We start from the raw sequence: 144,179 nt of genomic DNA, 5'->3' as shown, positions 1-144,179 counted from the left end.
ATGACTTTTCTCGTTTTACGTGTGTTGATTAGACTAATTGGCACCACTAGGTGTGAACCAGCCGACTATGGCCTTGTTTAGTTCCCAAAATTTTTCTCCAAAAACATCACATCGAATTTTTGGACACATAAATAAAGCATTAAACATAGATGAATCAAAAAACTAATTACACAGTTATGAAAGAAATCTTGAGACGAATCTTTTGAGCCTAATTAGCCCATGATTAGCCATAAGTGCTACAGTAACCAACATGTGCTAATGACGGATTAATTAGGCTCAAAAGATTCGTCTCGCGGTTTCCAGGCTAGCCGTGAAATTCGTTTTTTCTTTCGTGTCCGAAAACCTCTTCCGACATCCGGTCAAACATTTGACGTGACACTTCTCCCAAAAATTTTCTCAATCTAAACACCACCTATATGTTCATTGCATCATCTTGTACTTGAATTGACTATAACGTTATATGGTTTAATCATATGGTGTGGTCATATGGCCTAAAAAAATGTACTATCTGAATAGCACCTCATCGGATAATTACCCTTGTAAAGAATCGAATAATTCATATCCGTTAGATTGAATACCTTACCATAGTCCTCTTCCGTTGGACTTTAAAAACTACATACCATATCCTCACTTTGTTTGGATTTGGAGCGGATTTGATAGGAAATTATCCAATATATTTTCATCACTACTCACGCACACACCCTTACCCCACCACCCATGGTTGGGTGTTCATCTCTGTTGTTGTTGAGAGATTTGAAAATCACACCTTTGTAACCGTCAATTTGTAGGTTTTAGAAGTTTTTGTTGGATGGTTCTCTTTGGGTTTTCTAGCTTACAAAAGTTTTGCTAGTGCTTCGATTTTGCTAGTATTTCAAGGAGTTAAATTAGCGTGCTAGGGTGTTCTAGAGCCTTTACCGTGCTTCTGTGTTCATGTTACAAAGAACAAAATCACTTGAGATACCTAATTAGATCAGTTTTTGTTTCGGTCTCCAATTTTTGTAGCCGAACGAGGTTATGTATGTTGAATATATATAGAAGATAAATAGGAATATGGGTTGAGAAATGCTGGTTGTTGCTAGAATTGAGAACGTTTATAGGATGATTGGAAAATGAGGATAGCCTCTAGTTGGCCTTTTTGGGGCTATAAAATAAGCTAGCTCTATCGCTGGAGCAGGAAGTAAAATGTATATTTTTCATAAAAGAAAAGGAAGGCCATGCAATTAGAATTCCAGGAACTTAATTTCATGTCGTACCCCTATCCTAAAATTTAAGTATTTCTAGATTGTTTACTATTGTGTAAGGAAATTAGTCAAAAGATTTTCTTTTAACCATTTCAACATTTTACTGTATTTTAAATTTTGAATTGCTTAGTTTATCTTTCCAAGCAACTGATTGGATGTGAAATCATCGTAATCAATGGAATTACAGGCATCATACGAACCCAAAACTAAATGCTTATATTATGATACTGTACATAATTTTAATACAAAAGATATTTGTATCGTGGAACGAATTGAATGGACCATATAGATAGAACGGTTGCACATTGTCCTTTCCTTACCTGTCGCACTAGGACCTGTGACTGTGAGTGCAGTCTTTACAATTTGAACGGCAGTTATATAGGCCGCGTTCGTTTTGCGTGGGGCCAAGTTAACTTACCCTGGTATAGAAAAGTAGTAATAGATTAGTACATGATTAATTAATTATTACTTATTAAAAAAAATATAAAATAGATTAACATGATTTTTTAAAATAACTTTGCTATAAATTATTCTATAAAAGATACATAGTTTAGTAGTTTGAAAAGAGTTCTAAAAAAATGAGAGGAGTAAGTTAACTTATAGGGGTGAACGGCTAGTATATCATTAAACTGGTCACTAACCAAGAAACCAGTCTGAGCCTGCAAATTTGAAGCGACAATGAGCTCATCATGCAGAGGGCGCGTCGATCCAGTACTGAAATCAATGCGAGGCCAATCAACAGAGGGCACCTGGATCGATGGTGGAGCCGAGTTGGCGGGCCGGATCGATCTACTAGCATTGAAACGACTGACGTCGTGCGCAAACGATCAGGAGCATGAGACAAAAGCCAAGACAGCAGCAGCAGCAGCAGCCAGCAGCTGGCCGCGTTACGTATTGTGATTTGTGAATGTGTCTGTGTGTATAAGGCTATGTTTAGATTACAAAAATTTTTAGAAAAAATATCACATTAAACGTTTGACCAGATATTGAAAGTACTTTTCGGATACGAATAAAAAACAAATTTTATAGCTTGGCTGAAAACTGCGAGATAAATTTTTTGAGCCTAATTAAGTCGTTATTAGCACATGTTGGTTACTATAGCACTTATGGCTAATCATGGACTAATTAGACTCAAAAGATTCGTCTCAAGATTTCTCCCATAACTATGCAATTAGTTTTTTATTTCATCAATGTTTAATGCTTTATTTAAATATCTAAAATTTCAATATGATGTTTTTAGAAAAAAATTTTGGAACTAAACAAGCCCTAAGGCTCTCTCCCTCTCTCTCTCTAGCTTTGCACACAAGCTGTTGTTTATAGGCTTAGAGCTAGCTATACCTGCCGGTGTCAAGCTAGAGCTAGCAGCAGGGCCATCAACATATGTCTACTCCGAGTCTGTGTCAAAATATAAATATTTGTATTTCATGATTTAAGGTTTTTAAGCAAATATAAATATTTATGTACTGATTCTTATGATTTTAATTATTCGATTAGTTCTAGATAGAACCAAATACTTAGAAAGAAAATCTAATCAATTCTAGATAATTAAAAAAACAACTATTGAACTAACTAAAAAGATTATTTTGTCATCTTTGTGGTACATGATACATGCAGGTACGGTGTGTGTGTGTATATATATATATATATATATATATAACGCAATTACTGCCATTATTGTACCTGGCTATATGTTGGCTCGCAAGTGCAGAACAAGAGCTAGCTGGGTAGTAGCTAGATCTCTCCAACGCTGTGGTCCTCCGGTCCCTTGCTTGTATAGGCTCTCATCAGATCGGTGCAGTGCAGAGGAGGAGGGCCATGTTTTCACTGCTAGCTCCTGGCGACACGTGGGGCTCATCTCGTACATGTCTCTCTTTGGGCCATATACGAGGCTTGGATCGATTGATTTCACCTCGTGCGTGAACTAGACCATGCAGCAAATTAAACCTCGATGTGATCGATCGGCATGCATGCATGCCGCAGTGCATGGGTTAAAATTAAAAAGCCGGTTTAGTTAGTGAATTGCTTGCTTACTGCGGCGAGAGGATGGAGCTAGGGTACGTACACACACACCTCGCTCTGTCTGGCGAGACGACGATGATGATGATTGATGAATCGGAGACGGCTACGTCCGACCTTATTACTTAATAAGGTGGTGTTTAGATTGAGAAAATTTTTGGAAGAAGTGTTACGTCAAATGTTTAACCGGATGTCGGAAGGGATATTTGGACACGAATGAAAAAAGCGAATTCCACGGTTAGCCTAGAAACCACGAGACAAATCTTTCGAGCCTAATTAATCCATCATTAGCACATGTTGGTTAATGTAGCACTTATGGCTAATCATGGGTTAATTAGACTTAAAAATTCGTCTCAAGATTTTTTTCATAACTGTGCAATTAGTTTTTTATTCATCTATATTTAATATTTTATTTAGATGTCCAAAAATTTGATGTGATGTTTTTGGAAAAAAAATTTAGAAACTAAACCAGCCCTAAGTAATGGCGATGGGGGCCCCGGCGCGCGTCGATCAGGATCTATCCACCGATGGATGGATGGATGGATGCCCACGCGCGTCGAACGTACGGCCGACGGCGACGTGCGCGCGCGCGGTGTCATGTGCGCTACAGGAACACGCTCGATCGCTAGCTTGGAATTATACTGTTCCGTTGCGCGGCCGCCGGCCGGTAGGTCACTCACGGCGCCGGCCGCCCGGTCCCCGACAGCCTTTCCGGTGGCATTGTCTGCGTCGGTCTGTCCCGTCCCGCGGCCATACTCGCCAATACGTACTATAATACTACTCCATACTGAGCAAGTGACCCGACCACGGAGGAAAATTTGGCCGAACCGCTCGCTAAACGGTGTTTTTTCAAGTTTACTAAAGTTAATACTCAATTAACCAAGTACTAATGACTTTTACGTCCGCTAATTAGACTAGGTACATCGCACCTCTAGGTGCGAACCATCCCACTATATGCATGTTCATTGCATCATCTTGTACAGATTTTTCGTGCCATTCACTTTTGGACATTTCACGCGCGCGCGGCTCCCGTTAAAATCGATTCACACCAGTACGGTAATTACTCTTTACTTCTAGGTATGTACTACCTCCGTCCGTTCCAAAATTACACTTTACTTCTACGTATAGACCATTTCAGTGGTCATTGCAATGATTCAAATTACGAGAATCAGTTGCATTTTATGTTACATTATTTAATGATAATTAACAACATTATTCTCATGTGGTCAATCTTGTTGACTTTTTTTGTCAACAATCGGTATAAAATGTAGTACTTCCACCGTGTTTTAATAAATGGCGTCGTTGTCTTTTTTTACACATTTAATGTCACACCACGAGTTTCTATCCTAAGCCTAAATCACTAAAGAAATTATTTAATAATAATTGGCTTAATTTAACTCAAGAAAAATCTTCCTAAGGACTTAATTTAATTAAATTCAAGTTCAATGGAATATTCTAAAATATCTCAGGAATAGAAAAAATATTAACTAGATTTAGATTTGAATTGCAAAGTATAAAATTTTGACCCCAAAAAAATAATCTAAAAACTGGCAAAGTGAGGTTTTTCCTTTTTTTTTTCTTTTTTCTCCTCCTTTTTCTTTTTTCCCAGATTCGGGCCGTAGCCCAAATCCTTTCTCTTATTTTCTTTTCCCTCCCTCTCCTTCCCCCCTCCCACGGGCCGGCCAACCAAACGTGGCCCACCTTCCCTCCTCCCAAGCCCGCGCATGCTCCCTCCTCCTGTCGGGACACCAGCGCAGCTTGCCTCCTCCCTCCTCCCGCGCCACTGACGAGTGGACCCCACCCGTCAGACCCCCTCCCCTCTCCGCCCGGCCGACTGTGCTGGCTCCGCCTCGTCGCCACCGCCAATTGCGCCACAGAATCCCGGTTGGATTCCACTTTCCCCCTATCACCACCCCTTCCTAACCGGTGCCCTCCTCCCCCCTATTTAAACCACCCCTCGCCGTCGTCACCAGTTTCCCCTACTCTCGTGTGCTGCCGCCCAGACCCCTGCATCCGTTTCCGCACGCCGCCATCGAACGTCGTCGTCGGTTATCTTTGCGCCGTGTGCCCCACCGACGTTGACTTGCCGCCACCTTCCCCGGTTGTCGGTGAGCCACCTCCCGCTCTCCTTCCTCCTTTTCCCCCTTTGACCGTCGCCGCAAAGACTGGCGCCGCCGTCACATGTTAGCGTCCTCCCATCGTCTTTGCCGTCCTCCCCGGCGCCATTGTCTCAGACTCACTGCCGTCAAACCACCACCGCCAGCGCCGGAGCACGTCCACGCCCACCACGTGCCGGTGTCGTCTTCCTGAGCCCCGACGCCGTCATGCCTCTCCTTCGCCGCGTCGTCACCACTGGCGCCATCGTCTTCGCCGTCGCTCGTCGGTCGCCCCACCTCCGTCGCCGCGTCATCGCCCTCGGCCGAGCCTCACCGGCCGCCTCCCTTCCCCCTCTCCTGTTTTTCCTCACTGGCCGACGGGGCCCACCCACCAGCCGACCACCCTCTCCCTTCGGCCAGGCCCGCTTACCAGCGACCCTGCCTCCTAGCTCCTCCTCTCTCTCTCCCCGAGGGCCCGCTCGTTAGCCCCTTACTCTCCTCCCTCTCACCGATAGGTGGGTCCACCTGTCGGCGCCACCTCACCCCTCGCTAGGGTCAGCAGCCTCACTAATTGCGCAATAATTCATTTAAGGTTTTTTGTTTAGTTTAAAAACACAGTTTAACTAAAAAATTCATAACTAATTCATCTAGTCTCTGTTGTAGTCCATTCAAAGTTCATTAAATCCAGAAAAATGCCAAGAATCCATTAAAAATAGTTTCTTGTGTTGTTTTAGTAGAGTTTGTGTCTGTTTTATTTATTTTTATGTTTTATCGTTTATATTCGGAGCCCGTAGATGCGCCTATTTATTCTGAGACCGTCGCAGAGGTACCCCAAGGAACAGAGCAAGGCAAGTGACACTTATTTTGATCATTTTGCTCCCATTATTATAAAATTCTTGCTTTATTTATTCAAACTTGCATTATTTTACTTAATGTATTTATGATATTTATTTTCTAGGTTTGACCTATTATTATGCCATTTCTTACCAACTTTATTCATGTTATATCAGGGGTAATTGAAGTAGAGTTAGGCCTAGGTTATGCTTAGATTTTCTTAGAACAAGTAGCACATGGGATCACTATAATCATTGCTAGACTTGAATAGCTGTTGCTCATGATTTAATACCCAGTCAGGGTTAATGCCAACTGAAATACTGCTAAATGGTGGGTTGTGGGTGCATGGTTTTAAGAGTCACGCCCATGACAATTAAGCACCGGTCGCAGGAAAACCTGAAAGTAAATTAGTGCTAACCACAAGCCAGTATTGGCAAGGTGGGATTTGAAGTGTAGCTTCGAACTATTCGATGTACCCAGGCAAGGGTGAGTATGATGGAGTATGGATGGGCATCGTGGTAGATGATGGTCTATGCTGTTTTAGGATTCACCTAGGCATAAGAGGAGGCTGCCCGACTTGGTATAAGGGATGGGGCGAAACCTAAAGTATGGTGTGATTGAATAGGGAGGATTCTGCCATGAGTTTCTATCACAGATTCCTTTTCGGTGTGTCATGGTGAGACGTCGGCACACGTTCATGTGTAGTAGAACTGTCTTGTGGGTATAATAGTACACCTCTGATCAGAGTAAACATATTCGAATAGTCATGTCCATGGTTAAGGGTGAACTGCCAGATTCACTGTGATTAGTCAAACCATTAATAACTTGATTAATCTGAATTTGGTTTGGACTATCGTAACATGATGTAACGTTGGGTAGTGGTTGGGCCTGTTGCAACGTGGTATAACGTTGGATAGACATGATATTACTTTACAAGTATTTATTTACTTATGTATTTATTTATGCGATTCTATTCAAATCTTTATGTTTTGTTAAATGCTGCTTTATGGAACTAACTTTAGCCTATCGTTGAGAACCATTGCATCATTTATTACTCCTTTCTCGTGCTGCTTGTTAAGTACGTAGTTTGTACTCAGTGTTACATAATTTCCCCTTCAGAGGTAGGGTGTGAATCAGATGGAGGTGACTCTCAGGATTGAAGTTGTCCGCCGTCAAGATGTTGCTTATGGACTAGAGTCGTGCTACGCTGGAGCTAGTCTATTTTATCTTTCCATTGTATTTCGTTAGATTATTTACTCTATTTCAGTTGTTTTAAAAACGATGGTTATGTAATCAAGATTGTCTATTTATGTATCCTGGCTGGTCCTAGACAGTGGTTTTAATTATATATTTAGTTCAGAAATTTATGTGAAGAATTTTTGGACGTGACATTTAATCATTTGTCTTATTTAAAAATTGAACATATAAGAACAGCGTTTTAGAATCAACAAGAATTTGCAGCTGAAGATGCATATGTATAAACACAGCTTTTCCCTGCCCAGCTCCTTCCAAAATCGAGAGAAATTGCAGCAGCCATCAAAGGTCTGGCCCAACATGTCACGCCTTAATAGCATATACACGTGCTCAGTCAGTACTTGATAATCTCGAGAAAGTTTTTTTTGTTGATACCTGTATACCTCTTCACAGTACTATCAGTTTTGTGTTGATCGGATGGTTAGATTGTACAGTTCTGCGCTTCTTATGAACCCCTCTCCTCGATATACAACGGCAGTGTTTAGTTTCCGAAAAGAAAATTTTTAGGTGTCATATCAGACGTTTGATTGGATGTAGAATGGAGATTTCGGACACGAATGAAAAAAAATTCACGGCTCGCCTGGAAACTACGAGATAATCTTTTGAGCCTAATTAATCTGTCATTACACATGCGGGTTACTGTAGCGCTTACGGCTAATCATGGACTAATTAGGCTCAAAAGATTCATCTCACGATTTCTCCCATAACTGTGAAATTAGTTTTTGTTTCATCTATATTTAATGCTTTATTTAGATGTCCAACGATTTGATATGATGCTTTTGAGAAAAAAAAATTTAGGAACTAAGTAGGGCTAACATATATTAGCATAAGCATATATCCTCACATCTACTTTTCAATCATGTAATTCCGATACCCATTTGCATATGCTGTGCCCTTGTAATATCATCTGGATAAGACTCCTTTCACATGATTATTTACTTTGAACCTCTCCTCTAGAGAGGGGACTTGTTATTTTCCATCAATACTAGCTAGCTGTAGCTAGCTTTTGTTAATGAGATGATACCACCGGCTATTCCTTCTGTTCTAAAATATAGCTAGTGCCATGTCCAGATTAATTCATAATACGACGATGTGTCCAATTCTATACTATGTACTATATTTTTAGACGAATGGAGTAGCTGGTTAGGAATGGAATGGTACAAGAATTTATATACTAATGGTTGTATGGTTAAAGTTTCTACCATCTTTGTTTTAAAATATAAAGATTTTTACGTTGTTTAAATAACTATGGTAATGGAAAAATAACCTTTTTGTCACATCAGAGGTCAAATTTGAATATTAATTTGCTTAGATTCCCTTCCCAAGTGTTGAATTGGCCAAAAATTTATGGATTTCCTTGCATTGAAATCAATGCACCATAAATGCTTATATGTAGTACAAAGTTTCAATCATAGAAATACTTTTGTGTGTGTGATATATATATATATATATATATTATTTGGAGGACTATCGTACAATTAAATAAATGGGCGAGACAACAAAATCTAGCCAAAATAACCAACCAATAAGCCAAGTGAAACAAGCTTATCCAAAGAAATTAGAAGCTATTATAGTACACACAAGAGAGAATTAATTAAATGCATCATCATTTCTAACTGAGATTTTGTTCAGACACTGTAAGCCTGCTTTAGGATAGTAAAAGTTGTTTTTTTTCCTTCAAAGAACGGATTAGATGCTAAGAATATAAAGCACTATATATAGTGAAGAGCTATTAGATTCTTGTAAGGGTGCAAGAATCAAACGGTCCAAAACATTGGTGATGATTGTGAGTGTGTGGTGAAGCACTATTGGTATGTTAATTGATAGAGTTGTTGGTGCAATATTTAAATTTTGATGTCTACAAATATGGCTATGTTCATCCTTAGTTGGTAGTAGGTACAAATGATAAAGTGTTCTCTTTTTTCCTTTGAAGAAATAGGAAGACAAGTGTGACATTAACCCCTTTCACTCCTGTTGTTTGCATCTTACTCCTTTTGTGAATGCAAATTTACTAAAAGTAGTAACAAAGGTAAATTTTGTCGCAATCCATGGACATGAGTTTGCATCTTACTCAGCTGCATTCTTTTGGCATATTATTCTTAGCTTTTGCGTCTCAAACTACTTAAAAAAGTGTATTTTCAGCATAAAAATATTCTATATATAAGTTTATCATGTTATCTTTCTGAAGTAGATTTTTAACTTTGTAGTAGTTAATTCATAGTTCATACCATTAAATAGCTACACAACAGTTAGGTATCATTCATGGAAATTGCTCAAAGTGTCGTATAGTAGTTCTATATATCCGTATCCCGACCCCACATATATCCATATATATATACTTCTATCCTACTATCAGGTGTACTCTCTTCACGTCTAAGGTGCAGAAACACCTCCATACATATTTTTACTCTTTTTCAACAGAAAATACAAATTCTATACATATAGTTGTATCATTCATATGAGATTAACAATGTTAATACTTTCTGTTGGGTGGGAGCAGAAATAGTTATAAAAGTGTTTCTCATTATGGACGTGAAGGGAGTAGCTACACCTGGTAGTAGGATATATATATATATATATATATATATCACAACGCTTTGAGTGCTACGTAATAAACATCGCGCGATACAATATCCATATCCTCGACCCCACACACTGTCCATCATCCCCCCACCTCCACACCTCCAGTTAATTTTTAACTTTTTAAACAACACACCGCATATATCAATTTTGAGTTAAATTTTTACTTTTTGAACACACACCGCATATATATCGTTGTGGAGGTCATCAGTTAATTTTTAACTCCTCAACCCGTAAACGCACATATTCCTTTCACATTGTCATCAGTTAAATTTTAACTTCACATCGTATCGTAGTAAACACACCCCACGCATATATAAGTTATTTTTTAACTCAACACTCGTATCTATCAGATATTTTTTAGCTCCACTAGCTTTGTTGGAGGTGGTGGGAGGAGGGTGGGATGACGTGAAGGTTAGTTGGTTGATCGCTGTGTGACGTAATACGTTGTTTCGTAGCTCATAGCGTTTTCTGTGGCGCGCTGTAGCGCCACCATATATATTTCTTTTGTGACACTGATATTTTGCACTATCTCCGATCCTATGCCTCTCGTGCACATATTGTAGGTTCGTGGACCCCAATTGTTAGTGAAACACACGCCAATAGCAAGTAACGGATCTTGTGAAGTTTCCAGTGACAAGTGAGGAGTGACCAACAACGATTTTAATAGTTCAGCTACTAGCTATATATATCTAATAACTCGAACATCAAAATGATGCAAACACTTTTGTACATACATAAAATTAATTTGTGATTCTTCCGCCATTTATTTTTGTCACACTCCTCAAATCAAATCAAGTGAACTATACTCGTCGTGGGCACTCCGTTACCACAAATGTACCGAACGCAAACGTGCGCGATGTGCGTCCACTGGCTCCATTGCCAGTAATTAATTAACCTGATCCTGCGGAATAGTGTAACACCCGTTAGGTGCTATATTTACTCATACTTAGCACAATAAATCAATGATTCATGTGCAAACCAAACATTTTTTATTTCCACCCGTTAGCGTCTCTCTCTCTCACACACACGCACACAGGCACAGAGGAGGCACAGGCAACGCACAGTTCCGTGGGCTATAATGGCGTTGAACAGGGAGGAGGAAGATGAGATCAACCTGGAGCTGACCCTCTACTACTCCTCGGCCTCCTCGTCGTCGCCGGAGCCCATCGGCTTTTTCCTCTGCATGTACTGCGACCGCAAGTTCTACAGCTCCCAGGCGCTCGGCGGCCACCAGAACGCGCACAAGTACGAGCGCAGCCTGGCCAAGCGCCGCCGGGAGATCGCCGCCGCGATGCGCGCGCACGGGGTGCCACCGGCGGAAGACGGCGCCGGAGCCTCCGGTACGGCAGCACAGAGTAAGGTGAGTATCGAGGCGCAGCAGAAGGCGGCGGCGGCTCCCGGGCGCGGCGGCAAGAGCTCGCCGGAGTACGGCGGCCACGGGCTGGACTTGTCGCTCAGGCTGTAATCTCCTCCGATCCTCTCGGCTTCCGCTGCTGCTGCTGCTCCTCTGCTGTTTCGGTATGTCGGAAGCCTACTAGCTGCTAGCTGCTTCGCCGAGCACCAATTACTCATCAGTTGGGAATTTTCTCTCTGTCTGTAGTGACTCTGTGTGCGTTTGTGTCAAGAACATGTTTTTGCATGCTGCTGCTGCTCGTGTGCTGGATTTTTTTTTTTTATCGATCTGTGCTTCCCTCTTCTACTTGAGTTTGTCTTCTGATCGATGGAATTTCCCAGTTCAATTACCAGGAGTTGTTTTGGCAGTTAATGGAGATTTCGAATGGTGTATGATGTTTTCTGTTGTTTTTGTTTGTTTTGTTTTCTCTATTAGCTTAATTTATTTCGGCAGATCTGTAATAAAACTGTTTCCTTCAGAGGCTTCGCCAAGTGATTTTCAGATTGTGGATATTCCATGTGTGAATCTTCACCCAAAACATACTCTTTCCATCATATATATCTCCCTCTCTTTATATATTTCCCTCTGCAGTAATAGGGAAAATTATCCTTTATTTAAGAGAAAAAAGACAATTAGGAACTGTACCTCGCTAGCTTCCAGGGAAAAAAAACAAATTAATATGCTTCATTCTTTATCTTGAGATGAAAGATATGCTCAATAGTCCTCAAGCCGACCAGATATGCTCTGTGGATAGGCTAATAATATACTGCTACTTGACAATAGCCACTTGAGCAAGCATATCGTTAATAACCAAACAAAGAAAAGGACTACTTCTGAATTAACAACGACTAAGCTTCAACTCCCAGTTCTTCTCGTTCTTATATCTCTTCTGTTAATATGATAGCCGGAAGAAATATTTAAAGCACACACTCCTAGCCAAGGCTATAGATCGAGGTGCGCAATATACTTAAAACTTGTTACTACTAGCTGATTGCTCGATTTGATTAGCTAGTTTCTGACTGTATTTTTCTTCTTGGAATGAATGGCAAGCTCCAGAAAAGTTTGACTGAGCCTCTCTCTCTCTCTCTCTCTCTCTCTCTCCCCTTGTAGACGACTAGACCCCACATATCGCTGATGAATGACATCGATCCACTGCTTAAGAACTATCTTAGCTGCTAGCTAACTAGCTTCGTCCTAGCTTTGGTTCAGTCTCTCCGTGACCTATATCTAGCCTTTCCAAGAACTAATTCAGTGAATCTATAGTCCTCTCTCAGTGTACCATTCTGTCAAGAAATAACATAGCACCTCTCCAATTGATCAATCTCTGGCTATGTGTATCCTTGGCGCTGAAGCCGCATTGTAGTCCAACTTCCTTATTTTAAACAAAATCCAAATGTTTAAATTTTCAATAAAATATAATATTTTGAAAACTTTGGACCTATACTAGTGGTCCAAAGAGGGGTAATTAAATTAACCACTCTAATTAAAAATTCCAGTCCCCTCACTTCTCTTCCAAAAGCTCTCTTGTTCTCTCTCCCGTGAAAGCCCATCCCTTGTGTGAATAATTAAGCTAGCTCATTTTGGCACCCGGCAGTATGTAGCTCGATCGGCGAATATATAGCTGACTGTTCATCAGTGTGTGCTCCCCTTCCTCCCAGCACGTACGACAACTGTGCACTCTTCCTCGATCTTCTCCTAGCTAGCTCGCACGCCGCCATGACCTTGGAGCTTATGGAATTTCTGCCAGCTGATGAACGTACTCGTGCTTTGCAAGTGTCACACCACCTCAAAATTAATACGGGGTCTTAATTTTTTTTCCCGTCTTTTCTCATCACAATTATACAATAGTGGGTCACTGTGTGCTGGTTCCAAACCCCTCATCATAACCGTTTTTGAACGAGGCCTCACCTTTCTTGATTTCCATCCATCCAGCCAGCCAACAAGGTCTCTCACATGCTTCCACTCAAATGCATCGAATTGCTAGTAAGAACCAATTGCCTTTGAGCATAACTATGTTAAGATAGCCTACAACCAAATTAATTTGTGTGCTCGGTTAGTTAAAGCAACCCTTTTTGGTTGAAATTAAATCGCACTACTTCCCAGTAAGCTAGTCGTGTGAATCCCATTGGATATATAGAAAATAAATGAAAATGGGAGGATTATTTGGTTAGCTAGATATGGAAATAACCTTAGGAGAATGTGTGGTATCAATTCTAATGTTCTTATCTTATTATTATAGCTAGTGAATGCTAAATATTATCACGAGATATATATTAGATCGATGCCCATACACTAAATTGCTCACTCATTCTATAAATCCTATCACTCCCCTTAGCATTTGTTTTATGAACACTTTAAAATAGAATCCAATATTCAAAGTTGTGCATGTTTACGTGACCAGATGTGTCAAATTAATGAAAGTGATCAGACGACAGAGCAATATAATGTTGTATTTTTCCTAATTAAGATGGGTGTGCATCCAGAAGATTGAGAGCATATTTTTACATGCATGGCTTTACAATGAGATTCAGATAGTATGGATTGGGTACAATTACAATGAAAGGTAATTTCATGAGTAGAATTACATATGATCCTCATGTACTGTATATTGTTAAGTGAGCTGCAAAAGGGGTCCTGGAACAATAAGACTATCTATTGTAGTACGCACATTTTTTTCTGAAGTCATAAAATTGTTCATGTTTGGTGCTTACAAATATATTATGATCAACTGAGTAGTTTGTTGTCCAGAATGATAGAACTGAGTTCAAATCCAAAGTTCTTTCTTAGTGAATCAGCATTTCATTTCCCACAATATGTAACAAATTGTTAGGTTGCATGAACTGTGCAGCACTGACAGAACCATATGGAGCTCAAAATAATTTTTTATGTATTTAAGGTTACAAAGATAATCAATTATGTGTATCTCAATTGATGTACTCCATTCATTCCACATTATAAGACTTTCTGAGTTTGCCATGATTCATCCATATATTAATGTATATGTTTTGTATATGTGTTTAGATTCATTAGCACACATATGAATCTAGAAAAGGTCAGAAAGATTTATAATATGAAACGGTGTAAATAGATTTTAGGAATAGTCAGGCCAGCTGATAGAGATTAGCAAGCACCGGAAACTCCTTGCTTGACACTTGCGTGTGGGGTACATGTATTCTCACCACCTTAATTTGTATATCATGGACAAATATTTGTGACTTTATATTGATAGACCATGCTTTTCTCCATGCCGCTAACAAATTCACAATCTCTCTCATTAATAGGTCATAGTGTGATTGCATTATAGACTTGTGACATAATCTAAATTCAGAATGGATTGAGGCCTGTTGAGACAACTTTTAATAGCATCATGCATGAAAGATCTTGAATTTCCCACTGTTACATTATGGATGTTTTTCTATTATTTCATGTTTTTCCGCTAGATCAATTTACAAATGACATGATGCATATAATCATATATACATATTAGGTGTTGATTATTATAATTTTCCTTTTCTTGAAGGATTTCCTTTCTCTCTTTAATTACATGGAAGATAAGGTATCATCTAACATATAAATGAAGGACTGGTGAAACATATAAATTTCATAAGAAAATAAAAATGATTCAATTCTTACAAAAACATTAATCATGTTCCAAATAGGTTCTAAGCTATCTTGAGTCAATATCAACATTGTGCATTTGCAATTATGAGGGTTTGGAAGTGATAAGCACCGCCATAGAACACGTACGCGTGCGCGTGCACAAGCCAGATAGTATTTCTTACTGCCACAACTCTTGAATGGCCAGCCAAGCATTGGTCTCTCCTTGTCAGTCAGGCAGAGATTAGGCTTAATGTTTAGTTCGATCAGATTTCCCAAAATCTTTGTCCCTATCATGTACACGCACAAGCCTAAGGTGTTTTATCTTTACATCCTCCTTGACAAAGCTACAATTTAGTTACTCTTCCAAACTAAAAAAAAACAAACACTTAGCTCTTAGCTTGTTGGGTGGTGGGGGATGTAGGTATGATTCCACCCAAGAAGTATTATGCCCACAATGACACATAACAATGCTCTAATAGTGTAATGTGAGACTACCCACACCCAATGCAGCTAGCTAGTTGGAATGGGGATTCTCTATAGTAATTAATGTTCATGTAGTGGTAGTTACTGACATGTGGATCTAGACACATATGTCAATGGATGCTATTACACATGTAGGGTGATTGTTTGTGTTTCTTAGTGAAAAACCAAACTGTATTTTGCAAACAAAAACAACTTATCAATAAAATTTTTATATGTGTTCTAAGCGATATAAAACCAAAGACTGAAAATAAACTATGATAAAAAAACAGAAAAAATCAACTCTAAATTTAAGATTTAAAATTTAAATTTTGGCTTATAAGCATCAGAAGCAAAAAGATGATAGTGATGGTAGTACTATATACAGTGGAGGCATGTCCAGCTAGCTGGTAGTGATATTATTAGGGGGTTATTGTTCGGCTTTTTAAGGGAAAAAACAAAATTATTTGCAAACAAAAAATATTTTGTGAACAAACTTTTATATATGTGTTTTTAGCGATCTAAAAGTAAAGACCAAAAAATAAACTATGATGAGAAATCTCCAAAAATCAACTCCGAATTTAATGTTAAAAATTTAAATTTGGCTTATAATAATAAGCAGAAGAAAAAGATGAGGGTGTTAGTCTTATGTACTGTAGTACCATTTTGTTCATTCTAGGAAGGTAAATAAATTTAAACAATCAAACTTCCAAGTTTAAACAACCCTAGTTTAAACTTCTTCTATGAATTAAGGATGAAAAACTATCACACAAGACCCTTCTATAGATGGTTTGAAACCATTATTCTGTGCTGGCTTGTAGTTATTTCCACCACCACCATCGCCATAGTAGGTTTTAGCCCAATTTGATCTAAAGAGTCCAATTAATTGTCATTACCCAGAATAACTAGATCTAGCAGTTGAAGGTGGAGGAAGAGGAGGTGGTGGTGGTGGAAATATGGAGAAGAGGAAGGTGGAGATGTTTGGTTCGAGGATGAAGAGGATAAAATGTATCTCATGGAGGGAGAAAAGGGGATGATAACTGAAAACAGTGTTATTGTCAAGTTTTAGGGAACCGAAAGTAGTAAAGGTTGCAGTGTTGCACATTATTTTTAAATAAAAGGGATAATATATCATTAAAAGATGAATATATGCACAATTTGATCAAGATCGGATGGATAACAATATTAAAAAAAACTCTTTTCTACTGCTACTCCCTCCGTTTCATAATATAAGACTTTCTAGCATTACCTAGATTCATATGGATGCTAATGAATCTAAACATATATATATATATATATATGTACGTATGTATGTATATATATATGTATGTATATATATATATATGTATATATATATTATGTATTTATCAATTGATGAATTTAGACGAGGCTAGAAAGTCTTACAACATGAAACGGATGTAGTACAATAATATAGTACATATAGTTTGAAGTCCTAAAAAGTACTCGTAGATATGCCCTTTTAATGAACTTTTGGTAGATACCTCGTTGTAAGGACTTCTTCGGATCATAGTAATTTTTCAGGAATTTTAGAGTAAACAGTTCAATTCCTCCAAAATTTCCGTAAAATTCCTCCAAACCGAAGAGGCCCTAAATGGGTTTGTACACAAGCATATATATCTGCAGTAACATTCACATGCACGGTTTTAAACATTATTAGTATATCTTTCTGTAGCACTACCTCCTTCCAAAAAAAGACTTTATTTATAAGCTCATCTTCTTAATTTATCCCATAAGTAACTCTATCTGCTACAGTAATCCGGTTCTGCTACAGTAGCCTCCTGAGTACTGTAGCGCCTCTTTTTTTCCCTTTTTCTGCATAGGTTTCCTTCCAATTTTCTTCACAATTTCTACCATATTTTTCCGGCACTTACACGCACAACATGTGAAGCCCGTTACATATCTATCCTATACGGTGTTCCTCCACCATGTGTCACCTCGTATTCAACATCGTTACCTGACATCCTCGATCATTCGGATCTCAGCTCCTCCCTGATCCTAGTCATGATTTCACCACCGTTGACCGATATTGACATCTAAGGATCACGACTCTAGTCCAATCATGTCACATGGCATCCCGACCATCCAAGCTTCGGTTCCTCCCTAAACCTAGCCATGGTCCGTCCCGACCATCCAGACCCCGGTTCCTCCCTGAACCTAGTCATAGTCCTTGCCATTGAGCACAGTTGATCTCAAGTCACCTGCATACGTAGAGACAAACTAACCGTGTCCGGGCACAGATATCGCAACCTGATCCACATTAGTTAAACCCACTCACACCAACACCATAATCGTTTCCACACCAAATTCTATCAATTTACAAGCCAATTGTTCATCACAAAATATAGATCATGACTATGATCTTACACTACTCGATCTGGTCTAAAATATAACAACATAGTATTAGATATAACTCATTCTCATTCCAGTACTATATAAATCTGACTGCTAAGTTGAGTAACATCCAATACTATATTGTTATATTTTAGAACTGAGGTAGCAGGTAACTAGAGTTGTGTGCTGCCTATTCAATGGTATCTTTTGGTATGGGCGTACTAGCTAGAGTACCCAACAGATCTCATTAAGTGTTATAATTGAGTTTATGACTTCCCTGTGAAGCAAATGTTCCACATAATTGCCTGCAAAATCTTGCACAAGGTCGGCTGATAGCCATGAGCTGAGCTTGCTGGAAGTGTCATGTGCTTTAGGTAGCTAGCTAGCAATGCAAGACGACGCAGCTCTAGCAGTTGTACTATATACATCAGGTCAACTGGTTAACTGAAATGTAACGATCAATCGGCCGAATTGTGAGTCGACACCACAACGGCATCGATCGATCAAACTCTTCATCGATCGAAGCGAGCTATAGGTCTCTTGATGGTCCAAAATGGTCGATGGTTTCACTTGTGTGCTACTATTCCACACAATGCATGCGTCTCTATCGATCCATTAGCAGGTAAGCTATCGGAAAGTAATGGAATTAGACAATAGTACTGTTCAGTTATTAGCAAGAGCAAAAGCGACTCGACCATGATGCAGCTTTAAGTCCGTACTCCCTTCCTTCCAGAAAAAAATGAATATCTCTGCTCGAATCTCGTGTATAAGTTATACCCATAGTCAAACCTAGAAAAAAATATTTTTTATGAGTATGCTGCCTAAGAGTCAAAATGCAAACATTGTTAAGATTTGAATTTCGTACCAAAATATAAGCTTTTATATCACTGTTCACAGTATTACTTTATGAATAACTTCTCATTCAAAATCATTCCTATTTTATCCTCACCTACACTCTCATCCTTAATTATTTATTCCTCATTTATTAAAAGACGTCATATTTGCTTCTCAACCTTAATCCCTGCTAATAACTTAACAACTTATAAATATTTATATTTTGAGAAGAAAGTAGAAAGTAATGCATTTGTTCCATTATTAATCATTCATAAATGAATGCAGCCTTGAGGTAGCTTTAGCTGCAGCCTGCACGGCTCCTGCAATACTCATAAACCATCAGAAGACCAAGATTCCAAATCAATATGACTGGCGCGGCATGGACCACGCATACATAAACGCGAGAGTGTATGTAGGACTGTCCGTACCATGAACGACGACGTGTTCGTTTGAAGGCCAATAAGTTAACTTACCCCGGTACGAAAAATATACTAATAGATTAGAACATGATTAGTTTATTACTAATTATTAAAAATATAAAATAGATTAATATGATTTTTTAGAACAACTTTTTTATAGAATTTTTTTTTGCAAAAAGTATATGGTTTAGCAGTTCGAGAAATGTGCACGTGAAAAACAAGGAGATAAGTTAAATTAGAGGGGTGGCCGAAGAACTCGGCCGAAGACATATATATAGGCCCTGTTTATGAGTTTAGAATTATAGCAGCAATCAGGCAGCTGATAAAAATCTCAAGAAAGTTAGGCTTTTCAGTTTTTTTTTTTTTTTTTGCTTTTAGTCTGTTTTAAGGATTTCTCTTTTGGAAAATGGATAGAAATACAATCGTCTCTATATCCCCTTATGGATATACATAGCCAAAAGTTATAGATTCCACACCTAACGACGACATGAGTACTTAAGCCCTGGCATCGTCGCCGCCGTCGTCATCAGGCTGTGGCATGCATACAGAACAACGCCGGCGCCGGATTGGCGAGCTTCCTGCAGCAGCAGCAGGCAGAGGAGGGCATGCAGGGCCGGCTATGTCCATGCATCCACCGGCGTCGCCGTTCTGACTTGACCTCTAGGTTTTCTCCAGTGTTACTCATGCATCGATGCATGCAGCCTTTGGCCCGTTGATGTTGCTTGAGCTGCAGCCTGCACAAACAGGTAAGGCCAAGATTCCAAATATGGGTGACACCGAACTAACACATACATATAAGGGCGTAGCTGTCACCACCTCGGGCATGTACGTACAATGAAAAATATATAATTCCTCCGTTTCACAATGTAAGACTTTTTAGTCTTGTTTATATTCATATAGATGCTAATGTATATAGATATAATTATATACATCAATCAATTAATGAAGTTAGATAAGATAAAAAGTCCTGGCGTCGCTGCATGCGTGGGACAGCGCTCCGTGCATCCTCGGGCCGTGGCATGCATACAGAAAAGCACCGCCCTCTTGCCATACGTCCGACCCGCTCATCATGCATGCATGCAAGCAAAAGGGGTCCGGTCCAGTGCTATGCGCCAATGCCAGCCAGTGCGTCCACCCGTCGTTGCTCCCACGGCCACGCACCATCTCATGGTATGGTGGTATCCAGCCCAGCGAGAGATCGACGTAGACCGGAAACGAGCCGCGCCCGCGCCCGCCTCCGCCTGGGCATTCGTGCATCAAACCCCGACCAGCCACAGTTGCAGGGAAGCACTGGCTCGAGTAGTAAAGGATACTCCTCCTACGTAGTACAACAAAGCTGCATCTGTCAACGATAAGTTGCAGGCCGGTCACCTTGCTCGCTGGTTGCAATGCAAAATTGGCGGTCCCCCCCTGCGTCTGTGGGGGTTGAGGAGGACGACGGCGGCAGGTGAGGCCTTCCGCCATTGGTTCCAGGACATGGGACTACACACCGGGATGGGAGCAGAGCAAAGCTAGGACCATGGCCACCTGGCCTGGACAGCATCTTGGTTCCTAAACTGGCCTCTGCCATTGGTTCACAATTTCGGGTCCACGGAACTCCGCGGCCCACTCTTGACGTGCGGCATCAAATTGCACCTGCCATGGGGTCAGAATCACCCGCTATATATAGGAGATCGTCGATGACAATGCTTTCTGCTATATGCTCCAATGGGCTTTTATGGGCAGAGCAGAGACATTTCATTGGACAGAGCAGAACCATTTCATTGGCCTGAACAAAAACTGCTCACTGGCCAAGCCTTTTCACCCAGCCAATTACAGATGTGGAGTCACAGAAAACTAGCAGTGCACTTTAGCCACAATTGCTGCCTTCCACATCCTCTTGGAGCTGGCACGCTGCGCCGCCCATGCCATCGATGTCTGACTCGTCAGCAGTGAACTTCCACAAGATTGTGAGGGAGAAAACGCCCAGCGGGCGTGAGCTCGATGCGTAGCTGCCTTCGTACATGTTGCCTCTTTTCACCACAACCACCATTTCAGATTTCTCTCTGAGGAGGAGATCTATGACGTGCTCGATGGAGGTTGACGTGGGAACACACAGCGGTGGTCCTCTCGACATTGAAATAAGAGGCGCATCAATCTGAGAGAAAATTTAAAAGAATTTATAATTAGAGCGACAAGAGAATACTAGAATACAAATAATAATTATGTCGGTATTGAAATGGAAGCTGTTACGCAACGTTATGTCATCGTAAGGAGTTTGATAGAGGTGTGGTATGCTCTTGCAGCCAGTCGTGCTTCTAGCACTAGATAAGACTGCCAAAGTCAAATTTTAAAGGATAAGAACAAACCTAAGGTTCACCATGGAATGGCTCTAGCAAAGTCCCAATTCAGTTGAGTTTGTTAACGTTAATATTGCAAGAAATAAGTATGGTACGCTATTGCAACCAGTCATGCTTCTAGAACTAGATAGATCGCCAACAAACCTATGGTCCATGGTTTACCATGCACAAGTCAATATGTAAGCCACATCGATATGTAAATAGTGACCGTTAGAGAGAACAAATGTAAAAGAAAACTACCATTGGATCTAGAAAAGAATCAGTGTAGTCAATGATAAATCACACAACCAGGGTTCTTCACAAGGTTTCCAGTGGAAACATCCCAGACCGACGTGCAGGGAGCATAACATTTTTAAACAACTAAAGAAAGCAGCAAGTAGCAACTGTCAGTTAGCTAAAATGCCACGCATAAGACAGTGGTATTAACAATTAATCAAATTAACTAGCTTAGTAATTAACCTAAACATAATTAAAACCGGTAATACCATGTCATGTTTATTTCACTTACTACCAAATGTAATTCCCTAGGTATACATCGTTCTTAACCTAAATATAACTTAATATGGGAAAATAGGTTTACTATGCATTTCACAAGTCCAGAATAATCGTGGTAAATTAATTTCTAACATTAAAAATTATTTATTGAAAATCAAGATAAATTTACTTATATCCGAATTTAAGATAATTACATTGAACATAGAGGATGCCATACTTAAGCAGAAACAAAGTAATTGACATCAAAGTTTTCATTTTAATTCATTACTTTATTTGACCCCCTAAGTGTAAAATGAAGGCACACCTTAATTGTATATTTTACAGAAACTCATCATATTAATGCTAAATTTCAAAATGATCCTAACAATAATGGTATAGGCTGTCGATCACATTTATAATTGTATCCATTAAGTACTTTCTGTCATTCTTAAAAAGAAAAACTTTTTATCTGCTCACATCTAATATACACAATTTATGAAATACCTCAGTAAACTTGAATTTAATACATCATATGTATAGTAGATTTGATATAAAGATATACACATAGGTAATTTGATAGAATGACATGCACATAGTAAATTTTTATGATTTAACAAAGCCAAAGTAAATGATTCCAAGAAATCATGGTAAATTATTGAGAAAATCTAAAAAATGCCACCGACAAACATCTAAGTTTAAGAAATGCTATTGACGAATGTGATTTCTAGAAAATGCCATCGTACAAACAAATTTGTCTGAGAAATGCCATCGTCGTTAGGGTTCCGTCCATTTTTGCTGTTAAATACACTGTTCACACTATAGAACTTAACGGAGAGATGCTGACGGAACCCTAATGGCGATGGTATTTCTTAGACATTCGTTTTGTACGATGGCATTTTCTAGAACTTGCACTCGTCGATGGCATCTCTTAGAATTAAGTGTTTGTCAATGGCATTTGTTAGATTTTCTATAAATGATTAGTTAGCATTATAATATTTTTAACTACAAATCAAGATAATACTACTATTGTCGTAGCAAAATTTCATGTTAACTATACTCTATGAACATATATTTATATTGTTCATTGATATTGCATATTCAAACCAACTACTACAAACAATAGCTAATTAAGCACATTGAATAAAGAGGGAGGTTACAGCCAAGCGAATGCACGACTTTTAGGCTAGTTTTTAGTGAAGTCCTAGATCAGTTGAGCTTGTTTAGAACAATGTCGCAAACAAATATATACAACCATAAGTAAAATGAGAATGACCAAAATTTGTTATGGTTTCCTTGCATTTTAATCCTTGCCCAGACTGGAAGAAGCGTAAGTGGCTGCTTTTTTTATCGAAACACTGGTGAGTAGTCCTTGCCAAGGAAACCAATGCTAACCACTCCACTAGCTTCGTGCAAGGATCAACATAATTATTGCTGGTACCAACTAAAGGACAGTGTACCTTCGTACAATCCTGTCGGTGAACAACACCAACGCAGCTTCCCCAGTCATCAACAATAGGAACAGTGGTATCCTTGAAGAATCGCATGGCAACTTCCTCCAGGATTAAGTCAGCATGTAACGGCTGGGTTTCTTGAAACGAAATCATATACTTTTCAACAGGATCATTCAAGACAACCTATGATGCCAATAGACAAACTTCAGATATGACAAGCAGAGTGCAGTGGAGAAAGGGGTAGTAAAATATGAACATAGCAGGCAGCCAACCTGTGGAAAAACATGGGGTCTAAGCACAGAGTTGGTGAATCCAGACATGGTTTCAACTTTAACTGCCACCTGGTACAAACAGAACAAAGTAAACTTAAGAAGGCTATGTTTTACACATTACATTAATAGAACCATCAGAACAAAAAAGAACATTTGGCTTTTTTTTTGCAATGAACATTTGGTTATTTGCAACATGCACCCTGGAACCAGGTCCCAACTTCAAACTAAACCCACAGTTTCACTCATTCAGAATAGCTCAGAGATCTTCCTATTTTCATGTTGTACCAATAAGATTTTTTTCATCTGACATTGGCAGGATAGTTCACTTAAAAATTAACTATGGCATTACTATTGTCTAATAAACTAGATATGCAATTTCACGCCACGTGGGAAGCATTTTGCTGAAAACAATTATAGACTCTTCAGGAAGTTTGTGGCATTTGTTGTATGGTTAGGACAATGCACAATAGAGAGTTCAGAAACATCTGAGAGACTGAGACTATGCTGACTAGAATTATGTAATTCGCCCATGTAGTACAGTGAATCATAACATGAGGAAATTCTAGGTAAATGAAATTCCATTCCATAACAAATTAGTCAAAAATAGTATGGAAAGTTAAGTTCACAAAAGAAAGTTAGGATTTCAAGATAATTTTTTTCATGTCCATGATGTAGATAATTGCTAACCTTTACAATCAATGAAGTGAAATAGTATTTAAGAACAGAATTCAAAATAATAATACCATGCCTACTCTACTTGTCCAAGAGAACCATTCCTTTGCATTCACTATCCTTCTTAGAAGTCCTCTAGCCATGTCAATCTGGAAAAAAGAGTCTTTTAGTTGTAGAAACATGAAATTATGAAAATATTGAATCTATTTAACACAGCATTCAAAGAAAAAAAGAATAACAGAAATCCTAGACATATGAGCAAATTCATGAATATTGCACAGTTGTGTTATATTTGGTAACATATAGGCTAAGCGGCAGTTTAGCAATCATAGGAGCAAGCTCCAAGCTTCATAAATATATATTTAAGCTATAACACATAATGGGAAAAAAAATTGAGCTCAAGGGAGATAGCACCACTTCTGTTGAAACCAACATAATGTACATTTTTACTGTCCCAAGTAGTGAAATACCCAGAAGTTCATAGAAATAATGCACATAAATATATGTAATTGTGCAAAATTTCAATGTAAATTCATCCCTTGTATGAAAGAACATAAAAGGGCAACAAGACAGTCATGCACTGGGACTGCTCATATTGAAGTGATGCTTGTTTTCTTTGATTATTCATAGCAGGAAAGACATATTATAGTTTTGCATGTTCATAAAGCCTTGTTGAGTTTTCATTGATCAAAACACCCAGGAACCCTAGGAATCACAACTGTTTCCCACATCACAATGTATCCCACTAGTATAATATAGAAAATGGGAAGAATATACTTGTTGCAAAATAATGAAACAGTGTGGACCTTGGCCAACACCGAAAAAGAATATTCGAGTTTTCTGTTCTTGCTAAAAAATGACATTGAATAGGGTGCATGTTGGAATAATTTGGTTAATTACATAAGAAATGTCTGTTGATCCCTTCAAAGTATAGTGAAGTTAGGAGTCAAATGACCAATGTATTCATGCTTAAGAATCTAAATCATATTATCAAATAAATAAATTTCATGTCTACCTGATTATTATTGAAAGCAGCTTCCATTAATAGTTCATCTGCCTCTTCTTTTACTGAGCGGCTAATGGATCCAACTGAATCTGGCCACATGCGTTTGTTCAGTCTCTTGACCATATCTAAATCGCCTATAGTAGCAAAAGCTCTCATAATTGAAAGATAAAGATGAGGTTTGGGCCTCAAGTCTTTGTTGTTGCCAGCCTGCTTTATTATCTCCCCAAAAATGCAAAGAGCCCCTACAATAGCACCACCACCAAAAATAAAACACCAACATTTCAGTTATTGGCAGTACTATAGTTCACAACATACAAGGTTATGCATTCCAGTTTGACGGCCATAGTTGAACAATTGAAGCACGTAAAGGTGAAAACTTAAGTCTACAACCTAAGGAGAGTAGATTGAGATTAAGGACCCTAGGCCTAGTCGAGGTGTCTCTGGACTCAAGTGGCCCGATGGTGCCATGGAGGTAGCTGAATCACAAAGGCAGGGGAGAAGAAGAAACACATGTTTATTTGTTTGTAAACGAATAGCCATACAACCCCATCCTTATATAGATGGGATAGCTTGAACGTTCAAAACCCTCATCTCTAAAATTATGGAAATAGCTAACAAATCAATATATTATCTCTTATATGAATTCTAAACAACCTCATGAACAGAAAACATGTGTGATGCAACTGGCCTAGAAAGGTTGACTACTGTTTGGTTGCTTCTGAATGGCCCCTAATGGGCTGCACTGCAAGATGAGACAGAAAGAGGGGCCTGGATCACTTGTTAGTTAAGAATGGAATGATCCCAACTCAAAAACTCTGTAATGTTAAATAGCAAACTCTCCACTAAAAAATGCCAATATATCTTACCATTAATAGACCCACAGGCTAGCAAGGCATCTATCATTGCAGTGTATGCTGTCCTGTCAATAAAAATACGTGAAGATTTCATCTCCACCACAATCTTCAAAACTGAATAAAGGTCTCGGCTATTTCCTAAGCCCTGCAAAATGCTTGAATAACTTGTATCATTACGAAGTATTAAATAAAAGATGATAGTGATACATTTAGAAACCAAACAAGCCTATGCCCTATGCACAATAAATAAAAGGTTGCGAGACACCTTTCATGTCAAACACATTTTCCAATATTAAATACCTCAAAGACTTCTTAAAAAGCAATATCACCTTTAACAAAACATTCTAACAGAAGTAGCGCACCATAGAATTCCATATCACTGGCTGACCAAGTAACCAAAAAGGAAGACCTTACTGGTAAACTGTAACTATTGTTTATTGTTAAGACATGTACAGACCTACTGCTCTCACATGGGTACTATAAGCTGGCAGGTGGCATACCTTAAGTAATGTTGTGTAGGTAACAGCATCTGGAAGGAGTTCAGGATTATTATCCCTATTAGCTTCTTCCTGCATTGTAATGTAAGCAACTCATTTTCAGTATACAGGCTATTATGTGCATATGCAAAAAAATTTGTGGCTAAAACTGGCCTTTCCAACACTTGTGCGACACCTTCATATCTTCCAGAAATCGGATAGCCATATCAATTTCTGCTGATGTTACACAGGCAGAAATTATGGTGTTGTAGGTCAATCTATCAGGCTTTAATCCTTGACGTAATATCTCATCTTTAACAGTCAGAGCTCCAAGAGGGAAGTTGCTTTTTATGTATCCCTAGATCACATCCATTTTGGAAATTTGAGTGAGTACAACAATAATTAAATGAAACAGACACATTAATAGTTAGTGGGAGAATAAACAAAGATACCTTCATAAGCAAGTTGTATAGTAAGACAGAGTGGCCTTTGTATAGGACTTCGCGAAAACGGGCTACAAGAGCATTGGCACGCCGCATATCTCCTATATAAATCAAAGTTCAACATCATCAGTAAACAGCCAGCTAAGGTGTGCAAGAGAAATATTGGTAGAGGAATATGTCATAGAGCTACGAGAAGAATATTTCAGCTAAAACAAACAGTTGTGACAACTATCATATCATCCTAACTACCGTGCACCCAATCTAAGTCTCCACTATACTATTGATCAAAGGAATAATTTCTAGCCAGTAAAAGATTTAGGTTAGTAACATTCATCGTTTGTTTAGAGATAGATTCGCTTGAACCGATCAAAGGAATAATTTCTAGCCATCAAAAGACTTAGTTTAGTTACACTCATCACTTGTTTACAAATATTTAAATACCGATAGATTTAGAGGCCATGAATCTATATATACTACTCCTTTGGTCAAAAATATTTGTCAGTTAGAACAAGACTTAATCAAACTTCCAAAATTCTAACCATCAATACTTTATTCAATGAATAAATGCTTAGTTTAAATATAAAATAAATAATATACGTCGATTTGCCTTGAAAAGTACTATTATAAAATCATAAAGCTTATTAGATTTTATAAATTTATTCTAACACAAAATTGGTTATCATAATTTTGAAACCAAAGCTTGCCCTAAATGACGAAGATCTTGACTAGAGGGAGTATATAATTCGAACCCACTTAGTGTACTTATTGCTCTAAAAGGCCACCATATGCAGACACACCATCACTTATCTTTGACCCTTGGATAGTGTTTTAACAGTTCAAATTAGCACATATTCTTTCTAGCTTGCATGACCACTTTTTGGTGTTGGGTTAATTACTCATTTCTCAAATACATTATTGCAATTTACAACTGTACACCAAGATCCCACAGCAACACACATTGTGTCATCTAGTACTGTATTCCAATGAGTAGGCTAATTAGATTTGAATCTAGAACCACTGTCTGATAGAGAGTTAAGTCTCATGAATTAGCTTTTTATTCAAGAAGAAAACTAAATTCAGAATTGCTGTGCATCCTAGTATTCTTGTACTCCATAACAATTATATGATGGAAGTTAAAAGGATAAATCATGTACCAACCAGCTTCAATAAGCGCATTTAGGAAACCACAAAGAAGATGAGGAGAAAGCCGAGGACTCCCAGTAGAAGTATCTTTCTCAATTGATTCCAGAATCTCAAATGCGTCATCTATCCTTCTCGCTATCCCCAGACCCTTCAAAGAACAGAAAATGTAGCAGAATGAAAAAGTGCAGTGAAAGATTCTTCATTAGAGTAAATTGTATTGGCAGTCCTTAAACTTGTTTAGTGTTCTCATTCTCATCCCAGTCCCTAATATTTGAAACTGCAAATTTAGACCCCTAATCTTCCTAAAGAGAATGGCTAGCACATAGAAGAACTGATGTAGCCATGTTGCAAGCGTTCTAACCCCCCCCCCCCTTTCCGGCATGCTGAAGATCTCAAAATGAAGGTGGTGGTGGCAGGGTTTGTAATATCATGTGGTTAGCAAAACGGTAAGGGAAACCTTGGTGGTGGTGGCTGCGGGAAACTTTGTGGCTTTGATGAAGAGCAGTAGCTGTGTGGAGAGCACAACAACGGTGGCAATGACAACAGAGGGCAATGGCACGTGATGATTCAAGAAGAAGAGCAATTTGGGGGATGGGAAGATTTGGACTGCAGGATGTGGCTATTACTGGCATGCCATGTTAGCTCCAGGATGTAGGCGTGTCAAATTTGGACCTCCAGTGATACATTTAGCAAGATTAGGGATATAAATCAACAATTCCAAAAATTAGGGACTGGAGGGACTGGGATGAGAGGATCACGCAAGTATGAGGACCACCAGAGCAATTTACTCAATCCATTAGTAGATGCAGTTTTTCTAAAGGATGGACACTTCAAGCACAGAATAATAGTACCTTGATGGCTCAGACAGTCTGACACAGAATCTAAATAAAGTTGCTGAGAAAGGAAAGGAGTGAACAACTTTAAGTTTATGTATACAATTTCCTACTGATTCTCAAGAAAAAACATTAAAACGAAACATATCAACCAAATTCGGAAGTTTTTTTTCTGGTGAGGTGGGAACATTGATTTCTAATGGAAACATTTTTTTTCTATCAAAGATTGGATGCTTCATACTACAGTTGATATAATATGATGAATTTAATTACCACACAAAAGCTCACAGTAGCACCTAGGGCCTACGTTTTGGGCCAAAGTATGAATAGTTTGATGGGAATTTCAGGGGAAAAAATATGTATGTAATACTGCTTGTAAACATCTCAGCTTCTCTACAGGTGTAAAATTTGCTGCCGCCATTACCCCGTAGGGGCGTACCTTGAGAAGGACGCCGTAGGAGACGCCGTCGACGCCGCATCCCCCGGGACGGCGCATTTCGTCGAACAGCCGGAGCGCGAGGTCGACGTCGCCGCAGCGGACGCAGGCCTCGAGCACGGCGTTCATCACGATGGTGTTGAGCCCCGCCCCCGCGCCGCCGCCGCCCTCGCGCGTGCGCCGCCTGGCCGCGTCCACCTCCTCCATGATCTGGGAGAGCTGCCTGCGGCGGGTGAGGTCGACGATGCGGGAGGTGAGGCGGCGGAGGTCCGCCGGCGGCGGCGGCGACGCGGGCCGGGTGCGGGGCCTGCGGCGGCGGCGGTGGCCGGACGAGCGAAGGGCGGGGTACGAGGAGGAGACCCCGGAGGGCGCGGGAGGCGGGGAGCGACGGGGGGAGGGGGAGGGGGAGGAGGAGAAGCGCGGCCGTAGCAGCATCATCGCTCGCCGGCTGCTGCGCGCCGAGACGAGCGCGAGCGGAGTGGATAGAATAGAAGAGCGGTGGGCGGCGGAGTTGGTAGCCGTCGGCGTGGCAGTTCCCGCGGGCCGCGGATAAAGCATTTTGCTTGTCTCGTTTTAAAAAAAAAAGGCAGGAATATGCACCATCATGGTGTTGTCTGAGATTAAAAGAATGGTTAAAGGCAGAGATTACTGTCGACTTTGATATCAGAATTTATTTTATAGCACATAAAAATATATTTATTAGCTAACTATCTCTATCCCTACCGTACGTGACATGGTAAAAAAGAGTCAGAGAAAAAGAGAAGTCATAGTTATGCATGGCTGTACCTCAGAATTGGCTCTTAACATTAATTAAAAAAATTGTTGTACGAGGAGGATAAAAAGTATAATAGGGTAATTAAAAAACTAGTTTGATGTATTAATTAAAAAACCATGGATGACTTTATATTTATTTGTATCCTTAAAAAATAAACTCTTGTTACTGATATGGAGCAATCAAGAGTCAACTTAATCATTGAACGTGTCCTTATAAGAGCATATATATAGTCAGATATGATTTTATCAATTAATATAAGAAAATATTTTTTATTATTTGTTTTTATCCACCGTATATAGTAAAAATTTATTAAATAAATGCTAAATCGTTACCATATATAACAATAGTTTTTCATATTCATCCCCTCTCTTTTCTATATGTCATCATATTTGCTTACATGGTAATAGAGAAAGCTAGTTAATAATCATCTTCAAACGTACTCTCCAACAAGCTATCCAAATTTCACTCTTTATCTTCTCTTCCGGTAAGCTAGCCAAAATAGATTTCTATTCTTATCTCATCTGTCTTCCAATGGTCTCTTTATCTAGACTATCCATTATGAGTTACGATAGAGACCCTTTCTCTCTCCTCCATATACACTATACTGTGAGATGGGACGAAGTCTCTGAAACTTAGGGGAGGTAAAGAAGCTGAGAAGAAAGCATCACTACAAGAAAACACTACTACAATGCCTAGATGTGGCACCGTAATGCCTAGATGTATTGCTGTCGCACTTTGCTACTAGCTATAGATTGAGGGAGGGCATGAATGGACAAAGGGGCAGTGGCCGACGACGTGGGAAAGGGCTGCAGTATGAGAACTTAGCCATTATTTCAATACTATTTTGTTTCCTATGACTTGAAGGGGTTAAAATGAGTAGCATCAATACTATTTTTTCTACTTGCTTCATGCTTGTTGAACCTAGTTGGTGTGTGTATTCAATGTAATAATATTTCTTGAATGAAGGCTCCATCACTCATCTCAATCCCATAATAAAATCTATTTGGCACAAAAATTACTCTAAAAGCAATATGCCTAGACAATGTCACTACATTTCAAGAGGTAACACCGTTGTGACTCAAGGGGCAATGATAGCTTAGACCAATTGTGGTTATTGGGACAATATATAGACAGTGTATACCTTTGCCGAGCCACACTTAACTTAGGATGTGCTAACTCTATAGGTCTGCTCTTGGTGTACTTCAAGCATAGTTTTTAAGACCGCACCAAATAAATCGAGGTCTATAGAATATCCTAGAACGACAGTAAGGGTAGCAATTTCACCCGTGGGGCCGGGTCCTCGACGGGTACCCACCCCTACGGGTACGAGGACAGGTCCCAACTTTGACCCGCAGGTAACCGGGTCCTGGGCCCCGTATTTGGGCGGATGAGGGGACGGGGATGGAGTTCTACCCGCAGGTGACCCGTGGGGACCCGAGAGGGGTATATTAGACTATGACCCATTAAATTACAACTTATATAAGGTGCAAAAACCTAATTCTAAGCCCATATTTCTATCATGACAAACCATTTATTTGTTGAATCCATCATTGTTATTGCAATCCACTCAATTGCGGTATTGCGCATCCATCCAATTCAATTTTTGTTCTTGTTAAATTCATCATTGTCTTTTATTTCTTGTGTTGATTGAAGTAAGACAATACTCGATGCGGGTGAGCGGGTCACCCGGTCGGGTTGCGGGTCCCCGGTCAGGTCGGGTACGGGGATGGATTCCAACCCGTTTCTCCATTCGGGTCCAGGTTCGGGTATAGAAGTCGGGTGACGGGTTTGGGTTCGTTCTTATCCAACTCGCCCCCGATCCGTCCCGTTGCCATCCCTAAACGACAGGTTGAGGGTTAAAAACCCCACCACACATAACCACATACTTTCTCCCTTGTTTTTTTCTCTTATTCTCTCCTCCCACCTACTCACTTGCACCACTGTGAGGCCTATTAGATGGTCTTTAGACTGGTTTTTAACCAATTCCTATTTAAAATTTGATTCAATCGGTTTTTCTTAGTTCAATTGCACAACTAATCTTTTAATTAATTGGACTAGACCGGTTGAGGCCTTGGTTCGGGTTTTTTATTAGTCGGACAACCGGTTTGGTTGGGTCATAATAATAATTATAGTTTCGAGACATAGAAGGTAGAGACAGTGATGACTTCTTCTAGTTAACACATTATTGAAGGGATTGACTCTAGGAAGAGGTACGTCGATTGGTTCCATACCGATGTCTAGATAAGTGGCATAAGATAGAAATATGGAGATATTTTTTCCATTATAACACATTAATAGCAGGATGCACCTCACGGAGAGACATATATCCGATGGTTCCATTCCCATACCTAGATGCACCCTAGCACTTACGTGCACTGCAATATTATGTTGGCCAATTTCCAAATAACGTTTGTGACTTCACTAATTCATTTGCCATCCAATGCATGTGCTGGGTCATGTAGCTCTGACAACGACGATAATATAATATTCATGCATGCATCTACAACTATCCGTTCGATATTATAAGATGTTTTGGTTATATCTAGATTTATTTATATATCAATAAATATATTTGATATATGTGTATAAATGCATTCACATCCATATAAGTTTAGAGAGAACTAAAATATCTTATATCATGTAACGGGAGAAATACGTGTCATCTACCGTCAAATACGACGAGATAAATCTGAGCTCGACGATGGTATGCCACATTGTACAGGTGAAAATGGTCTGTTCTTGAGAACCTCGGCGAATGTGAGTATGTGCCTAGTATTTCTATATATCCGATGGCAGATCATATATTCATAATTTTTATTTTTCGTCTTGTTTTTATTACGATGATTTTCAAACGGATCTGAACCGGCCCATCGTAAAGTTTATTAGTACTACAAAAGGGCCGGACTTCAGCCCACCACTTCCCCTGCTTTCCTCTCGGGCCTCCGGCGACGACACGACTCCTCTCGACCTCGCCGTCGTCCTCGCCTGCCGCCGCGTCCAGGCCCACCGGCGCTGGCGGCGACCCTCCCCGGCCAGCGAACAGAGGATGATGGGGAGCAACAGCGCCGGGGGCGGAGGCGGGGGCGCCATGGCTCCGGGGGGCATGGGGGGAGGAGGGCAGCCCATGGGGGCGGCATCCTCCGGCGGCGGCGGCGGCGACGGGCGGCACGACGACGAGGTGGTCCTCACCGAGTTCCTCTCCTCCCTCATGGACTACACCCCCACGGTACGGCGCGCCCGCCGCCCTCCTCTCGCTCCGGTGCGTTGCCTTTTCTTCCCGGTGGGGGTTCCGTGTCTGATCTGATGCGGTGGTGCGTGCAGATTCCGGACGAGCTGGTGGAGCACTACCTTGGCCGCAGCGGCTTCCACTGTCCCGACCTCCGCCTGTAAGCACCCAAGACCCAACCCTCTCCCTCCAGTAGTTCAATCTCTTCTCTCTTACCAGAATACTGCTTTGTGCTGCTGCTAGGATGGCTGGATTCAGCGGCGAACCCAGAACAGAAATTACCGAGGATCCAATACATTGTAATTATCTAATTTTTATACTTGTACACTAATAAATATGATATAATTTAGTAAGAATTGGATTACGTAGGATCGCCACTGGCTGGATTGGTAGTTAAACTGGAATTCGTTCACTGCCTTGAGACTGTAACTGAATTTGGCCTGATTCATCTGCACGTACAGATGGTGACAGTTAGATTGATTGAGCCAGTTGGTTGGATTGCTTGTAGCTGGGTGGGGGGGGGGGGCGATAAATTGCTGTTTTCCTTTAAACTTGGTGGTGGTTATTGGTCTGCATGGATTGTCTTATGAGCCATAATTTTGTGTTCTGCAGAACGAGGCTGGTTGCTGTAGCCACCCAAAAGTTCATTTCGGACATTGCAAGCGATTCTCTTCAGTATGTAACTTTTACAAACCCGTTCATCTTGATTTTCAACTTAATGCGATCCACATGTGTGATTATATTTCCTTTTTAGTGATTATTCATTCTTGGAGTCAATTTGTCCTAACCTTGATGGAAATAGGTTTTTATGTTGATCATGACCCATGATGAGATTTCTGGTATCATTCATAAATGGAGCTGTATCCATATATGTAGTATTATTTATTCTTGGCAGACTGAGAACTGTCCAGTTTGAGTATTAAGTAGTTTCTTTTCTCCTATATGTTGGTAGCCTTATAGTAGCCAGTCATTAGTGATTACCCTGTGGATTCTAGGCTTGTTTTCTTCATACCTCCTTTTTTTTATTGCTGATCATCCTGTCACACATTATGATCATGGAACCAAACATCAAACATGGTATCTTATTTCTATATAGCAAAATAGTTTAATATAGATAGCGATTGTGCATTGTGTATTTGTGTTGATGTGGTGGGGGGTGTAATTTCAACACTAAACTTTTTAATGTAAAGTCAAGCTTCTCATTCTGTTGTGTGTATCATAACTTGTAGCAGTTAAAATGTATCACGCGCACTAATTTGTTCATCATATGAATCTTTCCTCCTAAACTAGGCACTGCAAAGCCAGGGTAGCAGCACCTATCAAAGACAACAAGAGCAAGCAACCTAAGGTGGGTTAATTTGCAATTGGAGTACCAGGGTACTACTAGCATGAAACCAAACCTTATTGTTAACTGTTTCAGTCCTTCTGTTCTTCAGGATAGGCGGCTTGTATTAACAATGGATGATCTTTCTAAGGCCTTGCAAGAGGTAAACACTGTTTCCTATTACATATAAGCATTCAGTTTTACTGCATTAGCTCACTGGTTACTACTTACTACTGTACTTTACTTGATTGAAGTCGCAAATTATTCAGTTTGACACATCATTACAGTTATTAGTTTTATCACAAAGTGAATCTCTGCATTCATATATCCCAAAAACCGACAAGTCTACAGTAGGATGTTGGCTTGAGTTAAACCAATTTTTTTTACCAATGGTATTACTTGTTGATGTTTTTAAAAATCAAATAGATCAGTTTTATACACTCCATGGTGCTTGTGATTTATCATTTCCATATATACTCTACTAATTAAGTTAGTCTCGGCCTATTTGTATTAGAACATTTTGCCAGAAAGAAGACACTAATATTGCATGAAATAAGCAATTAAGCAAAGACCTGGGATGGGCTGCCCATATCTCTCTTCCAATGATATTCTTGACAAATGACTGATCACATCAGGGTCAGGACAGTTTTATTTTACATTCCTTGATTCAAAATGAATCTGCCATCTACACTAAACCTCACACAAATGGACATCCTTGCCAGAAACTAGCCTGTCATCCTTCCAATACTAGAGTTCTGATTAATGAAATTTTGTGCTTTAATGAGAGGATATGTTTGTTCAACATATACCAATTTGAGATTTGTTGTTGTGAACGAACCAGCTAGCAGCTATCGGTATATCATCACTTCATCGATAGGATTGGAGTACCACTGTCCAGTGGTTAGTATTGTAATCCCTAATTATCCTAATAGGCATATACTTTCAATGTGTTGTGAGGAGTAACTAGCACTTTTTACTCCTCTATCTAATGCCATTATAGATCAGCACTGCACACGAAAATCCTCTATGTTGCAGTAAACACTAATCATAGGTTCGTAGGTTCCTTTCCACCACACGTGTACTAATGCATAATCTCTTATTTATACCATACCTTTTTCCTTGCAGCATGGTGTGAACTTGAAACATCCTGAGTACTTCGCAGATAGCCCTTCAGCAGGAATGGCTCCTGCGGCAAGAGAGGAGTAGACTCAACTTAATTCTGAAACCAGGGGCTATGTAGGGAGCATGCAGATGAATGACCATGTCGGCATCCTTACCCGGCCTTATTACAACATGCAAATGAATGACCGTGTCGGCATCATTATCGATCGACCTTATTACAAGTTTACAACTTGATGACTGTTCCTTGATATACTGTTGACTACTAGCTTAGTAGCTTGTAACTAATACCGCTGGTTGCTTCTGTACTTATTCTGAGGTACTATCTGTGCTGATTGATTCGTCTGTGTGAAACCTGTTTTAATTGCCTGGTGGATCCTTCACAGCTGAAGGTTTTGATCGACTAATCAACTTCGCAGCCTACTATAGCTTTTCACTACTTTGTTTCATGACGTTGCATTGGCAACATCATTTCTCAGTGAAAACTGCAGGTAGGAGTGATCTGGAGATCAGGTAGGTCTGCCTTATCTTCGCAATATCATATTGCAGGAACACAAGTCAAATCTGCATACAATGTGTATACCGTCTGAAATAGTGTAAGAATGCATTGTTGAAATACAAAAAGGTATATCCTGTCAACTTGTCATCCAAGAGCCATTAAGTTAACAGTGAACTGGATGACATTGTCACAGAGAGAAACCCAGGTATAAACTAAATAAAGGGCCATGATTATACTAGATTATTTTAGTGAATTATCAGACGATTGTATTATTAAAATTTCATGCATATGTTCTCCGACAAATAACTTTAATTTCATAGCGTGAATAACTAACCCGAGTGTCTCTGTTTATGCAGCTAATTCCGTCAGCAACTTTCAGGCCATGAGAGCCACGGCCATACCCTTCATTTTGGAGGGGTAAGTGTTCTTTATCAATCATTGCTCATTGAACATTTGTACCTTGCCATGGAAATTGATTGCAAATGTTCTTGATTGTCCGTGCATGGCAACATGAACCTGCAAAGGTCGGCTCATGTACGCTTCAGTCGACAGTACAGTATTGTAGTGCATACTTAACATTGGACTGTTAATTTGTCTAACCTGAATAGAATTCCTACTCGATGTTCCAAAAAATAAGTTTATGTAATGATGCTTATGAAGACACTTGATGCAATAATTAATCTTTTCAATGCAGCTTGGATTTCTGATGGTGACCAGCCCTATTATCATAAGTAGGCCACCAACCCACCATCTGAGTATCACAAGTTAATAAATCTTATATGCTCTGGTCACTCTAAATTTCTATATACATGATGGTCTACATGCATTTTAGAATATCTGCCTCAAGTCATCAATGTTATCACTTGTCGGAACTGAAGAATATCAGAATAACTTTTGACTTCATCTTAGATATTCATGTGATGACCATATAAGAGATGTTTAACAAAACATGGCCGGTGCAATGATATTATTGAAGATTAATCTAGATGGTTACTATTGATGTGAAGGTGAACATGTATGAATAGACACTACAGGAGAATTCGCTGGTTGAAATTCTCCTGAGGTTTGCAGCGATTGGCTAACTGTTTTTTCACTGCGTCACATTTGATTTCGCACTCAAGACAAAAGTATAGTACGTCAAGTTCGTTGACTATCACATCAAAGTGCGTTAATCGCTTAAATAAACGTGGTTAGCACTGTAAGTAATTATCATTACCATTGTAGATAGTCACAGCTCGCAATTTTCTCCACTAACAGTACCTTCTGTAATGATTTCTATCAGCAGCTAGCTAGTACTGGATATTTGACTGCCCTTGAGTTGTGGCAAGCTAATTTTGAATTTATCACCGCGAATTTAGACTAATTTCTAGCTGCAAACAGTGTTCTAGTAGGAAAAGGAAATACTGACGATACCGAAAGTTTCAAGGGCCATTGATTATCTGTCGGCAAAGATAAAAACAATAGAACGCTAAAAGGAAAAATGGAGAGATCCTTACTTAGCTGCACATTGGTCCATTTATATTATTTGTGATTGATTTGCGATTAATTTGAGCTTATCCTAACAGGGGCCTTATTTTGTCTGCCATTATTGACAAGATTGTGCAAATGACAGCATGCTGACAATAGCAAGGCAATTAAACAATAGCAAGGCACGCCTTGGATTCCTAAATCCAAACACTAAGGCAATCAAGGCAAAAGACAAGTGAGAAAAAAACACCCACATATCCTGCTACTTTACCCTCTGATTGCCTAGCCCCCAGAACCTTAGTTAGCAAAGTCTTCCTTCTTTAATCACTTTTTAGTGCTTGACACTGTCATATATTATGGTCTCCTTGCACACATTCCTTTCTGGAAAAGTTTGCAATGATCCTTTGCCTTTACAGTGCCATCTACCTCTGCCTTTTGCTCTCATTTCAAGCCCAAACCTGCAGGTCAATGTGGGGCTCTTTTGTGCCGGCCGCCTTCTGGAAAAGCTTGCAGCATCACAGGGTGTTCTCATTAGCTGTTTCTGCATTCTTGGGTAAATTGGTGTGTAAAGCTGGAGCAACTTGGATGTGTAGGCAAGGCACCTACTTGATTTTGATCCTTGTTTCGTTTTGTCTTCAAAGAATGTGTAGGTCATATTGAAAAACCGTGACATGAAAAGTTGTGTATAGGTTTTGGGGTCATATTTATAATATTACCTCCTCTTATTTAGATGGTAAGATATTTTGGTTTTCCATAAATATACATGTTACTATTTTTATATGGATAATACAACCACTTATTACTATCTCTGTTTTATAATGTAAGATGTTTGACTCTTTTTGTTGTAATATTTGACCATTCGTTTTATTCAAAAATTTAGTACAAATATAAAAAATGACAAGTCGTGCTTAAAGTTATTTTGATAATAAAGTAAGTCACAAGCAAAATAAATGGTATTTCCATAATTTTTTAAATAAGATAAATGGTCAAACATTACAAGCAAAAAAGTCAGACATATTACGTTATGAAATGGAGGGAGTACATATCTGCATGTTTTTATATAGGAAAAAGTACGAATTACTCCCCTGAACTATCGTGGTTGGCCGAATTACCCTCCTAAACCCGAAAACCAGACATTGTTCACCCTGAACTTTTAATACCGAGCAAATTACCCCCCTCAACACAATTCAGAGCGGTTTTGTCACACGTGGCGTACACGTGGCAGTCCAATCAACATTTTATTTTTTTAAATGGTGGGGCCCACATGTCATAGCCCTAAACTCTCTCTTTCTCTCTCTCGGGGTGGAGGGCGATGGCGACGGGCGCTCGACGCGCACGACGAGCTCGGCCGGCTCCGGTCGTAGCGGCAGCGGTGATGACCTCCTTCTCCACCGTCGACATGGCGCCGCGTAGGGACGGGTGGTGGGCGACGGCGGCAGGTCTACAAGCTCGGCGCCGTTTCCCTCGCCCCCGCTCATCGTTGCCCACCCGCATGGCCTCCACCCGGCGCCGCCAATAACGGCGCCGTCCGCACGACCGCCGCCCTCACCCGCCCGCTGTCCGCACGACCGCCGCCGCCATTCTCAGCCCGTGCGCACGGCCGCCGTCCTCGCCAGCCCGTCGTCCGCACGGCCTCCGCCCTTCCGCGCCCGTCCACCATCCTCGCCGCTGTTTGCCCGGCCTCTGCCCTTGCACGCCCGCCTGCCCGCCGCCGCCATTCTTGGCCCTATGAGCATGGCCACCGCCATCACCAGCCCCTCGTTCGCACGGCCTCCGCCCTTGCGCGCCCGCCCGCCGCCGCCTGCACGCCGAGTGCCCGCCGCCCTCGCCCCCTTCACCCTCTAGCCTGAGAGGGGAGTGTGTGTGTTTAGGGCTATGACATGTGGGCCCCACCATTTAAAAAAATAAAATGCTGACTGGATTGCCACGTGTGACAAAACCGCTCTGGATTGTGTTGAGAGGGGTAATTTGCTCGGTATTGAAAGTTCTGGGTGAACAATGTCTGGATTTCGAGTTTAGGGGGTAATTCAGCCGACCACGATAGCTAGGGGGATAATTCGTACTTTTTTTCTTTTATATATATCCTTTGATGTACTTTCTGCATCTAAAGTTTTTACTAAAACATGCTACAATAAGAGAAATACGACCATGGTCCGTGTCCTGGTCTAACTAGTAACAGCTGCTGCAGCATATTAGCGCTGCTACGAGCAACAAAACATTTGACCAAAATCAGGACATGAACAATATTGCTCCACGTTTACCACAATATGCGTACTGCTAATTAGGGGTTGCATGCATGTTGACTTGAGTTAGATTAATTGGTACAATTTGTAGATCATATATATATTACTTAACTAATTGTCGATGACATTGGCTACAACGACATGGTAACTGATTTGTCACGGTTTTTCTAGCAAGCTAGGTTATTCGTCTCTGGTTGAAGAAATTGACAGTGATGTTGTCTGATCCTGTCATTTGTAAAGTGAAAAACAACAGCTTGAATATTTATTGTCACATGCTGAAATATATGTGCAAACGTCTTATCATGGCCGGGTATGTGTGTACACATGACAAGTGGCTAATTGGAACATGTTTTTAGACCCTGTATAATTCCTAAAATAAAAGTTTTCACGCTATAACATTAAATGTTTGGACACATGTAAACAATTACACAGATTACGTGTAAATATGAGACAAATCTTTTAAGCCTAATCGCGTTATGATTTGACAATATAGTGCTACATTAAATATTTGCTAATGATAGATTAATTAGACTTAATAAATTCGTCTCACACTTTTCTGACAAAATCTGTAATTTGTTTTGTTATTAGACTATGTTTAATACTTTAAATGTATGTTTGTATATCCGATGTGACAACCAAACCTAAAAATTTTTACAACTAAACATGTCCTTAGACATACTACACAAAATAAATCGTTATTCAGAGGTTTATGTACATGTGCACGATCTCAAGCTCATGATATGAAGAGATGAAAAATGGATTTCATGTTTGCTCATACGATGTAAAATAACCTAAGAGATTTTGAATAATTTCATGTTAATAGGTATATTGTTCTTAAAAAGAAGAAAGAGAAAGAAAAATATTAATAATTGTGCCTAAGAGATTTTGAATCGTTTTAGATAAGGAAGATCATTACATCCTTCACCTCAGCATTTAGGACGTATCAATAGTTGAGCCTAAGATATCTCGAATTCAAACAATAGTCTCGACAAAGGATAAAACCCCCTATGAGATGAAATAAAAAAAATGCACCAAGTGAAAGCATATAAATCATAATGCACTAAGCAAAAGCACATTAAGCATGAAGCGCATTAGCAGCTCAGTTTACCTTCCAAATTGTGTAAAATATGTCTTGACGATCAACTCCAACAGCGTGGCACTCCATATTTTTCTTTCTGCTTATACTTAAATTTTCAACTTTAAATTTAGAGTTAATTTTAAGATTTTTCACCAAATTTTATTTTCTAGCCCTAGCTTTAGATGGTTAGAAATACATATATAAAAATTTTATTTATAAATTACCTCGACTTATATGAGCAAAATAACATTGTCTTATGAGACCAACATCGAAAAATCTAGGCGTCATTACGTAGGTTAACTAGAACTAAGGTCTGTCCAATTTAATGCTAGGTGCTCTTCTTTCGGACTTAAAATAGAAAATAAAAACTAGTACTACCTCCGATTCATCCTCGTAACTTAAAATGTTCGACTTTTTTAAGCTGTAACGTTTGATCATTCGTATTTAAAAAATAGTATAAATATAAAAATAATAAGTTATGTTTAAAGTTCATTTAATTCACGAGCAAAATAAATAATATTTAAAGTCCTTGTCGTGAAAAGACAGTCGGCACACTGATCGATCGATCAGCTTTTCTGCAGCTCATATTAGCCGATATTTTATCTGATTGATAGAATATACATATATAGCTCAATTGCTTAATTAACCTTTTTCCTTTTTGTCACAAGGGTTGACAAAAGTTCACCCTTTCACAGATGACGGACACTTAAATTAACTTTGCATGCTTGACCAGAGCTCTAGTTATGCAGCCTAATTTAAAGTGCCCTCATGGCGATTAAGTGCTTCAATATTCATACATGGGTTGCAGATAATGACACTGTGCGTAATGATGACACTGGTAGAGGGAGATAGCTAGCTAGAGCTGTGATAAGAAGTTGCCATATAAATAATTAACAGATAGGATTGTTAACTTAAATTAATTTCTAGTTACCCAAAGTTTCTCTTCCCCTATGTATGATCCTCCTAAAACTAAATTATAACATGCATACCTTAGTCCATATTTAGATAGCCAGAGTACTGTACTCAGTTTGTACTGGGTGCATACTTGCATGTGATGATGATGCTCCTAATGATTAAGAAAATGGTATTGTATATGCAAGATCGATCATGATGTTTCCAAATGATAAGGGTTTGGTTTTTATACATGTGTAATTAGCAATATAAATTGGCAGTGTTGTCGACGCTTTATTGGCGTACGGACACCGCTGACTTTTGCCTTCTTTGATTGTACTCCCAGTTTCGCCGTTGATTCTTTACTTAACACTTGATCATTTATTTTATTAAAAAATTTAATTATTAGTTATTTTGTTATGATTTGATTTATTACTAATAATTTATAATTTTATATATTCACATAAAAATTTTGAATAAGAAAAAGACCAAAATATAGACTCAAAAGTCAACGACATCAAATAAAAATAACCAATTAAATTGTACAGTATATATGTGCTTATACGTAGATTGTCATGAAAATGAAAATACTGTTAGTATTTTGATGGTTAAGTCTGACCTGACCTGACGCTGAGGCGATGTGTGCTTTCTGTCGGAATAAATTAAGAGGTGAAGTACTGTGCAGATAATCGTAATTTTTTCGCATGTGAACAATTTATATAATTTCTGAATTAAACAATTCACCTGGTACCTTTGTTTTTAAGTAAATAATGTTGTTAACTTTTGGACTCACGATTAACCATTTGTCTTGTTAAAAATATTTAAGTATTATTTATTTTGCTGTGATTTATTTATCGATAAAGGTATAAGCATAATTTAAATCTATACGCTAAATTTGGAACAAAATAAACGGTCCAACATGACTAATAAATATTTTTTATATAATAGAACTTTGGTAGTCGTCTTGTATGTGTATATAACACCTACACCGGTCACAGTCCGGAGCCCGGATGATTCATATATAGTTAAGTTACGTTGCATCACAATTCACAAATTGTTTTGTTTTCTTACTGAGATCATAGTGAGATCATAGGCCATGCCTTTGGTGTTCGTAATTCATATGCATGACACCGGGAGATATTTGTCGTTAATTTGGATGTTGACAGTCTTCCAAACGAGATTTTATTTGATGGTCCTTGAAAAGATTTAAAAACCAGACGTATATCCAAATGTTAAAGAAGAGGCACATACATACTTGCTGACCAATGTTAGGAATATATTATGCCATATATAAAGTTGCCACGTAAGGACAAAAAAACAAAGATTATTTTGTAGTCCTTGACAAGGTGATGCCACACTTCTAGCATAAAACTTTCTACGGTACATTTGGTACCTCGGATACTTTCTTTACCACCAAAAAATTTCTCAAGAAAAGTATATAAACAGTCTTTTGAAAAGAGATTACAACATTATAGTCTAAAATGGGGCACATAATTCTATGGTAACGATGAAAGTAAAATTAAGAAATGAGCAATTCTATTGTCCTTGAGAAGGTAGTAGGCCATCATACATATGTACTAGTGTATAATTTGACGCATCAAGAGTTATCAAAGTTTATAGGATAAAATTTTGATACCTCAAAATACTACCGGTTTAATTTCAAGTTCGAACATAAGGATACATCAGGCAATTCACATTTACTCTAGCATCCCCATTATGTGGTGTCTTGTCTCCAGTTTCAAATGTGGAAGACAATTTAACTACCAAATTCGTACTTGAGAACTTTGATTCTGAAATAACGATATTGAGATGCATGTATCGACTGGTTTACCGAAAACGTAATTTAAGTCAATAGAGAAAGATAGACATTTCACCTTCGTCAATATTCCCCATTTTACGTAAGTGCAATATGCTAGTAAAAATCCAACACAAGTGTCTTTTGTCGTATATCTTAAGAACCCAACTTAAATGAACTTGCATCCACACGACATTAAGGGGGTAATTATTTGTTTTTTTATAGAAAAAGTCAAACGATATATTTACAAACGAAAATAATTTGTGTTTTATAAACGTATTTTTAACAACCTAAAAACCAAGGCTGGAAAATAGACTTTGTTGAAAATAATCTCAAAATCAACTTCAAATTTAAGGTTTAAAAAACAAATCAAAATTTGGGTTATAAGCACGAGCAGAACCGAAAAGATAGAGCCGTCAGATTCATATATCAAATCCAATTCTCATTCTGAAATCCAGCTCCATAAAAGAATAAATAAATCTCCAGTTGCATATTTATCAAATAATTAACCAATTTTAAGCAGTAACGATGAACAACACATCCCTACAATCGACAACACAACCCAAGTAGAAAGTGTTGTAACAACTAATTAATACTCCTAATTCTTTAATCATCTTCCCTGATTAATCTTAATTAATTAATTCGATTATAATGGTAAGCATCACATCAAGCTTGCAAGAATGGCTAATACAAGAACACGCGCTTCCCTCCCTTCTCCATCAGGGCTCGTTGCTATAAAACCCCCACCACTCCGCCCAGCCGCATCAGACACTGCACCGCCGCCGCCGCCGTAGCCGGTCGAGATCGAGGTGGAAGCACGATGGGAAGGGCGCCGTGCTGCGACAAGGCGACGGTGAAGAAGGGGCCGTGGGCGGCGGAGGAGGACGCGGCGCTCAAGGCCTACGTCGACGCGCACGGCACCGGCGGCAACTGGATCGCCCTCCCCCACAAGATCGGTACGTACGTGCGTGCTCGCTCGCCGTCGCGGCCGCCGGCCGCCGTAGAGATGATGATGATCGCATACGTTGGGGGGAGTAGCTCACTGGCCGGAGCTGGTGGTGTGCAGGGCTGAACAGGTGCGGCAAGAGCTGCCGGCTGCGGTGGCTCAACTACCTCCGGCCGAACATCCGGCACGGCGGCTTCACCGAGGAGGAGGACCGCCTCATCTGCAGCCTCTACATCGCCATCGGGAGCAGGTATAGTAGTACAGCATCTCGGTCTCGGGAGCATTTGCGTACAAACACCTTTTTTTTCCCAACCACTGCGACAACCTGCTCGATCTCGATCGATCATGGGGAGAGGGAGAGGGAGCTAGCTTGGCTAATGGTTGGATGGATCGATGGCCATGGCGGCAGGTGGGCGACCATCGCGGCGCAGCTGCCGGGGAGGACGGACAACGACATCAAGAACTACTGGAACAGCAAGCTCAAGCGGCGTCTCCTGGGCGGTGGTCGCCGGCCGAGGGGCGCGCCGCCGCGGCTCGTGCTCGCGGCCACAACAGGCCCAGCCTCTGCCGCGGCCGCCGCCGCGACGTCGCACAACGCCCTGGCCGCGTCGGCGATCGAGCGGATGCAGCTCAGCGCGCGGCTGCGCCGCCTGGAGAACCCGGCGCCGCGGCCCTTCACCTTCTACGGCAACCTCGCCGCGCCGCCGTGGCCGAGCCAGCAGTCTCCTCTCTCCCCCGTGACGAGCGGTGCAAGCTCGGACACGCGGCGGCTGCACCACCAGCACCCGTCCGGCGCAGCTGCTACCTCGAGCTACTCCGGTCTCATCAGCTGGTCTCACTCCCACACGCACAGCGGCGGCGGCAGCTACACGGGCGGCCACGACGCTTGGCTCGACACCTCCACCCCGCCGATGTCGACGAGCATCGGCGACACCACGACGACGACGGCCGGAGGCGACAGCTCGAGCTCGACGCCGACGGTGAGCTCGGCCACCACGCCGTTCGTCGGCAGCATGATCGACATGGAGGACGAGATCGACATGCTGCTCCAGCAGATCAAATGCTTCGATGAGAGCGACGTCGACGACCAGCGGCTGATCGGCGTCGACGAGGCCACCGCCGGAGCAGCAGAACACTACCTCAGAGCATTGATCAACGAGGCGGCGATGGACGCCGCCGGCGGCGGCGGCGGCGGCGGCGGCGACTGGAGCTCTTGCTCTACTCCAGGAGTGGACTCCGTGTTCCACGACTACGCTCAGCTAGACTACGGACAGTATAATTAATTAGCTTTGTAACCACGTAATGCGTGTTGTTATATATATATATATAGAAATGTTTATTATGCAACTGTGAAGATAATATCCAAAGGGAACAGAAAAATCTATGTACATGTTAACACATGTTCTTCCCCAAATCAGTCGAATTTTGAGCCGTCCAATGTTCATCAAACACTTCAAATTTCATCCAAATGTGACTACGCATGCAGCATGTGTGCAAGTTCAGTTATTTTCTTTTCTGAAGACATGACAATTTTTATGCAGATCGTACCACGTCAACGTTGAAAAAAGGCATGTGGTTTTAGATAATGATACGAGTTTGTTAATTACCCCCTTGGACGCATGCTTAATGCCTAGATTGAGCTCTCTGCTTTATCGGTTAATCCATAAAGCTGTAGGCCTTTGGGTTAGGTTTGGGTGACGTGCTTTGTCATTTAATTAGCAGCAACTGTGAACTGAGTTACACACACAATGCCAATACTGGCCTGGCATTGCCGACCTAATTTGTGAAAACAAATCATAGGTACAGGTTGGTACTAATCCCTCTGTTTCGTAATGAAAGTCTTTCTAGCATTGTCTAGATTCATTTGGATGCTAATGAATCTATACACATATATAAATTATATACATTCATCCATAAATAAATTTAGGCAAGACTAAAAAGACTTACAATAAGAAACGGAGGTAAGTAGTAATTTCAGATGAAACTGGAAGCAAGAGATACATTGAGAATCAAATGGATCAATAATCAGTGAATCAATGATCAGTTGTTAGTTGTGTTCTTGTCGCTGAGCTTGCAGGAGATGGAGAAACTAGTCCATTGCCCGCCTCTCAGAATGCATGTATGAAAAAGATGGTGGATCAGGGCCCTGAACAAATTCTTCCCTACCTGGTGTTCCTTCTCCTTCTTGTAAGCTCTCTATATCACTGTCTGAATCAACGTTTTGGACAGTGTGATTAGGTGTGCTGAATGGAGTCTCAGCTGCACTGTTAGCATTTGTTATTGTCGGCTCATCAGCATTTTGTGGAGCATTAGGTCTTTCACGCTCATGGAATATCTTGATGAGAATGGCGAACCATCCACACCATGAACTCTGACCGCTGTCGCTGCTCAAGTCATGTCGATGATGATAAAGGGTTAGGGCAACATGTAGGATCAGTGCCAGTAATGAAGATGCTCCAGTGATGATGAATAGCCCAAGAAAGCTGCGTACTGTAAGGCTACTTGAAGTTTGGGAGTCGCTCTTGTCAGGACATGTTCTATTGCTGTACAAATCTTTCTCTAGTTGGGCCATTCTGTTGCTTGATGTGAAGTTCAATATTCCTCTTGAAATCTCAGCAGTGAGTGGAGAGCCACGAGGGAATGCCTGCAGAAGTAAGAAAAGAATGAGGATTGTAATATGTCTTGATGGTCAAATTCCATGCTAAGGTAATTGCATTTATGATTTAACTTTTCGCTTTAAATTTGGTACAAAAATACATAGTGAACTTCAGAGAATTTAGCTGAATACAAACTAGATATAGTACAGAAGGTCTACGGAAACTAGATAGAAATATCATAAGCTAGATTGGTACCAAACTTATTACGGTAAAACAATGTGAAGATGGTGCTTAGTTACTTACAAAACCAAATCCATCGAACTTGTAAGTTGGCCCAACCATAGTATAGTTGTGGCAATACTTTGAAAGGAACACTTTAAGGTATGGTATCTCATCAACAACAACATCAACTCTACCAGTTGATAGAGCCTCGTTGTACTCGACAGGAGAGTCAAGGGCAATCAATTTTGATTTGTCAATTTTCAACCTTTCCAAAAGGCCAGGCATGAAGGAATCATTGAGGTAGCCAACATAGCCCCCTTTCCTGATGACTTCGTCTAAATTGGTGACTGTTGGCTGAAGTTGTTCCACTGTGAGAATTGAACTCAAGCTTGCAGTATAACTCTGCTGCAATATCAGCACCACGAAAAGCCAAATAACTAGCACAAGTCTTGATAAATTGTTCACAATCCTCTCCCGATGAGCAAAAACAAGTGTGGAGAAGGCAAAGTAGAAGAGAGATCCAATTTGACTGGCTGGTGGTCCTCTGAATTCTTCATTCGTTCTGTGTTCAATAAACCAAACTACAAAACCTGTGAAGACAAAGAAGGCCCCAGTTCCAAACCATAAGTCAGCTGTTAATGGCTTCAGGAACGTCCATGCAGTCTTCTGTCGCCGATCCTGGACTGGAACTAGCATACGCACTCCCGACTCAGTATAAGGAAGAGTGAAGTCCACATATAAAGAACGGTTGGCCAAGATTGTAATATCACCAACCACTGCATCAAATTCCTGCCAGATGTTAAAATAAGGTGATAGAGAAACTTTCAGTTAGAAATTACCTAATCATCTGGGAAATGCAAGGATAGAAAACATTCATCTACAAACTAAGAGGGCCTTATGAGTGTTTCCACAGAATTCATTCGGAGAGATTCTATGTTTTTCCTAATTGGAGCTGGCGGCAAAACTACTCCCCCGTCCAAAAATGTAGCTACCTAGGATGGAATTTGACTCATCCTAGGACTATGAAACTGGACATGGAGAATTACATCATTTTGTAGATACATTTCGGGATGAAGTACTTGATAATTGAGAGCAGATAAAACTGCCTGACCTAAGTTGTAGTCAGGCTTGCATTTTTACAAATGCTTTTGTAGTTTGAAAATCTCAACAAACAAGCACAGAGAAACAAACTGGTGATTCTGTAGAACTGAGAATAGCAATAAGGAAATCATAATGCAGATAAGTCCTACATCAATTATGATAATAACTGGTCAGGGGATAAATACAAAGAACAACGTGGAAGGAAGCAAAGCCAATGCTTACCTTAAGATAAACTTTGTAGATAAGTGTGTCGTAAGATCCATTACTCTCCCCTTTACCATTTCCAAACTGCTCAAAGCGATAGAGTATTTTGTAGGGTAATGCATTGGTAACTTCGTTGAATACATCAATGCTGAACCCTTTAAAAGTGCCATTTTCATGTTTTATAAACTCAGAAAACCCAGGTTTCGCAGGCACACCGATTTTGAGTGTTTTATTTATTGGTAATAGCCAACCCCTAGGTGCAGTTGTACCCCCTCCTGGCCATCTGACGGTATCAATACTAACTTTCGTATTTAGACTTCTGGAAATGTTAAGTCCTGGTGTCCAATAAGCAACCACCCTTTTCTCCTTGCCAACTATATTTATTATCTCGTAAGTCATCGATAGCAAGTGCATGTCTTGAATGTGAAATCTCCCACTCATGCCTAAGAAATCAATATTTATGAGTGTGCTCTTGAGTTTTTTAGCAGCCTTGGAAGTGTTGATCCTGTCAAAATCAGTGGACCCATTTTTCTTAGACAGAAGAAAGTCTGAGTTAACATATCCAGCCTTCTCTGCTGCTAATGCTAATGCCCACACAGTGTCATATGCATAGAGACCAGATATTGTGGGCTCACTCAGTAAGGTACCTGGATTTTCTGATTGATACTTCTTGCGCCACCTCTCTCTAAAGTTTTGAAGTTTTTTAGTATCATTAACATAAGGCTTCATCCCAATAACTCCTTGCATCACATCAAATGCAGGAGAACCAAGTAAATCAAATATGTCTGTTAGGCCGTAAGCTGCAATCCATACAAAGCCCTCGCCCATCATCCCTTCATCCTTGGCATGCTGGAAGAAACTAAGAGCGAGCTCATATGACATCCGGATGACAAATATGCTTGTCCATTTGAGTTTTAAGTTTGAGATGACTTTCTTTATGTCGTCAGGTCCAGCTAAAGGGTGTATCTTGTACCTGTGGGAAACACGAATTTCAGCTTGTCTTAGGGCATCAACAAGGTCTGGAATGAATCTGGTGTTGGAATCATCATCTTCGACGATAGGAATGACGTCTCTCCAATTGAATCTTTGAACAAACGATGCAATAGCATCTGCCTGTGAGGAGTCATTCCATGCCGTCCTGATGAAATATGGAGTTTGGCTGGGCGATCCACATGGGCTATTTGCAGAGAATGAAATAACCGGAACCGACAATTTGTTCCCAAGCTCCGCAAGAAATTTGGCCTGGGTTGATCTCTGTGGCCCAACGATTGCTTGCACATGGACATTTTTCAGTAGATCAACACCTGCAGCATAAGTTTTACAAAAAAAAAAAACATTAAGTCTTTACAGCAGAAGATTCATCATGTAACATACTTTTACAGGAGTACTAGCACTAAAAATCAGAAGAAGAATTCTATCCAATCATCACACAATCCAATCTGGTCAAGACCTTGCAATGCATCAATTAACTTTCTGACCTGCTCAAATTGCCACCATAAAGGTTCAGCTTACACAATTGCAGAAGACTTACCATGACAAGCAGAACACCATGACCACCGCCAACAACAAAAGTTAATAAAATCCTATTCCTACATATTCCCTCGATGCTTCTCCTAATTTTTTGCAGCGTCAAGATGAACCCTAGAAATCGCCCACCTTGCACGCCCCTAGCTCAAGTTCCAACCAGCCCCCGGATCGCTCCGCTCATACGATGTAAGTAACTGCCGCGACGCGACAGCACGGGGCAAGACGACGCAGCGGGGGTACCTTCTTGCCTCAACGGCCCCGCGCGGTGACGCAGGCAGCGAGCAGGGATGGACCGGAGCCGAGAGAAGGAGGCCCGCGCCTCGCTCCGGCGGCCGCCTCGCCGGAGCCCGGAGGCGGCAGATGGGAGAGAGAGAGAGACGGTGGAAAGCCCACGAGAAGGCCCATGTAGAAATCTAATGTACGGCCCACCCAACAGCAGCTGCTCCGGCCCAGCGCGAGGTGGGCCGGCCCACCCGCAGCGACCTCGTCGTCGTCCACCTCCGCTCGCCGGCCGGCGTCGAGGAACTTACGAGAGCTGAGAGGAGGAGCGCACCTGCGGAGGCGGCGTCGACGGCGCCGGGGCCGGTGTCCCGGAGGTGGAGCCTGAGCCTGGTGCGGTAGTGGGCGTGCTCCCTGGCGGCGTAGAAGTCCTCCATCGCGAGCTCCATGCACGCCCAGCTCGTCTTCCCCAGCCACGTGCTCCTGTCCAGGATCACCCCGACGTCCACCCTCCGCCGAGCAACCGCCTGCCTCCCGCCTCCATCGACGACAACGTCCACTCCCAGAACGCCCGAGGAGCAGAGCAAGACGACGGCGGCGAGGAGCAGAGCAGGAAAGGTCACCGTTCTTGCAGCTTCCACCATGGTCACCTGGACAACAAGCTCGATCAGCTACTGCTACTATCTAACTAGTAGACGGACGTCCATGGCCGTCGACTGGACCGCCTCCATTTTCCTCCCAACTTCTCGACGAGCTAGAGACGAGAGGACTTAATTAGCTCACATGCATTCAAACACGTACGAACGAATGATCGATATCGCTCAAATAGATCGATGCAGTCAAACTAATCAGCTGCACGCTAGATGCATGGGTAGGAGCAGATCGATTGGATGGGGGCGCGCGAACGGTCAAAGTCGCCGTATCATGCCGCGGCCTTGCGCGTACGGGACAGACGACATTACCATGAATTCTTGATTTCCTACTTGATAGTAACTTAAGGCTGTGTTCTTTTTTAACGAAAAAATAAAAGATTTTTTTTCGTTCGTTTCTTTATAACTATTTAGTATAGACGATATAATTAATTATCACTTTTGCTATTGATCAAACATTTGATTTTTTTTTTTTCTATCAAACACGTACGTAATGCATAGGGGAGGATATGTATGACCTTTTTTACTTAGATGCACGCCTTCAAATTATCATCCAACAATAGTGACCGGAATTGATCGATGGAATTAAAATATTCAAACATTTGATCACTAGGTGGACCCATTAATTATATTACAATTATAAATATATTTTTAAAATATGAGATGATGAACTTTTGTATCTAAACATTTTATTAAAAAAATTGTTTAGTAAGGTGAGAAAAAAACCGATAACATGTAATCCACGACGAAGAACACGGTTACACAGCCTAATTTGTTAGGGGCAGTTGAAACAGTCAGAGATTGAACAGAGAGAGTGGCGTTCGTGCGTGCTGCAGTAGCCAGATGTTGAATTGAATCTGGAGCAGTGTTGCTCCAGCAGGCAGAGAGGATCAACGGACGCGGATTCGTTGCCAGCAAGCCAAGCCAAGCTCGAGACGAGGACTTGCGTTGATTAATAATTCGTCAGTCGAGCGAAGCGAACCGACCACCAGCAGTAGCAACGCAGACCGTTCAGGACAGTGACACATATTGGTTTTTTTCTGATCATATCTCCCATCTTCTTTAAAAGAATTAGACGTGGTGACAATAAATCTGCTATCTCACCTGCTTACTAATTACTAATAACTGTACGTATAGCAAATTTTATAAATTACTAATTGAACGTATAGCAAATTAAGTTGGAAACAACTAAATCTAAATGGATAGGTCGACGTAAAAACAAACTAAGTTAAATATTTCCAATAAAATCCCGAGCATATGTATTAAAAAAGGAAAAAAAATACTCACGTGAATAGAAAAAAAAAACTTCCTGAACTATATACCATGATGAGCTTATATTAACATGTTGCATTGTGATATTTTTTTTATAAAAAACTGTAAATTGAACAACCCAAACTCAAAAATCTCGTATACGAAACTGATTGATTGGTTGCTTAACGCCTATTGGCTATGGCACGCACATGAAACGGTAAGAAAAAACAGAGCCAATAGTTAACTCAGAGATGTGTTAATTAAATTACTCCCTCTGTTTTATAATATAAGATGTTTGCCTTTTATACTTGTAATATTTGACAATATGTTTTATTCAAAAAATTATAGAAATATCATTTATTTTGCTTATGACTTATTTTATTATCAAAATAACTTTAATCATGACTTGTCATTTTTTATATTTATACTAAATTTTTAAATAAGACGAATGATTAAACGTTGCAACCAAAAGAATAAACGGAGGAAGCAGTAATTTGTGAGGTGCAAATTAATGTGCAAGGCAACATTGAACCGTACGTTTTCTCCATCTGAAATTTCCTGCAGCCTCAATCTCGCACGGAAACGACTTAAGGCCAGTGGTAGTCGGTCCAGCTGCTGGCGCCGGCCGGCCGGCCGGCCGGTAGAAAGTCAAATGGTGGCGATGGCATCGCGTACTCGAATTTTTCTCCTTCGAAAACGATGGAGTTTGATCGAATGAATATAGACAATCCCAAGAAATCAATTTGCCGGCCCTTGAGAAACGAACACGTCATGTTGCCGGCTCTGGGTTTTCACATTAAGTAAGTTTGTGATTGGTTTAAAAGATAATATATGTGTAAGAGTTATTACATTTTAAAATTAAAATTTTAAATGTTGGTGCATCCATATCAAAATACATAATTTTTTGATTGTTTAATAGAGATTAAGGTCTAGAATAGAATAAAAAAATGATGTCTCTTAGTAAATGAGAAACATATAAGAATGAGAGGGTACATAGATATAAAATGAGAAAAATTTGAGTAACAATAATTAGTAAGATAAATAGTATTATAAATAGTGTTCTGTACCGGGTTAAAAAAATATTTATATTTTGAAATGGATGGAGCAGAAGAAATTGGAGGATCGGTTTGTTGAGGCCTGCAAGTAGGACAGTGACTTGTTCATTGAAGTACACAGTAATTTGAAGTGGCTGTTAATTTAATTCTGATGGGCTTTATTTTCCCTTATCTTATACTGAGATGCCTGGCCTAGCCCAGCAAAGGAGGATGAATTTTAAGCCCAAATATTGGCACGAATGCAAATTACCAAAATCAAATTACACTGCTGAAACTTTGTAAATTTTGCAATGTAGAGTCGCATGAATTACAGGGGAATTGTAGTTTGTAAATTTCCACCCTGTTACGATGTTATAATCGTTGAAGTGATCTAATCTGTTCATCTTTTCATCGTCGTCAATCTCGTTGGTAAACGTCCTGGAGCACAAGTCACTCTTCAGTTTGCTCCAAGAACCGTCAGAAATCAATGGCAGTTACAGTTAATTCTGTTTTTTTTTTTGGGAATGACAGTTAATTCTGTTAGTTGTCTCTGCCATTCTCGCCGGAGCCGTTGGGATCGCGAGCTTCATCCGTTGCCGCCTCCTCGGCTTGGCCACCGGCACCGGCCAGCTCGATCTCGCAGCCGGCCATGGCGGGACTCGACGTCTGCAGCGACCAGTCGCTCATGTATGTGTGGTTGGACAGGCTGATCGGGCTGGCGGCTGCGTCGTGGTGCACGGCCGACGGGGAGGCGCCGGCGGCGGCGGCGTCGTTCCGGCCGGTGACCTTGGACCTGAACGTGTGCGCCGAGAGGTCCTTGCCGTCGTAGAGCTTGGCGAACCTCCGGAGCGTCCCCTTCCATGACGGGTGCGAGGTGAGCAGCAGCCGGATGTCGCGGCGGTTGGCGGCGACGAAGGTGGCCAGGTGGATGGCGCAGCAGAGGAGCGAGGTGGCGCCGGTGATGAGGAAGAGGCCCCAGAAGCTGCCGAAGCTGAGGCTGTCCGCCGTGAACGGCCCGCCGGCTTGCGTCGCCGCGCAGCCGTCGCTCTCGCCGAACCACTTGCGCTCGATGAGGTTCATCTCCTCGCTCTCCGTGAGCGCCAGGATGGCGCAGGACAGGTCGGCGACGTACGGCGAGCCCTTGGGGAAGGCGAAGCCGAAGCCGCCGGTCTTGTTGAGCTGGCCGGTGACGGCGAACCGGTCGCAGTAGGACTTGAGGAAGATCCTCAGGTACGGGGTCTCGTCGACGACGGCGCCGATGGTGCCGTTGAGCAGCGCCTCGTGGAAGCTCTGCGGCGCCCTGTACGGCACCAGCCTCGACGGCGGGAACCCCGACCTGTCCATGGCGCCGCGCATGAAGGAGTTGTTCATGATCCCGACCCTCTCGGCGCCGCGCCACAGCGCGGCGTAGTCGGCGATGGACGGCTCCAGCTGCGGCACGGTGAGCATGGAGGTGAGGCTGGCCGTGTAGCTGGACTGGAGGATGAGCACGACGAAGCACCAGACGACGACGGCGAAGCGGGAGAGGTTGTTGCGGAGGTTCTCCCGGTGGGCGAAGACGAGGGTGGAGAAGCCGAAGTAGAGGAGCGCGCCGACCTGGTTTGACGGCGGGCCGCGGAACTCGTCGTTGCCGCGGTGCTCGACGAACCAGACGGCGAAGCCGGTGAAGAGGAAGAAGGCGGCGCTGGCGAGCCAGAGGTCGTAGCGGAGCGGCTTGAGGAACACCCACGTCCGCTCCCCGCGGTCGTCCCGCAGCGGCGCCACCATGGCGATGCTCGACGCCATGAACGGCAGGGTGAAGTCAACGTGGCTCGACCGCGCCGCCGTGATGGTGATGTCCGCCACCGCCGCGTCGAACGTCTGCACGCAAAATTTCGCGAAAATTATTTGATAAACCGACAAAAAAAACTTACGAAATCTTTGAAACTTTTTGTAAGAAAATTTAAAATCTAGTTTGATTTTTTTTCTAACTCAACCGAAAAACCGAGCGGTTTGTGTTATCGGATCTGTTTGAGGAGTCTGGGTTTTGTGCAATCCGACTGGTTTCGGTCGGTTTCGTAAATCTTGACTTTCCACCCACAAAAGGTTTCAAATTTCACTTTGAAATTTCTGAAATCTTGAAAAGTCCCAGAAGGAAGTGCTTCAAGCAAAAGAATTCAAAGTCATATACCTTCTGTCAAGTCTCAACGAAAAAACCTGTCCAATTTTCTAACTGTCCACAAATTTTGTTTGCAATGTCACATTTCCTTCTGACCAATTGAACGTGGACAGGAAAATATATTTGATACAGTTCTTATCATTAATGATCGAAAGGTCACAATTTATATCGAGATCCCAAGAAATCATTTGGCAGGTTTTACAAGTAGCAATTACACAAGTTCATGCAAAGATCTGGTCATATCCTTTTGGGCCAATCAATTAGGCCCAGTTCTTAGCTAATCACTACAGTTTGTCTAATGAAAACGTTTATCTAACAACAGAGGAAAACGCTCTTGGTCCATGCATGCTTCACGTGCCAATATTTTTTTTTTCTATAAGTCAACTCATCTAGTGTCTACTTAATTAATCCTGGAACAAACACTGTTAGGTGATGATTTTCCATGTAAGCTGTACTAACTTAATCTTCTGGTCCCAAAACGAGAAGGGCCTAAAGAAAAGAGAGGAAGACATGGCTCAAGCAAGTTGACTTAAAATGCAATTGCAACACTTGCATCTTTTGCAAGTCCAGTTGGTCATTGCTATTGGTCTTGGCTTCTAGTACTATATGTGACATTGTATATCATATTTGTGTACAAGTTGTGCTAACTTAGGGCCAGTTTTTATGTCATTTTTTTTGCCGATACCATATCGAATATCCGAGATCGAGCAACCAATCCCGAGACGACGAGACCTAGACCTAGCTGATGATGAACAATGGTTAGTACTTCTACTTGCTAGTAGTATATATTTTTCTCCTAACCTCTCGAATATATTTTTTTGATAAACCGACGGAAGGACCGTCAATTATATTTCATGAAGAAGGAGTAAAAACCCTAAATAAGTTATAGAAAGAGAAAAAACTTATGGCCAAAGCAACTCACAACACACGAGCTGCACCACCAACCAAAACAAAGGCGGAGCCCAAAGCGAGGCGATGCGGTTTAGTTGGCTGCAAGCGACATCGAGGCTCTAATTTAACGATACATATGTCATTGTTGCCGAGCTTGTCACCACGCGACACAGTAGCTCTGACCGCCGTACGGCTATCGTGTCATCAAAGTCAAGAAGAAATCTAGACAGACCAAACCAACACGTATTAAGTTGGACCTCTCGAATAATTGACACTGATATTGTTCAAATCATTCGATCGCTCCAAGCACATGCTGGGGTTAATGCGGTCATTTGACATTTGACATTATTTTGACCGGTCAATTACCATCCACTCTTGAATGCACAATGAGCTGTTTGACAGCAACAGTACTCTAGCGACCGATATATATGCTGACTTTTCTCAATTCTAAGTCAATGTTCTCGACGTCAAGTCTATTTTCATGGCCTGCCCAGTAAAAGTTAACCATTTCTATATAAATATGTTTGAACAGAACCATATATAATAATAAAGGTGGTGATTGCCAAACGATATATTTACAAATAAAAAACAATTTATAAATAAAATCTTTATATATGTATTCTTATCGATCTAAAATACAAGACTGAAAAATAAACTCCGACAAAACCCCCCTCTCTGGCTCTCTCAAAATTAACTTTAAATTTAAGGCAAAAAATTTAAATTTTAACTTATAAGTGTAAACATATGTGAAAAGATGGAGATGTTGTTTATAGCAGCCAAATTCCGTGGTGTAAAAAGGAATTTGCAGCAGCAACAATGGAGACAAAGACTTGGGCCAGGGTCATACAAAAAGTTTGGGCTATCTATATATATTACCGGCGTATTCGATCCCCAAGAAGAGCCTAGTAAGAAGACTTGGAATTGAAGGTGATGATCAGGTCAATATTCTTCGAGATCAGCTGGTCCAATTTGGGAAGGGTCTCAATAAGTTTGATCTATGGTTCAATTTTTGAGGAGACAAGAGACAGAGACTGGTACTGGCATGCCATCACATGCCATGATCAACTCTTCTATGGTCAAGAGCTAGTCATGCCCATGCATGGAGATTATTTCAGACCACAGAGAATATGCCGAAATGAATGGAAGATATCTAATATCATTGAAAAGGGTTGCTTGTTTAAACTATCTATTTTGATAAATTCTACAGTATTTGAGAAAGCACCCCTAGTTAACAAATTTTACGCTAAAAATTTTATCACCTTGAATACATAGTAACTAGAGGTATTAAACTTTACACAAGGATTGTATTAAAGAGCAAGCTATATTTCACACAACAAAAAAAACAATACGATTCAATTGCTGTTCCTTAATTAATTAATATCTAGCTAGCTTGAAAATAGTTCCTTAAAAATGGACCCTAGGACTTATTCTTTTCAGCTACTTCACTGAATTATTGTTATGTATTATTTACTCAATGTCTCTAATAATACATTCTTTTAAAAAAAATTCTTTCGCTTCATTGCCTAAGCAATATGTGTTCTGAGCAACCTGTAAAAAAATATTTTTTATAATATTTAATTTTTCTCTACAATGAAATAATTAACCCGTAGCAATGCCAAACATGCATATCAAACATGGCCCTTAATGGACTATGTATTTATGCAGAAGGAGCAGGGTAAAAGGCAGTCAGCTAGGAACATAAAGTCAGAATCAAAAGCAGTTAAGAATATATAAAGTCAGAATCAACCCCATGTATGCTACATGATATGTAGTATTAATTCCACTAATCCGTTAGTTGTACTCTCTCCAGATAAAGAAAAAAAATCCACTACTTACAGATTGACCAGCATCTTAATTCTTAACCACCTAAGCGTCCTCTTCTAAGTGGTCATGACAGGTACTACAAGCAACTTTGTGTGATAAGTACATGTTTGAATGGTCAACTGATTAGGAGTGGCGTTCTTCCCTCAAGTATATATATTTAGTCAAAATATCATAAACCTTAGTTTAAGTTCACAAAACACAGTTATCTATTTCATCTACATATATACTATGAGAAATTTTGTGATCCTTGACAAATACTCGGAGAGACAAAATTTTTAACGTAAAATTTTAGTACATCTAAATACTTATCGAGTTTAACACCCAATATTTTTTAGAATGGTAAAAAAAACTTACATAGAAATGCGCCACACCCATTAATTCATAGTTTCGAACTTCAAACTATGTGACTTTTAAATTTAATTTATCCAATGACCAATTAGTTTGGAAATATATGAACTTATTGGATTTTGTCATTGAAATCACTGCCGTACGACATTTATAGTTTTTGATAATAAACGGGACTTAAATAAATTGAAAACATGGTGCTCCCAAATTAGCCCTATGTCATAAATCTCAACAAATGGACTCGTCAGTAGGTACTGTACCTGAGTTTCTGACACGGGAAACTAACTAGCTAGTTTGTTTTAAATTAAACGATTTTACATGTATATATGTATCTTCGTGAACGCGTTCCCTATCACAAACTCAAAGAGGCGGAAATCAACTGCTAGTTTTCATTAGGGTATTGGATAGGGGTGTGGATCCTCGGCACTGGTCATTGATAGATGGGCCATATAGCACGTGGGACCTATCTGTTAGTGTGCAGTGAAGTACTGTAGAGGATCTAAATTGATCGGATAGCTAATCAATTTCGTGTAAAATTTCCATATATGACAAAACCTAGCTAAAATCCAAACGATAAATTGAAGAAATGGGATCATACCGAACCCTGTTTTGGTACTCGATCAAAGTCATATTCTATGGTCGCTCCCTTAAAGTCAAACAAGGACTAGTCTAAATGTCGTCTCTATCGATGATTTTTATACAATTCCTTTAAAATTCGATTAATTCTGGTGTACACTGACCGGGGACAACATAAAGAAGACTACACGATCGAGCACCACGCAAGTCTGCCGTTCTCTTACTTAATTGCGTGCATATATTGTGTATTTATCAACGAACCGAATTGAATTTTTGTGCATGTAAATCGATCGAAATGAAGTTTAAACTTGTACGTAAAATTGACCCTAGCTATTATTACCACCAAACTTTATGTAAAATAAATGTTGACTGCTTATATATATATGTTTATTTTTTTGAGAAGAGTATTTTCTTTACCCAACCTCTGTATCCAACCGGATGTATATGACTTTTTTTTTAAAAAAAGTTTTAGAGAAGATTATTTTTTACCCGTTATATCTAACCAGATACCTACGATCTTTTTTTATATATAAGTGGAACTTAGTCAAGTAGGAAACATAACCCCTGAAATAACCAATCTGAAACTTGTTCTTAAAGAGATTTAGACTCAGAACGTTGGGTGCTACTCAGATCGCTGTAACCACTAGGTTGCATGACCTTTCATGTCTATATATGTTTATGGAAAAGAAAAACATTAACCACTTTTATTAAATTTGTGTGGCCTTTGGTCGTCGATTGCCTTTCAAATACCATTTAGCCACTAAATAATGTCGTAATGTACGTGTAACTATTAGTGTTATCTTCACAAATATTTAAGATATATTACTAATCGAAGGTTTGGTCATATTCTTGTCTAATCCATTATATTTCTGAAGAAGTTCTTATCCATTAATTTCCATGTTATTATGTAGATTTTGCAAGTAAAGTTTAGTAAATCAAACAATTAATGTTCAAGGTTATACTAGATAGCAAGCACATATAAACTACACTAACTGGAATAAATAAATGTAAACAAAAATACATGTGATAGTATTTTGCAAGAACTTACCCCGTCACCAACCTTCTTGACGAGCATGTCGTAGGGCATGGACTCCGCCTTCACGTACTCCACCGGCAGCGCGTAGGGCAGCAGCCGCACCGCCGCCTCGAACACCTCGACCACGAACCCACCGGCGGTCGTCCAGTTCGTCACCGGGTCCACGTCCAGGTGCACGATCGGCCGGAACCCCGAGCTGACGTTGCCGGGCACCGCCACCCGCAACCTCCGTGCGCTCGTCGGCAGCACCCACCCTCTCGGCACCACCGTCGACTCGCCCGGCCAGATCACCGGCGCGAGGGCGAGGCTCGACGCGTTGGTGACGGCGGGGGCGGGGGCGCCGCCGAGCTTCCGTGTCAGGCCTCCGTTCTTTCTCCAGAACCCGATGCTCCTCTCCTTCCCGTTGTCCATGGTGTTCAGCACGCGGAAGGCATGTGCCGTTAGCTCGCCGTCGACGAGCTCGAACTTGCCGCCGAGGCCGTCGAATGTCGTGGCGGTGATCGCGTCCAGGAACTTCTTGCCAGAGCTTGACTTGCCGAGCCCGGCGAAGTCGGTGGGGCCGCCCGTGCCTCCCACGAGCCCCCGCGGTGATAGGTCGCCCGGGGCGAGGTGCTCGGCGGCGGACGCGACGGCCCAGGCGGCGTCGTATGCCCACACGGCGTAGCTGCCCATCTCGGCGTGCTCCGAGTCCGCGCCCGGGTGGTCGCGCATGAACCGGCGCACCCACCGCCTCCTGACGTCGCGCAGCCGCGGCGTGGTCGGCACGTATGGCGCGAGGCCAATCAAGCCCGGCGGCGCGTTGATCGAGGCGAGGAGGCCCGTGAGGCCGTCGGTGATGACCCACGCGAAGCCCTCGCCCATCATGCCGGCGGCCTCGGCGGCGGCGAGCACGCGCTCTGCGAGGTCTGGGCGCGTGTGCACCACGAAGGCGCGCGTCTGCAGCGACTCCATGCGGTACATCGCCGCGGCGACGGCATCGGAGGAGGCGCCCGCCGGGAGCGCGAAGCGGTAGGGGACCTCAGCGCCCGCGTCGGTGAGCGCATCGACGAGGAATGGCACGAAGGCGGCGCCGTAGTCGTCGTCCTGGTACACGGGCACCACGCGGCGCCACCCGAAGTGCTTGGCGAGCGCGGCGATCGCCCCCGTCTGCACGGCGTCGCTCAGCGCCGCCCGCGCGAAGAACCTCCCGGCGCCGGGCGACACCGATGGGCTCGTCGCCGAGAACGACACGACGGGGACCTCCGCCCGCGTGGCGAGGTCGGCGACGAACGCGGACTCCACCGACGACTGAGGCCCAAGGATGGCGCGCACCCCCCGTCCCTCCATCAGCTCCAGCGCTGCATACACGCAACAAAACACCACGCGACGATGAGGACGCACGACGATGACGACGAGCATCATCCTCCGCTCTCCACACACAAGCTACGATACCCAAACGACCGTGCAGGAGCAGGAGGTGTCCATACCGGCGGACGCGGCGGCGACGACGTCGCCGCGGGAGTCGCGGTGCTCGAGCCTAACCCGAGCGGTGGACCCCGGGAAGGCGGCGTAGAAGTCGTCGAGCGCCATGGGGATGGTGGTGTTGGCGATCTTGCCGACCGGCGAGCCGCCGTCGAAGATGAGGCCGACGGTGACCGTCACCGGCTGCGCCTGCGCCGCCAACAGAAGCAGGCGTCCGAGGAAGATGAGCAGGAAGAGAGGGTTCGGGGTGTGGCCAGCCATGGGAGCGGAGCACCGAGAGAGAGAGAGAGAGACGCGCGCCGGAAGGAAGGGACAGGTAGAGCTCAGCTCAGCTCGAGATGGTGTCGGCGTGTGAAATACGCTGTACACGCTTGACTTGGCACATCCCCATCTTTTCGCGCCTTTTTTATGCTCCGGTGAAGTGGTGGTCGCTATGCCCAAAAGGTACGTGGCAGACATACACCGCTGACGTGGACATACGTACGTATCCGGAGCTGACTTCTTCCTTTTATTCAAAACTTTTATTAAATATGAAAAATTATAATTATATTTAAAGTTTCTATAACAATAAATTAAATCATATAATAAGAAAAAGAATGGTAAACATAAAACTTAAACATAAAAGTCAATAATGTCATATAAAAAACATGGAGAGAGTATTTGGATGAAAAATAAAATATTATCTAATTTTATTATAGCTATTTAATAATATAAATAATAAAATTAACTACTACAAAGTTAAAATTGTACTTTAAGACATGTGAGATGATATCTTTTTTATAATAAAAATACGTTGTTTAGTAATTAAAAAACATGCGTATAAAAACCTATGATCCAAAAATCTGGCCAAAAAAAGCAATCGGCCCGGCCCATTCGTTCGATTCGGCCTAGTCGTCGTCTCCCTCTCTTTCTCACCAGAGCCGGTTCAGCCACCGCATCAACGCGAAGCAGAGCACTGCTTCGCCGCCGCGCGCGAGCTTCGCCTGCGCTTCCACTCGTCGCCTCGCCTGTCCCACGCGCGGAGCCAACCCGAGCTCAAGTTCGTCGATGCCGCGCTTGCCTCCACCGCTGCCTCCCTTCCAACCCCCTCTCTGCACCTCCTCTCCGGCCACCATCCGTAGAGCAAAGGAACGCCACCGTCTCCTGTTTCTCCCCCCTGAGCCTGAAGTCGCGCACGGATTTCGCCGCCGGCGTCAGGAAGCCGCGGACCCAGGCTCGGCCGCTAGCGACATCTCCTTGCCTTCGGAGTTGATCACCACCGCGCCAAAGAAAAACCTCCCCAAGGTGAGGGATACCATCCCCAATCTTTTCCCCTCTCTCTCCCTTCAGCAATGGAATCTCCGCTGTTAACTTACATACACCACCAGTCACTTTTATCTAAAAGCCTAAGCAAACACAGAAATTATATCATGTTAAATTACGTGTATCAGTCAGTTGTACCTAAAAGCCTAAGCTAACAGAGAAAACAATCAACTCGCTGTACACACTCCAACACCCATTTTCGGCCGCGTTCACCACCAGAGCACGCTGGTGGTTCTTCTCTCTCCACCGAAATGCAAACCCTATCGGTCACGTTCTGGTCATCCTCATCATCCCTAGCGCCGGCCACCGTTTTCTATAGGATAGACGTCTTGTGGGAGGTGTCGTGCCGTTGCTTTCGTCGCTGTTCATTCACCTAGATGCTAGCATCCTAGGTAACAGGGGAAGAAGACGATGAACAGTGTTAGCCCGGTTCACTGGCTTTTTATTAATTTTGTCCCGGTTTTCTCATGTACTGATTATATAGTACATGAACCCTAGGTTATAATCATCCATCTCTTTGTCACCAAAACAGAACCTCGCAATCAATCTATACTGGTTTTAACAGTTGAGGGACCCATTGTACCTGTTTTTTTGGCTGGAGTACGAAAATCGGATTCGTTAGTAAAATAAGGGATCTCGGATGAACTTATTCCTAACCCATAACATATAGCCCGTTTAAGTTTTAAACGCATAGCATATGGCCTATTTTGTTAAAAAAAAGCACAGTACCTACCAATGCAATTTGGCCCTGTTTTTGGGAACCCAGAACACACTTGTCTCCAGTCCCCAATCTGTATTTGTTTTTCCCATATTGCAGGAGCGATCAGAAAACAAAATCAGAAGAAAAGAACAAACAGGGAAGCTTTGACTCGGAAACCAAGAAAGAAAGAGAAGAATAAATCGTTACTTAAATTAATGTCACGTAACAGAGACCCAATTGGGTGCTTTCCTTTCTGCAGCTTGGAGGGCATTCCTTTTGGCGAAGAGCAAGTTCAATACAATAGTATAGCTAACTACTGACTTCCATTTATCTATAGTCAATTTAATAGCTAATACATATAATAGTTAGCTACAAAACATCAATACATGATCTCACATGTCATATATTTTATCTTAAAGTTCATGTGCAGTTGGCTACAAATTAGTAGCCCACATCTCTTCTCTCTCCCCTCTTATATCTTTAAAATATGCTTAGAGCATGGCTAATAATATAGCCAACAAGCTGGCTATAAGATTTCTTGTAGTTTTCTTATAGCCCACTCATATAATGGTTCGTTCTTTATCTTTAATGCAGGACCCACATGTCTGTCTCACATGTTGTCTTGGTTCTTGTGTCTGAGCTGGCTATAAGCTTATAACCAGCTTCTCCTCTCTCTTCTCCATTCTCTCTTTCATATCAGCATTTAGTTGGCTTACAGCCTGCTATTATACTTTCTCTTATAATTAGCTTATTAGCTGCTCAGAGAGGCTGGCTGCGTCCAAGACAAAATCTTGGGTCCGAACAATCTTTAGTGGGTATCTTTTGTTTTTTTAAAAAAAGTTAAACAATATATATTTACACACAGAAAATAATTTTAAAATAAAATTTTTATATACGTGTCGGTGAATAAAAAAATCACAACACGAATCTTGGCGATGATCGGATGGCCCAAAAAAGTGAGTGCAAATTAACATATATAACAAGAATCACTAGGGTGATAGTTAGCAAATCATTTTATTTTACGGCCGAGATGCCAGCATGCGCCGGCCCTGCTCGACCTGTCCGTCCTCGCCAACGGGTGCAACAGCAGCCCGCAGCGCTCGCTAGCTCTAGCTCCGGATGGGGTGACCGCACGTACCACAGAACACCTCAGCTGGCCCGGCCCGGTGAAGGCTGATGTTCGATCAAATATATATATATAATACCTGATTTAGTTATTCGACGATACAAATAATAAAATTAACTACTATAAAATTAAAATTTTAATCTATAAATATGAGACTATGAATAAAATTTATAAAAAAAGTATTTGACGGACACCAAACGACGTCTTCGCATGTCAAAATTTATTTAGCCTGCCTAGCTATTTCCGTATGCAATAATGAACCTCCCTGCAGGCTGGGATAATCGATTATCGCAGGTGGACCACTTAATGCGCCCATCTGCCAAAATAAAATTTTGTATTTTACTTTTTAAGGTGGTAAAACAAAACAAAAAATATTCTTTATTTTTAGTAGCCATCTTAAACACTACTTTGACCTTACATTCGTACATGCTTATCCTCGCCACTACACTACGAAGCACTTTCTGTTTAGAAGCAAGATACTATTATTTTGACTTCATATCTTCTAAACTTTTCATATTTACAAATGATGTTAAATGGAAATATAATCGATTACAAAGTTGTACTATAACTTTCATGTAACTCATATCTTCATTTAAGGACATTTAAAATATAGATAATAGATTTTGCAACAAATATATGAGGTATTATAGAAAATATTTGAGCCTGTTAAAAATTCTCAAATGAAAAAGAAATGTCAATTAGAAAGTTGTAGATCTCATCAAGACCAACAAGTTCTATATAATATTCATCTTTATCCGACTTTATATGAAAAAGTTATATACAAATATATATTATATTGGTATTTGGATTACTGCAGGCCCGTCATTGAGTAGTCTGTCTACAATAATTATTTTTCGTATAAAGCCTTTTCGTGGCCCGTCTATAATAACACTCTTATTTTTCTATGTGATTCTCTTATTGGTCTATCTGTGATAATAAGTTTTTACAGACAGGTTGTATCCTCCCCTCACCATGGACCACCTTACAAACGAGCTACTACTATCTAACGGTTCGCACAGAGTCCGAGGAGGGGATTTTTTTAAGTAGTGCACCACACAGCTTGCGATTAGATGTGGGAATGGGAAAAGGCTCGTGGGTTCTTTTTCAGCCCTTTTTAATTTTTAAAAATTTTTTAGTTCAAAACTCTATAAAATTTTATTTTTAACCCATTTTAAATCCGGCCCTTAAATTTTATAGACAAAATGATACCACCCTACATGCGATGCGATACTGCTGTGCCAACCATATTTGGAATGTTCCTGCATGCACATATATGGATCTGGATCTCTACATGAAAAGTTGGGAGCCCTCTGGCTTTCGCATGCATGCAAGCTAGCTGCACGGCCGTATTCGGCTCTACTCTATCTAACCTCAGATTATGTTGTTTTTCACGCGAACTCTTTTTAAACTGCTAAACGATGTATTCTTTAAAATTTTTCTATAATAAAGTTGTTTTAAAAAATTATATTAATCTATTTTATATTATTTTAATAATTAATAATTAGTTAATTATATATTAATATACTACATTTGTACGCTGGATAACTTACCTCTTCTCCGCCACGCCGAACGTAGCCGTACTCATCACCTATCATTTTTAATGTACTGAAAGCTTCCCTACTTCCATCCTCCGAGAATAGGATAGATTTTTATCCTTTAACATAGTTTCAAGCTATAAGCGACCTTATGATTTTTCAGATAGTACTTTATTCCACACCTATATGCAATATCTTTATTTCGCATATAGCATTTTTTGCAGTAACTACTTTTATTTTTAACCTATCAATTTTTCACTAAACTATTCCTCCCATTGCAACTTTTTTATATGACTACACGTCCATCTTTTGCGTTCTAATTATGCTTATAAGTCAAAATTTGAATTTAATTTTAACCTCAAATTTGAATTTAATTTTAGGGTTTTTCACTGAATTAAATTTATTTTTCATCCATAGTTTTTAGATCGCTAAGAATACATATATGAAATTTTATTGATAAATTATTTTTTATTTGTAAATATATCATTTGGCTTTTTTCAAACAATCACCCCTGCACTTTTCCTACTTAATAATTTTCTAAAAGAATAACATGATCATCGAATAATTAACTGATAGGCTCATATTTTTAGATCTACGTACTCTAGATTAGCAAAAGTGAAAGCGATCCTCATTTTGATTTTGGACCACATTTACCACATGCGTGTGGTCTCGGGCCATATATGGAGAAACAGCAACAACCCCGGCCGGCTCTGATGATCGAGGACAAGGGGTTGATGCTGTTGCTGTTGGCGTGTCAGCTTCGGCCTATCTAATCATCATCATTATTAGGGACTGTTTGGGATAAAGGGCTAAAGTTTAGCCTCTTGTCCATTGATTGTTTGGACCATTATTATAAATAATAAATGTAGACTATTAATTAAATCCATCCATAACCTTAGACTAATTCGCGAGACGAATCTATTGAGCCTAATTAATCCATGATTAGCCTATGTGATGCTACAGTAAACATACTCTAATTATAAATTAATTAGGCTTAAAAAATTCGTCTCATAAATTACCACTCATTTATGAAATTAGTTTTTTTTATTAGTCTATATTTAATATTTTAAATTAGTATCTAAACATCCGATTTGATACGGGGCTAAAAAGTTTAGCCCCATATAACCAATCCCTAAGAGACACAGCAGGGGGCTGACACGCACCATTATTGTGCAAGTGGACACAACAACTTGCTACAGTACATATATATACACGGAGTACAAAATTAACAAGAAGCAGCGCCAAGGATGCATTGATTTATACTACCTACCTCCGTTTTTCCGTGAAAGATGTTTGATTTTTTTTACGATGTTTGATTATTTGTGTTATTTAAAAATTTAGTATAAATATAAAAAATGGCAAGTCGTGCTTAAAGTTCTTTTGATAATTATAAAGTAAGCCACAAGAAAAATAAATAATATTTTTATAATTTTTTAAATAAGACAAATGATTAAATATTATAAGAAAAAATCAAACATCTTACATTATGAAATAATTTCGACCTAAGCCATACATAATTCACATCTCCGTACTGTTTTCTCAACTTGTTTTCCCATGCAAGTTAATCTGGGGTACTAAACTGATCAGTATGCACTGGTCAAGGTTTGCAATTTCGGAAAGAAATTTCGGTTCTGCTTGTGGAATCCAGTAGTAGTTCTTTTTCCGAAATTTCTGAAACAATCATTTCTATTTTTTAAATTCATGCCATTGTTGAGAAAATAGTTGCTATTACCATTTAAATTTGAAAATTTCGTCGCCCCTATAAAAGTGCTTGCCAAAATTGCAAACCACTGGTACCAGAAAATCAGAATCAATGGATGGCACACAACAACAATCCACATGTTTTGGTCCATATGCATGTACGTGTACATTCGTCTCTGCTTCGTGTGTAAAAAAGTTTCAGTAAAGGCTATATATTTTACTGCATTTTGATCCTCTATGGCTATTAATTAATTTAAACTGATCTAACACACCTATAAGATTACATCCAACTAAAAGTGCTACTAGAGTATCGATACTACTGCTAGAAGCAATACGGGCTAGCTAAAATGTGGTGCTTGGTATGGGTAGTGTCACGCAACTTAAGCGTACTTATGTGCATTTGCGGGCATAAGATTTCAGCCCTTACGTTGGAGATATATTACCCACATCCCCAAAATTACTCATTGAACCAAGAGAAGATTTCCAATTTTGAAGAGTAACTAAGGCCACTTTCGGTTGTAGTTTAGTTATCCGTCGTGGTAAACATAGAGATATATTAGTACATGATTAATTAATTATTAATTAAAAAACTGAAAAAAAAGATGAATATAATTCTTAAAGCAACTTTCCTATAGAATTTCTTTTTGCAAAAAACACATTATTTAGCAGTTTAGGAAACGTGCACACGAAAAATGTGAGAATCTGGGGGAGAAGAACTCGGCCTAATTAGATAATGGATTATTTGAATTTAGACATAGCCATTAATTTGGGATATATATATATATACATATATATATATACACACACACACATATGAGCATTTTCATGGTTAAGAAAACTTATTGGAATAGAATGTCAAAATTCAACAACATAAGTTTACAACATTATATTTATGTCACTCCAAAACACGCAGTACTAATTCAATCTATACATCTCACAACAGAAATTACAAATTTGGCTTCCATTAATGCTGGTGATGATATTCATAGCCATATTTATTATCCTTTTGTAGATTGAATTTAACATAAAAATTTTGCAAGATGCATGGTTAGTCGCCTATTATATAAAAGTCATCAATTCTTTTTAGAATTTCTTATAGTTATTTGATTGCTATTTGAAATGTGATAAATGAATGAGTGCGTCCATTTGAGTTGCAAAAACCACTCCATCCCTATATTTTATCAAATTAAATTACGTCATGGTTCCAAAATTTCAGATTGGAGTTTTAAACCTTGGGTTGATCAAGTAGAGCATTCTCAACGTTTCATCTATCCCATCCTCCATCCTGAAAATAGAGGATGAGAGATAAAAAATGAGCTCTAGCAGAACATCAATTTCATCATCTATTTTAGATGTCATCCATATTAGGAGAGAGAAATTTTATATTTAGATGTTCTCTCCACCCCTCCAAAGAAATATGGAGAATGTCATATATGGATGATCTGCTGAAGTACAGAGAGATATGAATGATGAAACTATTTTAGATGATCATCTAAATAAAAAATATAGATGACCAAATTTAGATAAACTATTGAGATGGTCTTACAGGGGATAGAATATCATCTGTAGATAGATCGGTACGTTGAGATAGAGAGAGGGATTGAGTGAATTAATGGTAGTATTTAGGATTACTTTTAAGTTTTTCTTGGCAGGGCTCCAACCCCAATACTCACACTTGGTGGGAGATAAAGCCTAACCAAACGTTCTAGATTCACCAAAATATGGAGCAAAGCGGGCTGGAGAGCTCTAGAAAATGAATTGGCGGTGTGGAATTCATGACATTTTGGTTGCTCGATCCGTAGCTCCTCTTTGATCGAATTTCAAAACCCTCCATCCACAAATTCTCAGTAAAATTACCTACAAAAAATGCCAGTGCCCTGCCACGTACTAGTCATTCCTATTGTACCACTTGGCACGGTCCCATCTCATGTGGCAACGATCGATGCCCAGAGATGAGAGCAGGGATAAATCTGCCGATGGAGGCAGCGCACCAGCAAGAAACCGGCAGTTAGCAGCGCACCGACTTTCCATCCCTATACACCGCAAGTTAATTTTTGGCCGATATATATGCACATGATGTGGACTGCCGCGTTCGTTTGGGGTGTAGTTAATTCGGGGTGAAAAACGTACTAATAGAATAGTATACGATTAATTAATTAATAGTTATAAAAAATGCAAAATAAATCAATATTATTTTTTAAAATAACTTTTCTACAGAAAATTTTTATAAAAAATACAACGTTTAGCAGTTTGGAAAGCGCGCGTGCGGAAAACGAGGAAATCTGGGTTATTAGGCCACCTCCAATGGACACCTATAAGCTATCTATAAGGTACACTATATAATTTTTTAATAGAAGAGAGATAAAAACTATCTCTTAATCAAGAGATAGTCGCTTACACATATTTTAATGTCAAGGGAGAATGAATTGTGGGTCATTTGTGCTATGAGTTAGTTGCTAAGAGCTAGACCATTGAAGAAGTTATCTTTTAGATAGCTTAGAGATAATATGCTATCTCTATTGTTAGAGGTGACCTTAAGGGGCAGCCAAACGTGGCCTCATTTATGCTTTCATCCTTTGTTCGTGTGGAAAAAGTTTTAGTTGAGGCTATATATTTAATTACACATGATGTTCTAGCAATTAATTAATTTAAACTGGTCCAACTCACCTACAAAGTTACATCCTATACTTATTAGAGATATGTTCCGAATTATAGTATGTAATATATTTGGCTTATATTATTAGTTTCCTAATATGACTTCTAGTCTTTTTTAGAACTCATAGAGTTTCCTAAGGCTAGTCTCAGTGAGAGTTTCATGGGCAATAAATATAGTGGCATGTAGACATGTTTGATGATGTGGCAACATATTAATGAAGAAATAGATGAAACCCTGTATGCACAGTTACCAGTAACTAGCCAGACAACTTGTGTCTTACATGTAACTTGGAAAACAAAAGTTGTGAAATTATTCATTTTGAGAGAGGGGTGTTTTTCCTAGTTTCAAACATTTTTACATAATATGTCACTCTAGATAATTGTGTTCATAAAACTTACATTGAAAATGGCCTAATAAGACTTATAATATTTTTTATTAGGACTCTTAGATTTTCCCTTATATATATCACTTGTAAGCTACACGGGAAGAGTGCGATGGTCCGTTGTATTCTCTTGCGTCGTAATCATCACCTCGTAGTGATTATTGCTGGTTAGCGCTCGTGTTTTTTTTTTCTCAAGGGTTTTCACATTAAATTCTGTGTCTCTATTATGTCTTCGATCTGGTCTATTTTTCTAACACTACTAGATGCTACTAGAGTACCAATTAATACCGCTAGAACAAATACAACCTAAACTAGTTGTGCTTGGCATGGGCACTGACACTACTGGCGCGTACTTGTGTGGATAAGATTTCAGCATTTTGGTTTTCAGTCATATATATACACACATCCCCATAATAACTCACTCAATCAAGAGAAAGTTTCCAATTTTGAAGAGTAATTAATTAGGTAATAGATTATTTGAATTTAGATTGATCCATTCGGAAGATTATGAACATTTTTGTGGTTTCAAAAAAGTATTGCAATGGATATATGAAAATTCCACATATTACAACATTATATATGCCACTCCAAAATATGTGATAAAAATAATTCATTCATTCATCTCACAATAGAAAATAAAAATTTGGTATGATTAATGTTGTTATTATTCTTACCCAAATTTATTTATTTTGATTCTCTTTGTGTAGATTGAATGTGGACATAATAAATTGCAAGATTCATGCATGGTTACACGTGTGCTATCACCTCTATCTTTTGGCTAGCTTTTGCTTTTGCTTATGCTTATAAACCAAAAGTTTGAATTTTCACCTTAAATTTGGTGTTAATTTTGAGGTTTTTTACTGTAACTTATTTTTCAGTTTTGACTTTTAGATTGCTATGAACACGTATATAAAAGTTTTATTCATAAATTATTTTTTATTTGTAAATATGTCGTTTGATTTTTTCTTTTACAAAACCAAAATATGACCCCCCCCCTATGTAAAGTTCACAATTCTTTTTACAAACTTTTATTATTATTTGATAGATATTCAAAGAGTAAGAAATGAATGACTGCACATTAAATTGCAAAAATATGACTCCATCCCTATATTGGATGATCAAATTAAAATATATAGGTCATTGTTCTAGAATTTTAGGCTGGAATTTTTAATAGTGGACTGATCAACTAGATTCGGGATATCATGTTTTCTAAAGACAGATTGATGCATTGATATATCAAGAGATTTAGGTGATACTCTTTCTGTTTCATAATGTAAGATATTTGACTTTTTTTTATTACAATGTTTGATCATTTGTCTTATTCAAACAATAATGAAAATATCATTTATTTTGCTTGTGACTTTCTTCATTATCAAAAGAAATTTAAGCACGACTTATCATTTTTTATATTTGTAATAAATTTTTGAATAAGACGAATGGTCAAACGTTGCAACCAAAAAATCAAACATCTTATATTATGAAACGGAGGTAGTATTTAGGAAGACTTTAGGGTCTATCTATTTGGCGGACCTTCGGCTTCTAGATTCACCGTTGGTGGAGATGAAACCTAACCAATCATTTTAGACACACCATAATTTGGAGAAGGGCCAAATAGGTCCTGGAACGAGGTGCTTGACATGTAGGAAATGATTAGGTAAGAATTTTGTTCTATTCTGATTTTGCCCTGAAACTGGACGTGAGGATAATCAAGTGTGATGACACATGTTTCCTCTCTTGTCCAGTGATATTGCTATATGTTAAGCTTGCACTGAAACAAACGGTGTGTTAGTTAAGTGGGATGAAATCTTTTTTGAGCGAACTAAGTGAGATGAAATGAATCATGCATTTTGATTTATTAGAGACAGTGCTGAATTGAAATGATGAATAATGGACATGATTGAAGTATTTACTCTACTTGATGAAGTTTAAATCTTAAATTTCTTATCTAAAAACTGAAGTGTTTCTCTAAAGTTGAAACTTTCTCACTGCAGGTAATGTTGTTCCATGAGGACGCATGACCATACAGCTGCAAAGTTTTTTTTTTGAACTAAATTCATAGGTTGACGAATATCATTATTTCGCTAAATTCTTTACTGAATTTGTGCAGTGTAGGGCCAATCCATGAAAGGCTAGAACAAGAGAGGAAGTCTTAAAATTCCTAATGTTTTGTGTGAAAATGTCATAATTAGGAAGTAGGAACCTGAAGAGAACCTGACCTGAAGCAATTAATGTATGGATAACTATGAACTACTAGGGCTGGTTCGGAAGGTGTGTTGTTAACCGGCGCAGAAAATACGGCAGTAGATTAGTATATGATTAATTAATTAGTAATTATAAAAAAAAGAAAAATTGATTAATTTTAATTTTATAGAAACTTTTCTATAGAAACTTTTCGTAAAATTATACTGTTTAACAGTTCAAGATATATGCACAAAAAACGAGGGAATCTAGGGTTGCTAAGGGGAAACGAACGAGGCCTAGTACGTAGTGGTACCTTTTCTATTTGTAGAACCAAGTTGTGGCTTGTGACCACTGTACCATAGTGTGTGTCTTTTGTTAGAGGAATTACTTTTTTGAAATATTTTTTGACGGCTATGGAACTATTTATATTCATTGAACAATCATTATGTCTTTCATGAATAGACTTGACCATGATTTTATGAGTATCGATTTTGTGCCATATATATTTTTTATCTTACATATTTGTGTTGTTGAAATTCTTTAAAAAACATTAATATATTGTCGAAAAAAAACATTCAGATATTCATGCCATAATCAACATGTGATCATGCATAAATTAAACATCAATATAACCAAGGGTTATATTGTCCATAGTTCTCCATTAAAAAAACTGCACGTACGGAGGGAACTAGCTAGCTATATATAGATGCTTTTGCCAATGTTGCTAGAAGAGAGATGGCATCTAGAGAACTAGAAAGGGTTCACCCAATCCTGCGTGGCAACAAAAATTTGGAAAATACATGAAAGATTAGGCAAACAGTGGATATATATATAGGTACAAATGTAACTCCCTGCAGGAGTACAATTCGTTCTGAAAAACATCTCAATTTGCATGTGTTTCTGTATGACCACTATTCTTCACAGATTAACACTAATTTATTACATCAAATTGCTAGGCTAGTGGGAAAAAAAAAGGGCCAATACCAAACTACAGCAATAACCAAACAGAATATGTATCTCAGGACACATGAAGATTCTCAAGGAAATTCTGGAAAAAATTCGGGATTGTGGGGAATAGGAGAACACATGGAAGTAACGAGGGTTTGCAATTAATTTCGGTTCCCCCGGTATAAAAGTACATACTAAATTAATTTCAAACCCTGCATGGAATATGCACAATCTGAAGTACACGTAGCCAAGCCTGTCAGGCTAGCTAGTTCAGTTCAGGCCATTATTGGAAAACTTCATCAGGGAAATAAATCAAGATAGAAACACGGATCGAGAAAATCCAGTAAACAGACGGACCGACACATTGGGATTTCGGAAAGCTAGCGAGGTAGTTATTGGCTACAGCCTGAGAGCCAAGTCCAGCCCGTCAGCGTTCTCGACGCCGTAGTCCACCGGCGAGCTCTTGCCAACCTCGGGAGCAGCGGCCTTCGGTGGTTCGGCCCTCACCCTCTGAGATGCTGGAGTGGAGTACCAGGCGTCGCCGCCGTCCGTGATGTCGACCTGCGCCGCCGCAGCCCCCGGGAGCGCGCCGTGCGCGCGCATCTCGGCGGCGGTAGCCTCCCGCCGGCGCTTGGCCTGGCTGCGCTCGTACTTGTGCGCGTTCTGGTGGCCGCCGAGCGCCTGCGAGCTGCAGAACTTGCGGTCGCAGTACATGCAGAGGAAGAAGCCGACGATAGGCTCCTCCGGCGGCGACGCCGAGGTGTAGCAGAGGGTGAGCTCTAGGTTGATCTCGGCCTCCTCCTTCATTGCCATTATTGCACTGTGTATCGACCTGCCTATGCCCGCGCGTGTTCTTGGGATAGCTTGCGCCTGGAACTATTTATATCGTGATTAATTCAGCACCTGAGGGGTACGTGTTACACTATCTCTCAGGATCAAGTTACAGGAAGATCAGTTTGCTTTTGTACATGGCATTGTAACTATGGAGGTACCCTCTCCGTATTTTAATGCCGTTGACTTGCTATTATATGTTTGACCATTTGTCTTATTTAATTTTTTAAAATATATAAAAATTTAAGTTATAAATTAAAATATATTGGTAATAAACTCTATCATAATAAAAATAAATAATAATTACATAACATTTTTCAATAAAACAAATAAACAAACGTGTACCAAAAAAGTCAAAGGTGTCTTATATTAAAAATGGAGAGAGTACTATTTATTACTTCTAGTTTGTTCACCAACCATATAGGACAAGTTCATTCGAGAAGAAAGACGCGAGAAGTTGGAGTCAAAGTGAATCATCTTGACCTGATAGAACGCTCGCCTACAACTAATGGTATGTGAAAATTATGATTTTCACATTCAGACACTGGCCCACTAAGAGGACCATATGTGAAATCAACTTTTGGCAAAAAAAAAATGACAAGCAAAAAATATTCAGAAACCCTAGATTCCTAACTAAAAAATTTACCTAAAATTCACATGTAGGAACTAGGCTTGTTCAAGTTAGGCCCGACCAACCTGAAAAATCTCAAGCCCTTGCCTGACCCAACCAGGCACCAGCACGGGCCTAGGTATTGAAGCCCAAAGCTAGGCCCAAAATTTATGAAGAGCCCGAGAAAGACTAGAGCCGAGCTTTGTTTTTCTATGCAATGTTAGGCTCGGTCCGGGGTTTTTCTGCGACTGGTCGGAGCCTAGCCTGAGCTAGGGTTTAAACAGGCGTACTAGGAACTAATCAAAAATCTTCTCCAAAATTCATATATATACACAAAAATCATCACATCATTGTCGTCTACGATCACTGAGTTTTCGGTTAGCCACACCAGAGCCAGCCTCGAGCCACAGTCACCCAAGATCAACGCTGACGGATCTAGGGTACCGCCATCCAAATCCAGCCTCCATGTACGTTGCTCCCTAGCCCACCGCTGTCAATACATGGCTTGGCTAGCTAGGGGAGGAGAGAGGCGTGTTGTGGGAATGGTTGGGAGAGAGATAGTAGGCTCTAGATCCACACCTCCCTAACATCGCTAGCATGGATCTTTGTGGATGCACCCCTCTCCGATGTCGTTAGCGCACATCGGTGAAGGGAGAGAGGGGATGAAAAAAGAGAGGAAGGCTATGTCGCAAATTACATTGTTTACCCTCATTAAAAACATACTAATTAATATTGGCAAAGAAGCATTAAAATTCCATGTCAGGAATACTAGACTTAGTATGGCTGCACTAATAATGTTTAAGAAGGAAAAGATACCTCTAAAAGTGCCTTGGAACATGAGAACAACAATTAACTTAAGAAAAGAATGATACTATTTCGATTGTGCCATCTCTCCTCCACCTTCCCTCTCTGCCCAAGTGACAACCTCCTATATATCTCCCTCCTGGCCCATCTCTTCTCTTACTGCACCAATCTACCCAACTTCAACTCATGAGTCCAACACTCTCTTGTCTTTCCCCAGCCCATCTCCTCCTCTACCCTAATCTAAAGGCAAAAATATATAAGATGGTCTAAAGCAAAACTTTGATAACAAATTATGCTTAAAATGTTATTCACCCTAGATATCCTCCATAGAGAGAAATTTGAATTAGTAGTTTTTTGAAAAAGGCTACTAATCCAATGTGTACCTAAAAGCGTATGAATTCATTATTTGCATACTATTCAAATAGTTGTAGAAAACTCTTTAAAAATATAACCGAATAAGTTTAAAATTGATCTATGCTGGAAAAAAAGAAATAAAAGTCTAATAGTAAATAATACTTCATCGACACAAAAAAAGAACGGTTTATTTGTATTTCTCCAAGTGTCACTAGAAGGAATTTGACATTCTATCTTTCTATGAAGATGGGAAAACGTCATATTATATGCAGTTGTTGTACTTAATATGATCGTTCCAAGGCACTTTGGTTTTTGCAACTTCTGACTTCTACTCCGTCTATTTCATAATATAAATCACTTCGGATTTATTCTAAGGCAAAACTCTTTAAATTTGATCAAGTTCATAAAAAATATATAAATATTTATAATAACAAATAAATAAAATATAAAAAATATAATCAATTGTAGATTTAATTAAAGTAATTTGGTGCCATAGATGTTAATATTTTTTTCCTACAAAATTGTCAATCTAGAAGAGATTTTATTTAGAACAAACTTAACATGACTTATAATATGGTACAGAGGAAATAAATTATTTTCTATATTCTATAGCAACTTATTGTCAGGATCTTGGTAAATATGTAAAAGGAACTAGGTAAATATGTAAATTGTTTGAAGGAGTTGAAGAAAAGCTAGACCTTGTAAAAACTGCATGTTTGCGTACTGACTCAGGGGGTGTTTGTTTCCCTCCAACTTTTTTTAAGTTTCTGTCACATCGAATATTTGGACACTCATTAAAAGTATTATATAGACTATTAATAAAACTCATCCCATACTCTGTGCGAGACGAATCTATTGAATCTAATTAGTCTATGATTAGCGAATGTGATGCTACTGTAAACATTTGTTAATCATGGATTAATTAGGGTTAAAAAATTGTCTAATAAAAAGCCTTTATTTATGCAATTAGTTTTGTTATCAGTCTATATTTAATACTTCTAATTAACGTCTAAACATCCGATGTGACATGAACTAAAAAAAGTCCCAAGATCCAAACAACCCCTTATATTTCTCATAAAAACACTTGCTTTTTTCTCCCTCGCAATCTAGTACTTGGTTTCATTGATTATTTTCCTGTCCATTTCCATTGCTAGAAATGGTAGGAGAATCTCGAAAAGAATGGCTAAATTGTGACTATCCAAATTTAAATTTAGCCATTCGTTTTAATTTTTTCAACTCAAATTCTGAGAGTATCTCCAAGAGATTCCATCCCACTCTTCAAATTATAGCGAGGGGAGGATGACAAGGGGGTCCCACGTGGGTGGGACCCACGTATAGCAATTTTGCTAGTAGGAAAATGAGTCGCTAGATTTGGCCATTAAGGACTCAAGTTTAGCTATTCAAATGACATGGCAAGTCAAATAGTCACTCTCTTGGAGGATATTTTTTACAAAATTGCTAAATTTAAGTGGCAAGTGAGATAGCCATTGTCTTGAAGATGCTCCAAACGTTATTTACTCTGAATCTATGCATGGATGGTTTAATTCGTTGTGTCTAGTTCAATGGACCATTGCACAAAGCTATCTGACGCCATGAAAGTACCTACTCGATATATTCAAAAATAACTTTCTTTTTCACTCATCACACACGTACCAATATAAAGTCAAAACGACTAGCTATAATACCTATCACTTTATCAAATATCAATAAAATTATTTCTAATGTATTTTTTTTACTTTTACAAATTTCAATACAATAATTATTCACCAACGAATTTATTTTTCAAACTAAAATAGATTAAAATGATTTTATTTTAGAACGCTGAAGGTTTGAATTAGTAACATGATGCTCACAGCTCTTGTTCGGAAAAAAAAATACAGATGGTGGGCATATGGTCCTAGCAGTTTCAGATGGCAGTGGCATGCATGCCATACACGAATGAATCCACATACAAATTTGTCCGGCTTTAATTGGACCCCCACCGGCCCGGGAACCCAAGACATCATAAGAAGCAAAGGTAACAACAAGTCAGCAGCTACGTTCAATGTCTGTACGACGGTGGTGCCTCGCATCCATATATAATTGGGCCACTGGCGATGGAGGGGAGAACGTTTTTCCTCTCTTGGCCGGCCTGACGGTGGGTGTAGCTTTTTAAGGCACCGTTTAGTTTCCAAAATTTTTCGCTCCAAAAACATAAAAACTAGTTGCACAGTTATGCGAGAAATCGTGAGAAGAATCATTTGAGCCTAATTAGTCAATGATTAGCCATAGGTTTTACAGTAACCCACGTGCGCTAATGACAGATTAATTAGGCCCGAAAGATTCGTCTCACGGTTTTTAGGCGAGCCGTGAGATTCGTTTTTTTATTTGTGTCCAAAAGCTCCTTTCGATATCTGATCAAACGCCTGATGTGATACCCAAAAATTTTCATTTCCCCAACTAAACACCCCCTAAGAGCATCCTCAACAGCTCATCCATCTCATCCTCCATCCTAAAAATAGAGGACGAAGAGTAAAAGTTAAGCTCCAGCAGATCATCTATCTCATCATCTATTTTTGGATGGCATCCATATTAGGAGAGAGAAACTCTATATTTAGATGTTCTCTCTCCAATCCTCCAAATAGATATAGAGGATGCCATATATAAATTATCTGCTGGAGTACAAAGGATATGAAGGATGAAAGTGTTTTAGATGATCATTCAAATAAAAATATGGATAACTAAATTTAGATAGGCTGTTGAGAATGCTCTGAAATTTGTATGTGCTTAGTTTGTCCGTACGTGTCCAATTGATCCATTTGGATTTTTCACACCACGTACCCCTGCATGTGCATGGGTCGGGATCTCCACAGGACTGGAACCAAACCTTTTGCTTATGCATGCAATTCGCTGAAAAGTGAAACTATAGGCGCAGTGTTTACCAGTGAGATGACCGCTTCACGAGAGCCATATCCATCTCTCCGTCCTATAATTTAAGGATTTTTAGATTTATTTATAGTATCAAAAGAGTTAATATAATTAAATGGGTATTTTTAATTGGTTAATACAAGAAAGTAAAGTAAGTGAAATTTGTGATTGATTGAAAAGATAATTTATACGTAGAATATATTATATTTAAATAAATTTTAAATGTTAAAAGTTATTATATTTTGTGACGAAGGAAGTAGTTAAAAGTGAATCAAACCATCTTTATTTGGATTTTGGACCATATCACCACGTGCGTAAGTCTGCTAATGGCCTAATGGTTTGGAGTTGAATGGACCAAATGGTGTGGTTTTTCAATTTTGTCAGGTTTAGATGGACGCAAATAGGCTTATGATGCAAATGGGCCGGGGGCAGTTTGGACTGAGGGGAAAATAATTTGGGGATCGTTTAGTTTTGGTTGCAAAATTTCTAGGCCCGAAACAATTTCATTCCATGGAGCTACTGGGATCTTCAGATTCTAACATCTCTAGTAGTACTGCAAAAGGTTAATGCCTACGAAATTGGTTGATGGTGTGGAGAAACATGCTATGCATCTCAGCCTTCACTGAATCTCAGTCTCCTGCATGATTAGTTTTCTGATTTGGTTTCAACCAATAAGTTGATTTGGTTTAGAAATGATTTCGATCCACTTTTGGAATTTGGATTGGGCTTGGTTTCGTGGAGGGACTCCATGGGTTGGTTTGGTTTAGAATAACACACTACTATAGAACCCAACATATTGACGGGTCATCCGTGACGGAACTCAATAGCCCGTCACACAACCACCAATCTGTGACGAGCTGAAATTAACCCATTATAGATAATTTTATTTGGTTCGGTCCGTCACTGATAACATACCATTTGTGGTTGACTAAAATTTAGGCCCGACACGATTCATCCGTGAAGAGTCAAAATCAGTGCTCGTCACTGATGGCACTCATGACATGAGTTTTTCTGCAAAAAAAAAAAGATGACATGAGTTATCCGTGACACGCTTATATCTCAGCCCGTCAGAGATGAGGTCTTCAAGTTACAAGTGACCACTGAACGTGAATTTCAAAAGGACCACAGATAATATGCCGAAATGAACGGAAGAAATCTAATATTATTGAAAAGGTTTTCTTGTTTAAACTATCTATTTTGATAAATTCTATAGTATTTGAGAAAGCACCGCTAGGTATCAAATTTTATGCAAATTTTTTTGACACCTTGAATACATAGTAACTAGAGGTATTAAACTTTACACTAAGGATTGTATTAAAGAGCAAGATATATTTCACACAACAAAAAGAACAACGCAATTCAATTGCTGTTTCACAGTACATGGGTTATGCAAATTTAGAATTAATTTATATCTAGCTAGCTTGAAAATAGTTCCTTACAAATGGACTCTAGGACTTTATTCTTTTCAGGTACTTCACTGAATTATTGTTATGGATTATTTACTCAATGTCTCTAATAATATATTCTTTTGAGAAAAAATCTTTCACTGCATTGCCTAAACAATATGTGTCCTGAGTAACCTGTAAAAAATATTTTTTATAATATTTATTTTTTTCTCTACAATAAAATAAATAATCCGCCGAAGGTAAGTTAACTTAACTCCCTCGTTTTTCGCACGCACGCTTCCTGAACTGCTTAACGGTGCAAAAATTTTCTATAGAAAAGTTGTTTTAAAAAGCATATTAATCTATTTTATATTTTTAAAATAAATAATAATTAATTAATTATATACTAATTTATTAGTATGTTTTCCGTGCCGAATAAGTTAACTTATCAACCCCTTACGTGAAGGCGAACGCGAACGTGGCCTAATTAGAGGTATTAAACTTTACACTAGAAAGCGTATAGTAACTCCTAATACCATCTTAAGGATTGTATTAAAGAACAAGATATATTTCACTCAACAAAAAGAACAACGCGATTCAATTGCTGTTTCACAATATATGGGTTATGAAAATTTAGAGTTAATTCATTAATATCTAGTTAGCTTGAAAATAGTTCCTTAAAATGGACTCTAGGACTTATTCTTTCAGCTACTTCACTGAATTATTTTTATGGATTATTTACTCAATATCTCTAATAATACATTTTTTTAAAAAAATTGTTTCGCTGCATTGTCTAAACAATATGGATTATTTACTCAATTGCTCTAATAATACATTCTTTTTTATAACATTTAATTTTTCTCTACAATAAAATAATTAACCCGTAGCAATGCCAAATATGCATATCAAACATGGCCCTTAATGGATTATGTATTTATGCAGAAGGAGCAGGGTAAAAGGCAGTTAGCTAGGAACATAAAGTCAGAATCAAAAGCAGTTAAGAATATATTAAGTCAGAATCAACCCCATGTATAGAGGGTACATGATGTAGTATTAATTCCACTAATGCGTTAGTTGTACTCTCTCCAGATAAAGAAAAAAGAAAATCCACTACTTACAGATTGACCAGCATCTTCTTAACCGCCTAAGCGGTCCTCTTCCTAAGCCACCTCGAACACCTCGACCACGAAGCCGCCGGCGGTCGTCCAGTTCGTCACCGGGTCCACGTCCAGGTGCACGATCGGCCGGAACCCCGAGCTGACGTTGCCGGGCACCGCCACCCGCAACCTCCGTGCGCTCGTCGGCAGCACCCACCCTCTCGGCACCACCGTCGACTCGCCCGGCCGGCCAGATCACCGTCGCGAGGGCGAGGCTCGACGCGTTGGCGACGGCGGGACCGGGGGCGCCGCCGAGCTTCCGTGTCAGGCCTCCGTTCTTTGTTCAGAACCCGATGCTCCTCTCCTTCCCGTTGTCCATGGTGTTCAGCACGCGGAGCGGAAGGCATGCGCCGTGAGCTCGCCGTCGACGAGCTCGAACTTGCCGCCACACACACACGATTGGAAATTCTAACCGGAAGGCAAACACAAGAGAAATATTTGTGGCCGGCACTGCACACACGCACACTTCTATTCACCACGGCACTTGTGTTGACCACACCAATTAACCGGCTGATTACATGGCTTAAATAGTTCCACACGCGCGCACACACGTAGCCACGTTTAGCCGCAAAACCTGGTCAATCCGTCACACATCTAACTCCATGAAGTATGCATCAAGCTCACCTCCACTATCCCTGCATGCATGCACTAATTTCTTCACTGATCACCAACTAATGACGTGCTGATGTAGTTCAGACTCCACTCATCCTTCCTACATGCACGTACTGAACAAGTAAACATTCAGCTGTATCTCACTCCAATTAGCACACCAATGACGCACTGATCTACCAAACTCCCTGCACACACTTTGTGCTTTCACTAATGGTTGATCAACTCACCACGTCACACAAACACACTAGCTAATTTGGACTCAGACCACTACGTGCACTTGACTGAATATAATGAAAACACAAAAAACAAGATTTAACTTGCAGCTAATAGCTGAGTCGCTCCAGTACTACATATTGTACTACTGTATATTGTAAGGAATACGTAAGGTTTAATTTCTTGAACTGCGCTCTTGTAAAGTTTATCAATGAAACATAAAAAATTATCTAATTTTACAATAGCTATTTAATAATGTAAATAATAGAACTAGTTATTATAAGATTAAGAATCTATCTTAGAATTGTGAGACGGTGTACTTCTCTATAGCTTTTTTAAAAAAATATATATTTTTAACCGTTTTAAAAATAAACCGAGGAAAAATCTGGCCTAAAAGAACGCCATCTCTCCGCTCTTTCTCGCACCCGATCCGGTTCGGCCACCGCATCAACGCGAAGCAGAGCACTGCTTTGCCGCCGCGCGCGAGCTTCGCCTGCATCTTCCACTCGTCGCTTCGCCTGTCCCACGCGCCGCGCGGAGGAGCCAAACCGAGCTCGAGTTCGTCGATGCCTCGCTTGCCTCCACCACTGCCTCCCTTCCAAACCCCCTCTCTGCATGCACCTCCTCTCCGACCGCCATCCATGGAGCAAAGGAACGCCACCGTCTCCTGTTTCTCCCTCCCCAAAGCCGCGCCCGGATTTCGCCGCCGGCGTCAGGAAGCCGCGGGCCCAAGCTCGGCCTCTAGCGGCATCTCCTCGCCTTCGGAATTGATCACTCTCCCTTCAGCTGTGAAGCCTGCCATGGCTGCGCCTTTGCCTAGATCGAACCCGACGTGGCCGTCCCATTCCACTGCTCCTGTCCTGTAAAAGGGGAAGAAGACGATGCCCAGTGCTAGCCTGGGCACTGTTCTGTTTTGTTATGATCCGCTCTGCTCTGTTCCACCCCCAACCAATTCTTGATACGATAACTAGCAATCGCACAAGTAAATCAGAAGATCGGATCAAATCGAGACAGTTCTAATCTAGCCGATACGATTGCCTTGGCCAGCGGAACGTGGGACTTACCCCTTCTTCGGAGATCGAATCGATATAGCCTCACGTCGGGTGCCAAGTTCTGCCGGTGGTGAAACCTCGGTGAGGAGGGTGGCGATGCGTTGAGAGTAATTGATCTATGTTATTAATAAGTAGATGATTTACGATTACTCCAGATGTACATATTTATACCCATGGGCGGACACGAGTCCATGTCGGACATGACACATGACTCATAATAGATAAAAAGAAATAACAAATTCTATCTCTAATACAACATTGTTTCCTAACAGATAAAAGAAAACAAATAAGTCCCGATCGGACTCCAACTCCCTTATGGATAAAGCAAAAAATTCTAAACTAACTCTAATTAACAGATAAAATGTTACACAGACTCTAGTTTGCTTCCGAATCTATCTGTATGCTTCTAAGTCAATCAGACTCCTTTTCCAATCCGATTTAGACTCTATCGGCTGAATTCGAGTCTTTTTTCACTTCCTCTTTAGTCCGATTGCCTTTCTTTCTTGTCCGATTCGGTCACTATTCCTAATTAATTCTTCAACGGTTATTTTTAAATTCTGACGTTAACAGAAGGTTGGAGGGTTGTCTCTCTTGGTCCAGGCTGGACATCCTCCTTCTATAGGAAACTCCCGAGGTAGGGTAGAGGCACCTAGCAAACAATGGAAGGTTTGGGAAGCTGAGGCCCACCACCCACATCTAGGTTCTCCTTAACTGAATCTAGTGAGGAGGCTGGTCGACAGCGTAGCATATGAAGCATTTTTCATCATTGTGCTTATAAGCCAAATTTTGAATTTTCGATCTTATCGCAGTTTATTTTTAGGCCTGGTTTCTAGATTACTAAGAAAACATATATAAAATTTTTATTCATAAATTATTTTTTTATTTATTAATATATTATTTTGTTTTCCCAAAAAAAAACCAAACAATCACCTCCTCAATCTTAATACAATTTGGATGGTCTCCCTCAGCCATCCTAGCCAAAAAGCAAAACTCCAGGTCAGACAGATTTTGTGACTATTGGATGGCCTCCTTTGGCTCTTCATTTTATATTGGTAGCGTCTTGCATATCTCTTACAATGTTGTTCATCTTCGTCAACCAAAACCGTTTTATATATTCATTGGACAAAATTTGATATCGTATGGTCCTTGAGACTTCAACGAGCAGCATCTGATTTGTCGAATGTCAACCGAATCAACCCATTCCTGACTCTTTAATTAACTTGTTTGTCGGGATCTACACATGACATCGCCAAGTCCAATGCATCCATGCATGGGCTTGCTTGCTACTCCTTACAAGCATCGTGGTAAGAGATTATTTTCAGAAATATCATTCTTTAAGGAATCTCTCGCATTTTTTAAAGATAAAATTGCAGCGACTTACTGCACATAGCAATAAGCAATGGCCAATGACTATATATGATGCTTTTATAAGAGGAGCTGACTAGGTAGATTGTATAAATAATACAGTAAGTTGACCAGCAACGCCTAGGGAGTCACATAGGCTCTACAAATAAAATCTTCCGATGTCTCTTTCTATTTAAGACTTATTACCAGATACTATCCATCTTCAAAATTGACTAATTTCTATAATAAATTGAAAATAATCAACATATTTTTATAAGAGTGTAGTGTATCATAAATACAACTATGTATCTTTTATTTGTCATAATATAATCAGCTCAAAGAAGTTGAGGATTAAAATTAAGATAGTACAAGTATTTGAAAACAGACAGACTACTGCATATACAGCATGCCAAGAGCAAGCAAGGCAGGAGACCTCCGAACATGTCAAAGGTGACTTTCTCACAACTTGCCAGCTCTTTCTTCCCGCGTTTGCAACCCAGCATTTACTTGAATTCCCAAAGTCATCACTTTAACACCAAGCTATCCAGAAACATATATTTATAAACAGAAGGTTGGCTTCTTGCCAAAGAAATAAGAAGGAATCTTATAGTTTTAGCTCAGAAACAGAGGATATCATTTGCAATCTGACCATGTCAGAATAATGGGAAATCAGTGCTATAAGACTGCATGGCACCATAGATTCAGTACTCAGTAAATCAGTAGGGCCATAACAGTACGGGGATGGAGAGAGCAGCTGGGAGAGCTGCATTCTTATTCTTGCTCCTCAGCCTGACTGTTGCTCAAAATATCACAGAAAATGGAGCAACTACACTGAATGTTGGAGTGATCCTCCACCTGAAGTCCCTTGTAGGGAAAATAGCACGTACCAGCATTTTGATGGCTGTGGAAGATTTCTATGCAGTCCACAGGAACTTCAAGACAAAGCTGGTTCTCCACATCAGAAATTCCAATGGAGATGACATCCAAGCTGCAGCAGAAGGTATGCTATACAATCTGGAAACTGTTACTAAAAGATGTCAAAATTTGGATCATCGCATCATAATGTGGTGAACTCCTATACAGAAGCTCTTTCTTTGGACTTAAGGGAACTCCCAAATTTTATAGATCTGTAATTGCTTTAAATTAAGTAGTTGAGGGAAAATGATAAAAGAGAACTGAAACACATGTTTTTCATTTAAATAGTTTTTTCTTTCACGCTTTTCTTTTTTATAGCTGATAAAAATCTTCAGAGTATTATGTGCATTTATTTTAGAACTTTATAATGAAAAATGACAAATTTAAGCTAACTTAAGATCCAGAATCCCATGACAACTCCATTGTCTGTATGCAAGTAAAAATCAGGCCTTCAAGCTTGAGTTATTGAATTTAAGTTTATGCCACTGTTTTTTTACAAATACGTCCTCTGTTATGCATTCTCATTTGTTAGAAACTCCTTCAATTTTGGAGGAAATACAAAGCCTCATGCCCAATAGCTAATCTATGTAGAGCAAGCTCTCTGTTTTGCTACAATGTGGCCAAAGTTGTGATTACACCACTATCATAAGAATTGATTATATAGCATAGCCAATTATATTCTAACACAACTAGTTCTAGCTGAATAACACCTCTACTTGCACTAAGATACTTAGATGTGACCACAATGTATGCCAATGCGATGTTTTTAAAATTAATTGTTTTCCTATTCCCTTGCAAAGCAATTGACATGCTGGAAAATTACAACATAAGAGCTATTGTTGGCCCACAAAAGTCTTCAGAGGCAAAGTTTGTGTCTGATCTTGGGAACAAGAGCCAAGTCCCAGTTATCTCCTTCACTGCAACAGACCCTAATCTTTCATCCATCAATGTGCCATATTTTGTGCGTGCAACATTAAGTGATGTTGCTCAGGTGAATTCTATTGCAGCCCTCATTAAGGCCTATGGCTGGAGGGAAGTGGTACCCATTTATGAGGATACGGACTATGGTAGGGGCATCATACCATACCTGGCTGATGCTCTCCAAGAATTTGGAGCATTTATACCTTACCGGAGTGCAATATCTGCATCAGCAACTACTGACCAACTTGAGAAAGAGCTCTACAAGCTAATGACAATGCAGACTAGAGTCTATATTGTTCATATGTCATCAAACATTGCCTCTGTTCTGTTCAAAAAGGCTAAGGACTTAGGAATGATGAGCAAAGGTTATGCATGGATCTTGACGGATGGCATTTCGAATATTGTTGATTCGCTAAGCCCTTTAATTCTTGAGGAAATGAATGGTGCAATTGGTGTCAGATTCTGTGTGCCCACATCGAAGGAACTTCATGAGTTCACTACAAGATGGAATAAGAGGTTCAAACAAGAGTACCCAAATGATCCACCATCGCAACTAACCATTTTTGGGCTTTGGGGTTATGATACTATTTGGGCCTTAGCACAAGCAGCAGAAAAGGTAAGAATGGCTGAAGCCATATTTAAAAAGCAGAAAGATACAAAGAACTCAACAAGTTTGGGAACTCTGGGAATTTCTACAATTGGTCCAAAACTCTTAGACTCAATCTTACATAGCAGGTTCAGAGGCCTAAGTGGTGACTTTGACCTTAGTAAGAGGCAGCTGGAATTTTCCACATTCCAGATAATTAATGTGGTTGGAAGCAGGCCAAAAGAAATAGGCCTTTGGACAGCAAAAGGGGGAATATTCAGGCAAACAAACGAAAATAGTTCAAAAACAACAAACATAAACTCTATGCCTGATCTTTATCAAGTGATGTGGCCAGGCGAAGTATATACGGTGCCTAAAGGATGGCAAATTCCCACTACTGGGAAAAAACTTCGTGTAGGTGTACGGACAAGTGGATATCCTGAGCTTATGAAGGTGGAAAGGAATCCTGCCACCAATGAAATTACAGCCTCTGGGTATGCAATTGATGTGTTTGAAGAGGCGTTAAGGAGACTTTCATATGCAATACCTTATGAATATGTAGCATTTGATGATGGACAAGGAGTAAACTCTGGGAGCTATAATGATTTTGTCTACCAAGTTCATCTTGGGGTAAGTAAATTTGATTTTCATTTGTCAAAAAATATTCTTGTTTGTCAAGAAATTGGTAGTGCACTATGCCACTTGAAAATTTTAATATAGTAAATTAAATAATTTCTTTTTTTGGCAAAATTGCGTCCATCGCACTGGAACAGTTGAAGTGATTTTTTTATGTAGTAGTTTGGAGATGTTTAGGCATCATTTTCCACCATATTGTACCATATTGGGCATTAACAAAGTCTACTGTATGCAGCATTGATCATTTTTTATTTATATATTTGTCAAGAGTATATAAAACATAATGATGTGAGAGTGCTTTTGATAACAAATCCACTATAGTATTCCCATTTGACAAATCGAAATTGTTTTGCGTATATTAGTGGTCAGAGCTTTGAAACTTGACAATACACATTCTGAAATGAAATTTATAGTAGATGGGTATATCTCATATAATAAACATGAGCAAACCATGTAAAAATTAAGGCATTAACTTTTCCTTATTTTATGTACAAGTACGGATTGGTTAGATGTACGCTCAAACATATAGTGTGGTACTGTTCCTTTCCAATTGTCTTTTTTGTGTTTTCTAGTGTGGTACCTCTTGGTATCCCCTCAAGGGCAAATGTTTTTTCAGGCAAGGATAGATTAGCATGGTGTAACTATTGGCATTTTTCTATAATTTTCCCAAATCATCATAGAGGAACTGAAGTTGAAAAATAAAAAGCCTTGCAGGTATATGATGCAGCAATTGGGGATATAACCATCAGGTACAATAGAACTTCATATGTCGATTTTACACACCCTTATACTGAATCTGGAGTGGCAATGATTGTGCCAGTCAAGGACAACAGGGATAAGAATACATGGGTTTTCTTGAAGCCATTAACTAGTGGGTTGTGGTTTGGAAGCATTGCCTTCTTCATCTACACAGCAACTGTAATATGGCTATTGGAGCGACGAATCAATAATGCTGAACTGACTGGTTCATTCTTACACCAGCTTGGAATAGCAATATATTTCTCCTTCTTTGCAGATAGTGAGTGATGATATTAGGTTTTTCTTATTTACATTAAAATAAATGCATTTTCCACATTTAATTCTTTAACCCAATGCTTTAGCCTTTAGGAATTTCTCGGTGACAGATTCTACTCTGGTTAAAGGCAAGATAAATCTGAATTATACACTATAAAATTAGAGTGATAAAAAGCTAAAAAAAGTAAATTTAATCTGCAATTCCAGTCTTTAACAAACAAAAGATACTACTGTAATAAGAGTAAATTCAGCATCAATGTTTATTTGAAGTTCTTAAATATGAACGTTCGCCATTTTGCAGGGGAAAGGCTGGACAGTATTTTGTCTAGATTGGTTGTCATTGTATGGGTCTTTGTGCTTCTCGTGATTACATCAAGCTATACTGCCAATCTATCTTCAATACTAACTGTGCAACAGCTTCAACCCACTGTAACTGACATTCATGAACTACTTAAAAACGGGGAATATCTAGGGTATCATAATGGTTCTTATTTGTTCGATCTATTAAAAGAACTTGGTTTTGACAGAACAAAAATGAGGGCATATGACAACCCAGATGACTTTGCTGATGCACTTGCTAAAGGGAGCCAAAATGGAGGTATTGCTGCAGTCGTACATGAAGTTCCATACATCAAAATATTTCTTTCAAAGCATTGCAAAGGGTACACGATGGTTGGACCAATTTACAAATCTGAAGGCTTTGGCTTTGTAAGTTAACTGCTACAGATTTTGTCCAGCACATACCTCTGAAGTACGAAAATCCTAATTAATATATGCTTATCAAAACATACATAACATTTGCAAACAGAGGCATGCATAATAAAATTTAAGATAATAACAAACTTGGGACTCTAAGCAGTATAATGCGTGGTATGGAACCCATCATTCTCCATAATCATTTACCACAACAAGAAGTACGTGACTATTAAAAGTCATATTGTAACTTGAACAGATTTACTGCTAGTCAACTATAGTAAGTATCATTCACTATTGGATAATGCTGTAAGTAGTGTGTACTTATGACTTTATGAGTTGGGAATTGTAGTAACTTGTGATTAACTCATATTTCTTCTTGTTGCAAACAGAATTGGCATGGAGGCTGTAACTTCTAAATTATCTCACGTGCTCAAATAGTTATAAGTAGTGGATTGATATATTATCTACAAAGTTTCAAATTTGTGATTTGATCAATATAAGAATAAGAAAAAAATTATTTCCTTAAAAGAGAGGAAGATAGAAAGACTATTATCCATGGTGTTTTTCTGTTCCTTGTAATGTCAGTTGAATTCAAAAATGCATTCTATAACACTCCTCTAGACATTTTTCCTGTTTTTCATTCAATCTCTTTCTCTAGTTTGATATTGCCCCTAATGTGTGGTTTACTTTGCTCATGAAGAAAAACTATAAACCACAGTGCACAGGCTTGTCTTTGGAAAAACTAACTGCACGTATATATCAAGCAATTTATTTAGCTCTTTTTTAGAGAGCAATTTATTTACTTTAAAACACATTTTCTTGGTTATTACGGAGAATCCTAGAATGTTCACCTTTCAAAAGACTAGCTATATGTTTAGACCTAAAGTTGAGTGTGTACTAGTTCTTTTTTCTCATGAGCAAGTGCTTAATTATTTATTAGTTTCATACATAACTATATCAGTTCAATTTCTTGTCTAGGCATTTCCCAAACGATCCCCACTTGTTTACGACTTCTCAAGGGCAATCCTCAACATAACAGAAGGAGATTCTATAATTCATATAGAAAACAAATGGATTGGGGACCAACATGCCTGTCAGAATGATGGCAATATCATCGGGTCAAGCAGTCTAAACTTCAACAGCTTTTCAGGACTCTTTCTTGTCACAGGAGTTGCTTCAACCTCAGCGCTGTTAATAGCCCTGGTGATGACTCTCTACAAGAATAAGCACAGGATAAGGAACAGCATACGTCGTGACCAGGCTCAGAAAGAATACGAAACAGTTCAAATAAATGAACAAAATCAAGGAAGGGCAACAGGCTCCAACCAGACCCACAACCTGCAGCTGGCCGTGCCAGATGATTCAGATGAATATGCCTGTCACCGTCAGCAAGAGCGAGAAATTTCCATAGAGATAACCCCAGCTTCAGGGGTCCAAACAAGTCCGGATTTTGCATCTCACTGAACATCGAGCAATGGCTAGCACCACAATGATAACTACTAATTCAGCTTTTTCATGTCTCCAACAATATGCCCAGCCACCTCTTGTCTGCAGGTTCATGCTCGCATTTCCGATAATCTAATGTGCATGTCAACTGAAAAATCTACATTGCGCAGGTGTTAGACCGAGATAAACCATTGTTCGCTCTAGAAAACAAAAAAAAAACAATCAGAGATAGTATTTTCATCAACGGCCAAACACCGAGCGTGCTGTAAAAATCTCTTGAGTAGAGGAGAGACGCTCACCCAGGCGCGCGAGCGGAACCTTCTCGCTCCTTGCCACGGATGACGCCACCTGCGTGCGTCCCCTCATGAGTAGCCGACAGCCCCGCCGCCTGATCGCCGGCAACATCCCCTCCGCCGCCGCTGCCGCCGGCGGAAGTTCCGCCCCGCAGCTTCACCACCCCATCCTCGACAGCCGCGGTAACACGCGGACATGCCAGATCTCTGAAGCCCAAAACCTGAAACACCACCCACCAGTTTCTCCCGGAGAGATGAGCATCCCCTCCTCCAGCGACGGTGGCGGCGGCGGCACGGGGACGGGGCCGAGGTGGCCGCCGGCCGGGCCCACGTGCGAGACAGGTCAGGATGTGGGCCTCCCATTTCTCGGTATAGTGGGCCCAATTTCACGGTGAGAGCCCGGGAGTTAGTGGGCCTTGGGCCCAAAGACTGGACGGGGGCTTGGTGCGTCAAGGGCCCGGCCCAAAACTAGAGGGAAAAAAAATCTGGATTCTGGAGTCTGCACAAGGGCATGCAATATGTCAAGACGGTTTTGATGAAAATATAAAAATGGAGCCACATTTTTCATTTAATTTCTATCACTATTTTTCCTATGTGGTTGATAGCTCTCTTACATGTATGTAAGTTTTTATCTGTCCTATATTATCGTTTAAGTAGGTTATTAATCAGTTTAGTCCTTGTTCTCTTGTATAATGTGTGTTAGAAAAATTATAATGTAATTGTTGAAATTTACAATATAATTATGTCGTAAGTTTCTGAATTTAATATGTAAATGTAAGACAATTACATCCTATAAAATTTTTTGACAGTTTTTTGGTGAAAAAATGTGGCGCCATAAATATAGCTAGTCCCATGTCAAAATTGAAATGAAAATTTGTCCACACCAGAATTACAGAATTGATCCTGAGCAGATGGGAATTGTACCCAATAAGAATCCAGCTTTGCATTGACATTGAAAACTTCAAATCTCCAAATTCTTTATCAAATAAAAACAGGTAAATTTTGCTACAGAATACTTACAGTTTATGTAATTTACTAATGGATATAGTAAAAACGTGCTATTTCTAGATGGCATCTTCAAAAATAGGTAATTTGCCTCTGGGCATCACAACAATTATAAGATCTAACCTGGTTTTGGATTGGAGATAAATTAGGGTGTATGTTAACAACGTACTTAGAGTCATGGAATATTGAAAGGTGCATAATGTACTATTATTTTTTTAAAAAAAATGGGGAAAATGAAAAAATGAAAAACTGGTAGCAACGTACTTGGAGTGATGGTAAATTCAGGGTTGCGTAATATGTAATTATAATTTTTTAAAAAAATTGACACAAATTTAAAATTTTATTTTTTAAAGAAAAAAACTAGTAACAACTTACTTGGGGCGATGGTAGATAAAGAGCTGCATAACGTGTAATTCCAAAAATTGGATTTTTTTATTTTGGGAGAATTTTAAAATTCTGATTTTTTTTTTGAAAATTGAAAAACTACAACATATACTCCGGGGCGCCCAGGTAACTTGTGGTTGTGGGAGAGGCAAATTTGTTGTTTTAATGTTGTTTCTCTCTCCGATAGGTCTGAAAATAATAAAATAATGATTATAGAGTCCTTAACAAATTACTGGTTTTTTTATATCTCCTCTAGACACATCACATATTTGTTATGTTCACCAACAAATTACATAAATGTCCTGTAGCAAACTTTACTCGAAAAAAATGTCACGTATGGCTCACCGCGGTCACCGGCGATGTCTTATGTCAACACGCGCTTCCTCTTCTCGGGGAAAATTTCTTCGACCGGCCCCTTTCGTCCTGCTTGCAAGAGGCAGATCATGAGAACTTGGCAGCCAATGAGCTGCAAATGAAAACTGAAAGTTTGTACTGTTCCTGTCACTGCCAACTTGCTGAGCGATCTACCTTGCAACTTTCACCTTGACTAGTAAAAGCTCCCATTTGAAATCTGTTTATTTGAAGATTTGAACTCAGTACTTTAAGGTGTTATTTAGGTCATTGTAACCGATAGATAATGTGTCCTTTCGTATTACTCTGTTTTCATACATAATAGCTACATTAACTAATACAGATATTAAGTTATACTTAAAAGAAGGGTAAATCCCATACGATACCGATAGAAGCCAAGCTAATCAAGCAAACGTTTCAATAATCAACGCTGTTCTCGTTTCCCAGTTAACTGATGAAGGAACAGCAAACAACTCCAGATCGATAGATATTGTAGGACCATTTAAAAGAGAGAAAAAAGAATGATAGATATTGTATAAAGTGAATCAATCTTTGCCAGGAAATAAATTTTAGATTCAGCTACCTACAATCATTGTCCAATTCTCTTGACAGAATCTTTACATCAACGTTTCTTTTCTAAACGCGATACTTGCATCAACATCACTTGCAAAAGTCGCTGCCCAAAATATATTTCCCAAAACATGAAACATCCCTTCCTGGAATGTCAACACGCGCATTTCACTGGGGACAAATCCCATCGTCAAATCCACTGGTTTATGAGCTGAAAGCAGTTCCTGATGGACGCCCAGCGATTGGCTTTTAAATAAGCCACAGGTTCCTCCTGCACAAATCAGTTTCTTCAGTAAACAAGGCAAGTGCCCCGAAACTTGCATAACCCTCTCCCCCGAACGCAGCCTGATCAAGTGATCCAAGTGAAAGATTGCTTGCATCTGTGCAAAGAGCTATTGGCTCGAACTATAGTACTCCATGAATTAAGTATATGATTTGACCTTCAGGATTCCAAAAACACAAATGAAATAATGGAGTAAAATAACACCATATGCACTACATTATGTGACAGCGCCAAGTTTAAGCTAGACTTTCTATGTGAATTCATCAAACCTCTAGCCTTATAAGAGTGCAGGATCTGGTCCTTTCTTGGGGGGGGGGGGGGGGGGGGGCAAAGTCCTTCAAAAACCTTGCACATCACTGGTAATGGAGAGAGCACCTCAGATCATCATGTTCCTCCTACTCTCCTTCCATTTCGGTGTAGCCCAAAATGCTACCAGGAATGGAGGAGCAGATGGGTTCCCAGTTGGAGTGATCCTTGACTTGCAGTCCTTGGTGGGGAAAATAGCACGGACCAGCATCTTGATGGCGATGGATGATTTCTATGTGGCACACAGAAACTACAGCACAAAGATAGCTCTCCACATCAGGGATTCCGAAAGTAATAATGTCCAAGCTGCATCAGCAGGTAATGTTCTTCAGTCTTATAGAACATTCATGTTGCAATATGGTTGGTTTTATTTTTTTTATTTTCTGAGCTGACATGTAGATATTTTTTTCTATTTTGTTGGCTCCAAGATACACTTTCAATCACTAGCTTTCTTCACAATATGCTTCTGCAAGATAAATATTATTGTTTTTGCAAGAATCTATGTAGCCTTTTATCTTAATATGTGTGCCATTTTTATAAAGTCAATATGCTAGTTGTCACCAAAGGACAAATTACATTATACACCATAATTTATTCTATCTTGCATGTTCTCACAGTTACACTATACATTTTGACAGTTCATGCCCATTGTCCAATGAGCTAGTCACAATTGGTAAAAGGCTAAAAGCATTGTAGTACTAAACCGGTTGTTAGATGAGGCAGTACTCAAGGACAAACCTTCCTCTAGACCAAATACCAACTAACTTTTGCTGCTCAATTGTAAACATGTTAGCCAGCTAGTTACCATATAGTTTAAAGTAACTTGGTTCAAATTTCAACACCCATAATTAAATGTTCTGCAAATTGGATGCCCAGCTAACAATTTTCTTTTGCCCCTCATGACCCATGGATTTTCCTTCTGTGGAAGGGCCTACCATGCATCGATGCATAGATGCAGCTTAACAAATAAGTAACCCATCCTCATTCTCTTGCACTAGCTGGGCTGCCCGCCATTTAAATCGTTTCTTAATCTAGTACATGCCTTTCAGGTATTCATCTTGAAGTAAGAAAAATAAGATATCCCAGTTCAAAATAAACTAAGTAATAATTGAGAGGAACCATTTGACCTACTGCATTTTTCTTCTGAATTTTACTTTGTACCTTCAGAGACAAAAAATTCACACTGGCTGGGGAGCTTTCTGCTAACAACAACATGAATTCTGAGAATGACAAAAAAAATCAAATGCCACCTGAGAAACAGATATCATATAACTGACCATTTAACTACTGCAGTCAAGTCAACATTGAATCAATGTTATCTGATCGTCCGATTAATTGCGATTAATCGCGATTAATCGGGCTGATCAGTCCCCCGACCTCAATCAGGGCATTCTAAACGATCAGGCCGATCAGGTTTCCGATCGTCCGATTAATCGGCGATCAGGGGCGATCAATCGGCCGATCAGATGCTCCAAACGATCAGAATGTTTTGGGACAGCCTGAAAAATCTTGTCACTTAGAATTTTAGTTGGGCCGGCCCGTTATTTGTAGGGTTTCTTTCTCTCAAAGGTAAGTACCATCTAACCCTCAAATAATATCTCTATTGTTGCATATTATGGTATACATTAAATAGTATATAGAATTATTATGTTCCAGTAAATATACCGCACTACTGTTCCGATCAGCCTCGATTAATCGGGCTGATCGACGATTAATCGTCCTGATCGACCTGATCGGTGCCATGGCGATCAGGTCTGATTGGCCGATCAGACAACATTGCATTGAATCACTCACAACGAACAGAAAGATTAAAATACAAGTGATTGACTTTGAGAAAACAACTTGACTGCACAGGATGCTTGCATCCAAAAGCAAGCAGGTTAATTTCATTGAAGCTACACTATTTTAATGGGGTCAACTAGCCATAGCTATTGTGCACAAACATCAACCATGGTTCGGAAGAATAATTTAAGCACCAACTAATCAACAGAAAGTCAAAAGGTTGTAAAGTTGAAAACAGTGAACCCCTTGAATATCGAATCATTTTTTCAGGAAATCGGTAAGTTCAAGTAATGTTTTCTACATACAGTTAACAAAACTCATGATTCTAATCTGACGACTCAAACTCTGAATCACCCTATATAACTAAACACAAGTGCAAACAGTTCTTCATACCTCAAGCTTGCCAGATAAAGATAACATGTAGAGTAAAGCATCAATCTTAGCATCTGTAGACAGCATATGGCATCATCATTCTCCTCTTGATGACAAACAGCTTTATTGCCACCAAAGTCCACTATACAGCATAGAAAGTCAGCATGATTTGGGTTTCCATGACTGATTTTGTGTAAGCTGCACCTCAAGGTAGATATTTTGAGCCTTTGTCATGTGCACGTTTCACTTATGCATTACAGGTACTACATAAAACAATTTCACAACATGTGCTGTTTGGATATATGATGCTTTTGTCAGCCTTGCGTTTGTACGTTATGTTCCCCCATTTTAAGGAGAAGGTAGTCTTGCTCCTAACCAAAGATTGGGTTCCAAGTAGTTGAGATTTCTCTGTACAATCTTTGACAAAAGTTTGTACTTGTATGCAATTCCATGGTCCTTGATCTGATGGGGAATTATAATGCAGAAGCCGTCATTGGTCCCAGAGAACTGTAATTCCAGGGTGGCAATGCATTTCTCATTGGTCCCACAGAATTTCATAACCGAAATAAAAAGAAAAAACACCTGGGCCAATCTTTCCTTCACTATTTACCAGCCCATCTCAATCTTCCAGCGCATGAGAAATGCATTGCCACCCTAATCTAGGAATTTCTTTCTTTTCTTTTTTAGGGGATCAGCACATTTTCCTGCATGTATAATCTTTAATTGCATTGTTGATTGCAGCTCTTGACCTTCTGGAGAATCACAATGTACAAATTATCATAGGCCCTCAGAAATCCTCACAAGCTTCATTTCTATCAGATCTTGGAAACAGAAGTCAGGTCCCTGTAATCTCCTTCACAGCAACAAGCCCATCTCTTTACTCTGCCAGTCTTCCTTATTTCGTTCGTGCAACGTTGAATGACTCTGCACAAGTACAAAGTATTGCCAGCCTAATCAAGACCTATGGTTGGAGAGAGGTAGTTCCAATTTATGAAGACAGTGACTATGGTAGAGGTATCATACCATATCTCGCAGATGCTCTCCATGACATCGATGCTCTTGTTCCCTATCGCAGTGTTATCCCTCTGTCAGCAACTACCGATGAAATTAGGGAAGAACTATATAAGCTCATGACAATGCAAACAAGGGTCTTTATTGTGCATATGTCATCTACTTTGGCTGCATCCCTCTTCACAAAGGCAAAAGAGGTTGGCATGATGAGCAAAGGATTTGTGTGGATCATGACAGATGGAATAACCAATATCATAGACTCCATGAACACTTCAGTTGTGGAGGCAATGAATGGTGCCTTGGGTATCCAGTTCTATGTTAATAAATCAGAACTTGATAGCTTCACCATAAGATGGACCAGAAGATTCCAAATTGATAACCCAAATGATCCACCGCTGAAACCAAGTATATTTGGACTGTGGGGCTATGATACTATATGGGCAGTTGCCCAAGCAGTTGAAAATGTGGGGGTTAAGACGAGAACATCATTTCAAAAACCATCAGTTGCAAGAAACTCAACAAGCTTGGAAAACATGGGAACTTCTGTCTATGGCCCAGAACTCCTAAAGGTCATCTTGAAAAATAAATTCAGCGGTAAGAGTGGCTATTTTGACCTTTCAAACAGACAGCTGCAAGTGTCCACATTTAGCATAATAAATGTATTTGGGAAAGGGTGGAAAGATATCGGGTTTTGGAATGAAGGAAATGGTATGTTGCGACAGTTAAATCTTGGAAAGTCAAGAATGCAGTCTGCTGGCTCAGTTTCTGACTTAAACCCTGTGACATGGCCAGGAAATTCAACAGAAATTCCAAAAGGATGGGAAATCCCTGTAAGTGGAAAGAAACTTAAGGTTGGAGTTCACAAAAGTGCATACAAGGAATATATGACGAATGAAAGGGATCCCATCACAGGTGTAATTAAAGCAAGTGGCTTCTCAATCGACATATTTGAAGAGGCAGTAAAAAGACTTCCTTATGCACTACCTTATGAATATGTAGCATTTGACACAAGCCGGGATACAAGTACCGGAAGTTATGATGATTTTGTTTACCAAGTTTATCTTAAGGTACTAAGAACATTAATGCTTAAGCTGTTCAACATTCAGTTTGTAAGAAAACCGCAATTCATGATATATATCAGAGCATATACGACAGCTGCAGATAGGAATAACATATGATATAGTTAGGTGCTCTTCTCAGTTAGCTCGAGTACCAATTTGTACCTTAATATAGTAACAACATCTATTAAAAGAAACTAAAAATCTCTTAGATAATTTGAACTAGTTGTTTTTTTGCCTGATCAGTAAGCAATTATCTTTGGTGCCCTTACAGAAATATGACGTGGCCATTGGAGACATAACAATCAGGTATAGCAGAATGGCCTATGTTGACTTCACTGTACCATACACAGAATCAGGAGTGGCAATGATCGTTCCATCCAAGGGGATAGTAGACAAAACATGGATTTTCCTGCAACCACTGTCACGTAACCTGTGGTTTGCAACCATCATAATGTTTGTCTACACAGGGTCTGTTGTATGGTTATTGGAGCTTCTAGGCAAGAAAAGAAATGTCCGTGAACCAATTCCCAGGAAGATTGGGATTGTGATATTCTTCTCCCTATTTGGAGATAGTTAAGTACACTTATCCCAGAAGCTCAGTCCTTTATAAAAAGAAGTATAAATAGTTCATGAAATATCAAACTGACTGATCTGCATTTAAAAAAATAAAAAGCATTTGGTATTACTACCTTGTTTACTACCCCAGTCCCAAAATATAGCTACCTTTAGCTATGAATCTGGACAGAGCCTATGAATCTAAAGATAGCTATTTTGGGATAGATGGAATAGGAAACATGAATCTAGTAGTTTAGTTTCTTGAATGGTTCTCCATGCATGAAAAATGTTAAATATGATCAATATGCCATAGTTTGTGATTTTTGGTTGATATGACTGAACATAACAGTATACTTCTTTATAAAAAATTTCAGATGAAAGAGTGGAGCGCATCCTATCTCGGATAGTTTTGATTGTATGGGTGTTTTTCTTCCTTGTGCTTTCGTCAGGTTACACTGCAAACTTGGCAACAATGTTGACTGTAGAACAGCTAAAACCAACTATAAGCAGTATTGATGAAGTTCGAAAAAGTGGGCTAAATGTAGGGTACCACGATGGTTCCTTTGTCAAAAATCTTTTAGAAGATCTTAATTTTAACACATCGAAGATCAAGGCATATGATACCCCTGATGATTTTTACAATGCATTATCAAAAGGAAGCAACAATGGTGGTATTGCTGCCTTCGTGCATGAAGTCCCATACATCAAATTGTTTCTTGCCAAGCACTGCAAAGAGTACACAATGGTTGGACCATTTTATAAGACAGCAGGTTTTGGATATGTAAGTAATTTTATTTATGTTCATGTTTGGACCATAACTCTTCAGTCAATTAGTCAATCTAGTTTGTTGAAATACATATATAGACTATAGATGCTGCCTTTCATGCCTAAGTATAAATTGAGGGTAATAATTTGAAATAACATAATAAACTTTTTTGGAAGGTTAATTATATGCACGATTTCACAGAAATACCAAGGAAATTAGAAATAGCACACAAACTAAACAATGAGGAATCCAATTACTCTGAAGCATAGGGTTTGAGTGTCACTGTACACTAAATTCAATTGGTTGTGCTTTTCAGTGAATATGTAAAACTATATATCCAATTACGTAGATCATATATATACTCCCTCCAGTCAAAAATATTTAACACTAAGGACATGATTCAGTCAAACCTTTTCAAACTTAATTTTTGGTTTGTAAGATCTAATAACTTACCAAATCTTGTCCTAAACATTAAATATTTATGACCATAGGGAACAAAAACTAGAGAACTACCATGTGTTTCTAAGGAAATAATAGGGGAAAAGTCAACTTTTGAGTGAAATCACCTAAGATAGCAAGCTCGTATAAACAACCGAATTTTGGGGTAAGTGGGTAGAAATACAAAAGCAACAAAATGGAAAGTTTAGGTAACATAATACTGAAGGAATAAGTCTTGGGCTGTTTGGTCTTGGTCTTGTGGTGTCCTACCCACCCTTGTTTTTCAGCTTTTAGTTGCTAGGACAGCATCTAGGACAGGTTGTTAGGATGCTCTAGGACAGGTGGTTAGGATGCTCTAGGACAGGTTGTTGAGATGCTCTAGGACAGCATCTTTTAGACTAGTAGGCAGCTATAAATATGTATCCAACCCTCCCCGAGAAGGGCATGACATTTGGTGATAAGTAAACAGAAAATTGCCCCAAGTTTGAGTGTCATCCTCTCACCAATGAGAGTAACAATAGAGATACTAACATCTGGTATCAGAGCCACACTTTCCTGTAGGTTGAACATCTCTTGCTCCTCCCCTTCCCAAGCTCGAGTGAGCACTCAGCCACCATCAACAGCAGCACCACCGGCTGCTCCTCCTTCCCCTTTCCCCTTCCCTTCTCCACGTAGCAGCCCCCCGGAGGCGCGCCATGTCCGACGGACAGTCTCGGCGTTCGGGCGCCTCGAGCACACGACGTCAGCAGGACGCCGAACTCGCTGCAGCGCAAGAGCGCAGGCGAGCAGCGGCACAGACCGCAGCAGCAGCAGCAAGGGCAGCAAGGCTGGCAGCAGCGGAGTTGGCGGCGATCAGGGCGGAGGCAGAAGCGGAGGAGGCGGAAGATGCAGCACGTGCGGCGGAGGCTGAGGTTGAGACCTTGCGTAGCAGCATCAACGGCTCCATCGTCGGCGACATCACCGCCGACAGGGACCTTGAGGAGCTGGCGAGAGGAAGGGTGCGGGAGCGGACAATACGGTGGGTAGCAGCCCACCCCCATGGCGGCGGCGGTCCAGGGGACCACGCATCCGCCGACGGCGCCCCAAGCGAGGGCGCGTGCGGCAACGGTAGCCCAGATGGGCGCAGGCGTGCCGGCGGCAACCCAGAGAACACACGCCGCGGCGGCTACCCTCCCGGTGATGGCGGCCGGATCTACGGAGAGCGCAGCCCTCACAGGCAGCGCGACTCTCCCTCCCCTGACCGGCGCCATGGCTACCACGGCATCCAAGCGGTGGTCAGGGACTTTGGTCCCGGTGGTGGGTGGCCTACCCTCACCAAGACCAACTACATCGAGTGGGCCGCGGTGATGAGGGTGAGGCTCCAGGTGCGGCACATGTGGGAGGCAGTTCGGTATGGCGACGTCGACTACGATGAAGACCGACGGGCGCTAGACGCCCTCATCGCTGCAGTTCCATCCGAGATGCAGTTTTCCCTTTCGCAAAAGCGGACTGCCAAGGAGGCCTGGGATGCCATCGCTGCGGCACGCATCGGCAGCGATCGCGCCCGCAAGAGCACGCTGCAAGCACTCCGCAAGGAGTGGGAGAACCTGGCCTTCAAGCCAGGTGAGGACATCGATGATTTTGCCCTCCGTCTCAACACTCTGTTGCAGAAGATGGTGCAGTACGGCGACGACACCTACAACGAGGAGAGAGCTGTCGAGAAGCTCTTCCGCTGCATCCCAGAGAAGTATAAGCAGATTGCCCGCTCCATCGAGTCTCTGCTGGACCTCTCCACGATGACGATCGAGGAGGCGATTGGTCGCCTCAAGGTCGTCGACGGCGATGAGCCACAGCCCCTCTCCGGGCCCATCACCATTGGCGGGAAGCTCCATCTCACTCGGGAGCAGTGGGAGGCCTGCCAGGGTGATGGGAAAAAGGGGGAGTCCTCCTCGGTAGGCGGCCGCAAGCGCGGCAACCTGCACAAGGGGCGCGGAGGCGTCCGGGTCAGGTTGCGAGGACGCATCCGGGGTGGAGCCCGCGGAGGCGTCCAGGGCGGCACCACCGGCAATCGCAGGCCGACGCGAGACGACGCCTGCCGCAACTGTGGCAAGTCTGGCCACTGGGCCAAGGACTGCCGACAACCACGACAAGGCCAAGCCAACGCCGCACAAGTGGAGGAAGAACCAGCCCTGCTCCTGGCACACGCAAGCATCGAGCTATCTCCAGCGGCACCGGCCGCATCGGCTTTCGTCCACCTAGAAGAGCCGAAGGCACGAGCCCTTCTTGGCGACGACTCCAACGACAAGACTGATGGATGGGTCCTCGACACCGGGGCCACCCATCACATGACCGGTCAACGGGAGTTCTTCACCGAGCTTGATCCCAGCGTCCGAGGCTTCGTCAAGTTTGGGGATGCCTCTGGCGTGGATATCAAGGGCACCGGCTCCGTCATCTTCACCACCAAGTCCGGCGAGCACAGGCTGCTCACCGGAGTCTACTACATCCCCGCGCTGAGGAACTCCATCATCAGTATTGGACAGCTGGAAGAAGAGAAAGGTTCATGCGTGGTGATCAAGAACGGAGTCATGAGGATTTGGGATCGGCGCAAGATCGGGGAGCGCCGTGGTCGCCTCCTTGTCAAGGTAACCAGAGGCAACAACCGACTCTACATCCTCAACGTGCAGGTAGCACAACCCGTGTGCCTCGTCGCCCGCCGGGACGACGAGGCGTGGCAGTGGCACGAGCGCTTCGGCCATCTCCACTTCGAGGCCCTGAAGCGGCTCAGTACCAAGGAGATGGTGCGAGGCATGCCATGCCTTGACCACGTGGAGCAGTTCTGCGACGTCTGTGTGTTGACGAAGCAGAGGCGGCTCCCCTTTCCCCATCAGACGAGCTTCCGAGCCAAGGAGCGGCTCGAGCTCGTGCACGGGGATTTGTGTGGCCCGGTGACTCCGGCCACACCAGGAGGACGACGCTTCTTCTTGCTGCTCGTCGACGACCTCTCTCGCTACATGTGGGTGACGGTCCTCGGTAGCAAGGGAGAGGCTGCGGACGCCATTAGGCGCACGCAGGCTGCTGCGGAGGCGGAGTGCGGCCGCAAGTTGCGCATCCTGCGCACCGACAACGGCGGCGAATTCACGGCGGCTGAATTCGCGTCGTACTGTGCCGATGAAGGTATTCACCGCCACTACTCCGCGCCGTACAGCCCACAGCAGAACGGCGTCGTTGAGCGGCGCAACCAGACGGTTGTGGGGATGGCTCGAGCCCTCCTCAAGCAGAGAGGAATGCCGGCTCTCTTCTGGGGGGAGGCGGTGGTAACGGCCGTCTACATCCTCAACCGCTCACCTACCAAGGCTCTCGATGGCAGGACGCCGTACGAGGCTTGGCATGGGCGCAAGCCATCGGTCTCCCACCTGCGAGTCTTTGGCTGCCTCGCGTTCGCCAAGGAGCTTGGCCACATCGGCAAGCTCAACGACAGGAGCATCCCAGGGGTGTTCATCGGCTACACGGAAGGCTCGAAGGCCTACCGCATCCTCGACCCGGCGACACAGCGTGTGCGCACGGTGCGCGACGTGGTGTTTGACGAAGGGCACGGATGGACATGGGACAAGACGGTGGACAACGGCTCTACTCCGACGTATGACGACTTCACTGTCGAGTACATCCACTTCAGGGAAGCTGGGGGAGTGGGCAGCTCCCCTTCACCGAGCGTGCCTACCCCAGTCTTCGATTCTCCACCAACTCCAGCACCCACCACTTCGGCAGCGCCACGCTCTCGAGCCATGACTTTGGCTGCGCCGCGCTCTACGCCGACACCACCACAGTTGGCGACCCCACGCACTCCGACACCACCAGCCACCCCTCCGGGCACGTCGACACCAACACCAGCTCACGTCGAGCGCAGCCCGGTGCAGTTCGCTACTCCGCTCTCACACGATGAGGAGCGCATCGACGCCTACCATGATGGAGAGCCCCTGCGGTACCGTACGATGGAGGACCTCCTCGGCGACCAGCCAGTGCTAGGACTGGTGCCTCATGACCTGGAGGAACAGTTGCACTTTGCGTGCGACGACGGCGAGCCTCGGTCCTTCGCAGAGGCCGAGAGACACGCGGCATGGCGCGCCGCGATGAAGGCGGAATTGGACGCGGTTAAGGAGAACCGCACCTGGGAGCTTGCTGACCTCCCTCATGGTCATCGTGCGATCTCTCTTAAGTGGGTGTTCAAGCTGAAGAGGGATGAAGCCGGAGTCATCGTCAAGCACAAGGCTCGCTTGGTGGCACGTGGTTTCGTGCAGCAGGAGGGGATCGACTTCGACGATGCCTTCGCCCCAGTGGCACGGATGGAATCCGTGCGACTCCTTGCGCTGGCAGCTCAGGAAGGCTGGCGCATCCATCACATGGACGTCAAGTCGGCGTTCCTCAACGGCGACTTGAAGGAGGAGGTTTACGTGCACCAGCCGCCGGGTTTTGCGATCCCCGGCAAGGAGGGCAAGGTGCTACGTCTGCACAAGGCCTTGTACGGCCTGCGGCAGGCACCGAGGGCGTGGAATGCCAAGTTGGATTCCACGCTCAAGAGGATGGGCTTCGAGCCAAGCCTGCACGAGGCTGCTATCTACCGGCGGGGAAATGGAGGAAATACCCTGCTGGTGGGTGTTTATGTTGATGACTTGGTGATCACCGGCACCAAGGATATGGAGGTGGCAGCGTTCAAGGAAGACATGAAGGCCACTTTCCAGATGAGTGACTTGGGGCCCCTCTCCTTCTATCTGGGGATCGAGGTGCACCAAGATGACTCCGGGATCACACTTCGCCAGACTGCCTACGCCAAGCGCGTAGTTGAGCTCGCTGGGCTCAACGATTGCAACCCAGCCCTCACCCCGATGGAGGAGAGGCTGAAGCTGAGCCGGGCCAGCACGGCGGAGGAGGTGGACGCTACGCAGTACCGGCGTCTTGTGGGGAGCCTTCGCTATCTCACCCACACACGGCCGGACTTGGCATTCTCCGTCGGCTACGTTAGTCGGTTCATGCAGCGACCGACGACGGAGCACCAGCAGGCTGTGAAGAGGATCATCCGCTACGTTGCGAGGACTCTCGACCACGGCCTCTACTACCCGAGGTGCCCTGGAAAGGCACAGTTCATTGGGTACACCGACAGCGACCACGCCGGCGATATCGACACTAGCAAGAGCACGAGCGGGATTCTCTTCTTCCTCGGCAAGTGCCTCGTTAGCTGGCAGTCGATCAAGCAGCAGGTGGTGGCCCTATCCAGCTGCGAGGCCGAGTACATAGCGGCTTCCACTGCTTCGACCCAGGCACTCTGGCTTGCTCGACTGCTCGGTGATCTCCTCGGCCGAGACACTGGAGTAGTGGAGCTTAGGGTGGACAGCAAGTCCGCTCTGGCCCTGGCAAGGAATCCTGTTTTTCATGAACGGAGCAAGCACATCCGGGTGAGGTACCACTTCATTCGAGACTGCTTGGAGGAAGGGAGCATCAAGGCAAGCTACATCAACACCAAGGACCAGCTTGCGGATCTGCTTACCAAGCCCCTTGGTAGGATCAAGTTCCTTGAGCTTCGCTCTCGGATCGGGATGGCTCAACTTTCTCACAAGACGACGCACAAGACTTAGGGGGAGAATGAAGGAATAAGTCTTGGGCTGTTTGGTCTTGGTCTTGTGGTGTCCTACCCACCCTTGTTTTTCAGCTTTTAGTTGCTAGGACAGCATCTAGGACAGGTTGTTAGGATGCTCTAGGACAGGTGGTTAGGATGCTCTAGGACAGGTTGTTGAGATGCTCTAGGACAGCATCTTTTAGACTAGTAGGCAGCTATAAATATGTATCCAACCCTCCCCGGGAAGGGCATGACATTTGGTGATAAGTAAACAGAAAATTGCCCCAAGTTTGAGTGTCATCCTCTCACCAATGAGAGTAACAATAGAGATACTAACAAATACATCTGAACACACCAACCTTAAAGTTGATGATAACCTGTGGTCCCTAATACTATATGCAAATAAATATGGTATTGATCATTTTATCTAATCTAATTATGCTAGTTCATTGTATCTTTTACCAAGTCAAATGTGCTGTCACCTAAGTTCAGTTCACCTTGATTTTAGTCATCAGCATATGGAAGTACCCCCAAGAACCAAGATAGAGTCAACAAGCTAACAAAATGTTTACCTTTCTCAGGCATTCCCAAAAGGATCTCCTCTACTTGGAGACATTTCAAAGGCAATCCTCAACATAACAGAGGGAGACAGTATCATGCAACTTCAGAAAAAATGGGTTGGGTATCAAAATGACTGCAAAAGTGTGGATTCTGCATTGGGCTCTGTGTCTGATCCAGATAAACTTAGCGTCGACAGTTTTAAGGGCCTACTCATACTTACTGGTGTTGCCTCAACTTCTTCCCTTATCATAGCTGTAATGATTTACTTGTATGAGAAGCACAAGACAATGATTAGAATGCAGCCAGACCAAAATGGAGAAGATTTAGAAGAAAATGACAAGCCACAGGAAGTGAATGGAGGAGGAAGAACTGAAGAAAACAATCATCCTGGAGAAGGTATAGGCCAAAGTGGCCAGATACAAGAGGAAACTAGAGGACAAGAAATGGGTAACATAAATCTACAAAGAAGCAATTTTAGGCGGAATGGCTCAAGTTTAATTTGGCGTGAAAGAAATCATGGTGCAAGGGTGGCACCCATTTCAAGTTCAAGTCATTTTTAGCTCAAATGAGCTGATATTTATGTTTAGGATGTTACATAAAGCAGCCTCAACTCTCAAGCTGAAAAATTAAACAGTAAAGCTTTGTAGAAAGTGGCATGACATACAAGGATTATTGTTTTTATTTCCTGTTATAAAAGGAGTTGCGATGATGATGTGTGTTGCAAATAGGTATACACTTTTTTTTGTTTCTCATTTAGGAAAAGATGGCACCCTTTGCACATTTGAATTATTGCATGTGTAAGTATTTAATTACGGTCATGTATACAGTTTAAAATTTAAGGACAATATTCTGTGTTTTTATTTTGGATTTATTTATTTGCCATCCAGGCAACGTGCAAGCACTTGCTAGTATACATAATGTTGAGCATAACCAAAATATGCAGTTTATCAATTTTGATCTCACTTTTTTTCTGTGCTAAATTGCACATGCAGTAGGGCACGGCAAGGGGAAATATCTCGAAGCAGGTGACAAGTACCCTCTAAGCTGAACCGCCAGTTGAGCATTTATAACTGAACATAATTGAACTGTCTGTTCGAAACTTTTGTCTCCTGCAAAAATATTTGAATGGACCCTGAACTCCGTTTCACAAAGTTACTTTTCAATAGTACTCGCCATCCTTGCCATCAGGGCCAGCTTTGGCAATAGGCCTGGACTGCAAAGACTGTGATTTTGCTAAGCACGATTTTTTTCTTGTTAATTATTGGAGTTGTTGTTCAATTATTGTCTTACTGATTTACTTCGCAATTAACAATTGTTGTAGAATGTTGCCTAAGAATTCTTTGGATGATACCAATTTAAGGAATGTTGCACTATTTTTGTGGAAGCCTTTTCTCATGATGATTCGTCTGATGTTGATTTCTATGATTTTTTTTCTCTGAATTAAAAGTGTTGCAAATAACTTTGCCAATTGATATGATGTTAGCACCTGGTATTCTTCAGTTCATTGTGGTTGCAGATTGCTATCCAAATTTCACTGTTGCCTATCAAATCCTCTTAACTACTTCCGTCACTGTGGCATCAGCGGGAAGGGGTTCAGGAACTATTTGAGGTCAACTATGTCACAGGAAAAGTTGAATGACTTATTTATGTGCAGCATCAAGAAGAATATCTAGGAACATTGATCTCCAAAATATCATTGATGATTTGGTTTCAAGAAATGCTCGTACAAGTTCATTTTTATAAAAGACTATGAGTATTTCTCATCAACAATATATTTAAGGTATTCATACTATTTTAATATTGTAATTTCACGGTTCTATACTATATTAGTAATGTTTATCTGTATGGTTGTGTCATATGGCTTATATAAAAAAATAACCTTAAGGGCCTATAGCACCGAATTCGCTAGAGCTCTCACAAACATGAAGCCGCCCTGCTTGCCATGCTGCGGTAGGAAGACAACCAAAAGAAAATTTTACCTAAAGAAATGTGCGAGTATGGCAATCATTGATCACCAATTCTGCTCTCTCTCACACAGCATGAACAAGCACATATTTGAATTTAGGTTCCATGTCGGCATTCCGACGAACAGCACCAACAACAATGCATTATTTTCGGAGAGGAAAACGCAACAATTAATAGCAGAAAATGCCCCTACGATTCGACGCACCAAACCTCACAGCCTCCATGCATGGGATGAACTAAGGGCGGCAGACAACCCACAGTGCAAACCCCACACAAATCATAAAAGGGAAAGAAGCGCGGCAGGAATGAAGCCAGAGGTTAGCGGCGGGTCTCGTACCTTGTCACCGCGTACGCACCGATCGCAGCGCGGGCTCCTCGGCTAACTGGACGCATCCTCCGGTGCCCATCGCAACTCGCCGCCGCCGCCGCCGCCGCTCATGTGGTCGTCGTCGTCGAGGCCGGCATTAGCGGTTCGCTTCGGGTCGATCTGGGCCTCGAAAAGTCGATTTGACCCGCACCTGCATCGCTGCTTCGGTCGCGGGCTGGGCTGCTTTCACGCGCACAGTTTTTAGATGGGCGGAGTCCAAAGAGTATTATGGGCTAAATACCTCTCCATCTGAGGGCTCGGCCCAGTTCACAAAGTAGCCCAAGGTTTTGTCAATACAGGACACATGGGAACCCAGCAGCCTTGACAGAATCCGCACATTCACTTCAGAAATTTAATCCAAGCTGACAAATTACTTATGAGAGAAAAATGCTCTCAAGTTCTTCCATTAACCTCGTAAAATACTGAAGAGTGGATTTCACAGGGCTGCCTACAAAGTCTACAACTTTGCTCCCATGGTAAGTAGCATAAAGCTCTAACCCATGCTTCCTACAAAGTTACTACCTTTTCCCTCCAAGTTAAGTAGCTGTACCGGTGTTGGTTCACAGCACTGGAAAGAAGGGCAGCATTCTCAACAACAATGTTGGAATCTTGATCGATTCTGTATGACACATCAATGCCATCTAGATGAAGGTGGTAGACCACGCTCGTGGAGGGATCAACCGATTGGTGATCCTCATCATTGCTGTGACCATTGTGAATTTTGCTGCCGCCATTATGAGCGTCATCTTTTATGGTCACCTCATGGGGACGGATCCGCTGAGACAGTGATCTGATGTCCCAGGAGAGAACCTCCTTGACAAGATTCCGAAACTCATCTGCTGAAGCGTAGAGTGATTGCTTTTGCTGCAGCAAATAAAGTTCGAGACTGTAAGCTAGAAGATGTAGTCTGCGGTCCAGCTGACATAAAGATATATCGTCTCACACTGTAGAAAGAAGCAGAAAATTGTACTTACCACATGCATCCAGCAATCAGAAAGTGTAGAAATGAAGTGCTCAGAAAAGTGGATAGACTCCACAGCTAATGCACCATCAACCTGCTCAGAAAATATTGATAATTAGTTGGCAATCCATAATCCAGGCGATCCAATAAACAGTGATGCCTCAAAAGGTAAGCAAGTGAGCCTGCTGCCAAGATCATAAAAAGGTTATCTACGAAAACCAACTTGACATTTAGTCAGCAGTCAGTAAAACTGAACAGGTGAGGAGCATTCAGCCCACATTACCTAGACAAAATAAAATTATTGATTCTCATCATTCAGTCCTACCAACAATTTCATGGTAGATAAATTTCTGAAAGAGAAATATATGTGGAGCTACATAAGGGTAAACGAAATTATACAAGGTTCGAAAAAGAGAATAATCCAAAAAAGGAAGATGTGGTGTACACCTCTAACCAATTAGGAATAGCAGCACCTATAACACCATCAGAATATGGCAGATATGGTTTGATATCAAGTACAGGCTGTAGATAGAGGAGAGCGTATAAGTGTATTAAGAAGGTTGATGTCAGACGTGCTGAATCATGTCAATTAACTGTGTACTGCTGAAGGACAAAAGGACTTATTATGGTACCGTGCCATCAACCAAATCTACTCCAGAAAGCAAAATTGAATGCCCATCCACTGCCTCAACCTATGAAATGTTGAAATTTTTTTAAGAAAAGTTAGCATGATAAACATGATTATTTTGATTACTATAAATACGTAATAGTCCAATGCAAATAGCAAATCTTCAGGGGCCTGCAGTTCCTTTCAAAGGTAAATCAGTTGTCATCAGAATCCAAACTAGCTTGTGTTGGTCACAGATAGAATCCCTTACATGGAAAACTGTAATCGAGACAATAAGTCGTAACAAATATTGTTACTGGTAGCAAGCAGCATACAGGTTAAAACTATCTTGGAATGCGCAATTGCTGCCAATACCAAAGTTCAGTATGTTTATATGAATGGCTCCTTCAACTTATGTCTAAAAAGGAAATAACAACTAAAGGCAACAATTGAACTACTTCCAATTACACTTTACCTTTAGTTTCATAGGTGCAGAGATAATTAGAGTCAATAATTATAGTCACAGTCCGCACAGATAATAAGAGGAGGGCAGAGTTGAATCCTTATAACAATTACCTTCGCTACACTAAGTCCAATTGGATTAGGCCGGTGTGGAGATCTAGTTGCCAGAACCCCCATCTTGCCCCCTTTCAACCTAGGTACTCTCACCTTCCACAGAAAAAGAAACATATGATTAGTTCAGCCCTTTATCGACAAAACAAATACTCCTATCTTTGGAGTACATGGCAAATATACATTGCCCATCAAGAATTAAAAGTAATCAACTAAGGGTAAGAATTAACATCATTATCATACTTTTGCTTTTAGCTTGGACCTAGCAGGGTCATTCCACATTTTATCAAGGTCAGTGTTCAGATGAAACACATAGAGGATCCAGCAATGTGAATAATCCGAAAGTCCCTCGAGCGCTTCCGCGGGAACACGGGACGGATCAAGCACCACGGTTGCCCTGGCAAGTGGCACCACCAAAGGCTGCCTCGGCGTCCCATTCCTGCAAAATCACTCGATCACTCTTTACAGTCCTTACTGATCAACAAGTTCACTGAATGACTGCACCTAGTGGAGAAGCATGACTGCACGACACCAATCGACGCCATGGGGAACGCCTTGGTATGCTTCTTCTTCTTCTTGTCATCCGAGCTGCTCTCCTTCTCGCTCAGAGCGCTTCTTAGCGACTGCAAATAGCAAAATCAAGGAAAAAATGGGGGGATGTGCAAATTCGTAGTCTAAGAACAGTGCAGTGGTATATTGGACCGCGACCTGCTGCGCCCGGACCCTGCCACGGCGCTCGGCGGCGGTCTTATCTGCGGCGGCTGCAAGCGAAGCCTCCAGCTCCCGGACCCTGGTCGCCAACCGGCGGCACCTGCGCCTGTAGACCTCGCCTGCGGAGACAGGGGCGTCGCTGAGGAAGGAAGAGAAGAGTGCCCCCCCATACCTAAAGCTAAGAGGCAACGGGAGCGCAAAGGGAGAATTACCTGCGAGTATGGCGGAAACGGCGGCGACGGCGGCAAGGGTGGCAGCGACGGCGGCCGCGACTTGCTGCCGCGCCATGGCGGCGGCGGCGGCGGGACTAGAGACCCTAACGTTAAAACAAGCTAATAGAGGGGCCTTCTAGTAAAAATTCCCGATGCTCGTTAAGAAACAATCTGGAGCGTTTAATGTTGATCCGACGGATGGAAATGAACAGCACATGGACCGCCACCTTTCGGAGGGGCATTTAACTTTCTCGCTCTTGCAAATGTTCATAACAGATTTGTCACTGAATTCATATGTCATAGACTCAGAAAGACTCACGTAGCGAGTGCAAATCTGTTTTAAACACTAGTATGAGTGGCAAAAAATTAAATTTCTCCGTTTCGCATGTAAACAATTATTGCCTATGCTTTTAAATACATGTCACTTTGACCATTAATGTTTTAATTTTAACCATTAAGGATGTGTTCAAAGGTAGAGACCGTTATGGACTCTTATTTGATCCACGTTAACAACAAGAACCTATTTTATAATAATACGTATAAAGACAGAATCATGTATGGTTTCTTCATTAATGCAATAAAATATTTTTTATTACGTAGGTTTCCTTTTTATTCACCTTCATGTAAGCAAGTTTCCTTTAATAAATGCTAAGAGTTGATTCTAAGCCGATGCCATGCATGACAATAGTTTTTCTCTCTCCTTCCCTCTCTTTCCTGCACGTCACCAAATTTACTTACATGATGATTAAGAGTCAGCTAATAAATACCTTTGTACGTGCCATAATAACTTCTAAGTATATGTTAATTTTTGAAAAAAGACAATAGGCAAAGTTATAAAGTGAATAGTACCTAGTGACAAGTATTTGAAACCGGAGGTTAATCTACAACGTCCTTCGTAGACTTACCACAATCAAAACTCAGTCTTTTATTATCGTATAATTCATGTGTGTGTATATATATATTTTTTTCATTAGCACATATATGAATATAAAAATGGCTAAAAACCTTATGATATGAAACGGATGTAGCACTTTTTGATGTACTCCCTCTATATTTTAATAGATGACGTAGCTAATTTTTACCATATGTTTGATCATTCATCTTATTTAAAAATTAAAAATATATGAAAATAAAATTATAATAAAATATATTTAGTATCAAATCCAATCACAATAAAATATAAATGATAATTACTTATGTTTTTTATGGGACTAACATCAAACGTGTGTAAAATAATCAATGACGTCACGTATGAAGAAGTACATTTTAAAGTAGAGGTTGATTTAATATTGTAAGCGTAAATTTTTGTTTCAGTTTCTATAAATATAATTACACTTTTGTAGAGCTATATTATCAATTTAGTCACTATAATCTGCACTCACCATAATCAATCAAATGGTGAGTACAAATCTCTCTATTTTTCGGCAAACAAAATTTGTGATATAATGTACTGCCAATATATAGAATGACGTCTTAAAAATTTGCTAAAAGACTGGAGTAATTTTGTACTTCATCCAATAGTAATATAACTTTTCTTATGATTGGCTACGCGTCACCATGCCCCATGATGAACGATGCAAAATGAGGAGCGGGGATTTCGATTGTGTGAGCGGGGAAAATTTTGATGCTGCCTATATGCTTTGAGTTTATGAAATTGCCTCATGGGACAATAAAAAAGACAAATTTACCCTTTTAAATTTTACACTGATATCTAATCGAGTTGGAGATCAAATCAATATAAACGCTTGAATCATTTATAATGCTACAGTAAAAGTTCTCAATTTGACGGCAACTTAATTCCCTATTTTTTAGATAATGGATGGATGATCCATGCTTTGCTTTAAGAAAAGCTTACGGTCAATTATTACAAAGTTGTGGCTAAATATAATCATAAAGGAAAAAAGAAAATATGATACGAAGACAAATACGAATGGCACCAAGCGATAAAGAAAAGACAACTTATTCAAAAAGCAATTATGTTGGTAAATATCCATCTAAAGTTGGTGAAAATTTGCATGACCATCGTCTCCAATTTATAACATGCGAAGCAAAGTAAATGGACTTCTTATCCTCATGACAACTTTGTGGTTGGCTCAAAACCAGAGCCAATATACTGTCCGAAATTACCTGCGTGGCTGCATATAAGACGTAGACGAAGTTTTAATAAAAACAATAGGGAAAAGCTACAAAACGGGGTTCCATTTGGACAGAACAGTTAAAAATAATTAATTTATGTATGCTAACTGATGGACAATGAACCACCGGTGCCACGTGCTCCATCGTGTTTCTAAGTTTTCACTAATCTGTTCCGTGCGCACCGTGCTATAGTCTTCCTCAAAATAATATTATCCCTAGCAAGTCATAGAACCTAACATAAAACGATGTTCCTACTAAAATTATAGTTTCCTGGTTTTCAGATCAAGACCCATGAGCCAATTCCCCCGAAGATGAGAAAAGTTGTTTGGTGATTTCAATTCAAAAGATACATAGACTACTCTCCAAAAAAAATGGAAAAATGACTTTTTTGACTTTCAAAAAATAGGCGTCGATCGGATAGTGTCACTATGCATGAAAAAAAACGCTTTTTACTACCATTTCAATTCCAAATTACTAAATTATCATTTGTTAAAATAACCCCTTAAAATACATACCACATAGTAAATATCTTGATTTTAACAGGTAATTTCGTTCTCTATTTACAGTAGAATGGTTCTACGCCATTTACGATGGTTTTAATGGTGGCCGGCTAAGAGAATACGCACCGCGCGGCCAATCGGCCGCCATGTCTAAACAATCAAGCGACCAGAGAACCACAGAAAAGAGAACCACAGAAAACTCGAATGTCTACTGCGGTCAGAGTATGGGCAGTCAAGGACCAAGACCAGTCATAATTGCATTGAGCATTTCAGTAGAAGTGATCGGTATGCTCGACGCAACTGGACAGAAATTCCCAGAGGCTGAACTGTCAGGATTTGTTCCGAACAGCTTCAGTTGGTCATTGGATCTTTGTGCAAATATATACTGTAACATATTTAGAACAAGATTTTTATCGAAGATTATTCTATCTATCAGGACATGATTTTGTACGGCATAAAATTAATATTATTAGAATCACAATGAAAATTAGTTTCTTAGGATTATATCAGGCGAGCAATATATTAATAGAATAATCTTTTAGTCAAACTTTTATTCTAACAAAACAAAATACGTGCTATGTTTTGAAATCAACGGAGCACTACCTACGAAACATTACACTGATGGCTTTGAGAGTAGCCTGCGATGACCGTGTCATTAACGCAGCAATTCGATTAGACTGTTCAAAGTACTTCCAACCATACATCATACATGAGAGCCCATCTGTGGACAGTACTCGGTAGCTAGAGAGTGCTTGACCATCCCACAGGTGACTCTCCTTATCAGTTAACACCTATGCCGTGTTCACCGGGGTGCTAACTTAACTTAGCTTTCTCATTTTCCACGCGCACGTTTTCTAAACTGCTAAACGATGTATTTTTTATAAAGTTTTTTTAGGAAAGTTGTTTTAAACAATCATATTAATTCATCTTATATTTTTTTAATAATTAATTAATTATGTACTAATCTATTACTACGTTTTCTACGCTGGATAAATTAACTTATCCACCTTCTTACCGAACACACCCTAGTCCTACAAGAATATATATATAAGAGCTAGACAATGCATAATCAAGGTGCTATGTACACTGCACTTCTTTCTAATATAGTGATGCGCAATCCTTTTGGGTGTTCAAGGAAAAAGAAAAGCTATATACACTGAACAGGACTGTCCCAGTTGCTCAGGCACGTGCGTAATGGAGAAAGCACCTCGAGCCATCGTCGTCTTGCTCTTGCTGCGGCTCCTCGCCCATTTCGGGGCCGTAGCTCTGAATGTGAGTACAAACCCTGGGGCAGATGAATTCCATGTCGGGGTGATCCTGGACATGGGCTCTTTAGTTGGCAAGGAAGCAAGAACCAGCATTTCTCTGGCTGCTGAAGACTTCTATGCAGTGCATCGAAACTACAGCACAAGGTTGGTTCTCCATGTCAGGGACTCCATGGGTAACAGTTTCCAGGCTGCATCAGCAGGTAAGTCGTTTGGTGTTTCTGCACTCTCTGTGAAAATTGCATTGCGTTCTGGATGTAGCATGTTGGGCTTGCTCTTCATCTAAGGCTGCACTTGTCCGTCATTCTTTCAACCAAACCCCACTTTAGCCCCTGTCAAAGAACACAGGGGGTAACATATCAACTGGAAGAAAACACATAAGCTGTGTATCTAATTTAATAGATTTATCCGGGAACCAGAAGAGTTGTTTTAAACTTGTAATGTCCACAATAAAGATAAAGAAGAAACGATGAAAGAAAAGAATACCCTAGAGTTAGGCCAAGGCCCTTGGGTTTCTTTCACAACTCTATTTGATTCTTAAAAATTTTTAGCTCAAAACTCTATACAATTTTATTTTTAACCCATTTTAAATCCAATCCTAAATTTTATAGGCAAAATGGTTGAGCCTGTTCTCACTCCTACCCAGGGTAAAACTGAAGAATTGAAAATACTCAACCATGACAACTAGAGAGGATTGTGGTTGCTAAAATTAAGAACTCAAACTATGAAATCTAAAACTACGCCCCAACCTAAAAACCAAAAAGACCTTCGATTGGACTACTTCAAGTCTGATCAAAGAAGCCGTGGTCCATTGGACCATTAATCTAGTTACGACCTGGAAGACTGAATGTGAAAACCACATAAACCTTCAGCAAAAGCGACAGTGACAATGAGGGGTAGTGTGCAAGCAGGTCGAAAATTAGTAGCCACATGTTCAGAGCATGAATATTTTTCTGAAAATATTGTTTCATAGATTTACTCCAATCTGTAAATCTTACTAATATTGAATCTTAAGAGATTAGCCATCTAAATCAGCGACCAAAAAGAATTTTGTTTCTGACCTTTGGTGATCTTGTTTTATAACTATGTTAGTGAGACATCCCAGTGACATGAAGTGAAGAAATTCAGATTAAAAAAAGCGGTAAAGAGAACCTATTCCCTACTTAGAATTTTATCAGAAACAACTGGTCAAATATTTAGATACAGGTTGGACCTGATTAGGAAAGAAAAATCTAACCTCAATTTTCCATGAACTGTGTTAGCCACCATTTTGCTATAATGAATATTCACCTTAATTTGATTTATATGTGGCTATCCATTTAGAATTGATTGTTTTTAAATATTAAGAAGCTCAACGAAATAATTTGTAGAATTTACAATGGAAATAGGTGGGTGGGTGGGTGGGGGCTGGGATTCATCGCCAGCATTAAGGATGAAAACGGCACAGAAAATCCCGACAATTACCGATGTCGTTTCTGTTTATTCTTGACAATTTCATCTGGAATCAGAAATTTCCAGTAATGAAAACGGAAAATGGTAACAAAAACACATTTATTCCGACCGTTTTGTCAGTATCCATATTAGGCTGGTAATTCCCATAAATTTATGGGAAATTTCTAAAGTCCCAAAATACCTCAAATAGAGCAGCTTAGTAGCATGTTTTTAGGGAAAATGTCCGAAGACTCAAAAAGGCCATGGTCAAAGAGTCTTGTTGTGACTAACCCTGAACCTCCAACCCACCTAGGCACAACCACCAGCCGCATCCACTATGGTTTGCCCTAGCCGATGCTGACGACCGACCCTAATCTGCCCTATCATCCCATCAGTCGTAGTGCCCACGCCATGCCATCATGCATGCCTAGACTGCTCGTGCTTCCCTCCTCCACTTACTATTTGTGGTTTTGGTTATATTGGTTACCAAACTTATTATCAATTTGCCATATCTTAGAGCTTTTATCGACTCTCAAACTTATTATTTATGGTATATTCTTATGTGCTTAATTGATTACAAATGACATGATATATTGATGTGTGTGATTGTATAAAGTGGTACGATCATGCACTCATGCATAAGCATGGTCGAATATAAGACTATTATAGTTTGTTGTTTTCGACATGAATTTTGGCTTCTGACTGATGTCAATACAATTCTGTTCCAAAGGTTCTATTTTCAAAATTTTGATATTACCGATATTGTTATCATTTCTAACTCTACCATTCCATTTCTGTTTTTAATAAAAAAAATGGAAGTAGAAATGGAAGGGACAATTTTCTAACCATTTTCATCCCTAGCCAACATCATTACCTTATTTTAAAGGAGTATAAATGGTAATTACTTGGAATCCAAACTATTTTTTTACATGGAACTATATTTTTCTTAATTACAAGTTATATGAATGGAATGTGATTTCATATGTCAACGGCTTTTAACCTTCTTCAGTGTTAAGGTTTGTTACAAGCAAATAATATACTGTGTTTCAATGAAGCACAGGCAAGCCATCGTATGCACCAGAAGATTATGATAGCATTTCAGTTTTCTGATTTTCTATTGTAAGCACATGAAAGTTCTTGATAAGAATCAATTTACATCTATGCATAATTTATAACTATTGTTTGGGGCTTGAATGCTTGTGCAATTTCACAGCTCTTGACCTGCTCAACAATTACAATGTGAAAGCTATCATTGGCCCTCAGAAATCTTCAGAAGCATTTTTCATGAAAGATATTGCAAATATAAGTGAAGTACCTGTCATCTCCTTCACAGCAACAAGTCCATCCCTTACTTATGATAATATTCCATATTTTGTGCGTGCAACAATAAGTGACTCCACACAAGTGAATAGCATTGCCTCTCTGATCAAGTTTTATGGATGGAGAGAGGTGGTTCCTATCTACATAGACACTGATTATGGTACAGGTATTATGCTGGACCTTCTTGAAGCACTTCAAGGTAATGATGCCCGTGTTCCTTATCAGAGCATAATACATCAATCAGCAACAAGAGATCAAATGACCCAGGAGCTATACAAGTTGATGACAATGCAAACGAGGGTCTTCGTTGTGCACATGACCTCTTCCATGGCATCTGTTCTCTTCACAATGGCAAAAGAGGTGGGGATGATGAACAAAGGCTATGTATGGATCATAACATTTGGAGTGGCCAGTTTAATTGGATCGCTAAATCCATCAGTTTTGGAAGCTATGAATGGTGCCCTGGGTGTAGAGGTCTATGTTCCTAAATCAACAGAACTTGAAAACTTCACCATCAGATGGAATACGAGATTCCGGAAGGACAATCCAAATGATCCGTTGTTGAAACTTAGCATATTTGGCCTGTGGGGATATGATACAATCTGGGCAGTAGCACACGCAGCAGAAATGGCCAGGCCTACAAAAGACAAAGTCCAGATGCATCATATGTCAAACAGCACGACAACCTTGAAAGGCCCAGGAAACACTCAAAATGGTATGAACTTCCTCGATGCAATTTTCCAGTACAAATTTTGGGGTTTGAGTGGTTACTTTGACCTTTCAGAGAGGCAATTGCAGCCTACCAGATTTAAAATAATAAATATAGTTGGGAAAGGATGGAGAGATATTGGGTTTTGGACTGCAAAAGATGGATTTTCACAGCGGTTAACCAAACCAAGATCAAATAGAACATATTTAGGCACAAAGCCTTACCTAAACCCTGTGATTTGGCCAGGAGAATCAACAAATATACCTAGGGGCTGGGAAATTCCAACGAGTGGAAAGAAGCTTCAAGTTGGTGTATGCACAAGTGGCGGATACCCAGAGTATATATATGCTGAGAAGGATCCTATTATCACGGGTATAACAACAGCAAGTGGCCTTGTAGTTGATGTGTTTGAAGAGACGGTAAAGAGACTTCCTTATGCACTCCCCTATGAGTATGTATTCTACAACACTACAGAGAATATAAGTTCGAGCTATGATGATTTTGTGTACCAAGTTTATCTCAAAGTAAGTAAAACTTCATAACCTCAATCTCTACGAAATTGTGTAAATTTTTCCACTCGCATTTCAGATATTTTCCCAGTTTAAAAAGATTATATATCTCCCATTTCATATTTATTTTAGTGTAAAGTCATGCAAAAAAAATATTCAAAATATCAAACATTTTCTAAGGATGATGTCCAAGATGTAGCTATGAAGATGGTTTACATTAAAGTGTTCATATGAGCACACAATCACGATGCTTCACTATTTTAAGGCATCTCAATATACGTTCTACTTTTATGCCAAAGTTTTATGAAGTTCTACATACTTAACTAACTGCATCAGACACAGAAGAAATTGTTTCTAAATAAATCAAAAACCACCTTTCGTGATAGTTAAATGTTCTTTAACTAAATTTATACCAGAATATATTTTGTAATGTAATGCACTAAGTGATACTACCTCTGTCTCAAAATATAGTTACCTTTCTACTCTCTATTCCAAAATATAACAACCTACCTTTCTTAATGGCACCTAGGGGGGTGAATGGGCACTCCTAAAAAAATCTTTAATGCAGCGGTCAAATTCCAAGACTTGACCGGAAGTTCTGATCCACATAGGTCGGAACTTCCAGTTAGCACTTTCAATCAGACCGAGAGCACTGGTCCGAGGTTCTGGCCAAGAACACCGAACGTCCGGTCAGCTAAGAAACGCTCCAAGAGAGCTAATCTCAACAAGTCAAGTACACATAGGATGATTCACAGGAGGTAATTGATGCACAGAACAGGTAACTAAGGATAAGAACCTACTAAGCACAAGAATTACAAAGATCAAATAAAAAGAGAGAGAGACAAGCCAATTTTCACTAAAGTTCGGATCTCAACGATCATATTTTCTATTGAGGAACTCCAAGGAACCGAATCTCTTTCTATCCCAATCCTCACCAAGCAAGTACAAAAAATGAAGCTTCCTGCTCCAAACAACCACCAAGACAAATCCTCATTTCCAAGTGACCACCAATGATCCAAACTTGGACAATGAGCAACCACCTTCGGTGAGCTTGCTCTACCAAGCAATCTACAAGAACAAGCTTGGTTCTCAGTCAATTGCCTATTCCCTTTCGAAGGTAAGGGAAAACCTTCATAAACATTTTGGATGCTCACCATAACCTTGGGAGCTCACCAGTAACTCCTCATCACCTAGGAGACCTTGATCTCCAAGAATAACACATACAACCGAGGATTTGCTTGCTACGAACTCAAGTGCTAAAAGAATAGAGTGAAGCTCGCTAGCTCTCAACCTTGCAACCTCTCAATCCACCCCTTCTCTCTCAAATCTCTCACAAAAAAAAACACAACAAAGATAGGGAATTTAGAAAGGGCTATTCAGCTAAATAGGTCTACTCTTGCCCAAACTCAAAACCAACGATGGAGGAGGTGGAGAGGTTTAAATACCCAAGTCCTCCAAAAACTAGCCACTAGACACATAGAGCTCCAACCAAATTCTGGTCATCAGGTCAGAAAAAACCAGTCTCCCCTCCCTTAACCAAACAAAGAATTAGGTTCAGACCTTCCAGTCCCTGCGACCGCAACTTCCGGCCCTCCCTGACAACACTACACAAAACGGTCATAACTCCTTGCTTCGGGGTTTGTTTTCAACAAACTTGGGCTCTATGGAAAGCTTATTCAAAGGCTACCCAAATCAACCAAAAACAAGGTATAAAGCCCCTCGGAGGATAGGTTAAGACGTGTTTATCTCAACAAAGCAACAAAGTATAAATACAATGAAGTTCATGACCAACATCATACCACAGTTGCGCTAAACATAAGATCGATCAAGGCTCTAGACCACTATTATTGGACGACCAAATAGTCAAATCACTAATAATAATATCAGATACAAATCTCTTATAAAATAGGAATGAGTATATGATGTTCTAGAAATAATTTGTTAGCATCATGTTTTTATATGTGAAATAAGTAAATTTTTTGACATATCAAATGACCCATCTCTATAGAATATTTTCTAAATCATGGAAAGATATGTGCACCTACCGATAATAACGAACTAGAACACAACTAATGAAAAATATCATTAGTAATTTCACTTTGTTAAAAATTGTCATATATTTTTTAAACTATAAAGAACTTGTGCGATAAATATTTGCTATGAATTATATGATCACTTAATATTTGATTTATATATCTTTTCATCTAATATAAGAAGACACGAAGAAATTTGTTTTTAAACTCAATAAATTTAGACCAGAGAGTTTCACAATTGTTTTTGTACTTTTGATATATAGGAAGATGGAAAGTTGTATGTGATCCAACTCATGTTTGTATAAAGTGGTTTTCATTAAATTTAGCTTTATAGAGTTTAAATTTTATTTTAATATCAGATAATGCGAAAAAATATTTAATTAAAATTATTCTTGCAACATGTGAACTTGGTATTAAAGTGATTCTGAAATTAGTGTATCAATTCATTATTGCAATGTTTATTAAATTATCATATAAACATGGCCTTACAAGTTCTATAATTACCATTCAAACTTGAAAACTCTTAATTTATTACAATATGGTCCAACATATAATTAATTATGCAAGCTATAATAGTCACTATTAAATGGTGGTTTGCTATTATTTTTGTCAGGGTTTGTTTAAATAATCAAATTAACAAATGCTTGATAGACAAACAAATTCAAATGTTTGGTTTATATATGATTGTATTAAAAAGGATTTATAATATAGTATTTACATTATGAAATTGGACTGTAGCGCTAGCACAGGTATATTGATAGTGATTGATGAGAATAATCTATAACTTCTATAACTTCACATGGTCTTGCACGGTTCATCGACGTGAAGCCTTATCTTTCCATTCACCACCAAATTGATCCATTGGTGCCAAGGCCTTTGCTTGCCCTTCACTACCGCATGGTCCATCATGGACGAGCGTTACATGTCGTTCACCATCTTGCCATATAAAGTTAGTTTGTTCTCCACATCTTCAATATTTTTACTTGATCATCACCAATGATTTTCACCTTCTAGCTTCTCTTCTTCATCAACATATCCATCAATATAGTTGTCTTGATGATGGAACTCAACCTAGTGTCGAACTCAGGGAAATAGTTAATCCCAACATATGTAGCCATTAATCACCAAAACTTCACATAACACAAGGTTTGGGGACTTGATCTTCCACTATGAATTTGGACATGTCTTATGTCTAGAATCGTAGTACTAGAACATGTCATGTCCAGTATTAGGTAACATATTTTGGAACGGAGGGAGTAGTTATCTACATTTTGAGATAGAGGTAGTACTTTAATGCCATATTATTTTCTCTTTTCTAAGTAGTTCATGATTCATACCCAATTGTGTTAAAGTTCTCTTTTGTGCACTTTCTAAATTTTCTTTCTTATGCATTTGCAGAAATATGATATAGCAATTGCAGACATCACAATCACGTATAAAAGATCTTCATATGTCGACTTCAGTTTGCCATATACAGAATCAGGAGTAGCGATGATTGTTCCAGTCAAGAAAAACATAAACACAACTACATGGATTTTCTTGAAGCCACTAACATTTGAAATGTGGTTTGGAAGCATCATGCTCTTTATCTACACAGGGGTTGTTGTATGGCTGCTGGAGTTTCTTAGTAACAACAAGAATTTTTGTGGCCCTATTCCGAAACATATGGTTATGATATATTTTTCCTTATTTGCAAAGAGTTGAGTATATTTTTCATTTTATCCATGTTATACACACAAACACAAACACACACACACACACACACACAATATTTGGATATGTAAAGCATTAAGTCAACTTGGTAGATATAAATCTTTGTGTGGAAACTATATTGCAATCCTAAGATAAATAAACAAGACTCTATGATTTCTATGGAAGTTACATATACTAGCTGCATTTGATTTGCATGCTTTCCTTGAAACATAGTGTATGACTCATAGTTCATAACTTAGATGATCAAATGACCAAAATAAGTGATAAACCGTGGGTATATAGACCTGTAAAGTTGTCCATAGGTTGAAAATGAAGTATGCCCCACAAATAAAAAGACTAACAAGATATTGGAGATAATCTTGTCATATCATATTTAGTATTACCATGTGCCCATTGGTAGCAAGAAATGAAAAGGAAAATTGAGTTTGCATGCATAGCATGCTCTCCTAGCAATATATAGATGGTACTTAATGCTCTAGTTAGTGCAATAGATAGGTTGAAGTAAATTAGATTTTGACTAGGAGCTGCCTGGAAGCAATATGAACTTACATAGTGCATCAACCCGCCCTCTAGAACCGCAAAGCCTAGTCGAACCGACGAACGGGCCCACTTATACATACCACTGCACTTACACCTTCGTTCTCACTTCGTTTAAAAGGGTCAACCCAGAAGTGATATGGTTGGAGGGGTGAGGCCTTATACTTAGCGCACATCCATATGCCCGGTGCTAGCACTATGTGCCATGTCATGTGCCTCACATAGAGCTCACATGCCCATATGCCTGCACACTGACCCCTATAAAAAAGAGCCAAGAGCAAATTAACTTGTGAGTCTAGCTAAGCACTTGGCTAGAAATGAGTTGTCACTTCTATGAAGGTTTTATCAAGTCTATAAACATATTTGTACTATGTAAGCTATAGAGATGCCAAACTAGAGTAGTTCCAATTTCCAAAGGAGATTGTGTGATTCAATTCCAACATGTAATGGTTGGATATAGAAATAAATGAATTGTGACAACACTTTTGTGTGGAACTAGATAGCTATAGCTAGGGATCGTGTGATTCAATCCCAACACTAGATAGTCTCAGTCAATTTGAAGCTTTTCTTCCCCAACCTTTTTTTAAAATTAATTTTGTTACTTGCAACTTATTTATACTACAACCATGCCTGCATTGCAACAGACCCTTATATTTAAGGATGGGCTATATGGGCCCATGGGATTTTTTAAAACCAACAGATTGTTTTCTCTTTCTGTTTTTTGGAGTTGGTGGTTGCGCATTGCTCGTGAGAGTAGGGGATAGGGGAATAGGGAGGGCACGTGACCACTTTTAAGTAGTAGAGATATTGTCATGGATAAGGTTTTGTTGGGGTAAAACTAACAAGTTTATTCAATATGCAGAGTAAATCCTTCCCTAATGTTTATCTGTTACCATGTAAAATAAAATAGATTGCATAATAGACTTTAGCTGGACATCAGATGCCTATATAAAGAGAGGACTTTTCAATATTATACGATTTATTGATGTAACATTTAAGTTTGACATTTTGCACTTCAAATAGCTCAACTCATTTGTAACTTTGCAGAGGAGATGGTAGAACGACCTCTATCTCGGATAGTGTTGATCATATGGTTGTTCTTTCTTCTGGTACTAACATCAAGTTACACAGCAAGTTTGACATCAATGCTAACTGTACAACAGCTTCAGCCAACAGTAACTGATGTACATGAACTCCTAAGAAATGGAGAATATGTAGGTTATCAGCGTGGTTCCTATGTCAAGGATCTTTTAGATGAACTTGGTTTCAGCAAATCGAAGATCAGGCGATATGATAACATTGATGAATTTCGAGATGCACTTTCTAAGGGAAGCAGCAATGGTGGTATTTCTGCCCTTGTGGATGAAATCCCATACATCAAACTATTTCTTGCAAAGCACTGTGAAGGGTACACAATGGTTGGACCAATTTATAAGACAGCAGGCTTTGGATATGTAAGTTTAAATTTACTTCTGTATATTAGCATAGTGCAAAAGAAATAAGTTGATCAGCTAGTTTCTTGTTGGGGTACAAATAAATAATTACAAGTAAACAAACGGCCATCCTATTTCAAGCCTGGTCTAAAAGTTACTCTCATATAACTATCTTTTCTGTTTCTCTCACTGTTTGAAGTTTATAGGAGTATAACAATACAATTATTCACCTTTTATTATAGAGTTCTGCTACTAGCATTGTGATTTATGTTTTCCCTTTTTATGTGTCACCAAATGATACAGTCATGCATATTACATGATATATGTAGCTTAGCATTAACTGATTAACAGGATGGCTACGTGCTATTTCCTATTATGAACAGAAAAGAATAGTGTAGCTACTCCAGTCCAGTCTACTACAACAATTCTTTGGTTTCAAGCAAGTTGAGGTGGGCTAACATATTTAACTTAACGTTGTGTTCGTTCTGTGTTAAGATAACTCGGTTGGTTAGCATTAACACATCTAGATAGCAGGATTAGTGCCTGACTACATTTAGTTGGGATAGTAGTAGAAAAAGTGACGGACTAAACCAATACTAGGTTAAGAGAGTCAAAAGGCTTAGTTTGCCCTTCCTAATACGTGCAAAAAATTCTGGGTTATGTTGATATAAGCTACTGAAAGGGCTATACTTCTTTCACAGGCATTTCAAAAGGAATCCCCTCTACGCGGTGACATCTCAAAGGCAATCCTCAATATAACAGGGGGAGACACTATCATTCAGATAGAGAAGAAATGGATTGGAGATCAAAATAAGTGCCGAAATGTGGGCCCCGTCACTATTTCGGGTAGTCTAACCTTTGAAAGTTTTAAGGGTCTGTTCATTCTTACTGGAGTTGCCTCAACTTCTTCACTTTTGATCGCTCTGGCTATTTATTTCTACAAAAACAAGCAAGTTAAATCCGGAAATGGAGAGCAAAACTTTGAACAAAAAGTTAAAGGAGACACAATTGAGGTAGAGAAGCAACGAGAAGAAACTAGCAGAAAAATGATACATGATAAACATCCGCAGAACAGCATTGTTAACCGCAGTGGATCGACTGCCATTCACAGGGGTGACAGAGCTAGTGGACCACGAGTTCTACCTGTCTCGAGTTCGGCTCGATTTTAGCTAAGTTGAATTCTTCATAAACTCAGGACAACACTTGTATCTGGAATAGTATGTCTGACTGATGACATGCTAAAAGTTTAATGATCTATTGATTGTTCCGAAAGTGGCTGGACAGAAAATGTGCGATTACTTTCACAGTTTAAATGTAAAATGAATGAAATTTCATTAATACTAGTTTCTCCTCTTAAACATTTTGTATATATATATCTATAGGCTTCGTTTATCATACAATTTACACAACTATCAGGGCTCTCCCCTGGTTGTATTGCAAGAAATGCCTTCTGTTCAATTTTCTGGAACACAGCAGACTTTGCGTGATAAATTGTACTCAATGTTACAGAGACAGTAAAAAAAACACATTTAAGTTAGTATTCAACCAAAAGCAAGCAAATAGAACGCGAACAAACAAAAAATACGAAACACATGAGATTTGAAGAGGGCAACTCATTTCCCCGCCGGACGCCACCTGCTTCAAGTGGTTGGAGTCAGGGCCGGGCTACCAGTTGGAATCTGGCACCGAGGGCTTCCCGCTCCCGGTCCAAGGCTCTCGCTTAGACCCGCCATTAACGCAACGGCCAGGAACCAAGCTGAGCAAAAAGGGGGAAATGCGAAAACTTGAAGGATAAGGATAAGAACAGCGAAGGTACAGAAGATTTATGGATGGAGCCGGACCTGCTGTACCAGGGCCATACAGCGGCGTTCTCCTCTGGCGGCAACTGAATCCTGCAGCTTTTGGAGGACCCGAAACCATCGCCGGCATCGTGGCCGGCCGGCCGACCAACCGCCGCGCCTGTATTAGAGATAGGGGCTTGCGTTGCGTCGGTGAAGAGGGGAGAAAACGTATTCAAAATCCAACCTATAGTGCATGAAACTCATTCTAAGTACTGCATCCATGTGTATAAACCGAGGTAAAAATTATTAAAAAATCTAAAAAACTATAAAAATTATAAAAAAATAGGAAATTGGTAGTTAAGTGTAGTTTTGACCGTTATAACATGTTTTTGGAAATTATGATAAGGGGTTATCCATGTTCTCACACCAGATTAGAGGTTATATCTGTCATAATGCATCTATATTCAAAAGTAATAAATAAATCACGTATTTTGTACCAAGAAATTAAGAATCATGTGTATTTATCATGCATACATATCCCTAAAAGTTATAAATGTTACGTAAATTAATTGGCATAGGAAGCTATGCAGTATGAACTAACTAATGATAGCTACATTTTTTATTTTTTATAGTAACCTAACCGACCACGTACAAACATATCCACATGTCTACAAATCAATCTCATTCCTCGTGTCATGTCTATTGTTTCATATATAAACATGTAGCTACAAACAATTTTTATCTAATTAAATTTTATAAATTTTTCTCCTCTTTCTTTACTATGATTTTTTAATCATTCATAAATTTATTCTTTTCATCTATTTCTTGAACCGAACTTCAGTGCAAATTAATCTCTAACACATATTTTTTCTATCAAATTTTTAATTTTTTTTAAATTCTCCTTAAATTTAAACGGACCTATCACGGTATACCAAAACCATCCCCCGGCGAAGACCACCACTACCGTGGTTTTCGCGGCGGTAGCCATGATAACGTGAACCTTGTTGTGTCACCGGCATCTTGCATCTTGCGGAAGGAGAAGGAAGAACAACCAGTGGCTCAGCCATTGCTGCCTTGTTCCTCCGCTTCCCACAGGCAGTTGAGAATAGAGGAAAGGACCAGATCTGGACATTGTACATTTCGTGATTCTCCATGTTTCGGTCAACATGTTATCGATGTTTCTCTGTGTTAGATATTTTTTAGCAGCGCCATGCGTACGACGATCGAACGTACGCACTAACGGCAGCGTGCGCGCATCCCCAAGACACGACGACGGAATTCGATCGACGCACAGCTGAATCGTAAACGCATCGTACCAACGAATTCGTACGTACATCATTTTCCGATATCTTTTTGGAGGGAAAAAAGAATACTAGCTAAAACATTTTCTTTATATATGTGATGAAAAGCAGCCATTAAAAAATCGGCTCATGTTTTGTAGGGGGTTCCAAAAAAAAATGTTTTCTCCACCAGTAATATTACATTCCAATGTGTGAATCCTAGATAAATTTGACACGAAATAGTTTAATTCATATAAAATCAAGAAACATTACCAGGTTCCAAACGCGGCATTAACATTACATGTAATAAGTCATAGCTTAACATAACGACACTTCAATCACCAGGCGTCATCACATCATTAGTGACAGGGAGCTATGAGGTCAAAATCATGATTATGTGGAAAGACGAAAAATTATACTATTGGGCCCATATAATTTTCAAATTTTTTTTTTCAAAAACATCACACTGAATCTTTAGACACCTAAATGAAGTATTAAATATAGATAAAAAAACTAATTGCACAGTTAGAGGAAAAATCGTGAGACGGATCTTTTAAGTCTAATCAGTTCATAATTAGTCATAAGTGCTACAATAGTCCACATGTGCTAATGACTGATTAATTAGACTCAAAAGATTCATCTCGCGGTTTCCAAGTAAAATATGAAATTCGTTTTTTCATCCGTGTCAAAAAAAACCTTCTGATATCTGATCAAATGTTCAGCATGATATGTAAAAATTTTCTTTTCACGAACTAAACACACCCTAATAGAATCATGCATTCATGCTAGAGTGAAATAGAACCTGACACTTCAATCACCAGGTGTCATCACCTCATAAGTGACAGGGAGCTATGAAGTCAAAATCAAGATTCTGTGGAAAGACGAAAAAGTATACTACAATTTAGAATCATGCTAGAATGAAAGAAAACCTGATGTCGTTTAGAAAAGCTAAGATTTCATAAAGTAGCCGATGAGAAGCTAACTTCTGAGAATTTGAAAAGGTTAAATTTGCTGCTTCTGCCTGCTAATACATTTTTTGGATTCTAGAAAGGCAAATCCTCAAAATCTAAATACTACTCCAAAAAATCTAAATGCAATATGTTTGAAAAAAATTCAACCACGTTAAATATTCGGGGACGGTAAGAACTTGACAGCTGTAGGTTATGTAAGAAGCTACAGAGGCTAAAAGCCTCCTAAATAGAACCATAGTATAAATTAGAAAACCCCACAAGTTGGTCGCAGAGTCAAATACAACCGGTTTGGACGGACGACCTGATAAACAATAATCTTGCTCGATGGAAGTACAGAACAAGCACCATCAACCTTTCAAGTTTCAACTGCACAGATATTCTAGACCTCATAATAAGCTAGTGAGCAACCCCTTTTCAGTTGTCAAACGTATATTGCTGACAAAAAGCATCATTGACCCATTAATCTGCGAGTTTTGACCTCTCAACTAGAGATACTTTGCACAGCCATCCATTAGTTATCTTACAAATGGACAATATTGTTGTCCAAAAAAAATCATCAGGTGAGAGGCTAGTAGCTGTTGCTTCCATTAAAAAATAATGATAATACAAGATTGGGAGTTGTTAGTCGAACAACTAAGTTCCTTTCCATTTTGTAGATGATAGAAGCTGTATGCTCCCTTAGTTCAATTCATTAAAAAAATACCACCCTTCCAAAGACAAGACAAATTGGGTCGAATTAATTAAATTTTAGTACGTTGATTCAAAAGGAACTTTTCAGAGGCTGTTTAAACAACGCGCCAAACAAAGTAATCATACCCCCTCCATTTATAAATATATATGACGTTGTTAACTTTTGGACATTATGTTTGACAATTCTTCTTATTCAAAAAGTCAATGCAAATGTGCAAAAATACAAATCATGCTTAAAGTATATTTAATGATAAAACAAGTTACAACAAAATAAACGATACTTACGTAGTTTTTCAACTAAGACGAATTGTCAATCATCATGTCCAAAAGTTAATAATACCATATATTTAAAATGGGTAGTAAAATACAGGAGAGTCAGGTGCAATAGTCAGATATTCCTTTCAATAAAAGTCAAATATTGCATGGAAGAAAATAATAGATTATCTTTCTAAAAATGATAACAATCTCATGAATCAGATTCCAGCACTTTCTGAGAAACACTTGCCAGTTCATTTAGTAGTTATTCAGTCTTCTTAGGTCTTCGGATGTCACCGTATCAGAAACTTCCAGTGCCATAATAGACTTTATTCCGCACTTAAAATATGAACGACAATGGATCGACCAATAGGAGAAAAATAGAATCCTCCATGCTTTTACTAAACATCCTTGGATGATTGTTTGACTTTTTCACAGCATGTTTGTAAACGAAAAATAATTTGTGAATAAAAATTTTATGTACGTATTCTTAACAGTCTAAAAGCCAAGGCTCAAAAATAAACTTCGGTGAAAACCCCAAAATCAACTTCAAATTTATAGTTGAAAATTCAAATTTTGGCTTATAAGTATAAACAGAAGCGAAAAGATGGGTGCCAGCTTAACTAGTATAATAATGAATGCTACTCCTCAACAGCTAGTCCTATAAGAATGCATCTCACTACAAATGTTTTGCCAAGCCTTTCACAGTTGCAGCTCTGGCAATGGAGAACGCACCCCAGGTCATCCTCTTTCTGCTATTAATAACAGTACATTTAGGCATAGCTCAAAACACCAATAGAAATGGAGTAAACCAAGTTCATGTTGGGGTGATCCTCGACTTGGGCTCACTAGTAGGGAAGATAGCAAAGACCAGTATTTTATTGGCCATTGAAGATTTCTATGCGTTGCATCCAAACTACACCACGAGAGTTGTTATGCACATCAAGGATTCAATGGGCAGTAGTGTCCAAGCAGCATCAGAAGGTAAATATTCTGTGCTATGTCATGTCATGGAAGAAACTATACCATATTACTTCACATTCTACCTACTGCTCTACACCACTTTGTTTGAGTAAGCCCCCAAAACATTACTTTGGCTATAAAACATATGTTAGTGTAACGGTGTTAACATCTTGAAAAACTGAACGACTCTGGCTGGACATGTTTATGCTTACACCAAGTACGGTGGTCTTACTGGTAGTATGCTACTACTAGTATGATCACCCATGTATAAATTGTTCCAAGTCATTGATTTGTGACTTCCTCTACTAGTAGGAAGATTTTTTCTACTACGAGTAGTTTAGGTAGTAGTAAAAATAGATATGGTCCATTGAACTAGCAGTAGAGACCACCACAAAAATTGCCATACAAAATTTTGAACATGCTTACCCATAGATAAGCATCATTACCTGGAGTTGTAGGGTGAGAGGAACTTTTGGAACTTGCTCCAACACGACAGGTTAATTTTAAGGTTGAAGAAAGGAAATTTAGTCAATTAGAACTTAAAGTATTGAGAATTGCATGCATGACGCATTACAAATGAATATTAACGTTAGGTAAAACTACCGCTGCATTCAAATATAGAAATCCAAAATGAAAACATATAAAATTTTACTCAGCCGATCACATCTTATTATTGGTTCACCTATTGGTACCATCATCAGTATTTTGCTAGTTATCACTTATCAATGCTATAAACAGTGCCCAACATCAGCTGTCATTCTGTCAACGAATAACCATTACTGTGGGCTAATAACAGGATACTAACTATAAATGAAATTTAAAGACGACCATTTGATAAAAATGGATAAAGATAATAATTTCTTATAGAAAATTTTCATGTTTGCAACTAATGATCCCTAAGATTGTAATATATATCATGCCAAAAGCAACACACCTCTTAACTAATGGAATTGCATCAGGGGGGCAATGAGTAAATTGCAGATTGCACATTTATTATATGCCTGAATTTAACAACAGTAACAAAAGAAAAAAAAAGATACCTGATCAAATCAATTCTAGTGAGAGAACTCAAATAATGGGATGACGCTGGCCCAATCAAATGTGTAGCTAAGTCGCGGTAATAGGGCCCCCAGGTTGAACATGTATCAGAAGTGACAATGTATGTTCCAAAATGGAAAATAATTCAAAGTTAGTGATGTGTTACTGTGTTGGTCCCAAAAGATGTAGTCAATGGAAGTATAATTGATTCCAATGTATTCTAAAGTAGGGTTATATGAGGCTCCAGCTCCATATCAGCTTGGAGTAAACAACAAAGCTGATACTGATGAATGGCATCATCCAAGCTTGAAGAAACTGGACAACCTTTGACATGCAGCAAACTTCACAACTAAATAATATATTGACCATGGTATTTATTTGGACAAGATTAGTCCGAAATCCAAAATGCATTTTCCATAGCTGCTAGCATCGATGCTCTGCATTTTCACACATCAATTAATTAATCCTTTTCCGTATTAAAATTTATTACAAATAAACAATGTTTCGAGGAAGCATAACGAAGAGCAATGCATTCTCTACACAAGAAATTTAAGATAGTATTTCAATTTTCCAGTTTTCATTATAGCACTTGAATCTCGATAAGTATCAATTGCTTCCATGCACAATTTAAAACTGTTGCTTGCTGCTTATGCAATTTTGCAGCTCTTGACCTGCTGACCAATTATAATGTGAAAGCTATCATTGGTCCTCAGAAATCTTCAGAAGTATTTTTCGTGTCAGAAATTGCAAATAAAAGTAAAGTACCTATCATCTCGTTCACAGCAACAAGTCCATCCCTTACTTTTGACAATATACCATATTTTGTGCGGGCAACAATAAATGATTCCACACAAGTGAATAGCATTGCATATCTAATCAAGCACTACAAATGGAGAGAAGTGGTTCCTATCTACATAGAAACCGATTATGGCAGAAGCATTATACCGGATCTTCTCGATGCACTAGAAGGCAATTTAAAAGCGAAAGAGTTGGGGATGATGACCAAAGGATATGTATGGATCATAACATTTGGAGTTGCCAGTCTTATAGACTCGCTAAACCCATCAGTTTTGGAAGCAATGAATGGTGCCCTTGGTGTAGAGGTCTATGTCCCTAGATCAACAGAACTTGATAACTTCACCGCAAGATGGACTACAAGGTTCCGGATGGACAACCCCAATGACCCACAGTTGAAATTAAGCATATTTGGCCTATGGGGCTACGATACAATGTGGGCAGTAGCACAAGCAGCAGAACAGGTCAAGTTTACAAACGAAATCGCCCAGATGCACCATATGACAAAAAGCATGACAAGCTTGGAAACCCTGAAAAACTCTGGAAATGGCCAGGAGTTCCTAAATGCAATCGTGCAGTATAAGTTTAAAGGTCTAAGTGGTTACTTTAACTTTTCTGCCAGGCAATTGCAATCTTCCACATTTCAAATAATAAATATAGTGGGGAAAGGATGGAGAGAGATTGGGTTTTGGTCTGCACAGGATGGATTTTCACGGAAATTAACTAAACAAAAATCAAATAGAACATATCTAAGCATAGAGCATGATCTAAACCCTGCGATTTGGCCAGGAGAATCTACAGATACACCTAGGGGTTGGGAAATTCCAACGAGTGGGAAGAAGCTTCAAGTTGGTGTGTGCACGAGTAGTGGATACCCAGAGTATATATATGCTGAAAAGGATCTTATTATGACCGGTATGACTAAAGCAAGTGGCCTTGCAGTTGAAGTGTTTGAAGAGGCAGTAAAGAGACTTCCTTATGCTCTCCCTTATGAATATGTATTCTATAACGCTACAGGAAATATAAGTTCAAGCTATGATGATTTTGTTTATCAAGTATATCTTAAGGTAAGTGAATTCTTTATAACCTCTCTTCACATTGAAATTTTGTTCGTGCATTTTGCCGTTCTCAATTTCAGATATTTCCACTCAGAAAAAAAAATCAGACATTTCCCGCCTCATGCTAATTTAGTGCAAAGACACACCAAAAACTACACAAGGAAAGCCAACAATTTAAAAGGATGGTTTTGTTGGTAATATGTAGCTAGGCACTACATTGATGTTTTTCTTTTGACGAAGAAATAGGGATATGCCGATATAAATATAGTCAACATTATGTGTTTATAACTATATATGTGTGCATGATCATGTTTCACCACTTTGTCACATTTATGCATGAGCCCAACTTCAGTCCAAATTCTTATGAAGTTCTGCACACTTAACTAACAAAATCAGTTGCATAGGATATTGAACTCCAAAAATCAACAAAAAAAACATATTTCATGGCAACAAAATTTTCTAGAAAATGACATTTAAAGCAGAATATAGTTTGCAATATTATGCATCCAGCTGGTACTTTAATATCATTCATGATTATTTTCTAGGTAGTTCAGGATTCATAATAAGCTATGATTACACTGATCTTTTTGTGCACCTACTTCAAAAATATATTTATTCAATTGCAGAAATACGACATGGCAATTGGAGACATAACAATTAGGTACAAAAGATCTTCGTATGTGGATTTCAGCCTGCCATACACAGAATCTGGTGTGGCGATGATTGTTCCACTCAGAGAAAGCATAAACCCGACTACATGGATTTTTTTGAAGCCACTGACACCTGGAATGTGGTTTGGAAGCATCATACTCTTTATCTACACAGGGATTGTTGTATGGCTACTGGAGTTTCTTGGTAACAGCAAGAATGCTCGTGGCCCCATTCCCACACAGATGGTTATGATATATTATTCCCTATTTGTAGAGAGTTGAGTACATTCCTCATTTTATTTCTGATTATCTGATATATACAAGATTTTGGATAAGTAAAGCATTTAATTTAAGTATCAATTTGGTTGTGTAGAACTGTAGATCTTTTTTGACATGTGTTGATCTTTGATATTTATGTGCAAATTATTTTGCAATATTGAAATTAGTAACAAGCCACTTTATTTTCTAGGTAAGAGGCATATACTAGTGACATGATTTCCTCAAATTGTGTATATTCATACTTTCAAGACTTAGATGATCAAATGCCCCAAATTAGAGAAACATATTGGGTATTTGGGTCTATAGATATATATGGAAATAACATAGGCAAAAGAGAAGTATGCTCCACAAATAAACCAAAGGAACAACTAGGCCCTTAAAAAGAAGAATAACTAGACAGTCTCAGTTAATTTGTGCCTTTCTCCTCTGCCTGCTTATATTTATCTCCTTATTTAATGTTTGATATATTTTTTTCTTTTTTACACTACAATACTTCAGAGTATTTACATACTGTTTGTCCCCCTGGAAAATAAAATAAAATATGAATGATATAATACAGTATAAGTGCACATGAGATACATATAAAGGACGAGTTGAAATTTTTCACTGTTATGATTTATTGTTGTAGCATTTAAGTTTGGCATTTTACACTTCAAAAATAGCTGAACTCCTAGTTGTAACTTCTGCAGATGACATGGCGGAACGCCTCCTGTCTCGGATAGTGTTGATCATATGGTTGTTTTTTCTTCTGGTGCTAACATCAAGTTACACTGCAAGTTTGACATCAATGCTAACTGTGCGTCAGCTTCAGCCAACTCTAACTGACGTACATGAACTCCTAAAAAGTGGAGAATATGTAGGCTGTCAAGAAGGTTCCTATGTCAAGGGTCTTTTAGAAGAACTCGGTTTTGACAGATCGAGGATCAAGCAATATGATAATGCTGAAGATTCTCGAGATGCACTATCTAGGGGAAGCAGGAATGGTGGTATTTCTGCTCTTGTGGATGAAGTCCCATATATCAAATTGTTTCTTGCGAAACACTGTGAGGGGTATACCATGGTTGGACCGATTTATAAGACAGCGGGATTTGGATATGTAAGTTAACTTTACTTCTACTTATTAGTACATCTGGAAATAAATATGATGATCAGTTAGATTCTTGGGGGTAAACAGATATTTACAAAAAAATAAAATGGCATTCTATTTCATGTCTGATTTAAAAGTTAGATCTTCATATAACTATCAGGTCTACTTCACATCGTGTTTGAACTTTATAGGCAGGAACACAAAGTATTATTATTCACTCTTCGTTGTCTGAAGTCAATTGAGTTCACCTAGCAGCATTTTGAATTTATATTTTATGCTTTTGATCTATCGACTGTGACAGTGGAATACATATATGCAAAAATGAAAGGATATTGGTAGCTTATATTGCTTGACTTGGTAAATTGATAACAGGAAAACTGCATGTTATTTCCTAATTATGCACAGAAAAGGAATAACACTCCATGCTTCAGTCTTCAATAACAAACCTTTAGACCCAAGCATGTTGGTGTAGCTAGAGATGAAATCCATGTTGAACACATGTCAACCATACTTCAGTCTATATAGCTTACTAAAGGCTGTACCTGGTTCGGGTTGAGATAGCCTGGTCAGCTAACATTATACTCCCTCTAGGTTTTTTTTATTTGACACTGTTGATTTTGTATCTAATTTTGACTTCCGTCTTATTCAAAATTTATGTTCAAATATACAAAATTATAAGTCATACTTAAAGTGTCCATAGTAATAAAATCAAATCATAACAAAATAATTAATAATTATGTAAAATTTTTGAATAAGAAAAATGGTTAAAAGTATATCCAAAAGTCAACAGCATCAGATAAAAAAAAGAGTATTTATCCCATCTAGGCTAGGTTAACAGATCTTGTGTTTGGCAACTAACCTAGGTTGCAGGATTACTGCTGCTAGGTTAGTACTAGAAAGGCATTGGGATTAATTATTTTAGCATTTTGGATGATTAGTTAAAGGGAGCTAAGACATGTATGGCATATAAGTTCAATCCCTCTTGCTTTTAGTTTCCGCATTACTAAAAGACACAGAAGATATTTTATGGTCTGTGGATATAAGCTAATTAAAAAGGCTATATTTCTTTCGTAGGCATTTCAAAAGGAATCCCCTCTACAAGGTGACATCTCGAAGGCAATCCTCAACATAACAGGGGGAGACACTATCAACCAAATAGAAAAGAAATGGATTGGAGATCAAAATAAGTGCCGAAATGTGGGTACTATCACTAGTTCGGGTAGCCTAACCTTTGCAGGTTTTGAAGGTCTGTTCATTCTTACTGGAGTGACCTCAACTTCTTCGCTTTTGATTGCTCTGATTATCTATTTCTACAAAAATAAGCAAGTTGAATCTGGAAGTGGAGACGCAGAGCAAAATTTTCCACAACAAAATAAAGGAGGCACAATTGGGGAACAGAAACAAGAAGAAACTGGACCAAAACAGATACATGACATAAATCCGCAACAAAACATGGTTAAGCGTTGTGTATCAATTCCCATTCATAGGGGTGGTGACAGGGACAGGCCCAGTGGACCACGGGTGGTACCCATCTCAAGTTCAGCTCGATTTTAGCTCACTTGAATTTGAATTCTTACTACTCATCAAAACTCATATATCTGTAATAGCATATCGATCAGTGACATGCTAAGCCTAATGTAATGTGTGTTTACTTCCTTTGTTTGAAGGTAAACTGAATGTAGTTTGGTTAAGACTGTTTTCTCATCTCAAAACATTTTGTGTATCTCTAAGTCTAAGCTCAGTTAGGAGTACAATATTATAAAAACATCAGGTCTTACCCCTGGTATGTTCCAAGAAATGCTTTCTGTGTTTTTTTTTTCATTTTGTTGAGAATATCTTTCTTTGCTAATTTGTACTCGATGTTACAGAGACAGGGAAAAAATAACACATTTGAGTAGGCACTCAACGAGAACTAATGAAATCATGAAACAGAACCTGAACCAACTAAAAAATGTGCGCGCAAAAGCATGAGATGTGAAGAGGGCAACTCACCTCTCTCCGGACGCCGCGTGCTTCAGGTGAAGCAGATGATGCTGGTTCGACTGGAGCCAGTGGCTACGAACTGGGCGCTCGTGCCGAGGGTTTCCGAACTCCCAATCTTCGAAGGGCTCGAAGCTCCCCGTCGTTTCGAGAGCCGCCCTTAACGGCTGCCATGGAGCATGAACAGACTGAGCAAAGGGTTGGGGGGGGGATAGCGTGGAAGATTTATGGATGCCCTACCTGATGTGGCCGGACCCTACCGCGGCGCTCGGCGGCGGAAACTGAATCCTGTAGCTCCCGGGCGAGCCGGACCACCGTCGGCTTCGTCGCCGACCGGGCATTCCGCCACCTTCAAGGTGGGTTTCGCCTGTAACGTCAGTCCAATATGCCATCGCCAACCAATGCCATAACGTTGCTTCGCATTTTTTTTTTCTATTTTCACTGGATTAAACCACTAAATAACTTTTTGGATCATTTTCGTCAGGGCAGAGCGAGTAGATTGAAAGGGGATGGGATGAAGTCACTCCTTCCATACAGGCTCAACCTTGCGGGCGATGCCGTGGATCAAGCTCGCCGCCGCCATTCCCTCGACGGCGCCGCTATCGCCGTAGCCCCCCGCACTCATCGTCGCCTCGCATTGGGTAGAGCTCGCGGCGGCGCCATCGTCCCCTCTCGCGGCGGCGCCATCGGCATTCCCCCACGATTCTTTGATCTCACCCGCAGATCCCCGATCCAACGGTCACCCGAGACCTCGGTTGTATCAATCCTATCGAGGGATTTGATTTTGTAGGACTATTTGACATCACGAACTATAGCCATTAACTTAAATGGTCTTATATGCCATACTCATAACTATCAACGTAAACAATTGGTGAACGAGAAAAAGTCAGATAATCAAATTTATCAATCCTATCCGAGAGGGTCCCCAACGGTAAAATCGTTAATGTCGGGGGCTCAAACGTAAAGCTTCACTCTTCAGAGATGGCAACGAGACCGTGACCAGATAGGTATTTAATCTATTAAGATATAGGTATGAACTAAACATATCACATGTGAGTAAGTAATCGGGCAAATATCTTCACCCGAATATACACAGGGTATAGAAATGTTCTTATGATCCCCATACTCGTTTACCCATGGATAATAAATACCCGCAAGTTTAAATGCATATTATGGCCCAATATAAAATTAGCCTAGCTCAATTAACTAAAACTCTAGGAATTTAAATTTGAACCATCCATTTTCACCACACTATATGAATGTGTGATGTTTTAAGTATTTAGTGTCTACCGAAATATACTATATGAAAACTATGCAATTTAGATTGTTTTAAAGTGTTGCGGGTATATGGGTGACCCGACGGGTAAGGTTTACCTAAGCGGGACGGGTAAGGTTTACCTAAGCGGGTATGAGTCTGGAGAAATTTTCCTACCCGTGACGGGTATGGGTATTTTGTGGTATAAAATTTTGCTGGTGGGTATGGGTCTAGGGTACCAATACCTGATAGATATTACCTATTGTCATCCCTACTCTCGCATCTTGTATTGCTAGCAAATTCTAGGGTCTGTTTGGGTTTCCCAGCTGTAGTTTTTCTAAAAGTTGCTTCTTCAAAAGTTGCCCTAAATGGTGCATAGCTTCTGAGAACATGTAGTTACATATCCTGAAAAATGAACTAAGAAGCCAGAAGCTAAAGAAGCTGAGCTTCAGTGTTTTTCTAGATTCACAGAAGTTGGCTGCTAAACAATTGCTTATTAGAATTTAAAACGGCCCCACACAAGCCCCTAGCAACCCAACCATAGGGTGGGCCGCACACGCGGAATTTTTTGAATTTTGAATTTTATTTATTAAATAATTTACAAATTTAATTTTGTATTTTAAAAAATTCCAAAACTAACCTCTTACCGTCCTTAGGAGGACGGAAAGGTGACGTGGCAAACAGCCACTCGGTCGCGCCGGATGGCTGGAAACGGCTCAAAGTGAAATTTACATTTAGGTCCTTACCGTCCTTACAGAGGGCGGCAAGAGTTGACCCGCACTTTGATAGATATATGTATAACCAATGTAATTGTTTAGTTATGAGTACTCTCTTGAGTTGGTGGTTATCATCCCTTCCTTGTACCTAGGAGACTAAAGGTCGAATCCCTGCACGCACTACAGGTTAAATAATTTCATACATTATACGTGGCCGTTTGCCACGTCACCTTTCCGCCCTCCTATAGGGCGGCAGGAGGTTTATTTTGTGATTTTTTGGAAAGGAAAATTAAATTTGTAAATTATTTAATAAAATTAAAAATTCAAAAAATTCTGCGCACGCGCAGGTCCGTGAATGCGCCTGAATTCCTCCGGCACTTTCTCGGCCTTGGACGGCCCAAATTCATTTGTTGCTAGGCCTTTCACTGGCCGAACCTTTTTCAGATATTGGGCCGAATTTCTGAGAATAAATGGGCTGAAATCGCCGTAGTCTGCACACGTGCAGCTCCATTAGGCCTTGGCCCAAGTAAAAACTTGGGCTGGGTTAACTGCCCATCTGGCCGTCCTCAACACGGCCCAAGTCTCCTGAAAGAAACCCGTGATTGTTTGGCTTTCAAACGGTGCATCTGCAAACGAAAAATAATTTATGAGTAAAACTTTTATATAAAAAAGTTACAATAAAAACCTCTAAAATAAAAATTCAGATTTTTTCTTATAAACATAAATAGAAATGAAAAGATGGATGACCCATTCCTCGCCACTTCGATGGATTCGTCTACATACATTGAATGATGAGAGATCTATGTATACCACTGAATTTATTCCAGTTCAACGTTTTGCCACTGACTTTGTCTAATTCTATAATATACCATCGTCTTTTGCTTAGCTTCTATGATTTGCCATCGCCGTCCAGTTAGACTCCGTTAGTTCTGTTCATTTTTGTTTTAACGACTAAAATACCCCTATGACAAAACAAATTTGATCAAAAAGTTAAAATTTGATATTTCGGATTTTCTCCAAAGTTTAGAAGTTTTTGACCTAAGGGTATTTTGGTCATTATAAAAAAACCGTACTAACGGAGGATACCTAGACGACGATGGTAAATCGTAGAAGTTAAGAAAAACCGATGGCATATTGTAGAGCTGAATAAACTTAGTGGCAAATTGTTGAATTGGGCTAAAGTCGATGGTACAAAATGTATTTTCTCTGGAATGATTGATTGCTACGTTCCATCCGACGGATGGCACTAACAGCGACAGATTACAAGGATAACAAAGAGGATTAGAGAGGAAAGAGAACGGAACGGAGCATAAGTACCAAGCATGGCGATTAATTAATTAAGGGCGTTAAACAACACCAAGCTGCGTCACAGAATCGAATAATCGTCCATGAGGTGTCGAATCAGATGCAAAGCCGGGAATTTACCTACGGGCTTTCTTCTGCTAGCTAGCTCAAAGTAGACAAATAATTTGTAGGTGTATTTAGGGGGGGCTAGCGGCTGGATTCCCTGTGGAAAATAGAGAGGGGGAATTGGAGGAGAGGAGGAAGAAGAAAACATAGGCTAAAGGTGGAAGATCCAACTGGAGATAGGATGTGAAATGGACGTCGTTGCAAGATGGTAGACTTGCATCTGGCACGGGGTTTCGGAGTGTGTAAGGCTACTTGGCAACTGGACACACTCTGTACCATACCAAACGGGACGTGTCGCCGAGCCGCTCACGCAGAGAGCGTGAGAAAAACACACAGGAGCCAGCGTCGTCGTCGTCGTCGGTCCAAAAGCAATGCCCCTTCCTCTCCGATAATCCGATCGCGTCATGCGTGCTGCTTGCTCATGCATGGACCACCCAACTAATGTCATGGCCATGGCCGGCCATGCTAGCTATAACCAGTGATTAATTATAGCAAATCTGAACATGATCAATGCCGTGATAGAAGTGATATCAGAGCCGGTACAATAGCAGGCTATAACTTAACTGTAAACATATTTTAAGTAGGTAAGAGAGAAGAGAATGTTATGGGCTACTACCTCCGTCCCATAATAACTCTATTTTTCGGTTTTCCGTATCCAACGTTTGACCATTCGTCTTATTTAAAAAAATTTTACGATTAATATTTTTTATTATTACTAGATGATAAAATATGAATAATATTTTATACGTGACTAAATTTTTTAAGTTTTTGCACAATTTTTTTAAATAAAACGAATGGTCAAACGTTGGACACGGAAAAACGAAAAATAAGGTTATTATGGAACGGAGATAGTACTAATTTATACCCAGCTGCAGTACGGACTCCAATACATGATGTGTGTATAATATGTGGGGCATGGTGGTATATGTTTTGTATGTGGCTATTGTATGAGTTGACTATTAGATTGACTATAAATAAATTGTAACAGCTAGTTAACTGTACTACTGAACTTGCTATCTCAGCGAGATAACGCGGATTTTGCCACATGTGTGTCTGTGCCTGTCGCTGGCTCGGCTGAGTCAGCTGTGGTTGGTTTCTCGTAAAGAAACAGAGGCCGTTGTCCTCGTGTACATGCACAATGTTACCTGAGCACATGTAGAACGGTAGAACAGTGCCTCCTAAAAATGAACGTGAGCAATTTTACCGAGTAACAAGAACTAATATATTTTCTGGTATAAAAAATATACGATATCGAGATATCAAAATTTTAAGTATAAATTTTGGTAACGGATACTTTTCTAAAAGGATTAAAGTTGCCCGTATAATACATATTTATACACTTTCCCAGCATAATTACTCTATTTGTTCTAAAATATAACTCAATCCAAACATTTTAAATTTTTAATTACTAAAAAATAAAAAAAATGATAGGCCGTGTAAAAATGATTTTCATAGATCTATGATTAAACACCCTATTCAATTACTTTTATTGAAAAATAATTTATTTTATAATTTTTGTTGGTCAAAGAAGTGTCTCAAAGACCATGTTAATATATAACTAAATTTGAGTTACCCCAAGTCCCAACCCACCACGGAATGAACATGAGTTGAGAAGGCATTAATCGGAGAAAATGTCTCTCCCTTTCGTTTCTTTGGCTTGTGCCGACCAAACAGTGGCCTGGCCTGGAGTAGTAGAGAGTAGAGACACACA

At 40.2% G+C, this 144,179-nt stretch overlaps 12 protein-coding genes across 15 annotated transcripts; 7 read left to right on the top strand and 5 right to left on the bottom strand.

The window, feature by feature from the left end:
- The first annotated feature begins 11,014 nt into the window (after positions 1-11,014).
- Positions 11,015-11,974, top strand: LOC102715607 (zinc finger protein 2-like). The gene has a single exon (XM_006661197.3). It carries the CDS (start codon positions 11,103-11,105, stop codon positions 11,487-11,489), a length of 387 nt encoding a protein of 128 aa, XP_006661260.1. The 5' UTR covers positions 11,015-11,102; the 3' UTR covers positions 11,490-11,974.
- Positions 11,975-19,938: 7,964 nt separating this feature from the next.
- Positions 19,939-29,981, bottom strand: LOC102721302 (pentatricopeptide repeat-containing protein At5g10690). 2 transcript variants are annotated; one of them, XM_040527805.1, is made up of 11 exons: positions 29,469-29,981; positions 28,227-28,359; positions 27,078-27,169; positions 26,822-26,983; positions 26,650-26,718; positions 26,162-26,294; positions 25,305-25,537; positions 24,361-24,438; positions 23,618-23,686; positions 23,352-23,528; positions 19,939-21,218 (listed from the first exon to the last, which is right to left on the bottom strand). In XM_040527805.1, the coding sequence occupies exons 1-11, from the start codon at positions 29,916-29,918 to the stop codon at positions 20,931-20,933; spliced, it is 1,884 nt and encodes a 627-aa protein (XP_040383739.1). In that variant the 5' UTR covers positions 29,919-29,981; the 3' UTR covers positions 19,939-20,930. The 2 variants fall into 2 exon arrangements, with proteins under 2 accessions (XP_040383739.1, XP_015696362.2); XM_015840876.2 differs by having other exon boundaries at positions 20,870-21,218; positions 29,484-29,918.
- Positions 29,982-33,162: 3,181 nt separating this feature from the next.
- LOC102715331 (transcription initiation factor TFIID subunit 10) lies at positions 33,163-36,347 on the top strand. Its single transcript, XM_015841405.2, has 6 exons — positions 33,163-33,481; positions 33,577-33,641; positions 34,094-34,156; positions 34,772-34,829; positions 34,918-34,968; positions 35,931-36,347. The coding sequence occupies exons 1-6, from the start codon at positions 33,302-33,304 to the stop codon at positions 36,009-36,011; spliced, it is 498 nt and encodes a 165-aa protein (XP_015696891.2). The 5' UTR covers positions 33,163-33,301; the 3' UTR covers positions 36,012-36,347.
- An 8,370-nt stretch (positions 36,348-44,717) lies between these two features.
- Positions 44,718-46,287, top strand: LOC102715049 (transcription factor MYB36-like). Its single transcript, XM_040527815.1, has 3 exons — positions 44,718-44,853; positions 44,964-45,093; positions 45,253-46,287. Exons 1-3 carry the CDS (start codon positions 44,718-44,720, stop codon positions 46,124-46,126), a joined length of 1,140 nt encoding a protein of 379 aa, XP_040383749.1. The 3' UTR covers positions 46,127-46,287.
- Positions 46,288-46,550: 263 nt separating this feature from the next.
- LOC102714767 (glutamate receptor 2.9-like) lies at positions 46,551-51,357 on the bottom strand. Its single transcript, XM_040527333.1, has 4 exons — positions 51,048-51,357; positions 48,986-50,271; positions 47,744-48,451; positions 46,551-47,487 (listed from the first exon to the last, which is right to left on the bottom strand). Exons 1-4 carry the CDS (start codon positions 51,355-51,357, stop codon positions 46,933-46,935), a joined length of 2,859 nt encoding a protein of 952 aa, XP_040383267.1. The 3' UTR covers positions 46,551-46,932.
- A 2,542-nt stretch (positions 51,358-53,899) lies between these two features.
- On the bottom strand, positions 53,900-62,226 carry LOC102721015 (glutamate receptor 2.8-like). The gene is made up of 3 exons (XM_040527797.1): positions 61,945-62,226; positions 60,491-61,815; positions 53,900-55,508 (listed from the first exon to the last, which is right to left on the bottom strand). Exons 1-3 carry the CDS (start codon positions 62,198-62,200, stop codon positions 54,189-54,191), a joined length of 2,901 nt encoding a protein of 966 aa, XP_040383731.1. The 5' UTR covers positions 62,201-62,226; the 3' UTR covers positions 53,900-54,188.
- A 12,239-nt stretch (positions 62,227-74,465) lies between these two features.
- Positions 74,466-75,433, bottom strand: LOC121055383 (zinc finger protein 4-like). The gene has a single exon (XM_040527854.1). The coding sequence runs from the start codon at positions 75,281-75,283 to the stop codon at positions 74,870-74,872; it is 414 nt and encodes a 137-aa protein (XP_040383788.1). The 5' UTR covers positions 75,284-75,433; the 3' UTR covers positions 74,466-74,869.
- An 11,047-nt stretch (positions 75,434-86,480) lies between these two features.
- On the top strand, positions 86,481-91,989 carry LOC102720734 (glutamate receptor 2.8-like). Its single transcript, XM_040527332.1, is given in 5 exon segments — positions 86,481-86,739; positions 87,455-88,795; positions 89,504-89,815; positions 90,113-90,519; positions 91,486-91,989. Coding segments are annotated over 5 exon segments (2,823 nt in total).
- Positions 91,990-95,201: 3,212 nt separating this feature from the next.
- On the top strand, positions 95,202-107,838 carry LOC102714493 (glutamate receptor 2.8-like). Its single transcript, XM_006661193.3, has 5 exons — positions 95,202-95,463; positions 98,041-99,377; positions 99,643-99,943; positions 100,301-100,707; positions 107,299-107,838. Exons 1-5 carry the CDS (start codon positions 95,202-95,204, stop codon positions 107,836-107,838), a joined length of 2,847 nt encoding a protein of 948 aa, XP_006661256.2.
- A 2,093-nt stretch (positions 107,839-109,931) lies between these two features.
- On the bottom strand, positions 109,932-112,788 carry LOC102720455. Of its 3 annotated transcripts, XM_006660584.3 has the most exons (9): positions 112,675-112,788; positions 112,460-112,581; positions 112,256-112,374; positions 111,995-112,190; positions 111,755-111,847; positions 111,204-111,263; positions 111,019-111,093; positions 110,585-110,665; positions 109,932-110,474 (listed from the first exon to the last, which is right to left on the bottom strand). In XM_006660584.3, the coding sequence occupies exons 1-9, from the start codon at positions 112,748-112,750 to the stop codon at positions 110,118-110,120; spliced, it is 1,179 nt and encodes a 392-aa protein (XP_006660647.1). In that variant the 5' UTR covers positions 112,751-112,788; the 3' UTR covers positions 109,932-110,117. The 3 variants fall into 3 exon arrangements, with proteins under 3 accessions (XP_006660647.1, XP_015696528.1, XP_015696529.1); XM_015841042.2 differs by lacking the exon at positions 111,019-111,093; XM_015841043.2 differs by lacking the exons at positions 111,019-111,093; positions 111,204-111,263.
- A 3,716-nt stretch (positions 112,789-116,504) lies between these two features.
- On the top strand, positions 116,505-127,429 carry LOC102714217 (glutamate receptor 2.8-like). Its single transcript, XM_040527788.1, has 5 exons — positions 116,505-116,778; positions 119,220-120,559; positions 123,976-124,276; positions 125,875-126,281; positions 126,962-127,429. Exons 1-5 carry the CDS (start codon positions 116,505-116,507, stop codon positions 127,427-127,429), a joined length of 2,790 nt encoding a protein of 929 aa, XP_040383722.1.
- A 4,517-nt stretch (positions 127,430-131,946) lies between these two features.
- LOC102713938 (glutamate receptor 2.8-like) lies at positions 131,947-138,661 on the top strand. The gene is made up of 5 exons (XM_006661191.2): positions 131,947-132,221; positions 133,902-135,100; positions 135,718-136,018; positions 136,710-137,116; positions 138,182-138,661. The coding sequence occupies exons 1-5, from the start codon at positions 131,960-131,962 to the stop codon at positions 138,659-138,661; spliced, it is 2,649 nt and encodes an 882-aa protein (XP_006661254.1). The 5' UTR covers positions 131,947-131,959.
- Positions 138,662-144,179: the final 5,518 nt, after the last annotated feature.

This window comes from Oryza brachyantha, chromosome 9 (assembly GCF_000231095.2).
Source record: "Oryza brachyantha chromosome 9, ObraRS2, whole genome shotgun sequence".
Taxonomy (NCBI): Eukaryota; Viridiplantae; Streptophyta; class Magnoliopsida; order Poales; family Poaceae; genus Oryza; species Oryza brachyantha.
The sequence above is the reverse complement of the archived record's forward strand: the minus strand, read 5'-3'. Positions and strand labels throughout refer to the sequence as shown.

Excerpts from the sequence above, each read along its gene's own strand:
- LOC102715607 (XM_006661197.3), top strand. The coding sequence starts at position 11,103 with ATGGCGTTGAACAGGGAGGAGGAAGATGAGATCAACCTGGAGCTGACC.
- LOC102721302 (XM_040527805.1), bottom strand. The coding sequence starts at position 29,918 with ATGATGCTGCTACGGCCGCGCTTCTCCTCCTCCCCCTCCCCCTCCCCC. Across the intron at positions 28,360-29,468 it reads TCAAGGTACGCCCCTACGGG|GGTCTGGGGATAGCGAGAAG; the intron begins GTAATGGCGGCA and ends TGTTCTTTGAAG. Across the intron at positions 26,719-26,821 it reads GATTTCTGGAAGATATGAAG|GAAGAAGCTAATAGGGATAA; the intron begins GTGTCGCACAAG and ends ATTACAATGCAG.
- LOC102715331 (XM_015841405.2), top strand. The coding sequence starts at position 33,302 with ATGATGGGGAGCAACAGCGCCGGGGGCGGAGGCGGGGGCGCCATGGCT. Across the intron at positions 33,642-34,093 it reads CACTGTCCCGACCTCCGCCT|AACGAGGCTGGTTGCTGTAG; the intron begins GTAAGCACCCAA and ends TGTGTTCTGCAG. Across the intron at positions 34,157-34,771 it reads ATTGCAAGCGATTCTCTTCA|GCACTGCAAAGCCAGGGTAG; the intron begins GTATGTAACTTT and ends CTCCTAAACTAG.
- LOC102715049 (XM_040527815.1), top strand. The coding sequence starts at position 44,718 with ATGGGAAGGGCGCCGTGCTGCGACAAGGCGACGGTGAAGAAGGGGCCG. Across the intron at positions 44,854-44,963 it reads CGCCCTCCCCCACAAGATCG|GGCTGAACAGGTGCGGCAAG; the intron begins GTACGTACGTGC and ends GGTGGTGTGCAG. Across the intron at positions 45,094-45,252 it reads TACATCGCCATCGGGAGCAG|GTGGGCGACCATCGCGGCGC; the intron begins GTATAGTAGTAC and ends CCATGGCGGCAG.
- LOC102714767 (XM_040527333.1), bottom strand. The coding sequence starts at position 51,357 with ATGGTGGAAGCTGCAAGAACGGTGACCTTTCCTGCTCTGCTCCTCGCC. Across the intron at positions 48,452-48,985 it reads TCTACAAAGTTTATCTTAAG|GAATTTGATGCAGTGGTTGG; the intron begins GTAAGCATTGGC and ends AACATCTGGCAG. Across the intron at positions 47,488-47,743 it reads AGTTCGATGGATTTGGTTTT|GCATTCCCTCGTGGCTCTCC; the intron begins GTAAGTAACTAA and ends TTACTTCTGCAG.
- LOC102721015 (XM_040527797.1), bottom strand. The coding sequence starts at position 62,200 with ATGGCTGGCCACACCCCGAACCCTCTCTTCCTGCTCATCTTCCTCGGA. Across the intron at positions 61,816-61,944 it reads CGTCGCCGCCGCGTCCGCCG|CGCTGGAGCTGATGGAGGGA; the intron begins GTATGGACACCT and ends GCGTGTATGCAG. Across the intron at positions 55,509-60,490 it reads TCAAGAAGGTTGGTGACGGG|ACGTTCGACGCGGCGGTGGC; the intron begins GTAAGTTCTTGC and ends TTTTGCGTGCAG.
- LOC121055383 (XM_040527854.1), bottom strand. The coding sequence starts at position 75,283 with ATGGCAATGAAGGAGGAGGCCGAGATCAACCTAGAGCTCACCCTCTGC.
- LOC102714493 (XM_006661193.3), top strand. The coding sequence starts at position 95,202 with ATGGAGAGAGCACCTCAGATCATCATGTTCCTCCTACTCTCCTTCCAT. Across the intron at positions 95,464-98,040 it reads TGTCCAAGCTGCATCAGCAG|CTCTTGACCTTCTGGAGAAT; the intron begins GTAATGTTCTTC and ends TGTTGATTGCAG. Across the intron at positions 100,708-107,298 it reads AGACAGCAGGTTTTGGATAT|GCATTCCCAAAAGGATCTCC; the intron begins GTAAGTAATTTT and ends TACCTTTCTCAG.
- LOC102720455 (XM_006660584.3), bottom strand. The coding sequence starts at position 112,750 with ATGGCGCGGCAGCAAGTCGCGGCCGCCGTCGCTGCCACCCTTGCCGCC. Across the intron at positions 112,375-112,459 it reads GCAGGGTCCGGGCGCAGCAG|TCGCTAAGAAGCGCTCTGAG; the intron begins GTCGCGGTCCAA and ends TGCTATTTGCAG. Across the intron at positions 110,666-111,018 it reads CTATTCCTAATTGGTTAGAG|GTTGATGGTGCATTAGCTGT; the intron begins GTGTACACCACA and ends TTTTCTGAGCAG.
- LOC102714217 (XM_040527788.1), top strand. The coding sequence starts at position 116,505 with ATGGAGAAAGCACCTCGAGCCATCGTCGTCTTGCTCTTGCTGCGGCTC. Across the intron at positions 116,779-119,219 it reads TTTCCAGGCTGCATCAGCAG|CTCTTGACCTGCTCAACAAT; the intron begins GTAAGTCGTTTG and ends GCAATTTCACAG. Across the intron at positions 124,277-125,874 it reads TTTTTCCTTATTTGCAAAGA|AGGAGATGGTAGAACGACCT; the intron begins GTTGAGTATATT and ends GTAACTTTGCAG.
- LOC102713938 (XM_006661191.2), top strand. The coding sequence starts at position 131,960 with ATGGAGAACGCACCCCAGGTCATCCTCTTTCTGCTATTAATAACAGTA. Across the intron at positions 135,101-135,717 it reads TTTATCAAGTATATCTTAAG|AAATACGACATGGCAATTGG; the intron begins GTAAGTGAATTC and ends ATTCAATTGCAG. Across the intron at positions 137,117-138,181 it reads AGACAGCGGGATTTGGATAT|GCATTTCAAAAGGAATCCCC; the intron begins GTAAGTTAACTT and ends TTTCTTTCGTAG.